The sequence below is a fragment of the Canis lupus genome, chromosome 12 (genome assembly GCF_011100685.1).
Source record: "Canis lupus familiaris isolate Mischka breed German Shepherd chromosome 12, alternate assembly UU_Cfam_GSD_1.0, whole genome shotgun sequence".
NCBI lineage: Eukaryota > Metazoa > Chordata > Mammalia > Carnivora > Canidae > Canis > Canis lupus.
Genome location: NC_049233.1, coordinates 23,316,071 through 23,460,249, shown reverse-complemented (window position 1 = coordinate 23,460,249; position 144,179 = coordinate 23,316,071). Strand labels below are relative to the sequence as shown.

Genomic DNA, 144,179 nt, shown 5'->3' with positions numbered 1-144,179 from the left:
ATAAATGCTTTTAACAGTAATAATTTTCTTATGGGTAAAATGTTTTCATTGTTTGTATTTATCACGATACCATTTGAGTTAGGCATTAATGTAACTTTTCTTAAAGTCTGAGGTGTTGGAATCATCCCATCTTCATTAATTATGGTTTCTTTTGTGCCTCTCATTTCTGCAGATAGACACTTGAAGAGTAGTTCCCAGATAGAGATTGTGATGTTAGTGTTCCTTTTCTAAACAAAACAAAACAAACAAAAAACCCCAAAGAAACCTTATATCACCTCATGAGACTATAAGGATTTTTATCTTAAATACTGTTTATTTCAGTTTGGCTACTTTTAAAACCTCTGTCTTGATATCTTTTGACAGAACACTGTATGCTAAAGTTTGGCTGTTATCTGGTTAGGAAATGAGACTGGATCATTCTCTGCTGTCATGCGCTTCCTGACCAGTTCTGAATTATTCCTTGGTTTATAAGCTCTCTCTGCCATCAGAATCTCTTTTTGGCTTTTCTAATCTAATAGGCACTAGTTGTCATGGTTCCTGAAAAACCTGACCCAGCCTGAGCCCCATCTCTTACTGTCCTCCTCCTCAGGGGTGCTCCTTTCCCCCTTTCCCGTTATCTCTTTGGAATTCAACCTCTTTCTGTGAACAAATGAGTCACGTTTATCTAAACCTTACCTTTCAGCTCTTTTTCCTCCCTTCTTCTTTTTCTGCTTATGTTTGGGGCCTCTGGAAATCTGAGCCTGGGGAAAAGAAAAACAAATACGCTGAACTTTTCCTAAGAATGCCTTGGCTCTTACCCTTTCTGCGCCTCTGCAGCAGACACAAAGCCTCCATATCCATTTCACACAGATCCTTCTCCCCAGAGCTCTTTTATTCCAAAGTAAAGTGAAGAATTTATAGTCATCTGGTGAATTCCAACATAATAATTCAATTTTTAAATAGAAATTTTACTGCTTAATATTTTGACTGGGCTTATCTTATCGATCAAAATTGTTAATTACATTAGTAACAATGATCACTATCAATGATTGTTTATGTGCCTAGAGCTGAGTTAAGTCATTTACAGAGTAGTTGTATAAGAAATCTGGATTTGTCAAATAATAATCACCTCTTCATTTAGACAATATTGTGTTTTATGAATCGTGCAGCAGACAGTCAATAAAATATGCTTAGGATGGAGGCCCTTGGATCTGAGACCTGGGTTCAATTCTGTGTTTGCCAAGTAATACGTGTGTGACCTTGCATAAGCTATTTAACATTGCTCTACCCAACAAGTATTTTTGAAGATATATACATGCCATTATTTATTTTTAAATTAACTTAAAATTCAAGTTGTTTGTTGAATGTATAAGTTTCAGAACTTAAGCTACATCATTAATCCAAATAAATGATAATATCTAATTCATAGAGATACTGTGGAAAGTAAACAAGATTGTGTATGCAAAACACGTAGGTTAGTGCTTGGAACATAGCAGTAGTATGTAAACTGTAGCTACCTCCCCCTGCCCCATCAGTTGTCAATCTGCTAAATTCCTGAGGTCAGAAATCTGCCAGAATCTCACTCTTTGTGTTTCACAGTATTTTATAAAATATTCTAGCATTAAATTGCCTAGGGGGAAAAAAAGGTAAAGTTAAAATGAAAAAAATAATTCATATATATATATCAGTCCATCTTAAAGCAATGTCTAGGGGTGCCTGGGTGGCTCAGTTGGTTAATTGTCTGCCTTTGGCTCAAGTCATGATCCTAGGGTCCTGGAATCAGGCCCCGCATCAGGCTCTCTGCTCAGTGGAAAGCCTGCTTCTCCATCTCCCTCTGCTGCTCCCCCTGCTTGTGCTTGTGTGCACATGTGCTCTCTCTTTCTCTCTCTCTCTCTCTGCCAAATAAATAACATCTTAAAAAAAAAAGCAATGTCTAAATTTTTATACTTTTCCATTTTATTTTTTATTTTTCAGATAAAATCATTATTTCATCTGATAAAATAAGTGGTTAACCATGGTTAACCACTTATTCTCTCCTTTCAGGTAAAATTTAAAAGGTGAAGGGATTCAAGATGTGGTATAGCTATTGGCTCATCCCTCATAGTGCTTACATATCCAGCAATAATGACCTGCTATTAATAACACACACAGGTTGGACCACTTGCTCCTCCAGGAAATATTACACAAGTTGATGCTTTTGAAACTTTGCTAATGTGATGCATTGGGTTAAGATTGCCATGTCTTCTCTTACTCTACCCCAGTAGTCCTCTATCAATATTTCACTCATATTTCAAATCTTAAGGTTGCAACCTCTGCTTTTCCATTTCTCCTTAGCAATCTTGATCTTCATATTTCCACAGTTTTGTCAGTATCTCTAGCATAGCATTTATGTAAGTCTCTCATGATTTTTTAAAAATAAAAAATCTGAGTGGTTTATAACATTGAAAGAAATGAAATCATTAGTTAATCCCTACACAGATACAGTATCAGATCTAGGCAATTTTATGAGTGAGTTCTATAAACTTTTAAAGGAATGGATCATTTCAGTCATATAAAGTTTTCAGACAAAGGAAAACCAGGAAATACTCCCCTACTCATGGTATAAATAGCCTTCGTAGGCAATAGAGAAAAATTAATTGTAGACCAATCTACTCCTGAAAATATATGCAAAAAATCCTAAGCAAAATATTGGCAAACTGAATTTAGATGATATATAAAAAGTATAAATTGAAATTCTTGTGTTCTGGAAATTCAATTTGCCTTGACATTAGAAAATCTATTAGTGAACTTGCCACAGTGTGACTGTTTATATTAAAAAATTGTGTAGGATCTCTAGGTTGTAAATATAATTAAACATGATAATTCCCACTTAGATGACCACATGTTTCTGTCAGGATTTAGTAACTGAGGTGTTCTAGGGAGGCAAACCAGATGAGACCAACTGGGTTGTATTGAGTATCTCTTCTTACTTCAGTTCCCTTATGGATATCAAATGTCTAGTGCTGTGCTGTATACTATGGCAGCTAACATGTGCATGGGGTGGTTCAACACTTGAAATGTTGCTAGTCTACACTGTAATGCACTGTAAGTGTAAATAAAATGCTATATTTCAAAAACAATGAAAAAATGCAAAATACCTTACTAGTAATTTTTTGATAACATGAAATGCTGACATGTTGGATATATTATTAAAATTAATTTTACTAGTTTCATTGTATCTTTTAATATTGTAGCTATTAGAATTGAAATTATGTATGCAAGTCACTAAGTTGTATTATATTCCTCGTGGACAGCTCTGGTTTGGGTAAATCCAAATTGAAAGATGGGAGGGGTGGAGATTACAGAAATGCTGGCAGGATGGAGGAAGAGCCCAGCTCTCCCTCTGTACTAGGCAGCAGCCATCATACCTGGGGGGGCCCCAGCTCTACAATGAGAAGACAGAGTTAGAGACACAGGGGTTGTCCAATGGGGGATTTCTGCTTCCCATCCACGGAGGCTGAGGTGGTATCAGATTGCAGATGCCTCAGATTGCAGCCAGTTGGGGACCACAGACAGTCATCTCTGCTGACTGCCATGCACATGCACATCTTAAGTTGGTGCTGGGCCTTTGAGGCTGCAGCAATAATGACCTGCTATTAATAACTTTCTGTCTCATTAGGCTATATGATTTTTTAAAGAGGTCTTATATCTTGCCATCTGTCTGTTATGCACTGTGTAGACACAAAATACACTCCAAACTTATTTGCTGAATCAAAGTCAAATTATTTCTTAGTTCAAAAACTTTCCATGAGATCATTATTCTTAATTCACTACTCATTCACTACTGTGCTTCTCAGGAACATAAGCAAGGATGCTTTCTTTAGGTCCCTAGCATTTCCCAGGAGGCATAGAATCCCTTCGCAGTACATGGGTCTGTAGTGTTCTTAATGTATGTTGGAGACTCTACTGTTAGTATTATTATTATTCATGTATATTGAATTCATTTTTTAAACTGATTTTTATGGTTCTAATTAAGGCCTTATACATATGACCTATGAAATTCAGATAATAATAATGATAATAATAATAATAGAGGCATTTGAATGTCTCAGTTACTGAATAGATAGTAAAATAATTTTATTTTTTGGCAACTGCTTTTTTTTCCTTGACTCTTCTTGCACTCATACTGCCAACAAATGGGTTTGTACATTTATTAGTGTTATTGAACATATACTATATAAAGAAAGTTCTGGGGATCCCTGGGTGGCACAGCGGTTTGGCGCCTGCCTTTGGCCCAGGGCGTGATCCTGGAGACTCAGGATCGAATCCCACATTGGGCTCCCGGTGCATGGAGCCTGCTTCTCCCTCTGCCTGTGTCTCTGCCTCTCTCTCTCTCTCTCTCTCTCTCTCTGTGACTATCATAAATAAATAAAAACTAAAAAAAAAAAGAAAGTTCTGTGAGGGCTGAGAGATACACAAGCCATATTCTCTATCTTTAAGCTGTTTACTATGTCACAAGAGTTAAACACACCAATAACTAGCACACACAGTGTGTGAAAACTGTGATAGGAGCTGTCAGAATTCAAGACTGTCAAATTGTCTGGGAAAGAGGGATCTCTTCTGCTCGAGAAGATCAAAAACAAATATCATTGTTGAGATGATATCTGGACTGAGTCTTAGATGGTGAGTGGAATTTGGAAAAGCGAGGAGGATATTATCTCTAGGTAGAGGGAATAGCATGACCAATGGTAGAATCTTGGAAAAATGAAGTTTCACTGTAGGAGCTGAGCAACAATTTTGAGGGTTTTTTTTCTCCATAAGTAAAAGTTGTGTTTGTTTTATATGATAGGCAGTAGGAAAGCACTGGAAAAAAAATGTGAAGATGCGTGATGTGATCAAAGCAGTACTTTAGTAAGATAATGTAAACGTGTTGTATAAAGTGACTTAAGGAAGGTTAAGAAGGTATTACACTTCAGAAGAGTGTTAATAGGACACTGACATAAGTCATGAGAAAGCTGCTTCCCAGAAAGAATTGGCATAATTTACCAAAGGATAGTGATATGAGTGAGGTAGAGAATGAAGGGATTATAACCAGAAATCTGAGACTAGTATGCTGACTAGTGGAAAAAATTATGTTTTGTAATTCTAAATGCAACCAACACCCCAACTCTTTTTTATCCTAACTTTTCCTTCAGTAGCCAACCTATCTCTCCTCTTCTTTTACACTCCAGATTTTTTTTTTTTTTGTAAAATAGTTGTCTTCACTCACTATTTCATTTTCCATACGCTTTGAAATCTGTTTTCCATCAAAGCCACCCCACCAAATTTTTTAGGTAAAGGTCTTTGAAGATCAATCTGTGGCTTAATACAACTGGCAATTTCTATTCCTTATCTTACTTGACCTCACTGAGCTATTTGAGAATGGTAATTAATCCATGCTTTTGAACTCTCTGGTATCTTGGGTTCTGTGACACCATTATCTCTTTGTTTCTTTTCCCACATATGTGGCTCTTTAAAGAGCTTCCTCAACCTGTTTCATAAACCTTGATGCTTCTAACCTTCTATTTTTAGACCTTATATCTTATTGCTCCACACTTGCATTCCCATGGTTTCACTCATCATTTCTAATGTTTTTTAGATGAGAATTTATTGAGCACCTATCTTTGCCAGGCATTCTGTTGATGAATCCCAAATCCACATCACCATCTGTAGCTCAGCCCTTTCTCCTGAGCTCCAGATCCCAGATGCCTGTCTGCCTGCTTGAGTTAATCTTTTGATTGTTTCCCAGGCTCTGCAAAGATAGCGTTCTCTGCTCTGATCCTTCCACAGACGTACTCTTACTCCTCTATCTTTTTTCTTGGTGAATGGTGATATCATCCATCCAGTTAACCCAATTAGGATCCTGGGAACCATGCCTGACTCATTTCAGGAGATGATAGTATGGATAGAAATCAAAGGCCAGAGACCGATGCCTTCCTTTCATGACATAGAATTAAATACCCACTGCGGGAGTAGAAGGAAGGAAAACTTTGAGTAGAAAGCATTTAAATTAGAAATAACCATGTTTCCATAGTATTGACTAAGGTATGATAATAGAGAGTAAAAATTGGGACTGAAGTGAATTATAGAAAATGAACATTAAAGTTTTTCCCACCTGACTATATGGCTTAACATTATAGCTTCACTTTGTTCAATTACAGTATACTTCTTAATATTTTTTTTCAGAGGCTCCTCATAACCTTTAAGATAAAGTTTCAAAACTATAGCATGAAATCCAAGACCATTTACAAATCTGGGTCATACTTACTTCTCTGGCCTTATCCCTGGCTACAACTATCTTTGATCAGCTAGCATTATCTAGCATCGAAATCCCCAAAATGAAAAAGCAAAGATCCCTACTTTCAAGGAGCTCCTTATCTATTGAAGAAGGCAGGTCCAAGAGATAAGTGTATTGATAGTGAGGACATTGATAGAAATATATCACAGGTGGTATCTCTGGAATTGAGCGAAAGGTATTAGAAGGCTTTTTCTAATAAGTGAGCATATGCATATGAAAGAAATTCTTCTGACTTTTAATGATCAAGAATTGATAAAAAATTTTCCTCTCTATAGTTAATCCTGGTTTTTTCCAATGAAGGAAATTCTAAATGAGTATGAAGCTTTAAAGTGGAGAAATTTGGAAAGATAAAATGGTTTTAGTTCCACTGACCCTGCTGAATCAGGATCTTCAGTTGGGGTCCAGACATTTTGACTTTGAAAAACAGTTCTAGAGGTCTTAGTAATGTACATACAAGATCAAGAAATAATGCTAAATAATCTCAAAGAAAAAATAAACAGGAGCTCTTTTAGTAATTTACATTTTGTTTAGAACACAGCAGCTTAGAGACCATCCTTTCAGAAATTCTTCTAGGATCATCTGAAGTCTGAGATAGGCACCCATAGCAATCTGAGCTAAGCTGTATCAAAATACACCAAATTGTGTATGTCTATCTTCTCTACTAGACCCAAGGGTAGAAACTATTATATTTGCTAGAGGTAGAAATCATATCTTATATCTCAGTATTATGAAGGTCTTCTATAGTATCAGAGTAGAGAACCCTTAGCAGATGACTGTAATATCAAACACTTAACACTTTGTGACTGTTTATGGAATAAAGGGGACTTGGGTTTTGAAGAACAAATAAATTTCATTTTGCACATATTGGGACCAAGATGCCATTATTTTATTCAGTTTTAGGTACTCAACAAGCAACTAGAGGGCACCTGGGTGGCTCAGTGGTTGAGCATCTGTCTTTAGCTCAGGGCTTGATCCCGGGGTCCTGGGATTCAGTCCTGCATTGGGCTTCCCATGGGGAGCCTGCTTCTCCCTCCGCCTATGTCTCTGCCTCTCTCTCTGTGTCTCTCATGAATAAATAAATAAAATCTTAAAACAAACAAGCAATTAGAAGTGTGGGTCTTGAACTGAGAAGTCCGAACTAAAAATGTTAATTTGATAATAATCTTCAGAATGGTATTAGTTGAAGCCATAAAAAAAAATAGGCATTATCTGTTTAGGAAAAGTTTGTTTAAAAGAGGACAAATCACAGGAGTATGAGGAATATAGATACATGTATTATTTATACTTATATTATAAAAATAATAAGTAATTACATGTATATACATATATATTTAGTGGGGGAATAGAAGATGAAAAAATAATGAAAAAGACACATCAGAAGCTTTCCCAAATATACAAAGGGAAGGAGAATCAGCGGCATATAATTAAACAGATGAAAAAGTGTCATGGTGAAATAATGGATTGACATTAAATATTGCAATTACAGTGTCAAATGCTGTTGGGCTATATCAGAAAAGTCAAGAATGGAGGAAATCCATTTTATAGTATAAGTAGAATATTAGATTTGATATGTAAGGAAACAGTTTCAGCTCTAAGTGGTGGGAAAAAAAATTAATACCAGTACTTGGCAAAATGCAAAATGATAACAAAGTGGAAATTTGGATAAGAGAGAGATTGAGTGATGATTTGAGGGATTGGTAGATGAACACAAGAGTTTGTATTATATTGTGACCAATGTATTTTTGAAAGGAATGTTTGTCTTATGGCTGACAAAGGCAGATGGTGGAGGAAGATGATCTTAGGCAAAGTAGGAAACAGTATGGAATCATTGCAAGTGTAGGAGATGGAAGGGGTTCAAGGCAACTTTTTGCATGACACAGGAAAGAAAGAAAATAGATGGGGATACAGAATCATTTTAAGATAGAAAGATAATTTCAGGTTTGTGAGTTCTCAATAAATTATGACATCTGCTGAAAAGGATATTGAATTGTGATGGGAGGTTGAGGTTTCTAGGTTAGCCTGGAGAAGCCACTGTAAAGATATTTCTGTCAACAATCTGGTAATAGTAATAAATGCCTTGTAGTGTAGTAAGGAAGGCCTAACTGATATGGCATGACTCTGTGAATAGAAGCAGTGAGTGCACTCACTTGGAAGGGCCCCCCCAAAATAGATTTGTGATGTGGAAACGTTAAGAATTTAAGAAGATGAGGAGTTAAGAGACTTTACAAAAGATGGTTGTGAAGCAAGTCATCATTTGGACTATGATGAGTAAGAAAACAGTAAGTGAATGGATTGAAAAATACAGTGTAGGGATCCAAGGCGAATATAGGAAAAATAGTTTAGTAGCCATGAGGGTAACAGGGTAAATAAAACACAAAAGATAATAGGCAATAGTAGTGAGAGGAGAGTACTTTTGTTATTTAATGAGTATTTTTCCATGTTTTTGCTGCCCTAGTGGCCTATATGGAAGTCTTATCATTAGATTATGTGTGATTCCTAGACTTTTTGATTTCATAAGCTAATAAAGTTTCTAATTTTACTGAAATGTTGCCAGCTTCAAAGATTTTTATGTATTTTTGACAATTAAGGACAATAAAAAAAATCCCTGCCATCTGCTAACACTATAATGTGCTAACATAAAGTATACTTTAATATTAAAAAAGCAAGAAAGGGAAAATCTCTAAAATAAAAAAATAAAAGTAGTCTTTATCAATGAAGCACATCCTGAAATTATATTAATACCTGTGCTTAAATTTATATACACATGCATATGCATCTATCTAATCATCTATCAATTTATTGATCTGTCTTTATTGTTGTATCATCATTATGAGAGCTAATGTTTTATTTATTTTGTCATAAAAAGCTTGCCATGGACTGGTACAAGACTGAACTAGCACTTCGTCCTGAAAAAAATGACATTTCATATGAAGTCTGAAGGAATGGGTGTAATTTCGGTGCAGAGGTATTCATAAGAGTATTCCAAGTAGAAGGATCAACAGTGTAAATGACCTATGGCAAGAGAGAGTATGGCAAGTTTGAGGAACTAAGAGCATGAGAACATGACCTAAAGGCAGAGGCTGGCATAATATGAAAATGTAGAACCAAGCCAGAAAAGAGAGTGAGGAGTGGGAAGAGGATTCAGATGAAATGGTCAGAATGTTTTCTTCTCATTGACTGCTCATCTCCTGCACCACTATCTACCTTTTCCAACCCTGGAAATTTAAATGGTGGGAGATAGAGGATTGTATGGGGTTCAGTAGTGTCCTCAAAAATTCATGTCCACTCAGAACCTCAGAATGCCTCTTTAGTTGGAAATAGGGTCCTTGCAATTAGTTGTAATGAACTCATACTGGATTAGAATGGTCTTTAAATCTAGTCTGACTAGTATCCTTATTTAGAAGAAGAGAGATGGAAACATGAGGGAGATATTGGAGGGATATATCTATAAACTGAGGAACACTGAGGATTACTGACAACCAGGAGAAGTTGGAAGAGGCAAAGAAGGATCTTCCCCTACAAATTTTGGAGAGAGGAATGGCCCAGACAAACCTTGATTTTAGACCTCTAGCCTTCAGGACTATGTTGTATGCATTGTTATAAGCCACCCAATTTGAGAGAATCTGTTGCAGTAGCCTTAGATAACTAATGTGGGGAAGGAAGAGCAACAGGTTGCAAGTTGCTGTGTGCTTGCTTCCTACTCTCTGGGCCTGCAGATGTTCAACATGGACCCTTTTCTTTGGTAAAGTACATCTGTGGATTATGTAGACCTGCTGCTACTCCCCATCCCTAGGGACGTCTCACTATCTTGCTGTGGGTGATGCATTCACTAGTGGTTTCTTTCTTTTGTAGGCTCAAAGAAGCCAGGGGTGGCCTTTAATATCTACTGACTATAGCCAGGTCACTCCTCAGGTAGCTTTTGTGGGCTGGGCTTTAACACAGCTCAGTACTCGGACCCTTCACTATCCGTGGCCCAGATTTGGTCTATGGGAAAACTGCAAAATATATTTTGTTTTATCAGATTCTGGGAAAATAGGCCCATCTCAACTCAGCCACCTTGCTTTGGTCCATCATTAGCAGTTAGCCAGTGGTTTCTTGCCTTTACATTTTCTAGGTCATAGTAGAGCACCAGCCACTGCAACTCCCAACCCTGAGGCATACATGACCACGTTCTCTGAGGGGACTCACTGAAATCCTTGTAATTAAGTTTGATGTTAGAGGTAGACACCATCCCCAATTCTTTCCCCAGAAAAGGAGGAGGAACTCACAACATGCCAGAAGTTTTTTCCACCTTTGATCCTTGTCTATTCCTGAAGTGAAGGACTTATGGAATGTTTAATTTGTTTTTATAAACCTCCCTTGAAATTTTTTATATTTGTTTAGTACTTCTTGTTGATGTCTGGTATCTGCCATTTTAAGGTGTTGGTTAAAACTTCCACCTTAACATTGTTTTCCTTTTGATGGGTATTTAATGTTCGTCTGTTCCTTAGATAGCTACTTCTGTGAGAGCAGATAGTTTTTCTAACAAATGTGTTCTCAGCACCAACCTAAAGGCCTAACTTAGGGTAAGACAATAAATAAACTGTTTATTATATGAATGAATAAATGCAATTTTAGAATAAACATGTTTCCTTGGTACTAAAATTTAATTATTTTTTTTAAGATTTATTTATTTTAGAGAGAGAGGAAGAGAGAGTGTGTGTGAGTAGGGGAAAGGACAGAAGGAGAGAATCTTCAGACTTCCTGCTGAACACAGAGCCTGTCCTGGGGCTTGTTCCCATGACCCATGAGATCATGCTTAACTGACTGAGCCACCCAGGTGCCCCTCTGGTACTAAATTTTAAAATAGAAATGTTATGTGATGTTTTAAATGGGGACATATTTAGAGATGGAGTGTTTTGAACATTGGTATTATAGAAGTTCTAAGCTAACATTCTAAGCTTACTTTATACTATATCCTTAGATTAAATTTTCTCAAGGACTATATGGATGGTATGCCCCTTAGATTATCTTTTTAAAATAGCTTATTTCTTAGCCATTTTTTAAAAATAGAAAATAGATTTTGGTGCTAATTTCTTTGATGAATAAAAAATGTTGATATCTCTAGCTCTTTCCATCGTCTTACTATGACACCATACTAGTGTGCATAAATATCCTGGCAGATGCTCTCCAGAGTATTAACAATGCCAGAAGGAGAGGCAAACACCAGGTTCTTATTAGGCCATGGTCCAATTTCTAACTGTGATGATGAGACTTGGTTACATTGGCAAATTTGAAGTCATCAATGATCACTAGCTGGGAAAATTGTTGTGAACCTTATGGACAGGGTAAACAAGTATGGAGTGATCAGTCCCAGATTTGATGTATATCTCAAAGATTTAGAAAAATGGCAGAATAATCTGCCTGTCCTGCCAGTTTGGTTTCATTGTACTGACAACCTCACTGACATCTTGGACCATGAAGAAGCAAAACAGATACAGGAGGGAAAATCCTGGGATTCTTTCTATAGGGATGTAATACATATGTGCAAATAAAATGCCTCAATGGAAAAAAAAAATATTTCTAGAGTAGATTGATGGCAGAACTTTAGAAACTGGACTATCAAGTTATATTATATAATATTCCAATATAAATGTTGAAATACTGATACCATAATTTTCCTAAATTAAAGGAAATATTACTCATGTGAGAATCAATTTGAATGCAATCTATATCAAAATACCAAGAACATTTTTCACAGAACCAGAACAAATAAAATGAAAATATGTATGGAACCACAAAAGACCCTGAATGGCTAAAGTAACTTTGAGAAAGAAAAATAAAGCTAGAGGTATCACATTTTCAGATTTCAAGATATACTACAAAGCCATAGTAATCAAAACAGTATGGTAAGTGCCACAAAAATAGGCACATAGATCAGTGGAACAGAATAGAGAGTTCAGAAATAAACCTATGCTTATATGGTCAATTTATGACAAAGGATGCAAGAATACACAATGGGGCAAAACAATCTCTTTAATATATGGCTTTGGGAAAACTGGAGAGCTACATGAAAAAGAGTGAAATTGGATCACTTTCTTATACCATACGCAAAAATAAACTCAAAATTAAAGATCTAAATGTGAAAGAAAAATCCTAGAGGAGAGCACAGGCAGTAATTTCTCTGACATTGGTCATCATAACATTTTCTGGATATGTCTGCTAAAGCAAGGAAAACAAAAGCAAAAAGAAACTATTGGGAATATATAAAAATAAGAAGTGTTTACACAGTAAAGAGAACAATCAACAAAACAAAAAGGAAACCTATTGAATGGGAGAATATATTTGCAAATGATGAAGCCAGTAAGAGGTTAATACTTAGAATATATAAAGAACTTATATAACTCAACACCAAATAAACAATCTGATTTAAAAATGAGCAGGGGACCTAAATAGGCATTTTTCCAAAGAAGACACAGAGATGGCCAATAGGCACATGAAAATATTCTCAACATCATTTATCATCAGGGAAATGAAAATTAAAACCATAGTGAGATACCACTTCACAACTCTCAGAAAGGCTAAAATCAAATCAATAAATAACAAGTGCTAGTGAGGATGTGAAAAAAAAAAAAAAAAGGAACGCTTGTGCTTTGTTAGTGGGAATGTAAGTTGGTACAGCCACTGTGGAAAATAGTATGGAGGTTCCTCAAAAAATTAAAAATAAAGATATGATATAATCCCATAATTCTACTACTGGCTATTGCCTAAAGAAAATGAAAACATTAATTCAAAAAGATATATGGGCCCCTATGATATTGTAGCATTTTTATAATAGCCAATATAAGGAGACAGCCCACGTGTCTATGGATAGATGAATGGATAAAGAAGATATGATGTTTTTGTGTGTGTGTGTTTATATGGACCTAGAGAGTATAATACTAGGTGAAATAAGTCAAACTAAGAAAGACAAATATCATATAATTTCATGCATATGTAGAATCTAAAAAAATCCAAATGAAAAAACAAACAAGCAGAATTAGAGAACAGAGAACAAACTAAGAGTTGCCAGAGAGATGGGGGATGGGAAAAATGGATGAAAGAAAGTGAGACGTATAGGATTTGAGTTGTGGAATGAATAAGTCACAGAAATAAGTGGTACAGCATAGGGAATATAGTCAATGGCATTGTAATAGCATTGTATGGTGACAGATGGGAGCTACACTTGTGGTGAACATAACATACAAAGAAGTTGAATCACTATGTTGTACACCTGAAACTAATATAACATTGTATGTATGTAATGCATTAATTAATGTATTTAAACTAATGTATTATCTACTATATAAAATTAATGCATTAACTGTAGTCAAATAAGAAATTAAAAAAAAAAAGAAACTCTCTATTGCTACATAATAACCCCAAATGTAGAAGCTTGAGACAGCAAACATTTATTATTTTACACTTTCTATGTGTCATGGAATGTGACCCCAGCATAAGTAGATTCCTGTAGCTCAAGGTCTATCATGAGGCTACAGTTAAACTATTGGTGGTACCTGTGGTATCATCCAACGGTTCAATGGGGATGGATGGGAGAGGGGCAAGATTTGCTTCCAAGATCATTCATGTGGCTGTATAGGCCTTAGAATATCTACTTCCAAGTTCACTCATGTGGTGGCTAGTAGGCCTCAATTTCTCACTTCAAAGCTGTCTGAATGTTCTTACAACAGGATGTCTGGTGTTTCAAAAGAGCCAGAGATTCAGAAAGAGAGAGCACCCCACATGGAAGTTCCAATCTTTTTTAACCTAATATTGGAAGGAAGATCCTATTACTTCTGTATTATACTCATTAGAAGCAAATCCATAAGTTCAACCCACAGTGAAGGTGATGATTATTCAAGGGCATGAATACCAGGAAGGTATTTCTGAGATTGCCTATCATATTCATGAGGACCTAAAGTAGAAGCTAGAATTTTCATGAGTGATTCAAATTCTGCATTGTAGAATGTGTGAAAATTCTTAACTTGAGTAGTTTGAAAGCCACACTTACTATTTGGCAACTGGCACATATTATTTTTTCTGTGGCTATTTCAAGCAATATTTGAGCATACAGTAGTGGTTGGATATGAGGGTAGTTGGTCTTAAAATCAGTTTATAAATATTACACTGAGACAAATACCCTAAGTTGTTGAAGAGAAACCTGCAGTAATGTTTTACAGAGATATCCAATACTTCATTGCATATATCTTCCTCTTTATTTTCTTGTAGTATATGTGGGTAAGCTTCCTAGATCTTCTAGCTCATTAATTTTTCTTTCAGCTGTGTCCAGTGGTTGTTTAAATCATTCATCGATTTTTTATAATTTTGGTGATTATGTTTTTTATTTCTAATAATTTATTTTTAAAATCTTCCATTTTTTCGATGTTTCTTTTAAATTATGGTGTCTATTTCTTTTTTTGTCTCTTTAACTATTTTAAGCATAGATTTTAAAATAATCTACTTCAGATGATTTCATTGCCTCCAATTTTGGGATGTGTTATACCACCTGCTGTTTTATGTGATGACTCCTGCTTATGTTAGATTATTTCTTTATATGATTTGTAGTTTTTGTTTCGAACTTCTTTTCTTTTCTTTTTTTTAAAGATTTTATTTATTTATTCATGAGAGACAGAGAGAAAAAGAGAAAGAGAAAGAAGAGAGAGAGAGAGAGAGAGAGAGGCAGAGACCCAGGCAGAGGGAGAAGCAGGCTCCATGCAGGGAGTCTGACATGCGAATTGATCCTGGGTCTCCAGGATCAGACCCTGGGCTGGAGGTGGCACTAAACCGCTGAGCCACCCAGGCTGCCCTGAACTTCTCAAATCCTAAAATCCTCCTGTTGGAATACTGTGAACTGTAGGTTGTTGAAGGGATGCTATGTACTCATAGCATGTACTTATGTTTGTTCCATTGGTTTAGGATTAGTTTTTAATTTCCAGACTTGAGGATTCTACTACCATCCTGAAAGACTACCATGAAGTCTTTGGTTTTCATCTTTAAAGGAGAATTTTATTTTTTCCACTTAGATCCTCAGGCTAAATTAAATGTCTTTACTACTTCTCCAGACTTTCTTTTACTGTCACTCCCCTCTACCATTCAGGAGGGACTCTTTCATTCTTTTAGCTTTTTATAGGGATCTCAGTTTCCATATCTAACCTCATGTAAGTTCCAAGGTCATATTCATATCCCAAATGGCCATTTAATCAGCAGCCCCTAGAAACAAGAATTTGCTAGAACCTGGTAACCCCTTGAAAATCTATTGTGTCACTTTACAAATCTCCAATTTTACTTTTCTTCTTTGTTGTTGGCACCTAAGATTTTCTATTTTTTTTCTTTAAATTCATATATCTATATATTTTTTTCTTATTATTTTGACTATATGTTATTTACTATTATTCTACTTTTATAGCCTGAGGGGCTGTTCATCAGTAACATCAACCAGGTTGTTGGAATTGGACTGAAAAAAAATTGTATAATTTGCTGGTCAGCTAGTTCCTTTATTTACTTTATTTATTAAGGATGTCTATTCTTCCACTCTTAATTTTCCTCATTTTGTTTTGTCCCCACACTTAGATATCATAAGTTCAGATCTTGCTCTAAATGAAATCTATGTCTATATATGGGCCTTCGTTTCTTCTCACCCACCAATTACTCCCTCTATGTATCTGGGCACCTACTGTATCATTTTTTTACCCTATAATTTAAACTGTATACATAAAACACTTCTGGGGTGAGAAGGCATAAATCCTTCTAGCTGAAAGAAATGCAATTAGTGCTTTGGAGAATTTGAATGTATCATTGCAAAATCCTGTTCTGTAGGGCAGTGGTGTGGTTTAGTATAAAGAGAAGTAATAGAAATGTTCATGGAGAGAGCCCTCGGATATAAAAGTCCCTTTGTGTTTTTCATTATGAGTTCATTACTTGCACTTCTTTACAAAATAAACAGGAAGAATTGTTTCCAGGTACTAAAGTTCAAAAGTTTGGGGACAAACTTGCAAAATGAAAACTGAAATACTTAAAGGACTACAGATGATAGACAAAAATTTAAAGTTGGATACTTTCATAGCAACAGACATAGGATTAGTACTTCTAAAAGCTGCAAGTATCTCTAAATATTTTCATTGAAAAACCCTGCAAAAAACATCTGCAACTTTACAATTTATGTAACCAAAAGGTGGCAGTGTTCTATTTGGTTTCCTTTGGAACCTCATTTGCTAGAGGTACAACTTAGACGTGTATCCTGCCTTTAATTTGCTTTTAAAACAATATTAAGTAATATTGCTATCATCACATGTGCCAAAAAATAATTATGATTGAGAATACAACTTTTTTTGACAATAGGAGCTTTAAAGGATTTATTGTATAGAGCACTTTAATTTGAACGACTGTAGAGACATTTTCAAAATTAGTATAAGGGTGTTTCACATCTAAGATATTTTATCTGTTGCTAGATTATCTCCTAAATATTCTACTCTGTCTTGACTACTGATTGATATGTTTTACAACACTATGCAAGCATTGAATTATTTTCAGGTCTAACTAGTTAATGATGGAAACAATGTGGGTTTTGTGTCCATAGCAGACAATATATTTTCATCAGAATGACTAAAAATTTTCTTCAGGGAGCAAATAAATATTTATGGCCATTGATGAGTACGTTGGAAATCTACACAAGTATATTCTTAAACTGTTAGTATTACAATGAAAGCTAAAATAAATGACTGAAAAAGATTTCAATCCCCAATTTTAAATCTGTTCCAAAATCTTAAATGCTTACTTGAGGCAAAAATTCTTTTACAAGTATATCCTGGCAAGAACTGACCTAACAGTCAATTATTATAAACAAAGTCCAGGTTTCTTAATTAAAATACAAAATATTGGCTCGCCTTCTTAGCCTGAAAGAAGTTATGTCTTGAGGAGACTGCAATTATGGTGGCGCCTTCTAGTGCCACTGATGGTCAGGGCCTGTCAGTGTTTGTATAAAACTCCATTTTTTTTGCTTTGCAACAGTACTGTGGATTGTTACTTCATTAGCTAAAGATTGGCATCAAAATCCTAAAACAGAAGTTGAGGGATTTTGTTTTGAGTTTGGTCTGAACACCAAAAGACTTTCATTTCTACTCTCATAAATGTGGGAAAAAGTAAACTCTCATTTATTATGGTTACATTTTTGGACTTGGGGATTTTATCTCCGTCTACCTACTATATATAAAAGTTAGAATTGGCTGTATTTGGCAAATAACACTAAATACAAATTAGTGAACCATTCATGGCACTTTTAATTTTAAAACAACTTTTACAGAAAGCCTTTATGTGTTCAAATGATAGCTATTTTTAGATGGTGAACCAAAATTTGTTTTTACGACTAATTCTATCAAAATGAATAAAAATTTATTTTTCAGTTATCTGTGTTAGCAGCAAGGGTCTTTTTAAAGAGGCTTATTCATTCCTTTAAATCTCCTTTACTACCTAGCCTAAGAAAAATGTCCAGAACAGAACAGGTTTGGCTTGTTTTAATTTAATCTTTTCTACTGCCTTGCCATCCAATGGAAAGAATGCAAATGACAGTAAAACTGTCTCCAGTTGGTCAGTGAGAGGAAGAGAAAGAGTCATGAACTGATTGTTGTATCCTAGACTCATGTTACGGTTGTTTACTTCTGCATAGTAGTCTCAAGGCATCTGTATAAATTGAAAAAGTAAAACTGTATCTTTCGATTTAAGAAAACTAAAAACAGTAGTTTTCTAGCACGTATTTCTAGATTCATATTTATTATAGTTCATGTCGTGCATTTGGCTAGTGTTGTTATAGGTCACATCAGCATAAGAAAATGTCCTTTGGGAAAAAAGCATGTTGACCTTTTTGTGTATTACACTGCAGGATGCATTTTGTTAAGTTGTGTTATCAATGTAATAACAGGTTGTATGGATCAATAGCAATCATGACTACATTTCTTAGACTTTAATACTATATTGGTAAAATAATAAGATATGTGAATACTTACTAATGTTTGTTTAAAAGTGAGTGTTGTTTAGCTACAGGTAAATGCTTAGTAGCTATGTTTTAAACAAATGAATGACCGTTCACCTTATTCAGCCTCTATCTGCCAAACACTGTACTAGGCAGGGGGATATAAGGATACATAAAAAGAGAGTTCCATCCTCTAGGTATTAGTCACTATGTAGTGAAATCTAATGGTACCCGACATTTATTATGTACCAGGCTCTACAATAAGTCTTCCTACATTGATTAACTCATTTAACTTTATAAAACTGTGTGTGGTTAGGAACTGTTGTAGTCCCCATTTTAAAGATCAGAAAACTGTGGTAGAATGTGGTTACACACCTACAAAATAGTGAACCGAGCATTTACATTCAGTTTGGTTCTGAATGTAAATGTTCCTCAGCTTCTGTTTTATCTTGCCTCTATTTTATCCAACTACAACACCAGATTAATTCTGTCCCCAAATGTGCTAGTTGAAGATCAGTTCTAGGATGTGTTTTACAAAACAGCAATCATCTCCTTAAGTAAATGACTCCATGGTAAGATTGTTTGGAAAATAGTGCATGCTACCACCACTGCCATTAAAATATCTTTATTTATTCTAAATGTATACTAGTGTGCTAAATCCTTTGAACAGTCTCTCTGTAAAGGTATAAAAATTGTTCAATATACCTCTCAATGGCAGTGTTCTGAATAATAAATCTTATCATAACAATTGCTTTGCACTTATGAAAGAATATTCATATACTGTGTCATTTAGGAATCATAACAATACTCTAGAACACATATTATTATCATCCCAGGGTTTTTTAAGAGGGGGAGAGGGGCAGAGGAAGAGGGAGAGAGAATCTTAAGCAGGCTCCATGTCCAGCACATGACCCTGAGATCATGACCTGAGCCTAAATCAAGAGTTGGACACTTAACCGACTTAGCCATCCAGGCACCCCAATATCCTACTTTATAAAAAAAGATTTTATTTATTTATTTGAGAGAGAGAGAGAGAGCATAAGCAGAGGGAGTGGCAGAGGCAGAGGGGGAATTGGGTTCTCCCCTGAGTAGGGAGCCTGACAGGGGGCTCAATCCCAGGATCCCAATATCATGACCTGAGCAGAAGGCAGATGCTCAATTGACTGAGCCACCCAGGCACCCTATCCCACTTTTTTTAAGATGAAGAAACCGAGGTGGGGGTGTTGAGTATCCTTTCTCACATGTAACAACATAGGCAGAACCAGAATTGCTACTTGAAACCACTCTGATGCAAAACCTAATTATATTGTGAGGATAAATGTCTCCATTGTGGAACACATTTTTTATAGGTGTGACCATATACTTTGGACCATTCTTTTCCCCAGCCTTTGGTCATATGTTAGTTACTTGAGTCAAAATTAAGCAAGCTAGGTCTTTCTTTTCACTCACCAAGTTCACATATGGATTACTTGCTTAATGGAAAACCTCAGGTTAAATGTGCATTTAAAATGTTTTTCCTTAAAAATAAATAAATAAATAAATAAATAAATAAATAAATAAATAAATAAATAAAATGTTCTTCCTTGTACGGTGGAGGGACAGTTAGTTAATCAAACTTATTTTTCTGCCACTACAGTGGGATAACATAGGAACAGATTTGAGATGAACTGATAAGGAGGAAATATGGCTAGAGAGAGACATGCTTTATGTTTTTTAAGATGTTAGTAGATTGTGCAGAAAGATAACAGCATGAAACTCCTGGCTTTGTCTAACTTTGCCTATCTGTAGACATAACAACCATCTTTTGAGGAATAATCATTCCATGATAATTTTAAGTGTTTTTTTCCCCACCAAGGGACTAAACAGGAACATAAACACTGAGGCTGAGTTTATCAGTGTGGACCAACCAATGGAGAAGCTTATAGGAATCTAAATTCTACTGTGTCATATGCTTATGATAATAAGTTATGAAACAAGCTCATTTTTATGAAGCAGTTTCTCATATAGTCTCTCATTTTAATGGGTTCAACAACCCTATGGTGAGGTATTTTTTTCCTCCCATTTCACAGATGATGAAACTTAGATTCAGAAAAGTAAAGTATCTCCTTCCTGTTACTCTCTAGTTGTAGTATACTAAAGTGACTTTTCCAAAGTCATTCAGACAGTAAGTGGCAAAACCAAGATATAAATCTAGTTTCCTGGTTGACATTCTCTGAGTACACGTTAAGTGATAAGATGTAGTGAGTACCTACTAGAAGATTCAAGCATCCAAATGACAAAGGGATACTTGCAAAGAAAATAGTATACATATAATATAGGGCAATGAATTTTAAGCTGATGCCTCATGATTTTACTGATTTTATCCCTCTACGTGATTCTGATTCAGTATATATAGATGATTCAATTTTACATTTGGTAAAGGAATCACACCAGTGTATTTTTGGGCTTATAGTTGTAGAATCAAGCACCCATTAATATCTGTAGATTTAGAACAGAAAAAGCTCAGAATAACTGAATTGCTCCAGAGTTCCAGGTAAGTAAGTTTTACCACCTAGTGAGTATTTGACAACTTGACCAGTTGTGAATGTTGACATTTGTACCATTCTCTTTAAAGGGTGTTATCAGATTGGTCTTTGTCCAATGAGGTTTTCTCCCTGATTTAAGAAACATGTTTAAAAATATATGTAAATGAGTAGCATATCTGTATATGAGGAATTCCTGGATTACATTAGAAATTATAGATGATGTGGCTTACTTTATTTACTTAAAAATGGTGGGAAGATAACACACAATTGATAAGCATTATTTCTAGAGAATTTTCTAGAAGCCTTAGGACATTTTAGAAGACAGTACTGAGTGGTAGTGCCTATTGAATTAGAGCCTCTTACTTTGAGAACTGTGTCTCATGTTCAGAATATAAAAATATTGAGAGCAAAATGTTCATACTTTGGATTCAAAGTAGTTATCCATTATGCTAGGTGTAGACGAGCATCTGGATATAATTCCAGTTATAGGTTAGGTTATTTTCTTGTACTTTCAATATAAGGCTGCACATCTCATTAAAACTCAGAGTTATTATTATTGTTATCTTTTTGGCCACTAATATTAAAAAGTTGTAAGTTTTTCCAAAGGACTTATATCTGCACCTGAAAACACCAATCTGGTGTTCAGTTGGTAAGCTGCAATATTTGCATCCATTTCTACAGAAGCAGTGTAAGCATAAAATGCATTTATCAGATGGGAAAAGTATTATTTCACTGCAATTTGATGCCATCATTGCCTTGATAATAAACATGCAGTAATAGAAAATACAACTGTTCCAGAAGGAGAGAGAGAAAGAAGTGGAGACTGGGGTGGGGGCGGGGTGGTGGTGGAATTATCCTGAAGGAAGAGAGAGAGGTGATGAAAGGTGAGAGATAAAGAAAACAGTTACATACTTGAAGAGAATTCTAGATAAGAGAACTAGGAAGAGTGGCTTTTAAAAATGGAGACACAGATAAAGAGTTTATTGTAAAACAAAGATATCAAGAGAATGCAAGATTTAAGAAGTGAAAATCAATAGCTTTTAAATGCAGAAAGTAACTGGGGAAGGAAGATGCACAAGAGATCTAATCCAAGACAGAATGACAGAGACACACATGCACACCTGAGGCACATGTGCGCATATGTGCATGCACACGTGTACATGCGCTTGCACACAAAGACATTTGCCTCTAAAAAGCACATAGGTAGGAAGATTTCAGAATTGAACACATCCAATGTAAGCATGAAGGGCATGTGCTATGTAAGTTCAAATGATTATTTTAATTGAATTTAAAGAGTTATGTTGTTGTTCACATTATGGCATAATCTGAGAAAGAGCTGCATAGAAGAGCAAAGATGACTGTGCTCACAGATGTCACCTTGAAGAATATATTCTTATTCATTCTGTAAACCAATAGCATCTAGTGTATCGAATTTTAAGCTCAGTGTCCAAAAAATACAAATTCCTGAGGAAATTTTTCTAGGAACAACTGACTCTAAATTTGAGAAGAGCAGGGATGATGTTTTATTATTGGTGTAGTAGGTATTGAACACATTGTATTTGGTTTATAACCGATGTAAATGTTTTTGTGGATGTAAGTGTTGTGGTATTTGTTTAAGGAACTTATTATATACCGTTGAATCTTAGCAGCAATCAAGGAAAAATCGAAAGTCTTGCTGTAATTTGGAAACATTATTATGACACTGAAACATACTCTTATTATGTATGTAATGGTTTAGATGTCTCTAAGACTATTTGTTAGTGGTTCTTTGGCTACATATTAATCAGCACTGAAAAAAACCGGGCATCTGTGTCCTCAGGAATTATGATTTAATTAGTTTTTGGTGTGGCTCAGGCATTAGTATTTCTTAAAAATACTCCCTGCTCCCCGTTTGTGATTGTAATGTGCAACTTGATTTGAGAACCTTTGTGTTAGAGGAATTTTATATGCTTATAACTTGAATATCGCTAATGGTTGTCTATCATCCACATTATTAGGTTTATTTCCTCAGCATGTTATGTCTTAGGAAAAAGAATTCATATCCTCTCATGTTGCAAAATACTAATGGGTTTGGGTGACATGTGCAGACAGGTTTCTTCTGTTGCTAATGGACAATTTTTGTGATATAGTTGGGGTAAACTTATTAGGCTCTAAATTTATCCTAAGTCTTTTTTTTTTTTTTTTTAAGATTTTATTTATTTATTCATGAGAGACACACAGAGAGAGGCGGAAACATAGGCAGAAGGAGATGCGGGTTCCCTGCGGGGAGCCTGATGTGAGACTTGATCCCACCGCCCCAGGAATCCTACCTTGAGCTGAAGGCAGATGCTCAACCACTGAGCCACCAGGTATTCCTATCCTAAGCCTTTTGATGAGGATTCTGTGAAATATTGTGTTTCCTGGAGAAAAAGATGTTATAGAAAAGTAGAGACATTTATTTAAAAGCATTACAGATAATAGTAAATACACTACCAAGGCAATTTTGCAGTAGGTAATTTTTAAATATCCTTCAGATTATCTTATTTGAACAAATCATGACTAGTGTCCTTTATATGTTTTATTTTCCACTGAGGGTTAATTTGGGGCTGAGGGTTAATTTGGGGGTAAATTGGCAGTTGTGCTTTTCCTTGAATTGTAATATTCCTACAGATTTTGCATTGGTTACTATGTTGGTAAAGTTTTTTATCTTCAAAAGTATTAGCTATAGAAAGTACAAATTTAAAGTTTTTACTTTAGTGCTCTCCAGCTTGTCTTATCCAGTACCTTTTCCCGTGGTCCAGGCATTTTCAGATCTCACCTCATCCCAATGTCTTCTGGGTATCTCAATTTTGTATATCCCTACTTGTTGGACCTTAGAGGGAGAGTATTGTTATTGTTAAGCAAGAGTGGTCACTTACAGGGGCCCTTATATTGTAATATGGACCATAAAAGCAGCACCAAAACAAAACAAAACAACAAAACAAAACGAAGCAAAACAAAACAACTAAGCCATTACAATTTGAAAGAATGAGATCTTAATTGACAGGGATGGAAGTTGCTCTTTTAGGTCAAGGACCACATTAATTCAATAGGCATAACCTAACTAGGTCTCCCTGTAATGATAGACCAAGGTATTTCACAATTACTAATGTAATTCATTGCATGATGCTTTTCCCTCTAAGTTATTATGATTGTCTAGTATTGACAGAAGTTTGTACTTCAATTTATAACTGGGATGAGGCATGTACTAAGCAAATTTCTTCATACAAGTAATAACCTTTAGTATGTTGGATGAGCCTATGTACTAAGAGATGCAGTGATTGGTCAACTAATATGCCTAATGAATCTGTATCCCCATGTTTCCAGAGAGCCTTTAAAAAAAAAAATCTCTGGAACACTATTCATCTTTGTTCAAAAATATGTTGTATGACCAGTATTAATTGAGCTGCTAATGTGTGTTGTTTGACACTGGTGAACAAAATAAACTAAGCCCCCACTTTTATGCAGCTTTCATTCCAACTAATCTCTCAAAACAAAGTAGGAATAACTTTGCTTAATAACTATATTTAAATAGTCTTATGCTATTAAATCAATGGAAGTGATAATATATTATTATAAACTCTGTGGGGACAAGAACCTTGTTTGAAACTTTTGTTGCTTCTACAGTTTATAGCACATAGTAGTCACATGTTAGGCATTTAATAAATATTTTTAAATGAATAAATAATTCCAAATGGTGGATTATTGCGAATGAGCTTTCAAAATTATAAACTGCTCTACCAATGAAGACATTCTTTTGTGGTTAACTACATAGCTGCTTAATGGTCAACCTACCTAACTATTTAAAATATTCTGTCATTTGGATGATGGATAAAACATCTTACCTAATAATTTGACCAGTTGTTCTCAAGTCGGTCAGTTGGGGTCTGTGTGTCAGATACAATCCTTAGACAGGCATTTCATCAGTAGTGTTTGATTTATAATGACTAAATGTTGGTTTGTTTTCCCTTAAGTAACTATTAGAAAACCTACTCCCATGAAACAACACAAAACAACCTTAGGAATGTATAAAAATACAAAGCATATTGAAAAGTCCTCTTTTCTCTTAAAAATATTCACTATATGTCACCATTCATTAAAAATAATACCAAACGTTAAAAGATTTTGGTGACTGTATTTTATTATTAATTTCCAAGTTTTCCTTAGCAAATATTCATTAGATAGATAAAAAAAGTATAGGCTGTCTGTGATTACAATCCCTTTCAGTTTACTCCAGACAAATCTAAGGCCGATGGTGATGACGGAGCACCACTCAGTCTTCCTTTGGACCCCTGCTATGCAGTCCATATTCTCTCTCTCACATGTGCAATGTTTTGGGCTCAAAGAGAGTGAGCCGAAGGTAGTTTAATATCTAGAAGCTGCTCTGTTCTGTACTCACATGTGTATTCACCAAGAAGATTCTAAAAGGGGATGTTTTCCCTCAATTCTTCCATTGCTGCCAGCCTTTCCAATCTCCTAAGTGATCACCTTTCCACTCTTTTCCCTCAATCCCTCCAACACGGTGTAAGATGGCTTCTGCTTAAGAATTTTATGATCGCGTTAACATTATTTTGGACTATTTTCCAAACTTGAGAGATAATTTAGGAATGTAGATTACCATGTATATTAAGTATCTGTCTTTCACTGTGGTCATGTCTTTCACTGAGGAATTTTTGTTTCAAGGAGAAACCAACAACAAAACCAGAAGTGAAATATAGCAAGACCCTTCCAGACAAAACAGATTTGCAAATGCTTCAACTTTCTTTTGAGCAAGTTTCATTTGAAAGACTGTCTATTGGACATAATTGGTTTACATATTCATGGGCTAAATGTGTCAAATTTTAGTAAAGGAAGAGAAAATGAACAGAAAGAATGACAGTGAAGAAATACTTCTTATGTGTATTCAATTGTCTCTGTACCCCACTAGAGGGTTGCTTCCATTAGTATATACCCCAGGCAAATATTCCATTATGAGAGGTAGGTTTTTATGCAGGCTCCTCTTCTTGAAATGTAATTATCTTTAGGAACAATTCTTGAGATGCTCTGGGTGTTTCTCCAGTCCCAGCTTCTTTCTCAGCGTATATTTATTCACTATGTTCAATGACTTATACAACTTTTAAATACATGCTCTGAGCTTTGGAATGTTTATTCTTTGCAGTTGCAGATACTTTATCTTTCAAATTGCTCTCATGTATATAAAATAAAAATCTACCTGGGAATCCAAATTACGTAGTAAAATACATTTAATTGAAAATGAATCTGACTTTTCATTTGGTGGTTAGCATTTCCCCTTATTCCTGGCAAGTTTTTTTCTTCTTTATTTTTTTCTCTCATTGCACATGTTGATTCTTTTGAAAAATGAATGTTTGCCAAAACTAGTCTGAGTTGGAAGGGAAGGTAGGGGGAGGGTGGATACTAAAAATTCTGACCAGAAATATTGGCAACTGATTTCCAACATAGTGGTAGGCTATATGTCTGGTTAAGCAGTTAAATTGCAATTACACTGATTGATATTATAAATCATGCTTTGGGAAAATGAGTTTTTGAGACTTGTGACACCTAGACTCATTTTCATTTTTCACTTATTTCTTAGGGAAACAAATCAGCACATGTAGAAGATAATAAATGTTGTTTCTTCCTCTAGTGTGGCCAATTTTTACTTGTAACTTTATGCTGTACTCTAGAAACATATGAAACATATTCATAACCTTGATAATTTACTTAAAAATGTAGAGAAAACTATAGTAGGTTTTAGCAAGGATTGGTTTTATAAATGAAGAGAGAAAGGTGTGGTTTTTTTTTGTTTTGTTTTGGTTTTGGTTTTTGTTTTGTTCTGTTTTATTTCGTTTTGTTTTTTGTTTTTTGTTTTTGTTTTTCTTTTGTCTCAAATGGCTTGATTTGAATCCACAGCAATGAGGAATAAATTCTTAGTTTAGTTTGGACATGAAATAAACAATTTTAAGAATTATTTAGTGGCTTAAATAATTTCTTACTGAAATGATATTCCTTCATGTACTTACAACGTGCATTATTGCTATTCACGTGATATCTATTTTATAGAGGTGTTCCATGTATGTCAGTACTTGGGTCTGCTTCCATGTATGCTACATGGCTGTTAATCATGAATCTTTGATAGGGCAAATATTAAACAGCATTATCAAGTTTTAGTGCAGTGCGTTTGTATAAGAAAAATGAGGTACACAATAAGATTCTGCAAGCCCTTTCAATATCTTGCCTTCACCAATAAATTGAAGATTTGTAAAAAATATGGCTTTGCTTTAGACACTCAGAGGAAATATTTAAAAAGAAATTAAACAAGAAACCAGGCACCTCTAGGTAGAATAAAAGAAAAACATTGAAATTTCATAATAGTTTTAGAATTTGCTCGATTAATCTACACTGGTATCAGAATAATATCCCAGACAATGAAAGTACTGTGAGCCCTAAGGTTAAGTGAGAGCTTGTAAGGAAAATTATAACTGCACAAAAACATTGTAGACTTCCAAATTTTAAAGGCATTAAACATTAAGGATAAACACATACTTTGCTCATTTCCTTGGATTAAGTACGGTATTTTAGAAAGGTGTGCACTTTCCCCATTATACCCATCAAATTTTGAAAATGCAAATTTCAATCTGCATGTAGTCATAAAGAATATTTGACTTGTGTTTATTTGCATGGGTTAAAAAGAACCAAAGGACAGAGTATAACTTATGGGAAAAATCTAATTAGTAAGTCTGTTTACATTTCAACTGAAATGACTTAAAAGTTCAGAATCATGACAGTGTTAGGGTATTTGTCTTTTAACTGTAACTGACTTAATAGAACTATAAATGCTTTTTCCTGTTTAGAATTTTAAAGATCATTAAAGCTGGGCTATCTCATCACCATTATTAAATTACTATAACTACTGGTTTGGGAGCTAGTATATATTTACTGGTGATTACTTCTCTACTGTACTTTATTCTAAAAAGATCTGGCTGTCATTAAGAAACAACAAATTAACCTCAATTTACAACTTGTCCTTTTATTTTTTATGAAGTAAATTTTAATAACTCATAAAAGCTAGAAATAACCTCAAATACAGAACTGAGATGTATGTTAATTTACTCACAACCTGAGACTTAATATAGAAGTATATTAAATGTGTACTATGAAAAGAAAGATCTGAAAGAGTACTAGATAAAAGTGGTGGCAAAATTTTCAGTCTGCTGCTTGAAAACTGGCTTTTCTCCCCTTCAGGACTTCTGTGCTCCATGTAGCACTGTGCTCTGTTAGATGCGTGGCTATGAAATTGTGAAAATGAAGGCTTTCCTGGTAGCAAAAGGGTTAAGTTCTTTTTGCTTTACCAGTTTCAAATTACAATGAGAAGCCTCTTCTTTCCCAGCAGGGTCGTGCTTACATTACTCTTTAGATCTCCCTTGAAGAGGGCTGGTATATTTGTGCCTGCTGGAGGTGGAATTAACAGTTAGAAGGAGAAAGGGATTGAATGGACTTACAGGAAGGTTTTCAAGTAAATTCAGGGAAACACATTTACTTGAATAGTACAACCTTGAGTCTTATTTTACACTAAGACGACACAAAAGATGGTAAAGTTATCACCAAGCTGCCGGACAAATATATATTCCAACACCAAGGTGCAGACCAGCATAGATCTGTGATTCAGAAATCAGGATTTGTCTTGGAAAGAGCTCAAGGGTTGAGAAGAACTCAAGAGCAAGTGAAGATAACTCTGGGAACTACAGTTTATCAGAAGATCAACTTTCGTTGATTCAAATACCAAAGGCCTGATTATCATAAATCCATATAGGAATGCATAGGTCATCTGATCAAATAATATTAGCCGTCTTCTGCTACATCAATGCAGCAAAAACTCTTAACAACTGTGGATAATTGGAAATCCAAGTTTCAGCTTTCTTTGAAATAACTACTCTTGACATATTCCAAAATATTTAAAATAGGACAGGAAAATCAGTGAGAATGTTATGTTCAGAAATGTCACTGTCATGAAGAATAGGTAAATTTGTTTTTTCAGCTCCTGGGAAAGCGTACCTCCTAGGAACTTAGATTTTTTTTTTTTTTTTTTTTTTTTTTTAAGAGGACAAGAAGGACTAAAAATATCAACTTTTGCTTTTGGACAAAAATGCATCTGACTGTATTTCTACTTAGGAGTATTGTGGGTTTCCTCTGGAGCTGCTGGGTTCTAGTGGGTTATGCAAAAGGAGGTTTGGGAGACAATCATGTTCACTCCAGTTTTATTTATAGAAGACTACGGAACCATGAAAGACGGGAAATACAGAGAGAAATTCTCTCTATCTTGGGTTTGCCTCATAGACCCAGACCATTTTCACCTGGAAAACAAGCTTCCTCTGCACCTCTCTTTATGCTGGACCTATACAATGCTATGGCCAATGAAGAAAATCCCGAAGAGTCGGAATACTCAGTGAGGGCATCCCTGGCAGGAGAGACCAGAGGAACAAGAAAAGGATATCCAGCCTCTCCCAATGGGTACCCTCGTCGCATACAGTTATCTCGAACGACTCCTCTGACCACCCAGAGCCCACCTCTAGCCAGCCTACATGATACCAACTTTCTGAATGATGCTGACATGGTCATGAGCTTTGTCAATTTAGGTATGTTGTTCTTTTATTTGTTAAACTATATTATTACTAAGTGGAAGTTTTTTTAATAGTAAAGTAGCTGCTTGGTAGGTGGTCGTGTTTATACAAAGTCATTTTCTATAACTCTCTTCTCCAGCTTCTGTTTCCTTCCTTTCACTGATACCATGTAAGATTTTGCTTTAGGCAACAAAGTCATACACACATACATACTATATATATTTAATTTTTTAAATATGAAAAGCTAAAATTAAACATGATTGGATAGATTTGGGTCCTTTTAGGTCTTGTTAAAATTTCAATCTTGCTTTAATGTATGAGTAAATAGGCAATAGTCTACAAAAGAGGAGAATTTATGAGGATAGCTGTACTATGGGTAAAAAAATAATAATACAAATAAAAAAGAAACAAGCTTTTGCAGATTGAAAAGTAAAGTGACATTCTGAAACATTTTTTTTTGTTAGCAATTTAACAAACATGTAAGATTACTTTTATATGCCACCTAAAAACTCTTATTTGGGGCGGTCAGCTACTGTGAAAATATGAATATCCAATGAACTAAGATCAAATAATACTATAAAAGATTACTATCCAAGATTTTCAGGGAGAGATTCTGAAACTCTGTGAAAAATATTTTGGAAAGGAATCTTCAAACTAACATTTCTTAACTTCTTAATGATGAAATGGTATCATACCCATTTGATTGTTTCCAGAAGCAAGAAATATAAAACATGCTGTGATGGTGTTTACCTATGCAAAATTTTCTTTTTCCTTTAAGATAAAAAAAATGAAAAGTTCTTTAATTAGCAGCATTATTAGAGAATAATTTTCTTAAATTATGTGTTACTCAATGCTGGTACTTTCATGGTAATTTTTAAATATTGACAATATCAAATGGTAAATTAGTGCCCAATATTTCATCTCTCAAAAAATATTAAGGAATCGCCATTTACAATGATTTTACAAGGATGGTATTTTAAAAAAAAGTTTTAGTAGAGGCTAAAGATGAAAATTCACTATCTTCAGACATTCAAAAAATAACATAATACATATTTAATTTTGAATGCAAAATTTTTATAAACAAATTTAATCAACTTGAAAGAATTAGAAACATTTTAATGTAAGAACTTTCAAAACTTTGTTTGAAAACTGCAATCTGCTTTGACTTAAAATTGACATGTTTTATAATACTTAATTAAAAACTTCCTTGAATAATATCTCAAAGAAAATAGTCTTTGAAAAGTCAGATAGCAACAAATTCAAATACATGAATGCTTTTATAAAACATGTTGCTTAATATGCTCTGCTCATTTGCTCTTAGCAATCCTAGCATAAAGGATAAGGTGCTTAATAAATCATGTTTCATGTTTCTAGAGACAAAGCTCTCATTATTAAGTTTTAGTAAGTCATCATTGGTTGCCCTAATCAGGTGTCCTGGAGGCCTTTACTTCTGCATATAATTAACAGGTTTCATTTGGAACTTTCAAGCCATTAAAATATGGCTTAATTCTAAATTAGTTTGATTGCCTTTTCCTACTATAAGTGGTATGCAGTGTGGCTTATGGCATATTTTAGTTTGTTGCAATTTCGAAGGCATTATTCGATAATTTAATGAAGCTGTAATATTCTAATAGAAAAATTTCAATCTAGCATGATTTACATATGCATAAAATAAGTCACTGAAAAGATTAGTTCAGGTCATCTAAAATCTGACAGACAAGAATGTGTTATGTATTTTAAAAAACAAAAGCTCAGTCATGAATCTGTTCTAAAAATATATTTTATTGAAATCAAATACTTTGCTCATTCACAAAAGAAATGTATTTGTTTTAGAAAGGAATTAAGTATGATTTTTCAATCTGTATGCCATTACTTTTTATACATTTATACAGAATAAGAAAGCCAAAAACAATAATAAATAAATAGTTTTATTCAGTGACTTCTAGAACTGTTTTTATCTCTAAAGAATACCTATATTTTTAAATCAATGAAATTTTGGTTGTATTGTTTGGATTATAACAACAAAGCAGTTTACTAACTATATCATGAAACACAATTATTCATTTTGCGCCATAGAAACAATATCAGATATAAGCTTCAGAAAATATTTATTTTTATCATGCTGGAACTGCTAAACAGCAATTTATCTTCAGTAATAAATCATATTGTTTTTTCTTTATTTAATAAGTCCAACCTAAATGTTTCATGTGAAATTACTGACAGATTTTGATACCAAGTTTTTCCTAGGAGTCTCTGAGGAAAATTGAACCACAATTTTCTTTTATCCTTAGACCATGCCTTTTAATATTTCCAAAACTTACAACCAATCACTACTTAGTACAGGCATTAACTTCTGTATTTCTTTCATAATAAAAACAGGTCAAAGTAGACTTAGAAAAGGTAAAAGTGGAATATCATAATTAACTGTACTAAGAATTTCAGTGGTTCTTAATGTAATATTAATTAACAAATAGTACTGTAATTATTTTTTATGTTCTTATAGGACTCAAGAGGATTTTATTTATTTATTTATTTTAGTATCTTAAAAGATATGTATACAGTGGGGACTAAGGGCAAATGAGCAAATTAGCACTAGGCCAGGGATTTGTATTAAGGAAATCACCTGGATTTTTAAATATGTGAAAAGAATCTATTGACAGTTCCCATAATAAGTTGAATTACATTAAAAGGATGTAATAGCATCCTTTATATTAATGCTTCTATGTGTCATTTTCATGTCAGATAATGGATTTTTTACAATTACTGTCATTCAGAAAGACATTTTTTTCTGACATTAGTTTTGCTCATCAAAATCCATTAAGTTAATTTAAACTGAAGCATTTAACAAAATATCTATTTTTTAAAATTTCAGATGAGATTAATTTTTTGTTCATAAAAGAAAATAGATTAGAATTTCCTAAAAGAAAAAAAAAAGTGAATAAATTGCCTTAAGGCCAATGTAAACAACTAGATATGAAAACAAGCACCTTATTTTGACCTTTACGTTGTTTTAGTGATTTCCTCATTTTGAAGAGACAAATATTAATTATTGTGTGAAGAGAAATTTTCCACTCTCTTGGATTCATTGTTTTTAGGCCAACTTTCGTCAGTGTCATAATGTCTAGTGTCCAGCTTTTACAGGTTGACTCTTCTGCTTTGTCCCTAAAACTGTTGATTGTCCCAGGCATCTTTGCTTAGTCAGTACCATGTTATTTTGTTAAACACAAAAATATCTTTCTGGTAAATCTCTTCTTTTTTAACCATCTTTTTCAAAAATGTTAAGGGTTCGTTTATATATCAGATATCTATGCAAATAAAAGGGAAGATTAGGCAACTTGCTTGCAATTTTTAAGTATATCTTCTGTTTACATTAAGATAAACATGTAGCGTATTTCCGAAGATCTTTTAGCTAGAAGGCAATTTTATTTGATTGCTTGGTGATAGTACAATTAAAATGACACAACATTGTAGATGTTTTAAAGGAAATTACAAAAAACAGTGAATGTAGGAAATTGATTTTCATAGTATTCCATGGCTACATGTATTTCTCTGATGAATTATTTTGTTTTTTTTAATGGTTTCTGATCAGTTCGCTTGAAGTCAAAAACTTCTAAGATATATTTCAAGAACATGTATTAATTCTAAAGCATGAAAGTACATGAATGTGATGCTTATTTTTTTTCATATTTTATAACAACATATTTAGCATGTTAAAATATGAAATAGAGAAAAAATCTTTGAAAACTTTAAATTAAACTCTCTCCCCTCACTTCCCCAAATCATTAAACTCTCCTGGTACTGGAAGAAAAAATTGCTTATGTTCTTGGTTGACAGGTTTGAAAGACATCATTGATATTTATTGTTGCTTTTGGCTGACTCAAGTGCCCAGTGGAGAGGAATTTATACACAGATCTACCTAAAGATGCCTATCTATGTAGTCTTTCCAACAGGGTTATTAACACTTGCGTAACATAAACATACCTATAAACACTTGTAAGATTTTTGGGGGAGGTGGTGATGGGAAGGGAGACAAGATGGCCTAAAACCCTTATAGTATCTATTCATGGATAGGCATGAAATAACAAATGCTACTATTGGGCAAAACAATAATTCTTTAACAACTTTAACTTTTGACGAGAAAAGAAGTTGCTGAGAGTGGAAATCTTTTTACTTTCTTCTTCAACAGCCCTTGGCATTCATGAATGTGACCCAAGGGATTCTTGTTCTTTAAAGCCACATTATTGTCAAATGATGGGCATGGCTGCGGAGATAGGTATAATTACATAGTTTAATTAAAACCTTTTTGCTCATCTCAGTGGTCACTCACAAATAGCCAGTTGTAAAAGTTTAATCAGAAGTTAACAGCTGGAACTATGAAGGTATGATAACATAAACTCAGAGGGCTTGGGACTGCCTGACCCACCAACTCGTTCCCTCCTTTCATTCTTCCATTTATTCAATATCATCTCCGTCTCCCACCCCCACTTCCCTCACGTTATTTGGCCTTTCCTCTTTAGTTGATGGTCTTTCTACCTCCAGGCTTTCTTGGCACCCCTTCTCTTACTGTTCCCACCCCTTCCTGGGGTCCGCCTTTGGTCCTTGTTTCTTCATAGCTGGAGGCTGAGATTAGCTGAAAATCAATTAGTTACAGCTTGATCATTTAGGTACAGTCTCCTGTTTCTCTGGAATTGAGAAGGAAAAGGTTATGATGTGCCAATTGCAGCCTCCACCCATCAGGAGAAAAGCTCCCCAGGGCATCAGAACTTCTCTGGCTCTTGCCATCCCCTGAAATTGTTTCTCCAATATCCCATTCTTCTTTGCCTCCTCACCTCTCCCTGAGGATCCCATTGACAGGATTTAATTGTTTTTGCCTTCCTTATTTTATAACATAATTAAAATTTAAAAAGGGAAACTTAAGGGAAAGTAAGAAAAAAAAAGAATGAAAATGCAACATTGAACAAAAGTAACAGTAAGAAAAAAATGCAATTCTCAGTTTATAAAATGCATTAGCTTATATTATTTCTATTTAACCCTCATGTCACATCTGTGAAGAGATTATTTCCTTTTTTTAAGTTGAGAAGAGGGGATGAAGGAGGATAAAAAGATCAAGGGCAGAGGACAATGAGGATGAGACAGAGAAAGAAATAAAACATATATTTTTTAAAAAGCTTTTGGAAGAAAGAAAATGAATGAAATGAGTCATCAGAGGCTGGTCTTTGGGTTGTGCAGGTGGAGGATGTGTTGGGAAATCCTCAGTCTACCTCATACTGACACAGCAGCTAATTCAACATCCCAACCACATCAGCTCCAGGGGAAAACCCTTTCATCCTTCCATGCTAAAATACCAAAGTGGGGAAAAGGAAGGGGGGCTCTCTGTGTGTGTGTACAAGGAGCGTACAGACAGGCTACTCACATTTACAGTCATAAATAATGTAGTGGCTCAGCTTGAAAAAACCACAGGTTAAAGGAAGAGGCTTCCCTGACGCACAGAGAGGGGCTGAGATCAGAGGAGCCACTGGAAGGGTTGGAGCCAAACAATGAATCCCTTGTTCTAGTCATATTTATGAGTGCTTCTTTGCACCTTAAGTTCATATTTTATTGGCCGGGCTGTGGGGTTTCCCCATTTGCTCATCTCTTAAAATAATACCGTTGGCTGAGATAGCCTCTAATATTCACCAGTCAGCCCCGACAAATGGTTCATTTATTTGGGGAAGAGGAGAACTGTTGTGATTTTTGATGTCAGATTGGTATGTGTGAGATCCAATCTTAAAGTTAGGACAGTGAGATTATAATAACTGTGGAGTATTTACCTGCCTTTCTCGCAGAGGTCTATATGAGTCCATGTAATCAGGTAGTAAGCACTGATTTATACAAGTATTGTCTAGATGATTGTGGTAAAACTGTAATTTAAGAAAGTGGAAACAGAAATCTATTAAAATGTGCAATGTCTAAAATGAAGGAAAAAAACATCTCTGATTAGTCAGAAGGATGTCTAGTGGTTTTAGGAGAAAGGAAAATAACAACAACCTTACATAACCAAAGACAGGAAGGCAGTGAGTTATGTAAACATTATATAAAACTTAAAAACCAAAATCCTGTATAATTTGAAATAAATTGATTGGCATAGAGACTAAACTAGAGTATGTGCTATTTTATAATTTCTAAGACAGTAAAGATCCCTGTCTTCATGATGATGTGGTCTTTCATTTTTCTTTTCATAAGTAGCCAAGTATTGGTGTTTGCATTAGAAGAACAAGTCTCTGTTTTAGAAATAAATGAATCTAATGAAATTATATCTTAGATATTGTGTTTATTCAACTTGTCTCTGAAAGTAAATAATATTTCTTATTCTTGCTGTTTACCAGCTTTCCTGGAATTGTTAGGAATAAAGAAGATAGTTTGAGAAAGTCAGGATAAATGGATGTAAATTCATTACATCATAAACAGATGTAAAACTAAAAGACAGGTCAAAATCAAAAGGTTTATTAACCTTTACAAATCCCTTCAACCATTCTTATGCTATGATATGAGAAATTCAATTTTATTTGCTCTGCACAGGTTTTCTGTCCTATTGTAACTTTATGATTAGCCTTCCCATGTAGGAGACACTGTTATTGCCAGTCTTAAGTCCATGCATATTACTGCTTACATGGATTTAAGTTTTAGTTTTTGATTAAATCTTATTGTGCTCCTTTCTGTGTTTCTATCACAGAAGTAGAGTAGCGTAGGAGAAGCCAGAAGACTGGATTGGAATCCCATACTCTACACTTTCTACAGTGTGATCTTGGGCAAGTTACTTAATTTCTCTCTGTGACCCTGGTTCCTTATTTAAAAAAAAAATGCCAAAAAAAAAAAAAAAATGCCAATCCTCATTGGGTATGGAGAGGAAGAGACGAGTGAATATAGGTATAATTTTAAGAAGAGTAGTTGGAACATAGTGAGCCCTCAGTAAATAGCTGTTATTGTTACTAGAGTTGTGTGTATCCAACAGCTCTGCTAGAATGGCTAAATAGTTTGTGGAGCCCAATGTAAAATACAAATGTGGGGCCTCTTGTTCAGCAATTAGCAAGAATTCCAACATAGCAGAAGCAGAATATAAGCTGAAGTATACGGTCCTTATGAGCGTGGGGCCTGTGCAACTGCACAGGTCACATGCCAGAGAAGCCAGCCCTGCATATTTGATCACATGTTGAGATGGTAGGAACCATATCCTATTTAACCTTTTTTATCCTCAGGGGTATATCAGCATCCCAGAAGGAAAGAGACAGCATGGACAAACTGAATCATCTGAGGAGGGTTTACCCAATGTTGTAATGTTTATCATGTTGTGGGCAGAGCTTTCTGGCAAAACAGGAGATAATGCAGCACCTGGAACAGCAGAGGAGCCTTTTTTCAGGAGTTCTTGGGTGAGGGGGAGCAGAAATAGTTACCAGAAAACTGAGAAGACAGTTGCATGGGGAAGGTATCCTGACAGGAACCGTGGCCTTTGTGAAAGAGAGCAGCCAACCCCTAAATACTCAGCAGGACTAAATACTCAGCCCATACTTTTTCTGCCATGTTCCCTTCGGCACCAAGAGCCACAGGGCCATGGAGCCTGCTGGTGGAGCTCATGTAAGTCAGCTTCCTGGTGCAGAGAGCAGAGGAGAGAAATGTGGAGTGTGAATCTTGCTTGAAGCACAAACTGAAGATATTTGGCACAAATGGGTAAATGAATATTAATTAGGTGCTTAGTCAATGAAAGTTCTAGAGCCACTTCAATTTCAGTGCAAGTTAATTATGTATATGTGTGTGTGTCTATATATGCACACACACACATGTTAACCTTTGTCCTACTAAGTTATTATAAAATTCAAGAGATAATCATGATTTAGTGTGGGAATTATTAACTTCACGAGTTGGCAAAGTGGCAAAATAGGTATGACATGCTGAAAAATTCTTAAGTTGTATATGGATCAGTAATTTTGTGTGATGTATTAACACTATTTTAGGGCACCTTGGTGGCCCCGTTGGTTAAGCATCCACCTTTGGCTGGGAGTCATGATTCTGGTTTCCTGGGATTGAACCTCACCTCTGGCTGTCATCAGGCTCTAGGCTCAGACAGGGGAGCCTGCTTTTCCCTCTCCCTCTGCCTGCTGCTCTGCCTACTTGTGCTCTCTCTCTGTCAAATAAATAAATGAACTCTTAAAAAAACTATTTTTGAGCAAACTAAAATTAAAAACAAAACCCCCAGAAATCCAGGGAGAAATGGCGCTTGCAGATCGCACTACAAGCTGGACTACAATTGCCAACCAGAAAACTCTGCTGGTAGAGTATAGAAAGGACTACTACATGCAAATAGGCAGAGCAAATAGGAAGAGAAGTATATTTTTTCAATCTTTAGGTCTGTTTGTTTTCAATCCTATGTCTTTCTTCCTGAAGTGACCCATGACTGTGTGTTAAAACGTTTTGAATTCTGAGTGGAATCATATGATATCTTCCACAGTTAATGTTGCAGGCAGAAATAATGTTAGGATGAGGGAAATTGGGATTATTGTTGTTCTTTGCTACCCTTACTCTCCTCTGGCAGTGTTCTTCTGACTCACAGAGGCAGAACTTACTGGAGGAGCAGGTATGGCTGCTGTTTACTTCTCATAAATAACCAACTGCTAGACACTGAGGCCCAGAACCATTTCCCTACCCTCTAATCACACAGAAGCACATAGTAGAAGGGCTCCTTTCCAGTAGTATCATCTACATTCCCCTTCAAAGAGCTAAGGGTGGTAATTTTAACCCGATTTTACAACTATAATTATCACGAGCAGAGGAAGAGAGGGTTCAACTTGGAAATTGTATAGGCTCCTCTACAAAGAATCTTGAGGCAGGCATTGAAGACCTATTTGGTGGGGAAGATGGAAGGTCCTCAATTAAATAGGCTTTATGGTTACTGTTTTGTAGATGTTTTCTTTGCTTTGAGTGAAGAGGGGTTATTTAGTCCTTTGACTCTCTCAGTAGGGTGTAAATGTAGGGGGTTTGAATATCAGCCTTGCATACAGCTGCATATCCTTGAACAAACTATTTCACTTCACTGGAGTTGTTACCTCCTCTGTCAAGAGGAGACACTAATACAGAATTGTACTTCATGAGGTAATGTTACAGGACTGTGAGACTCTGTGAGAAAGGACTCAATTAATAGTCCCTGCTTCTACTACAAGTACTTCTATTAGAGTAGATTCTGTGGAGTTCTGATGTGCAAGGAGATTTATACCCAGTCCTCCAGATTTTGACAAATAAATGACTTGCTAAAATTGTGGAACATTATGCACATGACTTTTCCTCTATCCAAAAGAAAATGAACCCTTGAATTTCCCTGACTCTGTCTTCCAGTTAGACTGTTGATGGACTGCATTCCCTCTTCAGGGTGCCCTGGAAAAACAAGGCCAGTCCATTCAGGGCCTATAGGTAATTGTGGGGCTTCGCTTTGAGCACTCAAAGGCAGCAGTTTCTGTGATGTTGTACTGAAAGTTGCTTTTCATGTTACCTTTGGTCAAAATCTTAGAGTGAACCCATGGCTTTACTTTAGTTCTGGATATTACCTCTTTTATTTACTTGTTTGTTAAGGGGAAGGGGAAACTGATTGCAGGCCCAAGTCATAATATACAATTAGAAGAAATTTGGTTGTGAAGGCATGAGCACTTTCTAAAAAACCCTTTGAAAGAAGGGAAAAAAATCTTGAAGACATTTAATGATGATTTTCATGGGTCAACTTGTTTTTTTTTTTAGTTTTAATTTTTAAAAAAGTTGATTTATGATGAAAATCTTGGTGTATAAATTCCTGAACTCTAAATAGAAAAGCTGCTCAGTTCAAATGACCACTCAATCCAGAAAATTTTTGTATTGTATGTAACTCAAATTGTGTTTGAATTTATGTTTTTCTAATTTGTGGCAGTTATTATTTCTTGTATTATTATTATTATAATTTCATTCCTATTTAATACTATTTAGTCTTAAGTATTTTGACTTTACTAAACTGTTTGGACTGTTTTTTTGTTTTTGTTTTTTCAGATGACAGTCACATGCTTTTATTACATTTCTTGAATTGTTTTCCATTATAATATTTTGGAGCAGGATGGGACCTTATGAGTTTGATCTGAAAAGTTGAACCAAAGGTGTATATGTTTACAATATCCATATTGTAAAGTCATCACATTGGCTTCTGATATTTTATAATACATTGAGTGGGTAGATATAAATTTATTGTTTTTTTCATTACTTGATAACATGCTGAAAGATGATCTTTGCTAAATATTTAATTGTGATGCTAAAATTCTTAAAATAAAATATGGATTCCAACTATATATATATATATATAGTTATATATATATAGTTATATATATATATATATATACCTATTCAAATCAACATGTAAGATTTTTCTCTTCCATATTGCCATGTGAAAACTAACATCTACAGTTATCAATTACTTTGAGGAAGAATTTATCCAAATTAAGCAAACCTTTGTCATTCTAGTGTGTGTGTGTGTGATAAGTTTAAAGTATATAATATTGTCACATGTGATACAGTTTTAAATTATAGTGTAGTTGTAGCAGTAGTAATTAAAGGGACAAAAATAACAATAAATATAATTCCTATGCCAGAAACTGGACTGAACAACTTGCACACATTATGTCAATTAATTTGCATCTCAGTTGTATGTGTAAATATTTCTTTTTTCCTAGTTTGTCGATGTGAAAATGGAGACATGATCAGAGATTCAGTAACTCACAAAGGTCACCCAACTGGTAAATGACAGAATCAGTACTGGAGCCATGATCTGTCTGGCTACTACTCTTTAGTTTGGTAACCCACTTTTGAAAAATGTGTCATTTTTAATCACAATGACAATAATGGTTTATACTTCTGGAAAGTATCTTCATGTACGTTACGTGGTTTTATCTGCATCGCTGCAGTGTGTAGCGCTCACGGAAGTAGATATGATTCCACAGTATACAGCTCTGGAACTAGAGTTCTGAAAGGTCATTCATTCAGTCATTTGACAAATATAAGTTGATTACCTACTATGGGGTAAGGCACTGTGCGAAAGACTGTGCCTGTTTTACTGCCAACATCACAAGGCAAGAGGAACGAGGTCTAGGCCCAGAATCCCTGGTTCTTGTGCCAGGATTTTTTTGCTCAATGTCACATACTCTGAAAAAATCCACACAGAAGATTCCAGCACCAAGTAAAATTAAAAGCATTATCTGAAAGAATGTGTTTTGTTATTTAAATAACCGGGTAGAATTAACCTTCTGTGTATAGTGAAAATATTTTTCAAATCTCAATCCCTTTAAATGCATTTAAAATACATAAATAAAAGCCTGTTACCAGCAAACAGAACCTTAGGAAGACTTTTAGTCCAAAAAGGCATAGAACAAAGGTAGAACCAAGCTTCAGCGAAGCTTGGGGGCTCTTCCAGAACCCTGTGTTTGTAGCTGTGGGGCTTTATTAATAGGGAGGTTCCAATGATTTTAAAGGTAGTAACCAAAGGCAGTCTTTGCTTACTGCACATTCCAGAGCATAAGTTTGGCTTAAACACTCATTGTTCATTTGTGTCGTACTGAGCAAAGAAGGGTAAGATGTCATATAATTTTTCAAAATGAAGTTGTTTGATCTTGCCTAATTCTTGACCCCTGACCTTACCTTCCTTCTTCATTTGTGTGCTTACAAGGTTGCGTGCAGTGTTTACTTTGTTACTGTACACACTGAACACGATGTGGATTCAGTGATACTCATAGTCACTAGAGACATATTTTGTAAAGTAGAAACTGGTAGAGAGTTCCAAGAATTGGTATAAAGACCTCTTTGATTACATTGCTTTGAATTTACGCAGGATATTAGGTATTAGGCAATTATTACTTGATGTTTGAAATGATTATGGGGAAAAATGGACTAATATTTGGCACGGGGTTACTCTTTACCATCAATTTGCTCTGCCTGTGGACTAAATACTGCAGCCAAACCCAGATCCAAGTCTGCTGGCACACCATCATGGTTATTGGTGTTTACCTATCAATCCATATCAACAGAACACTGGATTCTCAAAGTGAGATTCTGAGAAGAGAAGAACTCCAGATGTGTAATGATTTCTGCTCTCCTTGAAATTCATTGTCATAGATAGCAGGTATCTAGTGCTTGTGACATACGGGACAGGGCACTAACAGCATCTTAAATGTTTGCTTATTTAATTCTCACAAAATGACCCTATTCAGAGATGAGGGAAGTGAGACCCGCTGATGTTAAGTCATTTGTCCCAAGTCCTACATCTTGTAAGAGGAGGAACTGGATTCAGAGTCCAATCTCTTTACTGCTATGCTGTGTTGCCTTTGTGGCTGCGATTGGGAAGGCTGTCCTTGGGACATGTTTAAACTCTTTGTAAAGGTCTCTATATTTCTCCATCATTTCATGTATTGGGAGATTTTAACTTCATTAGTAATGCTTTATATTTTAGGGAAAAATTGCTCAACAGTGAATTTACCAAGAATCTTGGAGTTGGAGCCCTGAAAACGGGCTCGAACAGGCCTTCTTCTGAACTGGCATGCTGTGGCCTTTTGAAGGAGGCAAGTATTCATGATACCGGAGGCAGGAAGGCAGGGAGGCAGGAAGGCAGGGGGGCAGGAAGCACTTTGCAGGCACCAAAGGTACTGACCCTGGTGCCCTGCAACCAACAGAGGAAGGGAAAGGTGATCGGTGTTGATTCCCAACTTCAAAAGATAGACTTGGCATGAACAGGAGTAACGTTTAGCCAAATGGAAGAGAGTCAGGATATCAAAGTTACAAACAGAAAAAGACCTCAAAAGCTGAGGTTGGAGGCTGGTGCAAACAAAGAATGGGTCCATTTGGATGCCAGACAACTACCAGCCTGCTGGCCAGTATCGAGGCCACACAAACACACTGTCCTGCAGCCTGCAATGAGTGTCCTTGGTCCACTTTTTCTGACCTAAGCCTGCATTGGCCAGAGAATCTCATGAGAAGCCTGCTGACATAAAATGTTGGACTGCAGGACCCCCTACAACCTACAAATTAGGAAATTCCTCTTGCTATAGGTAGAAACTTTGGCACATAGCCTCTTGCTTCATCCTGCTGGGTATTGTTGAAATCTCCTCTGTGTTCTATACAACTTTCCACATTTAATGGATATCTCTTGATCTGTAGTAGCTGTGACCCTACCTCTTGCACGTATAAGTGAACTCCTTGCACATAGCTCACTCATTTCCCCCATACCACATGAGAGCTAAATTTATTCTTTCTGCTTCTCATGTATATTATAAATTAAAGACTAAAGCCTTGAAATATTTTTTTTCCAAAATAAAGTATTTTTGGGTTGACAGTATTTCTCAAAACAAAATGATATGGTTCATGAAGACAATTAATTTTCAGCTCTCTTCAGCTCTCAATCCAAGCAAGGAAAGTCAAGAGGAATTATGAAAAGCAGACATCAAAGCTAATATACCAACCTGCCTAAACTCTTGAGCACTAATCTCTGCTTTGCAGAGCAAGCCAAGGGGTAGCTTCAGAGTAAAGATGAACATTTAGGATGTCACATGCTACTCTGTAATAATTCTGTTTTCTTTATCTCTTTTTGTATTTGCCTTTACCTAACCACACCTACACAATCTACCGATTATAAGAAGCATCAGTGGTCTCAGTATTTGATTTTTAATGATTTAGACTGAGATGTACTTAGGAAGACATATGATAAAGTTAGTGCTTATGAATCGGTCGAAAGTCATATTGTGATTCAACTAGCTTCATTGACACATAATAGCTAACACATGCTAACTCATAATTATATAAATCTCTTGGGCACTGCAATCATAATCAGAATTTTTATCACTATTTCCCAAACTATATTTCTTTTTTTTTAAGATTTATTTATTTATTTGAGACCGAGAATGAGAGTGTGTGTGCAGGAGTCAATGGGGGGGGGGGGGTCAGAGGGAGAGGATCCTCACGCAGATTCCCCACTGTGCACAGGACCACTCACGGGGAGGATCTCACAACCCATGGGATCTTGACCTGAGACCAAATCAAGAAATCAAGAGTCCATTGCTTAATTGACTGAGCCACCCAGGTGGCCCTCCTAAAGTATATTTCATTGAAAGTATTTCCATGTTTTCTTAAAAGATGTTATTTGAAATATTATAGTCAGGTAAGTTTGGTTTATGCTGAGAAACAGTAATTAAATTGGTTTGGTATCTCCAAGAGGAGATTTCTCAGAATCTTGATTATGCTGATAAGCATTGTGAATCTCTGCAAGGAGGACATGAGTATATGGTTTCACAAGCATGTTGCACTCTGAGACTCACCTAACAGGGCATCATGGGTGCCTAGTGTTACAGGGAACTCACTCTGAGAAATATCTCTTCCATGTGGAAATACTATTCTATAAAAGCCATTTTGGCAATATGTAAGCAGAGCATTAAGATCATATAATTTGTTGATATTGTGGATACTTTATACCCAAATTGAAAAGAAGCAGGAAAAACATTTTAATTTCACTGTTTAGAACCAACCATTGTTCATACTTTAATGTATTTCTTTCTATCCTTTAAACAAACACCTTTTCATCAGGTGAACAATGTATATATTATGTGAACATCTTAGCTTGCTTAGCATTGCTTAGCAATGTATATATAAAGTGAACATCTTAGCTTGTACACTTTATTCTTTAAAAAGTCTTTTTTTTTTACTATTTAAGTATCACTAATATATAATGTTATATTAGTTTTAGGTATACAATATGGTAGTTGGCAAATCTATATTATGCAATGCTCACTACAGTAAGCACAGTTACTTTATGTCAACATACAAAGTTATTGACTGTGTTCCCTATGCTACATTTTTCATCTCCCTTGACTTACTTATTTTATAACTGATAGTTTGTACCTCTTAATCCCCTTCACCTATTAAACCTATCCCCCCACTTCCTCCCTTTTATCAACCACCAGTTTGTTCTCTTTATTTCTGAATCTGTTTGTTTTGTTTTTTAGATTCCACATATAAGGGAAATCATATGGTATCCATCTTGCTGTCTTATTTTACTTAGCATAATACCCTCTAGGCCTAGCCATGTTATCATAAATAGCAAGATTCATTCTTTTGTACAGATGAGTAATATACCACATCTTTTTTATCCATTCATCTATGGGTGGACACTTAGGCTGCTTCCAGATCTTGGCTATTGTAAATAATGCTTCAATGAACATAGGGGTGCATATGTGTTTTTGAATTAGTGTTTGCCTTTTCTTTGGATAAATACCCAGTATGGAATTACTGGATCATATGGTGTTTCTATTTTTAATTTCTTGAGGGGGCTCCATACTGTTTTCCACAGTAGTTACACCAATTTACATTCCCACCAACAAAGCACCAAGGTTCTCTTTTCTCCACATCCTTACCAACAAATGTTATTCCTTGTCTTTTTAATACTAGTCATTCTGACTGGTGTGAGGTGATACCTCATTGTGGTTTTGATTTTTATCTCCCTGGATGATAAGTGATGTTGAGCATCTTTGCATGTGTCTTTTGGCCATCCATAACTCTTCTTTGGAAAAATGGTTGTGCAGATCATCTGCCCGTTTTAATTGGATTGTTTGAGATAAATTGGTGTTGAGTTGTATAAGCTCTTTTCGTATTTTAGATGTTAACCTCTTATTGGATAAATCGTTTGCAAATCTCTTCTTCCATTTAGTAGGTTGCCTCTTTGTTTTCTGGATAGTTTCCTTAGCTATGTAAAACCTTTTAATTTTGGTGAAGTCTCAACAGTTTATTTTTGGGATTGTTTCCTTTGCCTGAGGAAACATATTCATAAACATGTTGCTAAGGCTGATGTCCAAGAAACTACTGCGTATGTTTTCTTTTAAGAGTTATATGGTTTCAGGTCTCACAATTTTAGGTCTTTAATTCACTTTGCATTTACTTTTTTTGGATGGTATAAGAAAGCAGTCCAGTTTCATTCTTTTGCATGTAGCTGTCCAGTTTTCCCAGAGCCATTTATTGAATGGACTATCTTTTTGACATTGTATATTCTTTCCTCCTTCATCATAGATTAATTGACCAAATAAGCATGGATTTATTTGTGGACCCTTAGTTTATTTTTTATTTTTTAGCATATGATATTTATCATTTGTTAATTTGCTCTTTGTGAGCACATTCTTAATGGCAAATATTATTTCACTTGAATAATTCACCATTTACATAAACATTCTTTTATTATAGTATGCAACTTTTCCAGTTTTTACTATCATATATTCTGTTGCAATGTTTATCTGTATATATAAGTTTTATAAACATTGCTGACACTTTCTGATAATTTCTTTAAAATATGTTTTTAAAAAGTGAGTTATTGGAACGAAAGGTTTTATTGTTTTTTAAATCTCTTGAAATATATCACTAAATTGTGTTTTAGTAAATTTATTTCTTTTATATGTGCTTCAACAAGTAAATGCTAATGATATTTTATCAGGCTGAAACCTAACTTAAATATGATATATTTACACTCTTAATAATCTAAAACTTATCTTTTTAAAAATTTGTATTCCTTCAGAGGTTGATTTTTTTTATATGGCTACTAGCCACTTATATTCTCTTTGCGAAGTTTTATGCTATTTTTGTTCATTTTTTAATTTGCCTTATTTCATTGTTGTTTATGCTTGAAAATCCCTCCTGTGACCAGATATTTAATGATTATTCACTTTTTTCATTTTTTATGCTTGATTTCTTACTTTTCCCCTAACGTGTCATTAGCATATAAAATTGGTCACATAAAAATATTTTCAAATACCTAAGCATTTGTAGAATATATCTCCCACTTTCCATTTTTGAAAGAATTGCCCAAAGACATGCTGTGGCAGATTGCTGAAATAGAAATTAAGAAGAATGGTATTCATGGTCTCTGAGGAGACACAGTTTGAGAATTAAAATCAGCTGACCAAATGGATTTGATCTGAATGAACTTATGCCCAAATGGTCTATAATTTAATGATAAAACATGCAGACTCATATGAACTAAGAACAATTGGAACACCGAAGTGTCATAAGTATCTCATTGATTATACTACTTTAAAGGTACATTTTGGGACTGAAGGGAAGGAATACTAAGAACCTGCACATATTATTTTTTAATGCACCAGCAATTGCCAACTTTTGACTGCAAATTACATCCTGTCTGGTTCAGTATCCAAGTTTGATTTTTGACTCTAAGCCTTCTTTGCTTAGAAGAATGCCGGAATATTTCAGAATCACATTTTTTTTTTTTTTTTTTTTTTTTGTCATCTGCAGTTACTTAAATGATCTCAGTAATGTGAAATATTCACAACCCACTTTTATCACCTTGACCTCTTTCACACCTTTGAGGTTGAGAGAGACATCTGAGGATAAGGAAAAGTGCCAGGGTACATCTGCATATTTGTTATAGCTAAATCTGGTCTCTAAATCATGTTTCTTCATTATATGTGTTCATCATTTTATCAATCTCTCTTAGCTTTGAAAAGTTTCCAATCATACATAATAACTTTTTGAGTTTCTATACTGTATTATGGTATAGTTTTTAAAAGATATGTAAAAAACAGAAACCCAAATTTAGATATGATAGTGGGCTAACTGCAATAGTAACTCAATTGAAGTGACAATTAAATAATTAGATAAATTATGAATCAGAAATAAAGTGTTTGAGGGCTGTGTAAGTGGAAGAAAGCAGGCGTCAGAATTTTATGATAGCATGTCTAGAATTCAAAGGAGAATGAATGACATGGAACAGAACCAGTCACTATGATCACAAACCATATAAAAGTCAACAATGCTTCAGGACTGTTCTTTATATGAAAGTGAGAAATCAAATAGCATAAAACATCAAATTCTGAAAATATGAGTAAAAATTGGTAGAAACAAAATTGTAATATGAAATCTTACCGCACATTTAAAACTGCATAGTAAAGCACACGCACAAATGTAATGATGTACTTAATAATGAAATTAATAAAGTTAAATTAATTGACACATCTCAAGGATTGTATTTTGAAATATAAGTATAAAGATACACTGTTTTTGAGATTCCATGGAATGTTTAGATAAATCACTAATCAGATGATATATAAAATTTAAAATATTATAGAAGTTATAGATAGCCAAGAAGCACATAAACCAGCATCATCAGTCATTAGGAAAATGCTAATTAAAACTACAATAAGATGCCACTCCATGTCATAGAAATGGCTAAGATGGAAAAAGGAAAGAAAAAAAAACAAAAAACAAACCTCAAAATGCCATCCAGAGCTGGAAAGGATATAGAGCTCTCATAAATTGTCGGTAGGAATGCAAAAATGATACAGCCACTTAAAAAATCTTGACAGTTTCTTTTATATTACACATACACCTGCTATTGTGACCCAGGAATCTCACTTCTAGATATTTGTCCTAGAGCAATGAAATCTTAGGTCACACAAAAACCTGTACATAAATGTTTATAGAAGCTCTATTCATAATTACCCAAAGGTAGAAAGAATTAAATGTCCTTCAATAGCTGTATGGCGAAACAAATAGTGGTACATCCATTCAACAAAATTCTCAACAATAGAAAGGAGAAAACTATTGATATGTGCTGAAACAGATAAATCTAAAATACATTTTGCTAAGTGAGATATATCAGACCCAAAAGGCTACATATTGTATGATATCCTTATATGAAATTCTGGATGAAACATAACTCTAGAGATGGGGAACAGATGAGTATTTGCCATGAATTAAAGGTAGGCAAGGAATTAACTACTAATGGAGTTGCAAGGCAGTGATGGAATGATTCTGTATCTTGATTGTGATGGCAGTCACAGAACTCTGCATTTGCAAAAAGCCATGGACCTAATAGCATGTTTTCATTTGTAAAAGTAAATCATAGGGGGCCCCTGACTGGCCTGGTCTGCAGAGCATGAAACTTTTGATCTTGGAGGCCTAAGTTTAAGACCCACATTGGATGTAGAGCTTATTAAAAAAACAATTACAGAGAGAGAGGGATTTCATATGTCATATTTACAATTTAATATTCATAAGATATAGAATAACTTTTTAAAAAATAAATATTTTGGCTAAACTAAAAGAGAAGTTAAATGTTTAAGGAATAGGATTTAGAAAATACCATAACACATGAAAATTTATCAAAACCTAACAGTGACTACCAAAGCTAAACTCTATGATAAATTCATGCATTTAAAGTTTGTGTACTAAAAGAAAGAACGGAAATAAATATAGATTAATAAATTAGGCATTCTAGAGTGCATTCTTAGCCACATGGGTGGCTCTGTCAGCTAAGCATCTGCCTTTGGCTCAGGTCATGATCCCAGGGTCCTGGGATTGGGCCCCACTTTGGCATCTCAGCAGGGAGTCTGCTTCTCCCTCTCTCCCTACCCCTCTCTCACTCATTCACTTATCCTCAAATAAATAAATAAAATCTAAAAAAATTTATTAAGCATTCAATTCAATATACTGCATAAATCCTAAAAGGGTGACATATAGAAATAAAAACAAAGTTTACTGAATGAGAAAACAAACTGTAGAAGTAAATAATCTAAGAGCTGTTGATTCAGAAGACCAAGTAATCATCAAACTTATGGCAAATATTTTAAAAGTAGTAAGGAAACAACAATAGTAAAAAAGAGAAATAATATGTAATTGTAAATATTGAAAAAATATCGATTTACTACTTTATAGATTACTACATTAACTCTATGCCAATAAGGTGAAGATCTTAATGAAATATCTCAGCAAGAAACATGAGTAAGTAAACATCATTGGTGGTTATTAAAAGTTTGATCAAAACATTATTTTTTCTAAGATTAGAAGGTGTGTTACTTGTGCAGGGCTGAAAAAAAAAAAATGAAGAAACAGAGTGAATGCTGCATTGACTGGCCCAGAATGCTGAAAACATGGCTACATAGAAAATTTTAATAAATTAGCAAACTTGGATAAGAAAATAGGAAAAAGAGAGAGATCATTTATTGTATGGCAGAAATCTTAATTAAAATTACTAGCAAATCAAAATAAAAAATCCTGTGGTGAAATCTTAATTACAATACTTGCAACATGAAATTAAGTGTAACTTCAAATAGTGATTTATCTTTACCACATTAGTTTTAGCCTAGAAATGAAAGGATAATTTAGTATCAGGGAATCTGAAATAAATAAATTATATAGTCTTTGCTGATGGCATACCTAGAATATTAGACACTCAGAATAGATCATTTTAACATACTGCTTCTCTATATGACAAATGATTTTCAATAATAATCATGAAATGAGTCTAGTAAATAAGACCATAAAAATACAGTAAGACATTTTTTATTGAATGACATATTTATACACATATTCATATATATGTATGTTTGCCAATAAAATAATTTTAAAATTACAGTATGAGAAAAGAGGTACTAAATTAACATTTGTAAATTATGTTAATGCATTTTTTGAAATGAAAATAAAAATACTGACCAATATCAACATATTGGTCAAAGATATAAGAAACAACATTAAAGATATTTCTGTTTTCAAGCCTCTTGCAAATGAGTTTGTTGAAAACTATACATTTAGAAGCAGTATAGTCACTTTTGTCTATTTGTTTTCACTCCAACTTGATCAAAGAATAATTTTTATAAATTTTAATTTTGAGAAGTTTCTATTTTGTATAGCAACAGATATGCAGAGAGTTAAGGAAAGTTTTTTTTCTTTTTTTAGATAGTTAAGGAAAGTCTTAACCACATGGTTAAATCTATTTGAGAGTAACAAAAATCCCATTTTACTTTTATAGAAATTGCAGTTCTATCTACCTGTGTCTCCCTGGTTTACTTCTAGTGGCTTTCAAATGCTGTCATGTTTGAAATTTTCCTGCTTAAATATTTTCACCAGAAAATTCATAGTAAAATTATGTTGTATTTGGTAAAAACTTCTGAAGTTGATAATGGTTCAGAATTATTTGAGTACACTCTAGGTGCTATTTGTGTCACCAAGTCATGGGGCACTACATATTTATGCATTTAAGCAGATTAGGTATAAATAATAAAAGCCCAGTGATTATAAAGGAAAAATATAACTGAACTTAAATTCTTACCCATGTGCATAGGGGTTGACTATCCACTGACAGTTCTCCATATTAATTCCCACATGATACAGTGTTTATGAAGGGATAAATAATAAAAATGTGCTAATTTGAAGCTTATGTATATATCATCAAAATACAACAGTAACAATAGCAATTTTTTTGAACTTTGATCAACCCAAATTATTTCTGGGAGGAATATTTTATCAGTAATGCTGTTTAGAATTGCTGAGTTCTGGTGATAATAAAAAGCAGAGTGACTTAGAGTTGGTTGTATTATTGTCTTTAATGAATCCCTTTCTTCCCTGGCCCTGGTGTGGATTGCTCCAACCGCCTACTCTTGGTATACCAATGATCTTCATAGAAAGTTAATGGCACGCAATAAGAAGTCAATCTTTGATCTCATTGGAGAGAGAAAACTACGAATGGAAAGATATTTCACTCACATGGCAAAATCTATCACAAATTGATAAACATTTAACACTAAAGGCCTATCTATTAAAAAAATACAAACTAAACAACAAAACAACAGCATCACCATCAATACTTAACAGGCCTGGAAATTCTGAAAAATGCTATAAGTCCAATTATATACAGTAACCTTATGTTATGATATGTTATGATACTTCAGGAATCAACTGAAAATGTACTAAAAGAGATCAGTTTGGCTAAATGAGCATACGTAAAACTAGTACTAAAAACACAGATTTCTTGAATATGAACAACCAGTTAAAAACTCTGATGAGAAAATTACATCCCAATGACATTAGAAAAGTAAAATCAAACACTAACATAAAGACATAAAAAAGTTTAATTGGAACACTTAGCAAGAACATGTACAACCTTTATGACTAAAATTTTTATAAATAATAAAGTTATAAATAAATTCAGAGGCAAATCATTTCCCAAATGAGAAAAGAGGGGAAAATTTTGTCTTTGTAAATGAGTATGGATTTACTATCATTCCAGTTAATAGTAAATTAAAACTCTTAACTGAATCTTTCTTAGATCTTGACAAAATATACTCAAATTCATTTTGAAACGAAAATTAGCTAAGATCTAGTTGAACAGGAAGTTTAGGAATCTCCCTATGAAATCTTAATATACATTGTAAAGCCTTATCAAATATTATAACATATTATAATGAAGTATTAGTAGAAATAATGTTGTATTTATGTATAATGAGGTATAATCCACGAAACAGAATAGCTAAAAAGAAGCACTACCATGAACAATAATTTAGGATATAATAAATGCATACTTACAAATAAAAATTGCATTAACGTTTATTAGTTAATTAATTAAATTGTAATTTGACATATGACATTGTATTCATTTTAGTTTTATAGCATGATTTTCATATATGTAAATATTGTGAAATGATTGTCACAGTATACTTAGCCTCTGTCACCACATATAATTATACATTTTTTGTGTGTGATGAGAGTTTTTAAGATCTACTCTCTAAGCAAGTTTGAAGTATACAATACAGTTTTGTAACTGTAGTCATTGTGTGGTTTAGGTTAATGTTTATTTCAGAGCATTCACTCGGGAAAAAGTTCTACTATGAGTGGAAATGGAAAAATATCTTAGAAAAGAATAGTTTTCACTATATCACAAATGAACATTTTTCCACCCAAGAAAAGGAGAATAAAATTAGAAGATCAATATCAATTGGTAAAAAATTTGTAACAAACTATAAACAAATATAAATGTTACAAATTAAAAGTAAAATGAGCTTATATAAATTAGCAGAAGCACAGGACTCAAATAAAAGGACAGGGGATATATCAGAGATATGGAGTAAACTACTGTTAAGGAATATATAGCTACTTATGCATGTGTTTTAAGAATCTATCACAAAATGCCTGAGAGGAAATGACCAGCTTCCTCTGGAGAGCTTAATCTCTGGGAATTAAATTTGTAGTGATTTTCTAATTTTCTTCTTTATATTTGCTACTATTTTTCAAAATGGTACATAATGATTATGCATTTTATCACCAGAAATAAATGTCTTATTAAAATACCTACACCAAAATTTCTTCACTTTCTTTCATATAAGTTCCAGAATTTTCTGTATGTCTTCCACTCTTTCTTGTTAAGCACGTATTATTTATCTACAAATCAAGATTTTTATATAGCATGCTTCCTGAATTGGATCACTTTCAATATTGTGGGGGTAGATAAATATATAAACAGAAAAATTTTCTGAATTTTCTTATTAAGAAGTACTTGGTACATTAAAAAGGTTATCCTTGAAATTTATTTTTACTAATAGGAGGTATGAAAATCTGAACTAATGCCTTTTTTTGAATTTTCTGGGAAATTAATAGAATCATCAACTCTCTTGTAGACATAGTCTCAAGATATTTTTGCAATAAAGTATACTTCTTAAAAATCTGATATAGCCCAAACTTAAATAGAAAAGTTTTTTTCATCCTTTTTAAGGCATATTTCCTGTGATTTTACTAGAGGAAAAAGGTAGAATTCTTCTTATCAGAGGTTTTCTATGGCATCTGATCAGAGTAAGAATAGCCATGACTAGTGTTTAAAATTAATAATTACTTTTTGTAATACTTGATCCTGTTAGGTTGATTTTTATTTTTATCAAGATTATACATGCATATTTAAAAAATCATGATATAATGATTTGTTAAGAAAAATAAGAAGTACTTTCTATTTTCCAAGCCCACAGATTCATTTAAAGTTTAGCGAGTCTGCTACCCATATTCCTCTCCAGAAATATTCCAGTAATATCGCCTGGAGTTGGAAGCCTGCTTTCCATACCCCTTCCAGAAATATTACCACCCCTATCTCCAAGAAGGAACTGGTTTTGGACCCCCTCCCTAGTCTTGGGGAATCTTTCTGTTCTGTCTTGCTTCTCCTACCAATTTCCCTTCCAAAGGGTTAGCTTCTCCCTTCATTTTTGACATATTTAGCATAATCCCCTCAATGACATTAAGTCATAGGCATAAAAAAAGAAAAAAAAAAAAAAAAGAAAAAGAAAAGCCAGGAAGGGAAGTTGCTTGCAGGCCACCTCTGTTTTCTATCACTGACCATAATCATCCCTTGAAAGAGAAGATAGCACAAAGACCTATTTGACTATATGAAAAGAGGGAAGGAAAATTAAGAGAAGAAAATTATAAACAGCTTTCTTTTTCCCTACTCTATTAAATAAACAGCCAAAGATGCAACAAACCACAACACTAATAGTTCATACCACTATGCACTTTATGGAATATACAGAAGCATGGGACACAAACCTTTTTAAGTTTATAGTTTGTTAGAAAAATTAAAACAATAATTTTGGTAATAACCACCTATTACCACGTACGTGCTTCTCACTCCACAAAATGCCAGGTGCTGTATATACATTTTATTATTTAAACCACTGTACACCCTATAAGGTGAGTCCTGTTTATTATTCTCCATCTACAGATGAGAAAGTTGGGGCTGGGAGAAGGCTAAATATATGCGCAAAGTCACACAACTAGTAAGTTAAGAAGATGAGGTTGGAACTTATTCTACCAACCATCATGTCAGACAACTTTCAGATATACATTTAGTACATGCTAAATAAATATTTAATGAAGGAATTTATGATAAAGTCAGTGCTTATATGGCAGTGCTGCTATCAAGAAATAAACTATTGTGGTGAGGGCTTTTGTTGGAAAAGAGCATGATCATGGTGAGCAGAGAGAGAAGAGGTGGTGGAAAACATGTGCACAGAATAAGGCTTACCTTGGATAAGGTTTACCTTGGGTAGAATTTGGGACTGCAGATCTCTGTGGGATAGTAATGGCTTGAGTAATGTGGGGATATAGGAGTATGCATGTATGACTGGGGTCCAGTGCTTCTGGTTAGGGAATTATGAGGAAGAATGTTGAATATGCATATCTAAAGTCAATAATGTATAATCTATAAATGAATATACATATGCATGAATGTATATATGTGTATGTGTATATATATATATGCTTCATGTAAAGAGAAAATAATTAACTTACATACTGCTTGCCATTCATCAGGCATGTTCTAAGCTATTTATGACTATTATTATCTTATTAAATCAACAAAAAATACTTGTGATATAAGTACTATTGTTAGTCCCATTTTATGAGTAAACAAAATATACAAAAGTTAAGTAATTGATCAAGATTGTACAACTCGTAAAGAGCAGATGGGATTTGGATCCAGGTCATCCAAAACATGGTGATGTATTGGAGATAAACTTGAAGTTTTGCCCTAGGTCAAAAACTAGAAGAAAAATAGAACATCAGCAGATTTTGACAATTACCATGTGTACTGTGAAAGACTCCAAAATGTTCTTTGACCCTAAGTTCTGGAGGAAACAAGTTGATTGGCCCACCAAAAAATGTATTACAAGTTTAGAGTTTATTAAAAGAGTATCACAAGTAGAGCAGGGACAACCTGGGTGGCTTACTTGGTTAAGTGGCAGGCTCTTAATTTCAGCTCAGGTCATGATCTCAGGGTCCTGGAATCCACTCCTGCTTGGGGCTCCTAGCTCAGTGGGGAGTCTGCTTGAGATTCTCTCTACACCTCCCCCTGCTCACTCTTTCTCTAAAATATTTTTTTTAAAGTAGGGTGGAAATAATTCTATTCTTATCATTTATTAGATCTATCTAGGGTTGTTTTCATTAACTTCTAGTTCCCATGATTTAAAAGACATGTAGAAAAAATTCAGTAAGTTCAGGTGAGGTGAATGTAGGTTGTTCAAATAGTTCAGGAGCACTTGAAGGAAATCTATAAGCTTTCCATCTCACAGAATTAAATGTGAACTCCTTACTCTGTCCTACAAGGTTCCAGGTAATCTAGTTTCTAGCTAGATTTCCTACAATTTTTTTTCAAAGCTCTTCCTGCATTTCAGTGACTTTGGTCAGCTCACCTTGCTTGTCTTTAAGCCAGTTCCATCCTGTCTCAGGGCCTTTGCAACTGCCACCCACACTGCCTAAATATGCTTCCCCAATGTATGTACGTGACTTACTCTCACTTTTTAAATTTTCTGCTAAGAAAGCCCTTCCACAACCGTATTATCCAAATAGCATCCATACTTCTCTTTCCTCTTATGCTGATATGAATGTATGCATGCATGTGTATATGTGTGTAACATGTACATATATAACATGGTACTTATACTACCTGACATTATTTATTCATCCATCACTTCTTAGTCACTGTTTTTTTTTTTTTCTTTAAGATTTTATTTATTCATGAGTGATAACAGAGAGAGAGAGAAGCAGAGGGAGAAGCAGGCTCCATGCAGGGAGCCAGATGTGGGACTCAATCCTGGGTCTCCAGGATCACACCCTAGGCTGAAGGTGGCGCTAAACCACTGAGCCACCCTGGCTGCCCCTTAGTCATTGTTATTACAGTTTTCACCACTAGAAGATGAACTCCATAAGGACAGGAACTTTGTCAGTTTTGTTCATTTTTGTTCATTGCCATACATTTAATCCTCAAAACTGTGTCTGGCACATAGTAGGCTCACAATAAATATTTATTGAGGGAATAAATGATGACCATTTAGCCTGGAGAGGGAAAAATGCAGTGAGGCTAATTATTATCATCACATATTTGAATTGAGTTTGCATAGAAGTGTGGTTAGACATAATCTGCAGTAGCCCTGAATTATTGGTTATCACATTTGAGTTTAAGATGAGGAAGCATTTCGTAACCACCCCAACTGTGCAAAAATAAAGTAGGCTCTTATGGGTAGTTTTCATTCCCTGTTACCAAAGGTACTCAAGCAGAGTCTACATAATTTCTTAGTTAAGATCTAGAGGAGATCATGCACAGACTACATGAACTTTAAGAACAGGTTTAACTCTGCATTCTTTTCTGATCAGAAAGAAGAGAAAAATGACTCTCCTGCAGCATCTTTTGTCCCACTTGATGTGTGGCCCATATTTAGAATCATAACATTTTCAGGCTGATAGACACTAGAGATTGTATAGAGAATGAAGTTGAAAACTGGGAAATGATATTATCCCCCAGCAACAAGCCCTCTGTGGTCATCCACAGACCACAGCATAAAGTTGTAGCTCCTCAGTCATCAGCAAAATATTTATTAAGCTCCAACTACATACCAGGCACTGTTTTCAACCCTGGAGTTATAGCAGGAAATGAGATAAACAAGGACTTTCTTCTCATTGTGATGCCATCCATCATCTGGTGGCTACACTTATGTATATGTGAATAAATATGTGTGAGTATGTATTGAGTATATGAATAGTATGAATATATTGGATTATGAGTAGTTTGCCAATCAGCTAAACTTTGTGTATTACTAAATGACAAAGATAGAGGATAAAATGTAGTGACTGGGATGTAGGGCTTTCCCTGTTTACAAATTCACATTCTTTTGGCCTTTGAATGATTATACCAAAGTGACAGCTGTTGGTCAACCAGAAACCAGGAGTCAGCCGAATTTTTGCAGGATATTTATTCATACATTAGGGTGGTCTTCCAGGAAACAGAACAACAAACAGAACGTTTTACAAGCAGTGTTATAGAAATATATACAAGGAAGCATTCTGGTTTAAAGCAGAAACTTTTGGCCTTAGTGATGTCTCAGTCTTGACTAAGAAAGTAAATAGGAGTCTTTAGAAAGTTGTTTTAAAAATAATGGCTTGGGGATCCCTGGGTGGCCAATGGTTTGGTGCCTGCCTTTGGCCCAGGGCGCGATCCTGGAGACCCGGGATCGAGTCCCACGCTGGGCTCCTGGTGAATGGAGCCTGCTTCTCCCTCTGCCTGTTTCTCTGCCTCTCTCCCTCTCCCTCTCTCTCTCTCTCTCTCTGTGAATATCATAAATAAATAAAAATTTAAAAAAATAAAAAATAAAATAATGGCTTAAGAGTCAAACTGGATATATTAGAATCATTTATCCTTATAAAAAAGTTTAACTGGAATATAATTAAAAGCACACTTCACTGGGAATATTAATGATCTCTATGAACGAACCATAGGAGTGATGTGATTTGCCCTGAGAGTCCTTTTCAAATTTTGGAGTGCAAGCTTTACTTTCATGATATTGAGATATATCACTGATATTTTGTAAGTGGAGTGTGAGACACTCAATAATAATAAACATTTCAAAAAAAAAAATAATAAACATTTCATACAATAAAAACTTTTCTGCTTCTTACACAAATTTCTAGTCCCCTATTGGATGTGTCCTGTAGGTGAAAAACTAAAACCTAGATTCTACACCCATGAACATCAAAATACAAAATAATTTTACATTTTTACATAGAACAGTTTTTCCATTAATGTATTTATTTTTTATATCAAAGGATGATTGAACTTGCTGTTTTTTGTTGGGGATTTTAAGAAGCACTATGTTCCATTTTGATAAATGCTAGGCTTGATGGCAGTCCAACTACATTTGAGGCTGTGTCATGCCTGATGATGTAATTTCAGAAGCCACTGCATTCAAAAAACATATTGAAGTGAGAGAGCAGACATTCACGGGACTTCTGAGCATATAAACTTGTGTTAGGGTAAGTACCAAGAGTAATAAGTGAAAGTATAATAATGCTATCATGAGCCTTTCAGGTTTCCATCTTTTCTAATCTACTCTGGGTAGTATTTTTCTCTAATAATATAATGAAGACCATCCCAAACAACTATCACGTGTCTGTAGTAACGTTCAGTAAAATATTAACAAGATGAACATTATCTAATCAGTACTGGTATTCCCCTTCCCATTTTATTTACTATGGACATATCTTATTTAAATTATACATTGGCTACAGTATAGAGTATCAAGTGAAGAATTCAGTAATTTCAGGTAAGCACTTTTATTCCACTTATGCTTCCCTCTCTATCTTGAACTTTTGTTGAATTACTGTTATTTTCATGTAAGTTCTTGAGAAAACTTTTAGTATTATGTACTAAAGAATGACCAGTTTATATTTATGAAGGTTTAGTTTGGTGGCTATTCAAAGGTAATGGGGGTATCTGAGAAAATTCTTCCCTGTGAGAAACTCTTGGGGGTATCTGAGAAAATCCTTCCCTGTGAGAAACTCTTGGGTTGCTCTTTCTGCTAAATATTGAAGCTCTGCAAATTTTTCAAACTCTCTCTAGGGACAGAATTGTTTCCCCTGAGATTTTCTGTACCTTAGTACATTGGGGGTGAGAGATGAGGTCAGGGAGGAGTGGATTTGGTTCCTCCCCAAATTTATTCTATAAAAGTAAGGGCATGAGGAATTAAAATAACTGCTTAATGGTATGATATATGTTTTTCTTTTTAAGAATACTGACACAGGGAAGTTTGATAAACTGAGCCTAAAGGGTTCATAGCTTCTCTTCCAAGTCAGGGAGGGATAGAAGCAGCACGCCTCACTCTCTGAATGACAGAAAACCAGTTCTCGCTTCCCTGTGTTTCCTTCTGAAAATCTCTTTGCTGTGGTCTTTTGATAGTTCAACTTCATATTTTAATTCAGGTAAATGTATTGGCTATTTAAGTAATTTTAAAGTACGCTATTAGTATCACCCATAGATCTGCCTAGTAAATAAAAAACATCTTAAAGCTAGTAGGAGACACTCATCTTTATAGTAGATGAAGTGTTGCATATTCACACATTCCATGGAAATCTCACCACCTTTTGATTATATCTCTATATCAAAGCTTTCAGGCCATAATTTCATTTCAAGAGTTGCTCCACAGACCCATTTTAGGTTTAAGGTGAATTTGCTACAGAGTGATTTAGTTACTTGCAGATGTCAAGTAATTTGTATGGTAAAATCATAACTTGGAATAATTCATAAATTTCCATGTTTATTTTTTATTGTCTCAGCATATCTTATTTGTTGTGAAACTCAAGTTTCTTGGCAAAAATATAAATCTCATTATACATATCCATTGAAGTAAATATGACAGCTCTGTTTCTTATTATGTGCATGTGCAGTGTAAAGATATTAGCCATAAAATTTGGTGAATGTCCTCTAAGGGATTTCAAATTTTAGTATGTTTTAAATAACTTGCAGAATAGCATTTGTTTATGGCTTTTCATGTGTATAGGAAATAATAAATACAACTGACAGTCATGTACATGGTGAATTAAACTGAAGTTATATGATATATACAGGGTGTCATTTTTTTGCTTTTCAAATGAACTTAAAATGAATTTAATGTGTCAAAATCAATATTACAAAGTATACATTTTTAGCTAAACATCTAAGTCTTTTAGAAAATATTTTGGTAGGTGTTAAACACCATTGTTACTTTTTTCTTACGTAAATTTTATGTCTTGAGTATTTCATTTGGTATGAAGTTGTCAATTACTTTTCTGTAAAATTTCAAAATTACATATAGCAAGAGTCAAACTGTACTAAATTTTAAAGGGCAAGAAAACAGATTTTCAGTAGATTATGTAATTTATAAAATTGTTAAGAAAAACATTGGTATTTTATTTATTGAATACACATTGAATTTTAGCAATCTGCTGTGGACTATTTTAGAGTTTGAAGTTTGGGGAAAACAGTGTAATCTGCTAATGTATAGATCGCACAAAATTACTCTGAAGGAAAAAGTTTATTATAAAAAGGAAATTACCTCTAGTTTAAGTACATAACATTAAAAGTGAGTTCACAAATACGTATTATCTGTTATAGCTATAACATTGTATAGCTTCATGATCCTCTATCTTCCCTCTGCTGAAAGTTTTTATTTTTAATTGAAAAAAAATTGCTGTCTTTAGATTGATATTAGAGGAAAGAAAACTTGGCAATGTTTTAATTCAATTCTCCAAATCAAAATTTGATCAATGAGGCATGATGACAGCAGCACAGTTAAAATAATTGATAAAGTATCAGTGGGCCATCTCCAAATTCTGCCTGCTTTTCCTATTCTAACTGCAAAATCTGTCTGGGGGCAATGGCTTAATGGAGAGGATGGAACAGTCAACTGCTAACCTCCTGTCTTGTTCAGATAAATAATATGATGCTTTATCCAAAGTATGGGTCAAAGCTTCATTAAACTAAAGCAATGCATCCCATTGCATCAAAACTGATTGATTGTAGGCTTCTCCTTTAGTGCCTTATCCTCAGCATATGTGTTGGTAGAGATGTGAAAGGAGGAATTTATGGTCCAGCTTGACTTATTATGAGAAACCTGGTGACTGATACTTACTTAAAATTTAAAGACATTTCCTTTATAGTTAAACAAAAGTGCCATAATCTGAATTTTAAAATTATTCAGAGAATTCAAGTTTCTTTTCAGGATATTCAGGATATTATTCAGGACAGGATATTAAGAGTACCAGTTCTGGAGAGAAGCAAACCTGGATTTGAGTCTTGGCTCAGACTGTAGTGGAAAGCCTGGTTAATTCATTCAACATCCATTTATTAAGTGAATACCATGTGCCAGAGATTGCATTTGATACGATAGTATGCCAGATAAATCGTTTCTGCTGTTTCAGATTAGTTATTTTTTTCAGAATATCAGACGACTCTACTGTACAGTGTAATAATTCCTCCATTTTATTACATAAAATAATTATATAAAGCTTCACTTCAAAACTGATACCTAATTTTTCTTATTATTAGAAGAAAAAAATTCCATAAATGTAGAAACTAGTCTACTATTTATTTCAGTTTTTCAGTCATTAAAGTTGAAATAAAACCCACAAAAATATAACAAATTCATCCATGTGCTCAAATTACCTTTAGGTAGTAACTTAACTTATTCAAAGCCTTTTATCTAAACACATTTACAGCTTATTTGGCTTTCACTATTCCTAAATGATCTTGCTTTCAGAAGAGCCATCTAGTCCTTTAAAGAGATAAAAGCAGGGGCCCCTGGGTGACTCAGCTGGTTAATTGTCTGGCTTTCTTGGGGTCAGGAGCTCAGGGTCCTGAGGTCAAACATCCCGAGGAACTGCCCTGCCCTCAGGGAGCCCCTTCATATGCCCTCCCTCCAGGAGCCCCTCAAGAGCTCTGGGTCTAGCTCCATGCTCAGTGGGGAGTCCATGTCTCTCCCTCTGCCCCTCCCCCAGCTCATGCTTTCTCTCTTTCCCTCTCAAATAAATAAAGAAAATATTTTTTTCAACATAGAGGGATAAAGGCAGCCTAATCAGTGTGAAATCCAAGGGTCTGTATGTTAGAGTAATGTACAAAAAAATGTAACTGAATTTGTAGAAAAAAATATTAAATCAAACATTATCAAAGAGATAAGACAGTATGCAAGTTTTTGAAGTTTTTGCTCCCAATATTGTAGTACATATGTACACTTATGCTTTAGTGGACTATGTTTAATTGACTTCAGAAATGTTTTGATTTATATAGTTTATAAAATACTTACATATTTAATGGAATTTTTTTTTTTAATTTTATACTTGTATCAAGCAATCCAATGAACCAACCAGTCTGCTTTAAAAGCTAATCATTTATCAGTAAGGGTAAAAATCATTTATCCTAACTGGGAATAGAAAGAAAATAAAGTGTTTTTACATGTTGAAATGCAGCAATGCACATTATGTGTTTTTTATATGATAAGCCTATGAAAAAAAGAAGATTTGGACAAGTCTTTATTTTTATTTTATTTTTATTTTTATTTTATTTTTGGCTTTAAAGTTTTCATGAGAATCAATATCAATAGTCAGGAAATACATTCATGATGTCAATTCTTAGGAGACTCTGGTGCTGCAAGCAGTTCATTTCTTTTTAGTCTCACAGCAAAAATTAGATGTGTGAGGAAAAAGAATTATTTAAAGTTGATACGTATTATTTTGGATCAAGCAAAAACTACCATAAGTGATATTTTTTCTTCTGACTATGACACACTAATGAGCAGACTGGAAATTCAATGTTAAAAAACAATAAAATCAAGCAAAATAACCTATGAATCTGGGAAAAAAGATAAATGAGGCAGTTTTTCTAGGCATTGAACAGCAGGCAGTAGAGGCTTATAATTTTCAGTGGAATGAGTCTACATGAGGTGAGACCATACTGGCTCAGGTTTTCTGTGTAGAAGCATTTTGGAGGGCCATATACAAGAAGATGGAGCATAAGCTAAGAGCAGCAGCCGCTAAGCTGAGGAGGTAGCTGATTGAGTCTGGGGCTCCTGAGGCAGTTGGAATTTTCAGGAAAAGGTACTAAAGATGAGGGAACTATCTGGAGGCACTGAACTGCTCTCATGAACGTGGTCAAGGATTGGGCTCTGCACATGTAGACAGAGACTCTGTGAGGCCTAGCAGAGAGCGATGGCTACAGGCATCATTGTCCAAAAGGTGGCTAAGTCTGGGTCACACAAGAGACCAACCCACTCAACTCTAGCCCAATCAGAGTGTGGAGAAACTACTCTTTGGACAGGCAGCTGGAACCTCATAGAGGCCATACCTAAGGAGCAAGGATACCTAGGATAGGACTTATACACTAGAAGTAAAGATAAACTAAAACAGATCTACTCTAAAAAAAATAGTAATTTTAAGGGTGCCTGGGTGGCTCAGTTGGTTAAGCATCTGCCTTCAGCTCAGGTCATAATCCCAGGGTTCTAGGATAGAGTCCTGAATGGGGCTTCTGCTAAGTAAGGAGTCTGCTTCTCTCTCTCTCTCTCTCTCTCTCTCTCTTCCCCCCTCCCCCGCCTGCTCTGTCTCACTATTTCTCTCTTTCCTCAAATAAATAAATAAAAATATTTTAAGAAACCATAAGTTTATATTAATGAAGGCTGATTAAATTAATGAAGGATTAAAAGGATTAATCATAAATGTGTCTCAAAACAATACTCAACAGATTTTAAAGAATGAAAATGTATGAACTCTATAATATATCATTCATAATTCATAATAAAATAATGATGTATTTGAGATGAATGAGTGGAGATATTTCAGAGTATGGCAATTTGTATTCTAAGAAATTCTAGAAGAAAATCTTCAAGGTCAGGTAAATGGTATCCATATTAAAAAGGACATCTACATAAAATCTTCAGTCAATATACTAGAAGATAAAATATTGAGTGATTCCATTCTAAGACAGAGAATAAGGTGGAGGCACCTGGCTGCTTCAGTTGGTAGAGCATGCAACTCTTAATCTCCATGTTGTGGGTTTAAGCTCTACATTGGGTGTAGAGATTACTTAAAATTAAAATCTTTAAAAAGAAAATAAAAGAATAAGGTAAGATGTAGTAAGCATAGTAAGACATGTGCTTACTGTGTCTATTCAACATTGTAGTAGAGTTCTTAGCCAGTAAAATATGTCAGGAGAAATAAAAGATACATAGATTTTAAAAGGAGAAGTAAAACACTATTTTCAGTCAACACATACATGTACAAAATTCTTTTAAAAATGCATAATCACAAAAATTAGTGAATTTAGCAAAGTCACAGCATACAAGATCAATATAAAATAACAACTGTATTTTTCTATCCTGGCATCAAACAATCGGAAAATAAAAATTAAAACACTATTTACTATAGCATCAAAAGTAAATTTAACAAAATATATTCAAGACCTTTGTACTGAAAACTATAAGTCATAGCTGGAATAAATTAAAGTGATTTAAACAAATGGAGGGATAGATTGACATCATGGTTTGGAAAGCTCAGTATGGTTAAGATGACAATCTTCCCCAACTTGATTTATACATTTAATGTTATGAAAATTGAAATACCAACCATCTTTTAAAAAAGATTTAAATTGACAAAATGCCTTTAAAATGCATGTGGAAATGAAAAGACTTGGAATAGCCAAAATAATCTTGGAAAAAAGAGGAGCAAAGATGGAAGTCTTGTACTATCTAATTTCAGGATTTAGTACAAGGTTACAGTGATTAAGACAGTGTGGCATTTAAGTAAGAAGAGGCAGAGAGCAATGGAAAAGTATAGAGAATGCTGATATAAACCTGCAGAATTACATTCAAAGAAAGTGCCAAGGAGGAAAGGAAATTCAATGGAGAAGGAAAGTCTTTCCATCATTGGTGCTGAAAAAACTGGATAAACGTACTGAAAAAAATGAACCATACCTCCTACCTCATACTCTACATGTAACCAGTGAATTGTTGAATGGATTCATAGCATATATGAATTCATAGAATCCATAGAATTAAATGAAAAAATTATAATGCTTTTACACAAAAATAAGACAATATCTTCATGACCTTGAAAGGACTAAATAACGTTTAACTCTCTTGCCCTTCCTTTCTCTCTCTGTGTCTAGATGTTGAACTTCATCAACATGAGAAAGTTCTGTTTATAACACACCATTAAGAAAATGGAAAGTAAAGTCATACCCCAGAGAAAACATTATCAATATACACATCCAGCCAAGGACTTGCATCTAAAATGAATATTATATTCCTACAAACAATTAATAAGCTAAACTATCTAATACTATATCAACAAGATGACTGAATATGCACTTCATCAACAATGAGTGGCAAAAAAATGAATGTTTATGAATATTTAAAAATGTTTATGAAAATGTATATACATGGCAAAAACATATGAAAACATATATCACTTGTTATTAAGAAAATGTAAACAAAAACTACACTGACTAAAATAGCAAAATTTTAAAAAGATGACACCTGATGTTGAGCTAGAGCACTTAAGATTTGCTAGTGGGAGTACAAAATGGTACAACCACTTTGGATCACTTTCTGGCAGTTTATCAGAAAACTAATCATACATGTAAGATCCAGCAACCATGCTTCTAGATATTTACTCAAGAGTCATTAAAAAAAAATCTATGTTCACAAAGACTTTTACTAGAACATATATAGGAGCTTCATTCATAATATCCTTGAATTTGAAATGACCCAAATATCTGTCAATCAGTAGATTGATATATTTACAAAATTGAATAATACTTAATATACTTAGAGAATGAACAGATACAAACATGAATATATACAAAAACATGAACGAATCTCCAAAACATTTTGTTGAGTGAGAGAAGCCAGAAATTCAAGAATAAGCAAAATTAGAGATAATTTTAAGATGAGAATAAAAAGTTATCTATGGTGATTGGGATTGACTGAAAAGGGACATGAGGGAACTGTCTGAAGTAATATAAATTATATCTTGATTGGAATGTTAGCTATACGAATGTATTCATTTGTCCAAATTCATCAAATTGCGCAACTGGGCACCCAAGTTCTGTGCATCTCACTGTATAGCAATTGTATATCATTTAAGAAACAGTTCCACTGGGGCGCCTGGGTGACTCAGGTCAGAATCTGGCTCTTGATTTCAGTGTAGGTTATGACCTCAGGGTTATGAGATTGAGCCCTGTGTGGAGCTCTGTGCTCAGTACAGAGTCTGCTTGAGATTCTTTTCCTCTGCCCCCTCATGTGTGCACATGCACTCTTTCTCTTTCAAAAAAAAAAAAAAAAAAAAAAACTCCAGGGGATCTCTGGGTGGCTCAGTGGCTTAGCACCTGCCTTCGGTCCAGGGCGTGATCCTGGAGTCCCTGGATTGAGTCTCGCATCCAGCTCTTTGCATGGAGTCGGCTTCTCCCTCTGTCTGTCTCTGCCTCTCTCTCTCTCTCTCTCTCTCTCTGTGTGTCTCTCATGAATAAATAAATGAATAAATCTTTAAAAAAAGCTCCATCAAAAAAACTTAAATATATGAATTTAGGCAATTAACTATAATTTTTACATCAATGTGAAAATAACCTTCTAATTGTAAAATGCTTTGGTATAGGCAATGTATGACAGCATACTTTATGCTTGTGTATTATATGAACGCTTGTGTGTGTATGTGTGTACAGTATATATGTGTGCATGTATATACACACACAAATACACACAGATGATCCTTGTTTTTGCACAGTGCTGTGTTAACTGAAACTTGTGTATGTCAACTGTATTCTTAGGTGACATCTGAGACCATGGCAAATTAGGACAAAGTAAGGACATATTCCAATATATACAAATTTCATGTAACATGGTATCATAGAAAGTGAGCCTGTTCTGTGTGTGGGGGAAGGGAGGGTGAGGAAGGGTGGCAGTATTTTGGGGTGTGGATGGCCTATGGTAGCCTTTAGGAGGTTGTCATTTTACTATGTTCTGAGTTTGCTGGAATATTAGGAAACTTTCCCCAATATCACTCCTAGTTCTCTCTCCTTTTCTTGGCCCCTGCCAACATTTCAGTTGATTATGAAGTGTTAGGAAGATGCTTAGAAAACTGCCACAAGAAATTTAAAAACTGAAGAAACCCCTACACAATGTGTGAAATTGAATGAGTCCTAAAAGTTATCCAGGAGTTAGACAGAAAATTGAACATGTATCAGTGATTAAGTATGAAAACAAATATACTCCTCTCCATGGTTTAACATTTTCCATATTATTTGCTTTAGAAAATATTTAAAACAGTCTAATTTAGAGAATGAGTTTAAAAATCAGATGAAATAATAATTATTAAAGTATCTCTGGTGAATGATTATATTGGGAAAATTCAAATTTTATCGCCATAAATAGCATGATATTAGTAATATCTACTACTTAGATCTACTACTAGAAAGATTCCTAACACTTCATCTATTAGAGTATTTTTTTCAAAATAGTTCAGTGTAATAGCATTCTAATATTCGCCCATTCTGTGGTTTCTATATACTTGTTTGTTAAAGCTTATTTTGAGTTATGTGAAATTCCAAAATACAATTTGAAGGAAAAAAGATTAAGATGAATATGTATATATTCATAACTTATAAAGTTTGACAGAGGTTTAACAACAAAAATACCATGAAAATATATGATTTTATACAGAGTCTGTGGGGTAATAATAGGACAGAAAATATTTTTAAAAAGGTATAAATAACTTAGAGATGGCCCAGATCTAGAGAACACTCACAGAAGTTTATAAAGTAGCATTTAATGACATAACTTAAAAAGACTAGAATGATTTAGCCCAAATTGAATATCTATCATCTACCTCGAGTCATTAAAAAAAATATTATTATTATGTTATCCATCCATCCATCCATCATCTATCTAAATTAGTTATATTTTATATATTAGTTATATTTTGTAAGATAACAAAGAATTATTTTAACACTTGTAGTTACATAAATTTCAGGGGTTCTTCCCATATTTTCAATACCAAAAAAAACAAAACAAAAAACAAAAAACCCCCACATCGGATAGAATTACACATTAGAAATGTGAAAAACTTTGTTTATAATTAGTTAATTTCAGTCTTCCATAATATTTCTTCTGATTTGAAGTTCAATATAAGAAATGTATTTAAACTGTAGTGTGAGTAGGTATTTAAGAGAGATCTATGAACTTCCTAACATTGATGTTCCACACTGGATCAAGAAATGACAAAACTGGGATCCCTGGGTGGCGCAGCGGTTTGGCGCCTGCCTTTGGCCCAGGGCGCGATCCTGGAGACCCAGGATCGAATCCCACATCGGGCTCCCGGTGCATGGAGCCTGCTTCTTCCTCTGCCTGTGTCTCTGCCTCTCTCTCTCTCTCTGTGACTATCATAAATAAATAAAAATTAAAAAAAAAAAAAAAAAAAAGAAATGACAAAACTACAGCTGGGTGAGTCCAGAATTGTCAGCACTCTCTGGAATGTGTTAGTTGGCACCAGTCTGGGGTGGGAGGGGAAACTTGATAATCTGGGAGGTCTCCCGGTGATACCTACTTAGGTGTGTGTGTGTGTGAAGTGGGGTTAAGGTCTCTATAGCCTAGAGCTTATCAGCTGGGAGTTTACAAACTCAATAAACAAAACTCTCGCGTTCCTACTACTGATTCATTACAAGACTGGTTCACCAAGATTTATCAAGTCCAGATTTTTAGACCAGACAATGAAACTGTTATTTCTAGACCTATATCTAGAGTGATGGAGGAAAGTTTTTGTTTTTGAAATAGGCTCTCTATTCTTTGCAAAATAATTCTCTGTGTGTACTTATTCCAGGATTTGGTTAATATTTACTCATTCTTAATGTTAATAATTTTGTTGCAAAAATTCAGTAACAAACACTTTTAAGGTTATTTTGAATTTTCAGTTACAGACTTTATATACTATTGGGTAATTCATTGCATGGCAAACTTTAAAAGCTCCATAAACACCACCTATAATTATTTATTTAATAATTGTTTATTCTCTGCTCTTTTTAGAAGTGTTTTCAGAATCTTGATCAAGTTCACCCAGGTATTAATTTTATTTTGTTTTGTTTTGAAATTGAGCCATGTATCCTATGCTTCAATAGGTAATGAAATGGTCTTATGATTCTATTTAATGTTTAAGAAAGAAAGAATAAGTATTTAATTGTATTAAATCAAAATGTATTAAAAACATACCCACAGTGGTGTAGATTATATGCCTATTCTTTAGTTCTAAACATGTGCTGTTTAACTTTAAATTTATCTCTCACTTTGGTTTTAAATTTAAATTGAAACTGTTTGTAACACTTTCCCCCAAATAGTTTCTGACAGAAAATTCCTTTCTTAGTCCCTTGCCACTGAAGTGTTTTTCAAGTGTTGCAAATCTGCTCTATCTGTTGCCTTTCCTCTTAAACACAATGAAGGCTATAGTTGGCATTCTAGAAAGGAAAAAATGGGTTACTGGAAGTTGGACAGAATCCAAGCCTCAGACAGAGAGAAAGAAAAATAGAACTATGTAACTGTGAGCCCAGAACAATGTAGTTTAGTCTTAAGCACAAAAATAGGGTCCATAATATGTATTCTGTTCCCCCTTCACAATTTCAAGCTGGCCATCTTGTACAAAATAGGTGCCACTAAATATGAAGGGACTTGGATTTGCAATTTGAATTTATTTTGAAGATAGTATGCTGTGCAAAGGTTAAAACAGCATTGCTTAACCAAGTTAATGTTTTCCTGTAAATGTGCATTTTAAATAAAAGAAGATGATCCCTGAGTTAGGAAGTTTTGTCCCATCCATGTTACTTGCTTTTGTAAGGTTTTGATGAAATCCTGAATTTTCTTATCCTTTCCCTGTTGGATATTTGGTGGTGGTGGTTGTGTGTGTGTGGGGGGGGGATTTGAGGACAGAGGCTTGTTTCTCATGCAATAGTTTTTTAGATGGTATATTAAGTATAAAGTAAATGATTTCCTGCAAATGGAATCGTGTCAAAAAAACTAAACAGAGACTTCTATTCACAAAAAAGTTACCTCGAACTAACTGCATCTCAAATTTTGTACCATTCATTTGGCAATTTCGAGTACATAAAGAATCTGTTTCTGAAATCTCATCTGTGCTGTTAATTTCAACGTGTTCATTTATTTTTTAAAAAAATAAATACATCAATGAGGGTATATGAATTATGAATTTCACTTTTTAGGAGAGTTGTATTCCCCATAACACATAGTATGGTATCTGCCACATGCAAAGGTTTAACAAAGTGATAGTTGATTGAATTTTTATAGCTATAATCTCAGCAAATGAAATATAGACCTGAGAAAAAGAAATACATGGACTAGCTGAGTACATATTTTCCTTTGAGACAATTCAGAATCTAAATAATAATAATAATAATAATGACAGTCTTTTATGTTAGAGACAAAAGGCAAGTAATGTTAAACACCTGAGTATATTATTTTACTTATCAAGCTAATGTAGATAACATTTAATTTTATTTAATTCTTTTCCAGAATATAACTAGCAGTGAATGAAAGGTAGGATTCAAGGACAGAGGAAAGGAAGTGCCTGTTCTTGAAATGTAACCTAAAGTGGCTTTAAGAGAACAGAGAGTTTCATATTTTAACAAGCAAGACATTAACCATAGATGAAAATAATTGTCTAATTAACTCTAATTTCATGTTACTTCCTGTGATCTTTACTTCTTTCTAGAATCAGATCACCTCAGAGAGCACTTAGCCAGTTGCCTGTAGGAAGATAACTTTCTCTACTTCCCCTCTCTCATCTCTGTTCCCCCCCAGTATTCTCTACCTAAAGTGGTGGCTGGATAATAAACATCCAGTAAATGCTAGCTGAATTTCTTTTCTTCTTTCACAAAATATGTATTATATTGAATAAGACTATATACTGTTAGCATAATGTCACATAATGTCTCATAAATGTTAGTTATTATAATTCTTATAAGCATGATTATCATTGATTCTCTGAACATTATAAAGCTATTAAATATCTATCTAAGCTTCATAAATTCACTAGGATTTTATGACTAAATATAGAATACCCTGTATGACTTTGAGTAAGAAGAAAGGAGACACTATAGCTTCAAATTTCTGCACCATCATCAATATAAATAATGCCACAGACTTCGCTTTATTCTTCTGAGATTGTTATTCTGCCTATGTATTCTGTGACATCCCTTACTTGAAATTATTAGGAAATGAATATTAATGAGTTTGCTAATCCCTTATGCTCTCAGATGCATTCAGTATCTATTTCAAATGAGGTCCCTTTACCATTTCCATTATCATTGTCAGCTCTCTCCTATTTAATGAGTATTCATAACACTATTTCACCTTTAGCAGGTTTCCTTCAAAAGCAAAAAAGAAGAAAGCTAGTTATAAGTGGGAATATGTGAAACATTGCAATGAGATGGCTTTTATTGTCACTCTGTGTTAAGAGCAATGTAGAATAGGCTGCTTAGTGATGTTTATATGCTTTCAGGGTTATGCCTGGCTTGCCCTTGTGATCACACATAGAAAGGGATAAGAAAATAAAATAGAACTCTAAGTGTATTTTCTGTTCCTGTACAAGAGCAGTTTGTGGTGTACTTTGATATGATTGTAGAAATAACACCATTTTTGCAGAGTCTAAATATCCTGTACTGTAATCAATGCCATGAGGATCACTGAAAATGCTCCTTAGTGTTAAATATTCCAAATCACTCTGTGACTTATTTGTAAAGGAAACACATCCATGGGAAAAGTGAGAAACAATAGATTTTTGGAATTAGGATAAACACTGAGGCAGAGCATAAATATAAAATTTCCAAAAGAAACTTCATAGCTTCTTGAAATGTTTCCTAAGAGGCACTGATGGGGGCAGATCTCGATTTGAAACTGTGCTCCATGGATTATTGTATACATGCACTTGGATACATTATTATTTTCTTGATAACATATTTGATGTTTTATCAGATGTAGTTCACATATGACTAAATATAAAGCCAATCACTCTTAAACATAATACAAAAACCAAGCTAGATTTTTAAGTCAGCTTTTCATTTACCTAAAGTGTTTAGGTAAATGTTTCCAAAAGATGAGCTAAACATAGCCTCTGAATGAAATTGTGGTTTAGTTTGCTTGACAGGTTTATCTCCCTTTCTGAGGAGATAGTGCCTTGGCAATTTGGGTTGGGAGTGTGGAGTGTGGCAAGGCCAGGTCAACTAAAACACAGTGAGAAGGCGTGAGCTTTTCTGTAGTCTCAGCTTCTAGGCCCACCATGGTCAGCAACCAGCTCTGAGAAATATGTCAAAAAAGAAAACAAAATTTTTTCTATGGGAGGAAGTGACTATTTTCAGAGGACCCAGCCAGTGGGACTTTGAGGAGAGAGCAGAAATTTTATAAGTATATGTCAGGAAAGCTACTTATAGGTACTAGTCTGGTTTGGGCTCACCTAGACTTTGTCCAGTTCAAAGAATGATATAGATGGGAAATGCCATCTTTGTGATGTTAACCTTCATGTATCTTTCTGTTGAGTCACACTCAAGATGGACTGTTTGCCTGGTGCGTCGAGCATAACTCTTATCCTGAGATCTCCCTTCAAAAGCATTCTGGGAATTATCTTTGTTTCTCTTATGTTAAACCCCCCTTTTCCTGTGGCCAATGCTTTCATTTTCTTTCTGGATTACTTCTTGATTTTGGTGGTACAACTTGCGTAGGAAATTCCTAAAAAATGCTTTTGGGAATTAGATTTTTTATATCTTCCATGTCTGGAAGTGTTCTTATTATACCTTCATATTTGATGGTTAATTTAGTTGAGTATGGAATTCTAGGGTGGAAATAATTTTTCATCATTATTTTGAAGGCATTTGTCCCTTTGTCTTCTAGATGGCAGTGTTGTTTTTGAGCAGTTGGCGTCCATTTTGATTCCTGGGTTCCTATGTATGTGATTTGTATTTTGTCTCTAGAAGCTTGGAGAATCTTTGTCCACATAGCAGACATTTTCAGTCCTGCAATTGTTGTACTTTTGATCAGTGAACTGAATTAATTCTTTGATAATTCCCCCCCCCCCCATCATCTCTATAGAATGATGACTATTAGGGCCAATTCTAGACTAATCCTTTTCTTTCTTTTTTTTTTTTCTTTCTTTGTTTAGTCTTTCTCTCCTGTTCTGTTTTTCACTCTTTGATTTTGACTAATTGTTCTCCTTTTTAAAGAATTTTTCAACTGAATATGTCAAACTGAGATTGATTTTAGCTTTACTTTCAAGAGAGGTTTTAACAATGAATGTGGGATTTTTTTTTTTTTTTGGAGTCTTTTTGTTTGTTTGTTTGCAGCATCTTCTCTCTTATTTCATGAATGCAATATCTTCTTTGAGCTCTCAAAGGATATTGTGGTAGTTTTTTAGTAGTTTGCCTTTTTTTTAAGTACCTTCAAATTCCTCTCTTTAGAAGCTACTTTGTCTCTATATTTGAAGGTAGAGAATTTTCTCAGGTATCTAGTGTTCTTTATGTTAGTTAATAGTGAGAGATTATAAAGTTGATTAGAAGCTTGTCATATATGGGTGGAACTTGTCAGTATCATTTTCTTTGTAAGATATTCTTGCTTTGCCATTTTATAGAGACTTAGTCCTTCTTCTGGAATGGTCAGATTTCAATGAGAGGACTCTTTCATTCTCTTGTCTGCAAGGTACAAGCCTGACTGTCAAACATTATGGGAACCAAATGGGGAAAGAGACTGGGAACTCAGCATTCAGTATGCAGAACTTTGTCTAGTTCTTCTGTTTTCAGTATACCACCACACTCTCACTGTATCTGCTGGTGCCACCATTTCCTCTTTTCATAAAACTTCCAAACTGAGACTCAGTGGGGAAGAGCAGTCACTGAACAAGCACAGATGTGGAGAGTGATCTAAGAATCCACCTCTTTCTTAAACGTCTAGTCCTCAGGGATCCTTCTTTTAACCCCACACTCATCATACTCAATTCTGGAGGTACTAGATATTATCAGTTCCTGACCATTTTGAGGAATGTGTAGTTTAAATAAGATTGGTCCTTAGTTTTTCCTATTGCTGAATTTGGTTCTTTGTGTAACAGTACATATGGGTTAGTTGGGTGGATTATTAAATAATATGAAGAACACGTCAAGCTTTTAGCAACAAAAATATTAGGAAACAGGCCATCTGATAATTGATATAAAATTGGATTGGAGACTCAGGATGTTGTTAAATTGGAATCTAAAATGAGACAGTCTGACTTGGATCTCAGAAGACTTATTGTTTCTTCCAGGTGTGCATCTTAAGAAACTTGGAGGATTTGTATAGTTTGAACTCAAAACCAGATACTGCTCAGTGATGAATTTTGCTCTGTGTTTTGTGGTTGACCCAAAATCCCAATACAAAGGAAAAGCCCAGGAGTGTGAAACCAGATCAACCAAAATATTAGACTGTTCATACGAATGCTCTGTGACCTGAGACTGCTAGGGATCCCTTGACTCTAATTACAATGTGGTCTCATTCAATAAATGTGGGAAGATCGTATGATTTCTTTATTGATTTTGGCACCTGTTTCATCTTTATTAAATCTAACACATGTTCTGAAGTAGGTCTCCAATTATAGAAAACATCTTTTAATACAATGTATAGATTCATCGAACTCACCATTTTAATAAAGTGCTATAAAGAAAGGTTAAGCAAGTTATGTACTATCTATAAACATATAGGCTGATGGAATGAACTATTACTAGCTTCAAGGATGATGTTAGAAAAACATACCAAATAAAAGCAGTTATAATATTCTTTTTGAAACAGAAAAGTAACTAACAAAACATACTTTTAAAGGGAGAAACTACTTTCAATAATTTAGGAAAAAGATAAATTATGAACATGTTACCAAAGACTTGGTTATATATTTATATATAGTATATATATTACATGTATATAAAGTGGAAGAATGAAATTCTTAAGTGTTTTTATATAAATAGAGAAAAATCAGTGAGAATATATGAATTATATTCAAAAACTACATAAATGTTACTTTCTACAACTCATGATTAATTCTGGAAATTATTTTAAATTCGATTTTATTAATAACCATAAAATAAGAGCAATACTATTTAATTTTTCTATTAAAATTTTCTCCCTCCCCAAGAGTAATATCCATTTAAGAATCTTAGGGATTCTATTAGTCTAGCCTGTGTTTTTACATTTTAATATAGTTAGTATAAACTGAAAGTATATGACATTAGGATTCTAAGTTATTTTTTTTGGAATTCCTTTCAAAAAGGAAAGGAAAAAGGAATATATCATTAGAATAACACTGTATTATAATATGGGTAGGGCTCATTTGAGAATAAATGGTTGAGGGATTCCACTTTGGCCTAAGTTGGATTAACGGGTCTATATACTCTCCCTCCTAAAACAACCAATCAACCAAAAAAAGAACCAGAACCTGACATATATTCCTATATTCCTTCCTCCCACATGTATATTGAATACGTACTGTATGTCAGAGATTGAGGTGGGAGTTGAGTGTACAGCAATGAGCCAAGCAAAAATGTTTCTGTTGTCGAGCCTAAAATCTAGTGGAGGAGACAGACAGCAAATAAACACTTTTTTTTTGTTGGAAACAAACTGGGCCACTAATGGCTACTTACGGTCCTTGCCTAAGCATATAGTTACCCTTATATTAGTTACAGAGTATATGTGTAATATAGTCCTACATATCATTCTATTCCTCTTCTTAAAAACCCATAAAGCCATGTAATTATGCCTCTAATAACTTTACATTGTCATTAAATACAATCACATTTCTCCGTTACCTCCTTTCATCTACCAAACTTCACTGATGTAACCCATTTCATAGTTTGCTTTCGTTTCCAAATGACAGCCTGAACTGCAGATTGAACTTGAATGAACTCTGTACCAATTTAGAATTTAAAGCACTTAATTTAAGAAAGACATTTATATGTTCAGCTACAAAAATTCTCATATCCTTCATACTATGCACTCTGCTTTAACCTTCTTCATTTTATCCCCATAGAGAAATTCCAAACAAATTTATTCTAATTTCTCTTTCTTCCCATTAAATATAGTTATTTTTTACTGGATACAATATTTCTAAAATTCTCCAAAACAAGCACTGAATACACTAAAAATGTGATATGAGAAAGATTTTGTTATATAAGTGAAAGTATGCATACCCTAACTATTGGTACACTTAGGGTGAGCAGCTTCAGTTTGACATCATGTGTACAATGACATCAAAATTATCTCTTAATTATAACCAAAGGAAGTGAAATAGGTTTCAGGTTTGGGGAAGGGCTCTTGAAGGGATAATAGACTTTTGATGTTTGTCTTGTCACAGTAGCACAATAGCTAATTCCTGTGACTCCTGACCTTTTAGTGTCTCCTAACCAAGTATTGGCATTAATCTACTGCTTATCTGTCACCCACCACATTGTATAGTTCCAGCCTCTGTTTTCAATTATCAGTCATTAGAGAAGGCACTGAACAATTTCAGAAGAAAACTCACAAAACCTTTGACCTGTTTTTGTCAGATAACCACAAGTATTCACTGTAGATAAACTATCATTTCATTGTATTCAAGATGTAAAGGAAGGTTCTTTGCTGTATACCGACTTACTGTAACCTCTATCACCTTCAGGTGGTTAAAAATGGACTGTTTTATTTTACTGATGGAACAGAAGAATTCACGAGGTCATTCAGTGAAACCTGGTGAGATTAGAATGGTTGACCTCTAGCTGCCAGGCAATCTATAAAACCCACAGATTTTTCTACTAAAGAAAACATGAGAACTAAATATTTACCAAGAGGTGATTATCAGACAGCTGTGCTTTTACGTTGACTTCTTATAGGCAAACACAAACTTTTCTCAAATATTTGTACACAGTGTGTTGAAATCCATTATTTATATACTGAATATATTCACTCATCATTAAATATTCATTTTTTATTACACAGAGTGGATTAGTCTGGTATTCTGTATTTACTCTAAACTAATTTTTTTAAGTTTAATATTAATATTGAACCCACAAAAGATGAACATTTGTTTTAAATTCCAACTCATAATTTCTTATATAAAATACTTATAAAAACAATTACAAAATATTTTCTATGCTTTATCATGCCTTGTTGTCCTCAGGAGTAAAAATAACTAAGTGACTCCCAGACTCCCTTTAAGAGGAGATGTGTCAGAACCAGTAAGTTTGATTAGATTGATGCGCAATATGTGGATGTCAAAATATATGCCACTGTGTTGTTCTCTATCTTGCAGATGTGAAATATCCAAGCAAGCTATCAAGTAAATACAACGATTTTCTAACCCACTCTTGTAAAAATCTAGCTGTTTTTAAACTCCACTATAACAAATGAAAAAAAAACCAACAATATTAATCCCCCTTATTAATACACCTATATGACAAATAAACAGACTGACATTTTGATGATCAAAATGACTGTTTTAAGACAGGTAGCAATTTTTTGTAATTAAATTTTTACCGACTATTTGCTATATAAAAAGTCTTGTTTGGGGTTTATGCAGGAATATAAAGATAAACTAAATAATAAGAAGACATGGGTTATTTCTCTAAAGTGTCTTACTTATGGGATGACATAATAATTACAATGCAAGTGGAAAGTGATTAATAGGATAGCTACTGCTTTTTGAGAACTTGTTATGTTCCCGGCACTTACACAAAGAGTCTCTCCAATATAATTTAACCTTTACAACACACTTTGCAGTGGGCCTTTTATTATCTACCTCCAGTTTAAAGATGGGTAAATAAAGGCATAGGGATGTTGAATAGCTTTTCTAATATCACACTCTTTAATAAGTTTAAATAAGATTAAATTCAAGTTTTTCTTCAGATACGGTACTCTTAAGTAAGGCATTATGTCATGTCCATGATCAAAAGGGAGGTACAGAAAAAGTGGTATGGGGTCCCCAGCAAGAGAAATTAATGTGGACAGGAATTTCCAGAGTGGTATTTATGGCATTGGAACTGGAGACGTTAGGTAGAAGTAGGATTTGGAGCTCTGAAAATGGGGAAAGCATCTTAGAGGAAAGGGTGAGGAAAACCTCCAAGTCAGTAAAGGGAGAGGATTAGTGAGGAATCATTAATTCATCCAACTTTCTTTCAAAATTGAGCATTGACTATATACTTGCCTGTGATATGGATTACAAAAAAATAAGTTCTTGTCTTTAATTATTAGAATACAGAATGCACCAGTGGGATGGGAAAAATGGAAAACATTGATCCATTCCCAGTGAACTCTTACTATTCCTCAGATTTCACTGCTGACCTCCTAGACTCCATATTGCACAATGACAATGAACTATTTATTATTTACTTCTTTGGTCATAGCCTTCAAATCTCTTTCCATTGATATGAACTCTTTACCTGGTAAAACTTTTTTTTTTTTTTTTTAAGATTTATTTGTTTTTTTTTTTTTGACAGTGAGAGAAAACAAGCAAGGAGAGAGGCAGGCAGAAGGAGGGAGAAACAGGCTCCCCAAGGAGCAGGGAGCCAGATTATGGGGCTTGATCCCAAGAACCTGGGATCATGACCTGAGCTGAAGGTAGATGCTTAACCCATTGCCACTCAGACTCCTCCCCCTCACCCCGGTGAAACTTCTTTAAGATCAAGTTCAAAATACCTCTTCCTGAAGCCTCCTATATATAATGTGTTGTTCCTTTTTAAAAAAAATTCTGCCTTGGGCAGCCCTGGTGGCTCAGTGGTTTAGCACCACCTTCAGCCCAGGGCGTGATCCTGGAGACCCGGGATCAAGTCCCACGTCAGGCTCCCTGTGTGGAGCCTGCTTCTCCCTCTGCCTGTGTCTCTGCCTCTCTCTCTCTTTCTCATGAATAAATAAATAAAATCTATAAAAAAAATTCTGTCTTATATGATACATATCCCTGGTAACCTCAACACAATTGTATCACAACTGTACTTTTTCATGTCTTTCTTTCTCTTTCTGAGCTCCTATCCTATCTCTTTTCTTCTTTTTCTCCTTAGCTTTTAGGATTTGGCCCAGAGCAGTTATCCAATAGACATTTTGGGATTGAATAAATGGAGGAGTAGCACAGTAGCTATTTTTAGGATAATCAAGATGAGTGTATGTAGAAGATGAGAAAAAGAAAAGCAACCCTCTGACAGCCGGGAAATGGACTATATTCAATAAAGGAGAAGGAAGAAAAATTTGAAATATATTAATTTTATCAAATAAAAAATGACTTTATTTTTACTGTTGTTTATTTATTGTTATGAAATATGTACATTTTCATGCCATGCTTGATCTGTAAAGTTGTCATCATTATAATATTCTAGACAACTCCCAACGGCTGACTGCTAGGTTCATCCAGTCTGAGGGCAAGCAGACCATGGCATCATCTTCATCCCAGTTCCAAGCTCTCTTTGTACAAGATTGAATTCTTTGTGTACCCAAGTTGCTTATATTTTTTAAAGCAAAATAACATTTAGATATTGGACGATTAATTAAATTTTTTAAATTTCCAAATTACATATATTCAAAATTGATTCAGGAAATCAATTTGTTTAGACATTTCATTAAAATATTTAAAGTATTAGGGCAGCCTTGGTGGCAGCAGTTTAGCGCCACCTACAGCCCGGGGTGTGATCCTGGAGGCCTGGGATGGAGTCCCACGACCGGCTCCCTGCATGGAGTCTGCTTCTCCCTCTGCCTGTGTCTCTGCCTCTCTCTCTCTCTCTGTGAATGAATGAATGAATGAATGAATAAATAAATAAATAAATCTTAAAAAAAAATCTGAACTCCTTTCAGAGGCACATTTGGCTCTTCCTATTCTGGTGCCTTCTTTTCTCAGCTATCTTCTAATAAATAAATAAATAAATAAATAAATAAATAAATAAATAAATGATAAATAAATAAAATATTTAAAATATTAAACCATCTCAGCTTTCTTTTGAGATTTCCTTCTCTATAAAGCTGTATTCATGGAGTATTTATGAGTATGAGTAAGAGCATTTTAACTACAGAACATTTGAAAAGTCAATTGACATTGTTCTCTGAAACAATACATTCAGGGGGACAGTTTTCCCTCCTTTAGGTCAAACATTACTGTGGTGTTAAGAGGCTCTTAGGGTTTCTGGAATCTGGAGTTTACCACACTCTCTGGAATGGTTATCCATTCAAAGGAGCATGTATATGTGCACTCACTGATCAATGAATAGGCCTTTATAGGACCAGTTTATGTTTCTCAATGGACTAGTCCGTGAAGGATGTCTTGTGAAGTGATACATCTTGGTAGTCACATTATCTTTGCCTTTTTTTTTCTTTTCCTTTAAAACACAATACAGATAAGTAATAATTCTATGAGTAATCTCTTAATGATTTTTTGCACTCAGCAGCAAACAATGATCTGTACTCTTTCAACAGCTGGCTAGGCTCCTGGGAGAATGCTATCTTTGCCTTGCAGCTACTGATTCTATTTGTGTCTTCCGAGTTATAGCCCTTGTGTGGGAGATTAAGACTGATTGCTCATGAATGCATCTCCTGAAGACGGCAGATAAATCACTATACAGATAAAACTGCAATCCTCCATTAATTAATTCTACTCTTCAGATATGGTAGACATGAAAATCTTTAATCAGGAAATTTCTATCCAATTTCTATTAATGATAAAGACATTCAGAGAGGTGTCTGGGAAAAAGATGGATGGCAATCAGTTATTAACTTCTGTTAAGTCATACGTCAGCAATAAAAGGTTCCAGGATCTGTCTTTAAACACAAGAAGCTTAATCTTTGTAAATGTTGGTAATTTAGAGCATTCAGAATGTAGTTTGGTGCTTCTGTTTCTTTTTACTGTCAGCCCATTCATCATGGAACGTGAATCTTTTGATTCATATTTTACCTCTTGTATACTTTCATATTGTCACTTTTTAAAACCAAATAATAATAATTAATTAATTCTCTCGTTCTTTCAGTGTGGGTGAGCTTCCAGTTGCTCTAGGTAGTTCACATCGATGGATGTGTTTGGAAAATACAAAACCCTGCTTTCTAGAAACAATATTCACCACCAACATTACAATTGTGTTTTGAGTGGTAAACTGTATAAATTTTGCTGGATTTTTGGTGGTTTATATTCTCTGGGTTTGAATGTATATACATGTGCTAAAGCAACTCTTTTTAATTTTTGTAGAATAAACTGTCGGCAAACATCATCTTAAATAAATAAGCACTCCTATGTTGACGGACTTATTTAACCCCTATGATGCTATTCATTGGCTTTCACTTAGCAATTTTCCAAACAAGCATGTATCATAAATGGCAATGGGAGAAGGGTATGTGGCATTAGTGTACTGTATGAATGGCAACTGGCAAAATATAGCCTATGGATCTTGTTAGATATGTAAGCGGATATGAAAATAGTCTGGCCGGTCATTGTGTTCTCTTTTTAAATGCAATTTTCATAGGTGAATTGTTTGGTACAGATGTGTATTTTAAATTTACTTATGTTTGTTCCCAAACTCTCTTTTCCACTTCACAGGAGAGAAATAGTGTCTGTGGTTTAGGATAAAGGAATAGTCTTCACTAGAGAAAAGTGTCAACTTTCTGACCTCAGCATGTTTTAACATGTATCATTCTATCCCGTTTGACAAATCTGGATCTGCTTTCAATGAGCTAACCTTCCTTCCTTCACTTTTGTTTTTTTGTTTGTTTTTTGTTTATCCAGTGATTAAGAGAGTCTTTTCTACCACCAAATAAGAATGTAATTATTTTTATGGAGTCATATATTTTAACCTGGCAATACAGATTTTGTTAGAAATGATAATAAAGATGATTGATGAATCTCATGGTATTTAGTTGGTATAACATTCAAAATAAAGAGTAAATTGAAAGGACCAAATATTAATATGAGTTTTAAAAAACTAAAATTGTATATATTTTTCTGATTATTTGCCCCTTTATTTGTTTTTCTTCTAAGCCATTTATAACTGCAGTGGGTTATAGTACACTGTAATATATGGTGAAACAATGCTTAATAAGTCCCAAATCATCAAATATAAACAAGGCAGCGATATCTCCTATAAAAAGCTTATACTTAAGGAATATGAAACATGTCTGTATATTCCTTTTCATCTGTTTTGGGAGGGCAGTTTTGGTAGTAGAAAAGGTTGGAATATGGAATGATCCAGCTGATCAGTTACAATTATTTTAAAATATGATTGTAATAAAAGGATGACCTTGCATGCTAATACAAATGTTATATAATATTAATTCAAATTATGAATACAATCACCTGTTTGTTCATAAAAATTTCCTTAGATAAGAAATGGCATCAATATTAAATAAGTGAATATAACATAAGATTTACTAAGATAAACATTGGAGGACTGAGTTCTAGAAGAATGAGCAGAGTCCAGAAAGTGTAGTATCCTCTATACTAGGAGCATCATAGAGGAGAATGAGAGTATTGAAAGGTCAACTTTGCTGAGTAATAATAAAATAAAACAGAAAAAAACCACATCCAGGAAAAACAAACAAACATGGTGTTGTGTTGTTGAGGGCTTGGGAATTGAATTCTTGACTATGGATTGAAATTTGTTCTCTCCCAATTATTTATAGTGGGCTTTTGGACAAGTTATAGAAACTTAGAGACATAAGTAAGGTATGAGGTTAAATGAAGTATGTGTCAAACCAATGAGAGTTAAAGAAATTATCATGCCTTTCATCAACAGGTAATTCAGCAAGATGATACTTAGTGAAGAGATAGAGTTAGATTTTGATCCATTCATACAGTCTTTCATTCAGTATTTCTTAGAAGACTTCTTTGGGTCAAGCATTGTTTGTGTTAGATGCTAATTAACCATTGCTGATCAAACCCTTAATTCTCCAGCCTATTCTCCACCCTTTTGGATACTGCTGAGAAACACTGTATTAATATACTAGCTATGAACTATTCTCTAAGTACAGAACCGTAGGATGTCATTACATAGGTGGTATGGACATTGAGCAAAGATTTATAATGAGTTTTAGGAGACAGAGATCTGTTACCACCTAGCTGTCATCACCCAATTTCTTATTCTTAAATTAGGGGTATTAATATTTGACACCTCCCTAGGATTGCTCTTTGAGGTAACTGAGATTACCTTGTGAATATTTGTGAGCATCATTAGGAGTGCAAGGCTATATAAATATAAGTTTTATTCCATTATTCACTCCAACATGTCCCATGGAATTTACTAGTGCAATTATAATTCAAAGCAATAGGATATAGGAATTTGAGTCAATGGACAGATCTGCACTGCAGCTTTATTTTGTGTGGTATATTTAATATAAAATTTTATTAAACTCTTTGAAAATTTGCCCCCTTAAGGGGTTAGGTTAAATAGCCTGGATTAGAAAACTGAAATTTTATAATAACAGCTGAAATTCTAGCTTTCCACTTTATTATACTAATATCTCACAGGGGATTCCAGACCAGTAGATGACTTGACATAATATGAATTCAATACTTATCTCCATTATGCAGGTGCATGCTTTAGATTGGATCCTAACAAACTCATGTCTCAGGTCTTTTTTTGAGGACTATCGGGTTTTTTTTTTTTCATCTAAATTTCAAATATAAAATTAATTGTTAATGAAAAAATTGCATGATGATTGTTACTTAGAATTTTAAATATTGACTTTCAGAATAGAAAAATATATTTTTGAATGATTGGTTGGAGCATTTATCATAAAATATGGAACTCCTCAAGCAGAGTCTGGAACAGTGCAACCTAGTCAAACACATGAACATTTCTGCAGCAAAGCAATAAATATTTATATAAAGTGGAATAAATAGAGACTTTAAATTGCCTCAAATCAGCTAATTTCCAGTTCTTCTGCCAAATTAACTTGAAGCCAAACATTCAGTTTTCAGAGCTTTTTGAATTTTGGACTTGTGTATCTGAGATTTCAGATTTCATAGCTTGGTGGCCTCAGATGCTTGGTTCATATTCTTGGGTGTTTATTCCCTCTGCTTCCTCAGTTACTTCATCTTCAATGTGAAGATAATTGTAGAACTTACCTCACTGGTTTTTATAAAGTACAATATGTTCATATTAATACAATGCTTAAAACAGCACCTGAATATAATGACTGCTATGTAAATCCTGTTTTATAATATCTACTTCATTTAAATTAGGATCAGAAAAGAACAAGTTTTCAGTGAATTAAATTCTGTTCTCTGTATAAATAAAAGTTGTGGCAAGTTTTAACATCCCAACTTTTAAGAGACTTATCCAGTCTGCAGGCATTTTCTACCCTGTTTTCCCTCTCACATGGCTGAGTCGGGAGAATGGACAAACAGAGCTAAGGGAGATATGTTCATATCAGTCTATGCTATTGCCCGTAGAAGTTTAGATAGAAAAGAGGTTTAAGTTATGACCAAAATAGCATCCTAAAAATGAGATTACCTTCCTTATTTAGGGAAAAGTTGATGAATGATCTCCCTGGGAGTGGATCTCTCTTAGGATCAAGATAGTGATATTTAAAAAAACAAAACATGAGTCATATGAAGTGGTGTCAGCATGAGCCAGACAGCCCAAGAGCACCATCCTTGCCAAGCTCCACAGGACAAAATGCCCCCAGGCATAGCTTATATTTTTCTTCACTGGCTTAGGTATGGGAGGTGAGGTAGAGATGAGCTCCTCACTCTCCTAAACTACCTCCTACTCCTGGGGAAAATAAACCAAAGATTGTTTTGAAGGATAAAGGCAAGGAATCATGCATTCTTTTGTCATGAGCTTCCTCAGACATGGAACCCATCTGGCCCTGGAACACAGAGTTCTAGCAGCCTTGGCTTCCATAGTCATTCCTGGATGGTCACGACCCTCTTTTCACTTCCTTAATCCTTTCTCTAGTTTAAGACCCCATGTTTCATATATTTATATCAGTGTTGACATGATTTCAATGAACTACTTGAAGATATTTTATATCTTCCGGCAACTTTTGAAACTTGTGAGTTCATTTATACAATTTATGCATTTTTTATCTTCTTATAACAAAATTTAAGCAATGAAGCATATCACAGGGAACATATATAAGTGTTATGATAGGCTATAATTGTGAGACACCTGTGCACAGTGCTTTGCAGTGAGATTTTTGTGATCCTGTCCTCTAGTATCCTAGATAACTGAGATTTTTGAGAAAGCTACCAATACTGAGAAACTAACTCCATCAAATGATAGTGCATTACTAAAAACGAGTTCTTTGAATAGATAATTCCTTAAGAAGGTTTTTGATGCTCAGTGGATATGGGCTATATGAAATAATACTCTATTTTACAAAGCCAGGTTATATAATAATATGCCTGACACTTACTGTCCTGAATTTTCAACATTCCATAATGTTCCCAAGAGGAATAGTTCTCTGACTTCATTTAGTGGGAAGGTTGCTGAAGGGAGAAAATATGTTCCCCTCCCTATTTTGAGTAAGAACAGACAGAGGTCTGTGGAAGGCTTTCTGCTGCATCATGGGTAGGGAGATTGTACTAAACAATCTATAAGAAGTAATAAAAGTGCTATTTTTTTTTTAATAAAAGAAAAACATTTCATTTGCTAACAGGAGAAAACAAATTCTTCTGGGGAAGACATGTTAGAAGTAATCTTTCTCATGAACATGAATTTGTTTTATTTACTTGACCTTTATAATGTCATAAACATAGTTCTTATGTGCCTGCAATTTCTCAGTCCTTCCTATTTTCCTCCCTTAGCTGTGCTAAATCTCATCACTGACTTCACCTGGAACTCTGGGGATTTCTATAACATATTCCTAATTCCTGTATGAACCCTTCTGTGTTCTAGTACCTGATACATGCTAGTAATCATTTTACAACCTTTGCTTTTTAAAACATTTTTGGATAGCCTTTCTATTTCAGATCCAGGAATTTGTATGAAACCACAGAGGTTATATTGCTTTTGAACTAAAGGTTTTTGGTTTGTGGAATTTCCTTCAACTGGAGACATGTATGAGTCTGTGGTTCTAGTGTTTTCCCAGTTTTATAATATCCTACTTGTTTGTTTTCTATTTCAAAGCTGGAGAATTTACCATTAATTTCCATATTTTATAAAGGACTAATTTTTTTCTTTCTTTTTTTTTTTTCTTCTCCAGTTGAAAGAGACAAGGATTTTTCTCACCAGCGAAGGCATTACAAAGAATTCCGATTTGATCTGACTCAAATTCCTCATGGGGAAGCAGTGACAGCTGCTGAATTCCGGATATACAAGGACCAGAGCAATAGTCGATTTGAAAATGAAACGATTAAGATTAGCATATATCAGATCATCAAGGAATACACAAATAGGTAATGACTTTATATCTAACTTACTATGCAAACAAAGGTTAATTGTAGTAAAAATCCATTGATAATCTATGAGATCTATCAAATTATGTCTTCTTTGGATGTAGTGATATTGAAAACCAGGTATAGACCCATTGAAAGTAAGCATAATTGATATGAAAAGTGCTTTCTACATTCCCTAGCTTTTCCTTCCTCCTGACACAAATCTGAGTACTAGATGGTCTTATGTTTCCCCATATTTGCTTTGCAGGCTCTTGTCTCTTTTTGTAAATGAGAAAATTTTCATTTTAGTCTGCACACATAAAATTGATAATTAAAATGATTTAAATAACTTGGTATTTTGTAAGTTAGAGAAAAGCAGCTTTATTTCTTTCTGGCATTAAGTATAAATTACATCTGTGTTGTTATGTGTATTTTGATGTAAGGCATTACATTTGCAATAGTTTCTGAGCATTAACCTGTATGTCTTCTGTTTATAAAATGGTTAATTCAAAATGGTGCAAAAATGGACAGTGACAGAAATACTACATATATGAAAACTTCAGTTGATAATTACCACAAATGAATCATCAAATAGAAGAGTTGAAAAGAAAGCTTAGTGGAGTTCTCTGACCTTTCACTTGGTGAAGAAATCTCTTGGGCAACACCTTTATAGGTAATTAGCCACCTTTTTTGGACAGCTTTTCCATTGTTTTTTTTTTTTTTAGCTCTTATTGGTATATCATATTGAGGTGATAATCTGTCTCTCTAGTAACTTCCAATAATTAGATCTAGATCTTCGCTTTGGTGAAATAGTATATCTTTCTTTGATGAGACAGATATTTAAAGACAACTATCTTGTCTCCTCCAAGGCTGCTCCCTCTCCTTGTTGAATATTTCTACTCCCTGATATTTAGATTTTTCCTGGTCTTTGAGAGTGCCAGAGTTCCCAATGGGTGCTCAATGGGACAATAGCCCTTTGCAATGCTCAATGAAGAAAAAAGAATAAAAAGCTTCTGAGGTCAAATGCATTTGAAAACCCTACCTGTTAGACCATTCTCTAGGAGATTCACAATGCACATCAGAATATTAAAGTCTTGGAGATGCTTTATCGTAAAGTAACCTAATCTTCCTCAAAATTATTTGACTACAGAATCTTTTCCTTGGGGTGCATAATATTTAATACCCATGAAACACTGTTTCAGCTGGACATACCTTAATAAGTGCTGATCTTATTTTAAGAGCAGTAATTCGAAGGCAGAAAAATCTGTGTTCCTTTCTCAGCTTGAACACTTACTAGCTATTTGTCTATTGGTGGATTTTTGTTTGTTTAAATCTCAATCCAGTGGTTTCATTTATAAAATGAATATACCAAATTTTTTTTAAGATTATTTATTTATTCATGAGACACACACACACACACACACACACACACACAGAAAGAGAGAGAGAGAGAGAGGCAGAGACATAGGCAGAGTACTCTCCCATGCAGGGAGCCAGAAGTGGAACTCCATCCCAGTACTCCAGGTTCACGCCCTGACCCGAAGGCAGATGCTTAACCACTGAGCCACTCAGGCATCCCAATACCAAGTTTTTTGGTTTGTTTGTTTTTGTCAGAGACAGAGCCTGGCATAGTACCTTATTTTTAAAATACTAAATAATGATGATGTCTTTTAAAATTAAGTGATCAGAGGGGCGCCTGGGTGTCTCAGTCTGTTGAGCATCTGCCTTCAGCTAGAGTCATGATCCTAGGGTCCTGGGATAGAGTCCTGTATAGAAGTAGGGAGTCTGCTCTATTAAATATAAAATCCAAGAAAATGAGATTAAGTGAGGAGAATTAAAAGTTATACTTCAAATATTATTTAATTATATTGCCATAATAACAAATATTTTATTTATAATTTTCTTTTTCTATTTGTTTCCACCCTTGGACTGTGAGCTCTTTAAAGAAAGGATAATGTCTTAAGTAAGTTTTTTTTATTTAATCCTCTAATTTGCTTGTTAGGAATTAAAATTTTGAAATTATTATTACCCAGGATTGGGATAATACTCAACATATCTTAAAATACTTGAATTATCTCCATTTTTGGTCATTCACAATATTTATGCATAAAGAATTTGTACTTGGTTATTTCATATCCCAAGTGTGTTTTTTTTTTTTTTTTTTTTTTTTTTTACCAGTGCACCAGTCTCTATCCTCTGGAGTATACTTACTGATTGTTTCAATATAGATACAGACCTTACAATGATCACAATTTAAAGTCCTGACTTTTACTTAGGTCTATCATTGTATATGTGTAGGATATTTTTGAATGTTATCCACTGAACTAGCCATCCATTTTGCTTTCTTTCACCTCTTTTCTCTAAGTATGTGAACTACATGACTTAAGACATAATAAGCATAATAGAAATAAAGGACTACCAGAAGAGATTATAGATAATAATTTAGAGACTCCTTCCTGATGAACCCTTGCTGGTTTTTATGAACAATACATTTAGGAATATTTTTGGATGCTGATAGTTAGCTTATCGGACTTCACAGTTTTGAGAATTTCAACTTTAAAAAAATGGGACATTTGTTTATTTTGAAACCTTGCTATTTTTCTATACCTGATTTGAAAAATACTACTCTTAGTGTTTCTACACCTACATCTGCATGCTTTTTCAGTACTCTTGAGTATAATTTGGCTAAGTCTTTACTTATTTTAACATGTGTTTAAATCTATTCTAGATCCAAGATTTCCTAATATCCTTAATATTTTCCCTAAGTCTTTGAGAAACAATTTCTAACATCTAAAGTGCATGTATGTCTTCAATTGATACTCTCTTCGCTTGCCATTCTAAACTCTAGGATGGTATAAATTGTATAGGTTGCTATCCACCTTACTAAATAGCATTTGTAAAAGTTCAATTCAGTAAATTCAATTCCATATTAATTCAATCCTCTTAATTTGACTTTCTGGAAATCTACTATCATGTATTGTTGCTGAACCATCCTGTAGGTTTATGCTATACTTACTAGTTTCTGTGAGTTTTGTTTTTGCTAATGTGTCTAGAATTTCTACCAGTTATCTTTTTCAATCTCTGAAACATACAAACTCATGCATGTATTTCAATTTTATGTACTATTGATCCGCTGAGAGAATCATGCATGTATCTCAATTTTATATAGTGTTGATCTGCTGAGAGAATCTTTGGCAAAATGCTTTCCTTGTCTTTGAAATAGGCATTTATCCATTACTGGAGTTTCTTTAATCAGCAGTGTACAAAAATTCAGTCCTGTGCCCTGTCTTGTCTATACATCCAGGATTCACTTTTTGCACTCCACTTTTTGTTCCAAAGAAATATATAAATATATTTAAGGGGTGCATGACATAGAAACAGTAAATGTGCCTCTTAGAATTTCAGGTGATTTGGGGAAGAACTAGTGATTATCACAGTACAAAGACCATAGTTGATACTTTATAAATATATTGGTCAATATATACTCGCATAGCTCAATAGGAGCATCTGTTTTATTTGAGTTTAGAGGATTGTATACATAAGGTAAGCAAAAATAGGTGGTTATTATAGTACTAATAGTTCCCATTTACTGACACCAGTTTTTATGTGATGATAAAGTAAGTAATATGATGCCAGGTGCCTTTACTTAATAAAAAAATCACCTGATCTTTGATTCAATAAAGGAATTGGTCCATTTTTAAGTTTAATGAATATCACCCAGTTTAAGTTAATGAATCAGTTTAAGTTAATGAATATCACCCAACTTAACAGTAACACCATGGAAGCTATCTGTGAACTTGTCCCTGACAGCAAATGTTAAATAAATAATTAAATTCTTCTTTGAAATTTCTTAGAGATAGGAGACTACTTATTTATAAATTTTACAGAGATATCAGAGATGTAGACAAATTGGACAAAGAGTCACATATAAAAGTTTATTACAGTATTTTTGTTTCAAGCATATAAACTGAGGACATTTTAGTGTTAAATAGAAGGTAAAAAGTCACACTTCATTTTTTGGAAAATAGAGATGTATACTTTATATAGCAAGTAGAAATTGTGTTTTAAGCATATTTGATAACAGTAGAAGGTTCTCAGACTATAACATTAATTGACTAAAGTATGAGACTAATTATGCTTATTTTAAATAAATTCACGTGGAAAACAGATTGAAAGGAAGCACTCAGTGTTTATTGGAAGCTTGTGGATTTGAAATTTTAATTCCTACCCCTTTGTGTACACTCTAAATTTTTATAACCAACATTATTTCTATAATCAGAAACAAGCATAATTATAGTTGAGAGAGAGAGACAATAATGAAACAACTTCATGCTACACATTTCTTCATAAAATAGCCTTCCCAACTCCTTGAGGTAGAGGCAGGCAAAAACCAAACCAAAATGAAAATAAACAAAACATTAGTATTTAACAATAAGTGGCTCTTATTTTTAATTAAGCCATAGAAGTCTTTTTTTCCCATAGAAAATGAAGTAGATAAATAAATATATATCTTTTCTTTCTTTTATACTATGGGAAGTTTTTCGGCCAACTAGAAGCCTTGATTTTAATTCTCTGAAAGTGGGGAGGAACAGATTAAAAATACTTCATATATATATCATATGATCACAATTAAAATAGAATTTCGATTTTAAAACGTGCCTTTGAACTAGGTATTATCTGTAAATGATGAATCACTAGATTCTACTCCTGAAACCAATATTATACTATATGTTAACTAGCTAGAATTTAAATAAAGACTAAAAAAAAGTACTTTTGAAATCCAATTATTATTATATTTTGCTTAGTATTGTTTATCTATGGCTTCATATATTTCTTAAATCAAGATCTAAAATGGAAGTTGGAAAAGAAACTAATACTTCTGGCCATTTTCAAAGCTAGGACCACCTCTTAAAATTTCTATGTAAAACTTCTGTCTTCAGACTTGTGGGTTTTATTTACTTAGTGTTTTGAATTAAATTCAGAAACAATCAAAATGTCAGTGCAGACTATATTCTTTAATACAGTGCATTCAACAATGCATATGTGTGTGTGTGTGTGTGTGTGTGTGTATGTATATATATTAAACAAACATAAAGCTCACTTTCCCTAATGTATTATTGAGGAGTGTTATGGTGGGGATTCTTAAGGTAACTAGACTGATGTTTTATAGATATGTTTTATATTCAAGACATTGTCTGATCTAAAAACCATCTAGTATATGAATTTCTTTTTTAAAAAAGATTTTAATTTATTCATGAGATACACAGAGAGAGAGGCAGAGACACAGGCAGAGGGAGAAGCAGGCTCTCTGTGGGGAGCCGTACATGGGATTCGATCCCAGAACCCCAGGATCACAACCTGAGCTGAACGTAGATGCTCAACCACTGAGCCACCCAGATGTCCCTAGTATATGAATTTCTTGACAGTGTTAGGCAATAAACAATTTTTAAAAGACCCATTATGTCATCTCTTTCACATGTATTTATCTTAGTGAGACTTAAAAGTCTTAAAATAATATATTCCAGTTCTACCATTGCCCCCCTCCCCCATTTATTCCTACTCATATTTAAATGTGTGCAATTTAGAGGAGTGTTCTGATATTTATCCAGATATCTATTTTTCTTGGTACAAAGTTAACACACTTTGCATCATTCCACTTATTTAATCTTCTCATATAAGGCTGACAGCCCCCAATCCTATATAGAAGGCATTGCTCTTCAGTCACACCTCATATATCTGGCATGATTGGGAAATGAGGTTTCCACATGATTGAATTTTCCAGATAATTCGGCTAAGGTCGGCATGCTTTCGCTGAGCGCCTACCATGTAGCAAACACAAGGGACGTGAGGCCGAGTAAATAAAATCTCAAAAGCTCATAGCCTGAGGGCCAGGGGCTGTGGTGGGCCCACCGCACACAGACTTTAATAACTGGAATACAACGTGCTAAGCACTATGATGTAAGTATGCATGAAGTGTGGTGGAAACACAAACGAAGGGGAAATTAATTCTTCATGTGGGAAGGTGAGGGACCTTCAGGGAAGCCACTGAGAGGAGTGCACCCTTGAGCTGGGCCTTTCAAGATGAGTGGACATTTTCTATAGCCAAAGGGAGAGGAGGGGGAAGGGGAGTAAGAGGGCCAGAGAGAGACACAGAGAGAGGGGTGTGTCCTAGAAGAACTATTCCTGAGTAGTAAAATGTTTAAATGTATAAAGAATTAGAAAAGACAAAGCTATCAATGCCAGTATTACTGCTACTAAGAACAGCAGCCAACAGTTATCCATTTAACGGGCACTCACCATGTGTCTGGCACTGTGTAAGTGCTGTCCTTGAATTATTTTTTTTCACATATAGAGGCACACATATGTGTATATATGTATAAATGTGCTATGTATAATTCAACCTTTTCCTCATGTTCTACTCTGAATATGAATTTTTGTAGTCCATTGTAAAAACATTTTAAGCTAGCCTGCTTGATGTCATTAGCCACCTTTACTACTTGGATATATTTAGTTAAGCTGTCATCATTCCAGTTCACAGTCAGCTTCAAATTTACATCATCTCCCCCATCCTGCTTCTCTAAGATTTGTGATTCTTCTGTGGACATACTTCAGAATGTACATTGACAATTTCCACTCGGGAAGATTTCATGGGCTCTTGAGAGCAGTATAGCAGAGCAAGATGCTGGATGCTTGATGCCGTTTTCTCTAAGTATACAGGATAGCATACAAGCATAGCTTGCAGGGATTTGTGCTCTCTTTCAGTGGTTCTCAACTAGAGCAATTTGGGCCCCAGGGAACATTTAGCAATGTTGGGAGACATTTTTGACTGTCACAATTGGTGAGGGTGAGAGGATGGAGAGCTAAAGGAATCCAGTGGGTAGAAATGCTGAGGTAGTGGGAGACACGATTAAACCTTCTACAATGGACAGGGTAGCTCTTCCACACAATAAAGAATGATCTTTATGTCCATAATGGTGAGATTGAGAAATCCTGCTCTATTTAAAGTTTAAGTTGTAAGTTTAAAAATGTGAATAAAGTGCCAGTAAGTCCATTTTCCTTTGACAAATTTCATATTTGGAATCCTAAGTGTCATAGCATGGAAGAGCTTTTTGAGTTCTAAGAGCTCTGGGGGCATGGTGCTTTGGACACGTGGCTCATTGATTAGGAAGAATTAAAAGTGGTTGGATTATCTGTGTAATAGTCTTACTTCTTTGTTTCTTGTTAAATGAGGGAGCTTCCTGTGTGTATATATATCCAGTAGCACATGTTTAGATTCTCTGAAAGGGAAAATATGGGATGTGTAATGCTAGGAAACCTGTTAAACATTAATAATATCTTGGCAATTAAAAAAAAAATTCTGCAGAGAGAAAGTTGAATTTTCATAGTGGGAATTCAACTTGTTTTTCTATTTTTGTCATGCCTGTGATTCAATTTCATCTAATATTGCTATTTTACCAATTTGCATCTGTACTCTTGAAATGTTAATACAGCACTGAAGCAGATATTCTGAAAATTGATGCTCTATGAGACTTATAGAACTTTATTATTTCACATTTATTTTGGTAGGAAAAATCAGTTGCAAATAATCAGCTAAGAGTCAAATTCTAATACTTTTAAGCTAAAGCTGCTTATGAGAGAAACTTGACATAAATTCCAGAGAATATAATTTATTAATCTGTTGTCCTTTGTTAATTTGTTCCATACTAGAGTTGTACATTGGGTTCCTTAAATAGTGTTGTGGTATTTATGTCAAATGCCCAGAGAAAGATATATGCTTTCTCCTTGGGTGGCCATTTTTATATTTTTATTGGGCTTGATAAGCTATTCAAAGGCAAAGGGTGATGGAAGGAGGTGAAATACTTTTAACAGTAGAAATTTTGGAAAAACTAGAGATGTCTTATGGAAGTAGAATAATGCAACCTTTCCTCCAAAATTTATCTCTGTATCTTCCAGACAATTTCTGAAAGCTTTTCTTGATCAAGTTTAGTGCTTGGGGTTAGATTGTAGAATGATTATACTCTTGGTTAACTGTTTCTTCTTTCTATTATATTATATACAATGTATGTGTATACACAAATACACATGCATAAATAGAAGTAATTGAAATCATAACAATCTGAAGAATATTTCTCTTTAATTATCTCTTATTATTGATTATATAAATAATTTTACTTCCTTTTGATGTGTTCTCAACTTAATTTTTTTCCTCTAATTGATTTAGGGACAGATTATGGTTTATTATGGATTACATGCATTAATAAATGTTACTAAAGTTAAAGAGAATGAATGTGTACCTATATCCAAAATTTATAAGTACAGGTTATTAAAGAACTTTTGTAGTAATAATTGTATAAATCACTTCTGATCCTAATTATGCCACCAAGCATAATACATACAACTTATTATATACATACTTAAATGTGATTTGTATTGGTTAAAAAAATGCCAACCGTAGTAATTTGCATAGCATTTTTTATTTATGTATCCTTTCATCCTTGCAATATATTTTTGAGATAGATATTATTTTAATCTTTACTTAAAGAAGAAAAAAAACAAGTTCAAACAGGTAATTTATTTTTTATTTTTATTTTTTTAAAGATTTTATTTATTTATTCATAAGAGACAGAGAGAGAGAGAGAGAGAGGCAGAGACACAGGCAGGGGGAGGAGCAGGATCCATGCAGGGAGCCTGACGTGGGACTTGATCCCGGGTCTCCAGGATCAGGCCCTGGGTTGAAGGCAGTGCTAAACCGCTGAGCCACCCGGGCTGTCCCAGACAGGTAATTTAAAGGGAATAATTATTCTAAGCAAAGTCTGCATATAGCAAGTTATTGTTGAAATGAAGCAGATACCAACTCCACCTACAACTCTGATTCTTTGCTTTATAAAGGTACACTTATAATGAGGCTTCTAAGAGGATCCACGAGTTCTATACCTTCTGCTCAAGTAATAAGATACCAATGAGAAATGTTTGTCATATTTAGAAACAAGGAAGAGAATTGATTTGCTAATAAGTCTGTGAAACAGTACCCTTGATAAAACAGATTCCAGCAAAAAATGAATGTGAGTTCCTTCCAAAGACTCATACAATACATGTTAGTTTTTCCAATTTCCTTTGCTAAGAAGTAATTTCTTTTATAAACAATTTTAACATGTGAACCCAAGGATAGTGTTATAGAGAGATAACCAAACATATGCTTATTTTGGGAGATTTTCAGTATATTCACATCTCTTCTTGTGTTGAAAATAGTGTGAGATATTTTATCTTCAAATATGAATTTAAGTGGGTCATATAAATATCCTCATGTTTCTTGCATTAACTAAAAATTCCTTTACTTGATTCTGTCTGCCCCTATTGCCCCAAATCCTATTCTATTTTCCTTTTCCTTATCGTAGCCAAACTCACTGATATAAAATTTTTCTTTAAATCTCTTTGCTGGGATGCCTGGGTGGCTCAGCAGTTGAGCGTCTGCCTTTGGCCCATGGCATGATCCTGGAGTCTCGGGATTGAGTCCCACATTGGGCTTCCTGCAGGGAGTCTGCTTCTTCCTCTGCCTATGTCTCTGCCTCTCTTTCTCTCTCTTTCTGTGTCTCTCATGAATAAATAAATAAAATCTTAAAAAAAATAAAAAATAAGTACATCTCTTTGCTTTCTTATATTTATTCACTTCTCAATTCCTGCAATTTGATTCCCATAATTCCACTCAACTGATCATCCAGCAACAGCCTCCTTGTTACCAAATCTTATGGATTACTTTTTCATTCTTTGATCCTGCCTACCACTTCCTGTTTAATATTTGAAATATCCCAACTAGGGAAGTGTGTTAGTTTGTGAGAGCTGCTATAACAACTTGTCAAAAATGTGGATGGCTTAATATAACAGAAATTTGTTTTCTAATAGTTCTGGAGGCCAGAGGTCCAAAGTCAAGTAGGGTCACATTCCTCCAAAACCTCTATGAGAGGATTCCTGCCGCTTGCAATTTCTGGTAGTCTCAGATGTTCTTTGGCTTATGTCAAAGTAATTCTTATCTCTGCTTTTGTCTTCATATAGTTATCTTCCCTCTGAATGTGTCTATTTATATCTCTTTTTCTTATAAGGAGAGCAGCCATAGTGGATTAGCCCCACCCTAATGATCTCATCTCAACTTGATTATAAAGTAAAGACCCTATTTTCAAATAATCACATTTACAGGTGCCAGGGATTAGGACTTCAGCATATTGTTTTGGAGGACACAATTCAATGCATGCCAGAGTATGTGAGTCAGTATTGGATAAGAGAAGTAGAATCATGTGACTGATAAAGAATAAAGGACTTATTACAGTGATTTGTCTTTTTGTAATTGTGGGACCTAGTTAAATAGTTCATTTGATTCTGTTGCTTCTGCATCTGGTGGTAGGTCTGAAGTTTGTAGGACAGGCAACTGGGAAGGGAAATGGAGGTGGAGTAGAGAGCATGAGGAGAATTAAAACTTGGGAGAATAATCTGGAACTCCAAGGACATATTGGAAAGCATTCTACTTCTCAGAAAGTCCCAGCTTCAACGATGAGAGTGACCTGAAGGGTAAGCTGGTAAACTTCACCATGAGCTCCACATACCCCTTGCTTAGGATGTGGGGAAGGTGAAGGGGATGAATTGTGGCAGGAGGAATTGTGGGCCAGGATTTGGAGAAACTGATGTTACTGACATCCAGTGGAAGCTGAAAGAGCAGCAGATCCAGTTGTTCCTCACAGTAGGATGAGCCAGCAGATCAGTGACAATGCATGTGTGCAGGAAAAAAACCTGGCACTTTACCAATCTTCCAAGCATAAACTTGGCTGATGCTTCACTTCAACTCCTGCACAAATTTCTTGTATGGCTAACCTTAACACTGAACCAAACAGGGAAGAGAATTCTCGGAGTTTCAGTTTCCGTTTAGCTGATTTGACAAAGTATAAAGCCACCACAGTCCATCTTTGTCAAACTGACACCAATAGATACATTTTAAAACCATTCATACTTTCCAAAAAATATAGTAGTAAAATCATTCTCTGCTTATTTATCTGTCTTTGGATGTTGTTCATTCCTCTCCTACCTGGGTCATATTGCCCCTTTGATATCCTGTCACTTCAATATAAATATGAGGTTAGCTACTATCATAACTACTTATACTAGGTGGTAGGCAGATGGAGAAGGGAAAAATTGGTTCATATGAGTACTGATACATTAATATCAAAATAAGAAAATAATATAACTATTACCTCACTTCTGTAACTGGTCACATAGTTGTTGCTAGTATTTATAACTTCCTTCTTCTGAAATGCATTCCATATCCTTTTTATTTTCACTAAGCACTACTGCCAGTCACTGTTCCTTACCTAGTGAGGTAAATTAGTTATTCATTCTTGAAGTGTCTGGACCATTAGCAGTAATGCCTACATTGAGCTGTAGTTTTCTATTGACTTTTATCATAGGACATGGAAATCCTAAGGAGTATTCCTGGTGATGTCTTATTATTTCAGATATGCTCTTTTCCCATATTGTGGTAGAACCAACCTAGTTTCCTTTTGATAAGTAGGATTGATCAACCCACACATTCTAGCAGCCCTTTACCAGCTTCTTGATTCACTGGCATGAGGACCCCAAAGTGACCATGTGGATGTCTCAATTTCTAACTTAATGGAACCACTGCTAAGGCTACTAATGATACTATTACACCATTGGGAACTAAGAGCTCTGGATCAACAGAGCCCAACGTTTTGAGGCCATACAGCAAAAATATTGCTAGTTGGATCAGGAAGAGTAAGAGGAGCTACTTCTGTTTCCACCCCTTGATTTCTAGACTCATGAAGGAGGACTATGAGAGAAATAATCCTATACTGTTTGCTGATATAGAGCATATAAGACTTCCTCAGGATATTTGTCCATTTTCATAAGATACTGACAACCAACTGGTGGCATAACTGAGTCTTTTTTTTTTAAGTTTTTATTTATTTATTCATGAGAGACACACAGAGAGAAAGAGAGAGAGAGAGAGAGAGAGAGAAAGAGAGAGGCAGAGACACAGGCAGAGGGAGAAGCAGGCTCCCTGCAGGGAGCCTGATGTGGGACTGGATCCCGGGACGTCAGAATCAGGCCCTGGGCTAAGGCGGCGCTAACAGCTAAGCCACCCGGGCTGCCCATAACTGAATCTTTAAAGAGGCCATTTCTCTGTCCTATTAGGCCATCTGCTATAAGGTGATGGGTAATATGGTGAGGCAAGAGAATTCCATGAACATGAGTCTATCTGCACTTCATTTGCTGTTAAATGAACTTTTTGGTCATCATCAGCAGCATTAAAATTCCATGGCAGTAAATAAGGCATTCTATAAGTTCATGAATAGTGATTTTGGCAGAAATCTTATGGGCAGAGAAGGAAAATTCATATCCAGAGTGCCTATTCTAATGAGAACAAGTACTGCCCTTCCATAATGTAAGTGGTTCAATACAATTGATCAAATACAAGGTAGCTGTCTAATCCCTCTGGGGAATGATACTGTGAGAATTTATTGTAAGGATCTGACCTTATGCAATTGTGGAAGGTAGTTAAATAGTCTATGTAAGGCTGTTTCTCTGCATTTAATACTGGGCTTAAGGTCTTTAGAGAAGACTGGAAGAAAAGGTGGGTGAGTTGGGGAAAGAAGGACAAAATAGAACCTGTGAGAATGATCTGGAAGCTATGAGGACAAATTGGAACCTATCTTCAAACCTCCACTTTCAGTGATACGGAAGATTTCCTACCTACCACATATTTCCTCATAGATGTATCCACACGCCTGACCCTGCATTCAGAGAAACTGAACCAGGAGATTTAGTGGTATCTGAAGGAGCTACAGGCTTAGCTATTGCCTCACACCCAAAAGGTGAACCAGTAGATTTTGACAGTATGCCTAAGCTGTAATAATACTTGATCATATGGAAGTATTCCAAGCACAAATATGGCTACTGCTTCACTTTCACTTACCCAAATTTCTTTTGTAGCCAACCCTACTCTAGAATCTTATGAGGTAGTTAGAGTTTAGTTAAATTGAGTCAATAAATGTTAAAGTGAATGAGTGAATAAATGAATGGATGGATGGATGGATTTCCAAAATGTCTCAGGTCACTCCTTGGCTCCAGTTCTACCATCTGTTTGAAGCTGATGACTCAGCCTAAATTTTTGATATTCCAATCTAAAAACCAGTGATCTTTTGGTATAAGGAGAGCAATCAAAATATAGTTTGGGACTAAAGGGAGCTTCCATGATATAAGAGAAAGTGTTCTGAAAATGAAATATGGAGAACAAGGATTTGGTCTCCCAAATGATGCAGTAACCGTAAGAAATCATTTGATTTTTCTTTAAAAATTTTCAACAATAAAATAACAGTTTGGCTCAGTAATTTATATCCCATTTAGTTTTAGTATTCTTTGATCAATTTTAGTCACCTTCAGAGGTAGAATCCCAGACTAGCTGATTTTACATCAGACATTCTTGGTCATTCTTTTTATTTTAGTTTTACAATGAGAATACTCCCTTTATTCAGGTATTCAGACAATAGAGAAAGTTAATATTTCCAATATTCAAAATTGAATGTATAGTGTGCTACTGGGTATGTTTGCATACTGTATATACTTGACTTTATGGAGAACACATAAACATGATATGATTATATAAAAATGGTATCTGCTTTACCCAAGTAAAAGATACAAAAAATTAGAGGAAGAAATTGAGTATTTATATAATGGACTCGTTTATAAACATAGATATATAATGAATACAATTAATAATACAAAAATTACTCATAATTATGTGCATATATTTTAATCAGGTCATAAAATATTAATACAGTCATATTCCTTTTTTACTCTCAAAATATACATGTGAAAACTTTCAAACTTTTTACATGCATGTTTGACATCATGTCCATCACTGTAACCATATTTTGAGTCATATATCACAAAATACTTTTCGATCTGTTATGATGCTCTCATTAGAACTATATTATCAAAAGCACCAGTATATACACATTTTTTTGTTATTGCTGTTTATTTTTAGGCTTTTCTAGATGGATAAATGTTGTATCCACAGTGCAATTTCTGACTCTTTGCTTATATAAGTGATTTTTAAGACAATGACTTACAAAGACAGCCAGTTATTGGATTTTCAACATAACACACCCGGGAAGAGTTACTGAATTTCCTTGTGTCTTCTTTTTCTCTGCCTCCTCCCTATCCTCTCTCCCTTGCTCTCACCCTCATTCTGCTCCTTCCCTTATAGTTGTTCTTCCTCCTTTCTCCTTGGTTACTTGTAACCAATTCTATTGCTAACATCTATAAGCATCCCCGAATAGCATCGACTCATGTCATTTGATGGTAATGTGTCTCCCCAAATAATACTTTCCCAAATTTCATAGGTCAAAATTTTCTCATTCCATTCATCTTTATTTTCAGATGAGTCATAAGAATGATGACAATTCAAAGTTCACTGAATTTTGGCTCCTGCTGTTCCATCCTTAGTGAAGTACTACCCTTCCTACCCTTCTGGTATTTTGAGACTCCTAAGGCACATATGCAAAACTCTTTCCTCAGTAAATTGAAAAGTGGTAAAATTATAAATCAGTATTTACAGCCACCAATTCCCCATGACTAGACACGTTTAAGCCTCTGGTCATGATTAAAGTAAGATCTGCTCAAAATATATTTGTACCAAACTATAAATATATCTACATACATACATATTATTCACTTTAAGTAACTATTTTCAATATGTTTATATGTTTCACAAGCTAGAAGTCTATATACATGCTATAAATACTTTATCTGTTAGATATAACTCTGTGTTTAATAACCGAATGATGACTTCATTTATCTGTATAAGAAATTATAATGCTAATTTATATTGTAGTCTAGATAAATATTCAAATTCCTTCTGAAAAAGAAAATACAAATTTTAGTGATTATGAATTATTTTAATCAGTATAAATTTACTTTCACATATTTGTTTTTGAAAACATTTCAATATGATAATTGCTATAACATAAAAAAAAAACACAGAACATTCACATCCAGAAAAATTTCTACCTATAAAAAATATATTTTGAAATAGTGTTATGGGTTGACTTGTGCTCCCCTCTCTCCCCAATTTATATATTGAAGTCTGAGTCCACAGTACCTCAGAATGTGACCTTATTTGGAAATAACTAAAGAGATAATTAAAATGAGGCGTTAGGGTGTCCTTATAAGAAGGGGAAACTGGAGGCATCTGAGTGGCTCAGTGGTTGAGCATCTGCCTTAAGCTCAGGTCATAATCTTGGGATGGAATCCCACATCAGGCCCCCTCAGGAGCCTACTTATCCCTCAGCCTGTGTCTCTGCCTCTCTTTGTCTCTTATGAATAAATAAATAAAACCTTAAAAAAGGGCGGGGGGAATTTGGACACAGAGACACACACACAGAGAAGATGATATGAAGACACAAGGAAAAGATGACCTACTGCAAAATAAGGAGGTGGGCCTGGAACAGATCCTTGCCTCATAGCTTTTAAAGAAACCAGCTTTACCAACACCGTAATTTGAACTTCCAGCCCCCAGAACTGTGAAACAATAATTTTCTGTTGTTTAAACCACCCAGTCTATGTACTTTTTTATGGCAGCCTTCGAAAACTAACACAACACTATTCTGAAATATTTGCTTGTACACATCTATGTACATGGACTTTATTGTTTTTGCAGGAATGGAGATTTTAATTTTAATTTCATTATTTTGATTGTAAAAAATATACAGAAATTATATCATGGATTTATTTCTGCTACAAATAAATATATTTTGCTGCATATATTTTTTCTCTCTACTGCATTCCCTTTAAGTGAATTAATATTTTAAAATATCTTTTATTAGCTATTTCAAGAATTTCTATAAAAACATCAAGTAAAAATAGTAAGATGAAGCAACTTTAACAGGTTTATTTTATACTATTCATAGGATATAGTATTTCTACTATTTCCAGTGATGTAAGTTCCATTTTCTACTGAAGTAATTTTGTACTTCAAAAGAAATCGCATTTAAGTTTCCACAGAATGGGTAGGGATTTATTTTTAAGAGACTGTTATGAAAAGTACTACATGAGTGAAAATTGCAGACTTGCTACCATTGTGTTGATTAGTAATAGACTTGATTCTTCCAAAGCATATTATATTGTCTGTAGGTAATGCAGAAGAGCTTTTATAAAAGGATAGAGGAAAAATGAAAGAATAGAATTTATCAGTCAAAAATAAAATAACTTTGCTCAAGAATAGGAAACTGTGGAGCTTAAGAAAGCAATAGAAACTTCAAAACTTTTCAGAGGGGAACTAGAAATGTATGGATTTTTCACACCCTATCACCGGCCTAGATTTTCCTTCTGATAAACTGCAAGTTCCATCTCTGAAATTCAGATATTTAGGGCTTGCTTGAATTCTTTGGCTGATACTTTTTCTAAATATATCGATTACAACTGAAACCATCTTCTTCACACACATGCTTGAAATTTGGGGACTTGGATGTGGATGGTTTGAAGATCTTTTTCTGGAAAAATAGCATAATTTAAAAATAATAGAAAATATTACCTGAATAACTACCTAAAGATATTTGTTAACTAGTGGAAATTGTTCTCAAATGTTACCTCTTTGTTCTTTTTGTTTTTCAAGTATTTGTTTATACCGTGCCAAAGGGTGGCATTATAAACTCTGCAGAGCTTAGTAGAACATTTATGCAATATTTCAAATTGAAAGCAGGTTTGACAGTAGGGTGGCACTTGAGTATTTCCCAGGCTACAAGGTGACTCATTCTGTTTAAGAAACTGATAATGTGATTAAATTATTCCAACAATATAGTTTCAAAGATATCAAATATTTCAAGAATTTAAGGATAATTTGTGTTTTCTTGGATTCCACTTACTTGGTGAGTTTTCCAAGTTAGGAAAAAGAGGGAGAATTCGATTGCTATCCCATCACACTATGAATATAATGGGTCCTTAAAATTCAAGTAATAACTAATGGACTATTTTCATTGCATGATAGTATATGCTTAACATATGTCTTTGGTATCTCAAACTGAGTCCTATATTAGATATGAAAAGGTATCTGCAACTCTCCTCTGTTAAACATTATTATTAAAATTGTGAAGGGGAAAAAAGTTGCATCATTGGGACTAGGATAGCTAGATGATTTAAATAATCATAATGCCTTTATTTTAACTTCTCTAGGTTAGTGAAAAAATGAATAAATCAAGTTGAAACAAAGAAATGAAGATGCAGTTTCTAAAACATTGGGAATCTTCACTCCTGTTAAAAATAGTTAAATTTTCAATTATAATAGAGTATTTGTCTTAAGAAATAATACACATATGTAATTTGGTTTTACTCAAAAATTGCTCTTTACATTTTGAAAGCCACATTTGAAGTGACTTGTGTGATGCAGATAGATGGCAAATGCAGTAGAATAGTATTTAACATAGCTGATTATGACATGGCTTTAGCTTTCCTCATATAAATATTATGTCCTTAAACAGATTCAGCACAGTATAAAAGGTCATAAAATGCATAATGGTATATTTCAATTCTACTTTGAGGAAGAGCCATTGTAAAGATTAAATGTTGGACATGTGTAACTTTTAGATCAGAGGCAGCTGTAGTAAGGAAATAATAAATAAAGCAGTTTGCTATCATTCAACAAATGCTCATACATTTGGAAATTTAATGCCAAAGTAAAGATTAATAAGAGTTAATCACAGTGACACTGTGGAGACTATCCTAAAACATACATGTTCATAATCATAGCTGTTACTATCCCCAGGGGTTTTATGCATGCAGAAGATGTTAAAGCTATTCAGGGTGCATCTGCTGCTCAATTCATGGGATTCATCCCATAATCTAGTGGTGCAGTCTGAGAGCCCCTCTTGGCCTTTGATATACATAATTGTATAATCAAAATGGAAAATGAAGTAAAAAATAAAAATACATATATATATATATATATATATATAAATGAAAAAAAAAGTGTAATAAAAATGAAAAAGAAGGGAAAAATGTCTCTGAAGCAGATGCTTGCATCACTTCCTGCTTGTGCTCCATTCCTTTGGCAATCCACATTAACCCACCCAAATTAGAGTACCTACTTTCCCTTCCATTTCTGCCTAGTTTAACCCTTGCTAGTGAACTTGCCAGCGAAGGCTCCTTACAGACAGGGGTTTCAGAGAACACTGATTCTCAGAGCCCAAATCCAGACCACTAAGTCAGTTTGTAAAGGCCAGTGAAGAGCAGGAAAATGGAAATTACTTTCAGTTATTGCTAATGTGCACCAGATTTGGGTTGGGGGCCCAACAATAAAAGGTTCTGTATTTTATTACTCATCACTTGAGTCACTTGTTCCCTTCATTCTTTAATTAACTTTTGTTATTTTAAAGATTTGCTTTTGGAATGTTTTCACTTAAGTATAGGAAATGATGATTTTCGTTCACACTTTTAAATTTTTGTTGTTGTTCTTTTTCTCCTTAGGGATGCAGATCTGTTCCTGTTAGACACAAGGAAGGCCCAAGCTTTAGATGTGGGTTGGCTTGTCTTTGATATCACTGTGACCAGCAATCATTGGGTAATTAATCCACAGAATAATTTGGGTTTACAACTCTGTGCAGAAACGGGAGATGGTAAGCAATGAATTTCAAATATTTTTTGTGGTGCTGGTTTTGACACATCGAGAGTTACAGCTTTCTATACAATTTAACCAAGATAGAATAGAATGTTTTATACTTACAATGTGCAAGGTAGCACCTGCCATAGGATAGTGCAACATATTAACTAGTTACTCAATTTACAAACATATTTTCTCAACACACATTTATTTTAGGCTCTGTATTGAGGATGGAGTAAAGAAGAATTAGATATTGTTTCTGGCTCTCAAGGAGTTTTTAATCAAGTATTGAAGAACCATGAGCAAACAAGTATCACTATTATAATAATACTAAAGAAAGCTATATACAAAGTACTATGGGTCTATGTCCTGATTATTATGGTAGTGATACAACTATATATTTTGTAAGAATTAATAGAACTGTACATTGAAATAATATTATATTTAAAAGATATCTCAAAACTTGACTAAAAATAAAGATACATATAACTTTATATATATGATAAATGTATACAGTAGTGCTAGGGAAACAGGCAAAGGAGTTACCAATAATACAGGGGGGAAGGGAAGAGGGAGATAAAAGAAAGAAGCACAAAGTACTGCAGAAAATAACACCGTTAGGTCTTAACATATCCCAATATTTGGTCAAAGGCAATAGCTCCAGAATCACCTGTTGGGTGAGAGGGTCTATAGGAAATCTTCATTTTGAAGACACTCCAGAAATTACTCTTATGCTTACAAGTATTCATTGAGCAGTTGTGTGTGGTGTGCTTAGCTAGATGCTGGAGATAAAATGGTATGCAAGTGCAGAACTGGCCTTGTGAGGCTTGCGGTTGAGTGAAGCTTAGGTAGTGATCACATAGTAATATTAGTGAATGGGTGATATTTCATACAAGAAGAGCCCAGTGGATTTTTAAATATAGAAAAGTGAGTGAATCTGAACCACAGTCCCAAAAATCAGGAAGATGTGATTAGGAAAAAAGGCAGGGGCAGGCATTAGACAAATGAAACAGAATTGACAAAGACTGTGGTGAAAGGGGTCTTTGCACATTCCATCAGGAGGCCAGGGAAGCCAAGGACAATTTATTCAGAGCCTTGTGTCTTTTGGTCACTCAAAGCATCCAAAAATTGTAAATTCAAATCTGGACTTTCAAGTCATTTAAAATTATATTTGTCATGATAAGAGAATAGAACATAATTTATTTAATGATTTATTAGTACTTTTTACATATTTAGAAATCAACCAAAAGGGCTTACATTGTCTTCTTGCCCCACATCCTGCGAATGTTAGGGCTAGACCTGGGGAGGGTAATTTATAAAGGGATGATTAATTACAGAATGTGCATTATTTCAGTTTCAACTACCTTTAGTTTTCTGTAGGCTCAGGCAATAGACACTGTAGATCTAGGGTGGCTTATTCAATCCTCTTTGCTGTATTACTAAAGCCTTGCTTAAAAAATACAGTTAAGTAGAAGTTGGGTCTGACTTGAGTCTCTGGCAAGGAGGTTCATTGTTATAAGCAATAGGACTTCACAGTGACATTGTTTTACCCATATAACCAGATTCACAGCCGAAGAAGAAGGTTTCATGCCTCAGATCTTGATCAAGAAAAAGAGAGTTCGTACTGTTATCGATGAGTTTCAGATATTTTACCACTAAATCTAGACTTTTCTATAGATTTTAATTATAATGGTGAATTTTAATTTTTTATAAACAACTTAAATATTTTGAATTCTAGGCTATTTTCCAATTATGGCTTTGAGGTTACCATTAAGAATTGTCAGACTTCAAACTTTATAAATGTAGATGGAGAAAAGCACATATTTAAATAATCTTGCAAGAATTCTTACAATGTTAAACTACTGTACATTTATGGTCAGAAATGTGACTGGGAAATCAGCACTGCGGGGGTGAGCAGTCGTTTCTTCCCTGGTATGTGGCCCAAACAAGAAAAATTAAATTAGTGGTATGTGCTTCTCCCAGTCTTCTCCTTGGGGAGATGCTTGAAATGTCTAACTAAACAACTCAAGAGATCTATGAAATATGATCAGCTCTTTCATTCCCTACCCACTCACAACCCACTTAAAAATTCTGAAATTTCTCTTTTTTGGTTTTTCTACTCCTTTTTCCAAATTGGTTCTCATTACTATCTATATAATTTGGCTTCCATCTTGCTTTCAATTTATAGTTGAAATATTCAGATCTTTTTCCAAGGACTATTTTATATTTTGGAGTTTCCCCCTCTCCTTGATTTATTTCTCTTATATATTAATTTTACTTTAAATTACTGTTGTATTAGTTATGGGGGGCTTTGTTTGCTTTCGAGCCTAAAATAAATTAATATTTCACTTTTTTCCACAGGCTTCCCAATCCTTTACTTGAGTCAGATTATCTAAAGCCTTTGTTGCTTTTCTCTTTAATATTGTCTGATATGAAATATTAAAATGTTTAAATGTGCTAGGCAAGCTGGCTTTGTGCATTTAAGCAGTACTTAAAACAGATTTTCACCAGAGCTAGAGCCTATTTGAACTTGAGAAAGCAGGTGACCCTCTTGGCACCTTAGTTTTATTAACTGCTACTTCATGGAGAATCTACTTGGGACATTTCTTTATAAATATGAATAACCAGATGCTTCAGCTTTTTATTGCTTCATTCATTACTACCGCTGATGTTCTCAACATGATATTGCAATATTGCTTCAAACACAGCAAACCATCTTTAATTTGCAATAATGGATTCTACATATGTTTACTTCTCAGCAAAAGTAATTGGCAGCTACACTTCTCAGCAAAAGTAAGTGGTAGCCACGACTGGATGATACTCAGGAAAGTCTGCTTCCAAATTCATGTGTTAATTATCCACTTATCCATTTGTTTGGTGTAAAATTACTGAGTACCTATACAAGGAAGACAACATGTTAAAGGGAAGTTGAATCTGGGAGACAGACATAGGTAGCTAATTTTGGAAAAAGTAAAATGTCTTACATGCTAAAAAATAGTGGTACAATCAAGACACTCCAGGAAAATGAAGGAGAGAGGGTCAATTCCAAATAGTACAGAGCCAAAAGGACCATGGTTCAGGTAACTTTTCAGCCAGGTCATTTGAATAAGATTTAAAGAAATGAAGAAGAGAAGAGAGGGAGCTGTGGAAATATGTGGAGTGGTGGTGAGAGAACAGGAAGAGAGAATGCATTCTGAGATGAGGAAACAATGTGAGTAAATTCATAGAATGGCAAAATGGCTTGGTATAGTCTGGAAGAGTCAATAGTTCAGAGTTGGCTAGAACAACATTCATATAAAATATGACTGCAGATGCTATTAGGAAAGTGATTTGGAGGCAAATCATGGAGGGAAAATGAAATCTCACTTATGTATAATAATATTCTTGTTGCTTGATCACACATCATAAAAGAACCAGACCTGCTGCTTTAATCAATCACAGCAACACCATCATGATTACATGTTTGAATGAATGTCAGTTTCATGAGGTCATAGGATGTGTATTTCTCCTTCACAGTTGCACCCTCTGTGCTTGGCACAATGAAGATTGTGGATAGGTATTAAAAACGTGGCCTGAATGATCATTGAATGAATTTGCAATTTAAAAGACTTGTATATGCCACCTGCCACTAAACACATTACTCCTAAGAAGACTTTCCAAACTGTAACTTTTGGGTGATTATTAACCAAATCAGTCTGATGTAACACAGGGGCAGAATTTTGTACCCAACTCACAGTATAGTAGTTAAAACAGTTTCAGTCATAAGATAAGGGGAAAATTAGTGATGTATATTATTAAATTTTGATTATCCTGCTCCTGCAAAAAAAAAAAAAAGAAAGAGACTGAAATATATATTTTGGAAATCAAAAGATTGTGAAATCAAAAGTAACATTATGATTTCGCAGAGGAACTGTGAAAAATATGTCAGTTTATGAAATATTCTTTTTAGAAATTTGACAAATGAACTGCTATGGATTTGGCAGGAGAGTTAAAGGATATTCTATTGATTTTTTTTCATACAGAATAATTCTCCGAACTCCACATTTGTTTCCACAAAATAAAGCAAACATATGAGCAGACTAACAAAAACAAAACATTGCTGCTGCTTTTTTTTTTTTTTAAGATTTTATTTATTTATTCATGAGAGACACAGAGAGAGAGAAGGCAGAGACACAGGCAGAGGGAGAAGCAGGCTCCTTGCAGGGAGCCTGATGTGGGACTCAATCTTGGGTCTCCAGGATCACACCCTGGGCTGAAGGCAGTACTAAAGCACTGAGCCACCAGGGCCGCCCCACATTGCTTCTTCTTAATGGTTAAATCTAGAAATTCCAGGTAGGTGGTTGGATCCACTTGTGCAAAATCAGTTTCAAAGTTCTCAAGCATTCTCTCATGGTGTTTAATAAGCTTAGGTGTGTTTTATAATTTATGGTAAGATTTTCAGCTCACCAAATTATAAAAAATACACGAATTATCTGACTTAATAGGTCTATATTAAGATTGTTAATAAATCTATGGCATCATTGTCCTTTATACACATGGTTTATTACACAGATAGCAGTTTAACAAGCTCTGAGCTTTTAAGACTTAGAGTTTCCCTCCAAACACTATAATTTCCCACTGTTTGATGCTTTATATAGTTTAAATCTTCCAAGTAAATTAATTCTTTCTTCAAACTTGGGTTTATAGAATAATTTAGAGATGGAAAAACAAAGAGAGTATTTTTGGGTTCATTAGAATGTCTTTTAAAAAATCCTATGTTTTCAGACGTTTTAGGTTTGGCAATACTCAGAATGAATTTTGCCAATGACTTTTTTCCCTTTCTATTCAAACCCGCTTATACGTCAAAGAAAATTCAATCCGTATGTTTCTGATTCATTTGTATTCAAGTCATCAAAATGTTGTTTTGTCAGAGTATTGTTTAATGTCCAAGAAACATTATAAAGTTCTTTTTTAAATAAGACTCTAATATCCATTTTTCTTCGAATGAGGTTGTGGCATAATCTCCAAGTGTATCGAGGTAAAAATTCAGATTTATAGGTAGAGATTTCAAAGTTTCATTTAATTTTGTAGCCAAATCAAGAAACAGATTTCAGTGGTATTAAGCTCTCATAAATTCCATTTGATACTTAAATATAAGATAAAGAAATGTATAGTTATTGCTACAGATAACTTAGAATTTAAAGTTTTGATTCTTATTTTTTGATACTTAATTTAAATAAGGAGGGTAAATAAACCAAATAAATAACTCCAATATGGAAATATTAATTCTAAGAAGAAATTATTAGGAAAACCAGATTCAATACTTGGCTCTGACAAGGCAGTTCATATTTCAGCCATAACATTAATAAAATGAGTGTAATAGTAATTACTTCCAAGGACAGCGTGAGGCTATATTAGATGATAGTACCTAGCACATGGTAAGACAGGAAAAAAAAAAACAGACGTTTTAGTCTTTATGCTGAATATTAGGATGAGAGAATGTACAGAGACCTTTCACTTACTCCAGGTGGCACTCATTTAACTTAGGATTTCTTTTATTTTTTTTTAATAAGGAGGTTGTACAATTATAGACAAATTTGAAAATGATAGCCCACTAGAAGAAGGTAAGATTGTTGATATATATTCTTAAACTTTGAGTTGGCAGCACAGTGTATAGACAGCTATGTTATTATGCTCATGTCTAATAACTTTGGTTGATAAAGTGATATTGGTAGGGAACTTTTAAAATATATTCTAATCTGGGATATGAAGTCAATAGAAATGAACACTCAAAGATATGCATCATGACTAATTGATTGCTTATATTGCTTATTCATAAGTACCAGAGATTATCAAATTATTAATACTTAATATAGTAGCTTTTTTGAGTCCCAATCATCTTATTCTAGAAAATATAGGTATTTGGGGGATAACTAATTCCATAAATGAAAATAAGGGAAACAAGCTTTTTGTCACTTGATAGGCTTATACATATAGGGATGATTGATTAAAGGCTGGCCTATATTATTACCATCAGAAAACATTTCTAGGGGTGCCAGGGTGGCTCAGTCAGTTGAAGGTCTGACTCTTGATTTCAGCTCAGGTCATGATCTCAGGGTCCTGGGATTGAGCCCTGCCTTTGGCTCTAAGCTTGACGCTGAGTATGCTTGAGATTCTCTCTCCTTCTCCCTCTGCCCTGCCATTGTGCACTCGTGCATGCTCTCTCTCTCTCCCCATCTCTAAGATAAATAAATCTTAAAAAAAAAAAGAAAAAGAAAAAAAATTTCCAACCCAAAATGCTTCAGTATAAATTACTAGTATTTGGCTTCATAAACCTATTAACATCAAGATGTGTTCTTACAAAGAGTGCAGAATTACAAGCAGTATTTTAATGTTTGTAGAACACATAATTAAAGAAATATTGATAGCCTTTGCTAAAGAGCCTTTTCTAAATATGTTATGATGATATTTATAGCACATTGCATAAAGTCTCCACAAATAAATGCCATTTTCTATAAAATAATTGGAAGATGGAAGGTACCTTACAAATTCATTAGAAGAACATCAGAGAAGACCTTCCTGAAAGTCAAGGAAACAAACCCTTGTAACTGTTGCCTCTTCTCAGATTACAACCTATGCTGGTCAACAGCTCTATTTCCCAGACATTGCAAAGGGGTAAAATTAGAGCTTTTTTTTTTTTTTTTTTTTTTTTGCTTGTTAGTACACAAGGGTTTTCTCTATTCTATTTTTAGAAATTACACATATCAGAGCTTTTCTAAAAGCAATTTGATCTTCTATTATTTTCACCAATGCTACTATGCAAATTTAAAAAACACGTTGACTTTAGTTATCAGCACTATTAGATTGTAAGTGGGTATCTTTGAATTTTTATTACCCAGGGTTCTAACTCATGAAGTTTTTTGTTGTTGTTGTTGTTGTTATTGTTGTTCACTGCTGGAGATTGATAGCTGCTCCATCTACATTAATAATAAGAAATGGAATTAGCCACTTTTTCTGAAGCCTCGAAGTGTGTGTTAATTGCTAATTTTCCGTACTAGTGCAGAGTAATTTAACATACTGATAAAAAATTATCTTCAAAATTGCAGTATTCTGCAATTTTTAAAAATATGCTGTGTTAAAAAATCAGATTTTTCAAAAATTCTATGACATCTTTTGAATTACAGAGTATATATTCCTAATTGGAAAAATATAATCCCAGTATCTATAGTCCTTGTGTCATTATATATTAAACAAATGTACAAGGTACTAACTTGAGATTTGTTTACCTTTATTGAATGTGAGCATGTTTATGTGAGACAGATAAAAGTTCTTAATGTAATATCTCCTTAAATTTGATGTCCTGGAATCTGTTATTTATAAATGGAAGCATTTGGTTAAATAAGTTTGTTATGTTACCCTTAGGGTTTCTAAGACAGCCATTTTTACCTCAAGGGAAAAATCTCCACATTAAGCCCCTGTGTTGTCAGAAGACTATTTATCTGTGTCAAGGGTCAGATGATCTATGTGGCCAGTTAATCTGAATATCAGCTGACATAGTGCTAATAAGTAGCAGGAGAAATTCAGAGATCAAGGGTGATATTTTTCTTTTTGTCCTGCTGTTTTGACTAGTTTCCCGTTATTTATCTAAGTTCAAAAAGTTGAATTATGTCCACTTATCAGAGGATCTTTTAAACATCTGAGATTTGATAATATTCTCTTCCCTTATCTGAACTTTATCTTATAAAGCAATTAAGTCATTTTTGTTCATAAAACCATATGACTCCCTTTTGCTGAATTTATGATGATGACAATTGGTTTCAAATAAATAAATGAGAGTCTCCACATCCAAGAAACTGTAAGAATCACATATCTTGCTAAATGTTCTGAAAATAAGAAGGAACATATACCCCTATGATTTGTTCTAGGTAAATATTAGTATAAATGAAGTAGTTCTTTATGTCCTGTTTAATGTTAAGGATAATTAGAGCATACTTGCTTGATTTTTAGATGAATATTTAAGAATAAGTTAGGAAGATAGTGAAGAATAGTTAACTTCAAATACTTAAGTAAGTAAAATTAAACTTTTGCCTCACAGTCCAGAAATTAAATCAAAGTTGGAATTAAAAAAAGAACAGCTTTAGGTACAAGGGAAAAAAAAAGTGCCTAATAAATGAAAGTTAGTGGCTATGGAATTATTTGTACTGTGAGACAATGAGCTAAATGTGACTGGAAGAATTCATCATTTATTTGATTTTTTTTTCTGGGCATCATTATATTGCATGAGATAATTTATCAGGTAATTGTAACTTGTGAGCATAAAGTTGTACTTTAAGCCTTATACATATATATATTTAGAGAGGGTGCAGTGAATAGAAATGTACCATCTTAACGGAATTTGGTATTAAGTACTTACATTCAAACTGAAACTCAAGATATTGTATAAAACCAGAGATGGATAAACTGGTAAGAGAAGCAAGAAATGTTAGACATCTCATGAATTTTCTCTTTGGGTAAGTATACGCGTGTGCATGTGTGTGTGTAGGGAAAATATTCAGTCATAAACACATTCTCAAGTAGTCACGGGAGATTTAGATATAGGTTCATAGTTGATAATCAATAATTATTAATATCTAGAGTGTTCTTGTGACAGCGTTTGGAAGGATCACACTTTCCTTTACTTTAAGGGCCACAGTAACATTTTCAGTATTGTAACAAAACATAAAACTTAATCTAAATTTTTCTAGAACACTTTCTTTAAAGTGGCTCTGTTTCTATCATATTTCTATAGAATTTCAAAAATATTACAACATAAATTAATCTGTGGGAATGTATTAGTTTCTAAAAATCATTCATTGTATGAATTTAGCCATGGAGAGATATTCAAAAAATGGCTGAAAGAAACAACTGCATTGGTCATTTTATGCGAATGATTCAGAAAAGTTTCTATTGAGAAGAATTTCTGTATCTTTATGGTAAAATGACTAGATGTCTGTTGAAAATAAATATGACATAAATTTCCCTTGGGGTTTAAAATCAGTATTGTTAATTTTCTAAAGCCATGTAAGCTGTGACCCATGGATGTTCTAACTTGTTTAATGTCTTAAAAGCACGTCAGAGAACATAAATCTTTTCTGTATGCTTTAGATTTTTGCTATTTTCCCACTGCATAAAAATGAGCAAAATCATCAATATGCCATTCATGGCCAGAATAACTAAACATAAATATTGGCGCACTGGTAAATTTATACTTTGCTCAACCCAAGACTTTATTAATTCTCTTATTAGTCATATACAGTTTTCATAAACTATACTTCATATATTTTCCAATTCACTCTACCTATCAAAATTTACTTTCTGTCTATATAAAGATCTGTTTTTTCAATACTCTGATTTTTGCAGTATTTTTTACCATCAATTATTCTTCCATGCTAATATCTCATATTCTTTAGTTCTTTATGATCAATCTGAGTATTACTTTCTAGACACATCTTTAGTCCATTCATTCTTTTTTCTTTTTTTCTTTAGTCCATTCTAAATAAATATTAAAATCATGCATTTGCTGTGATGGTCAATTGCAATAATATTAATAACTAATGGCAACTAACATTTATTGAGAGCTTACTGAATGCCAGGCATTTTGCTAGCTCTTTAAATGGAATGTCTATTTTATCTTCACTATTATCCTGTTTTGTACATGAGGAAACTCAGCCTTAGAAAGTTTAAGAATTTTGCCCATGAATCTAACATTTATTTTCAGAGCCAGTTCTAATATACGATGACTGTCATAAATTATATGAATTTTGTACAAATTCCAAACTGAGAAAATAAATGTATTTTTATAATTTCCAAATAAAAAATGCTATTAATAATGATTGTTATGGAACAAAATTGAACTTTATGTTGGATCTGTTGGGAATTACCCTTGGGTTTTTCTATTTTATATCTGGAATCGAATTGTGATCTGGCCTACAAAAGGTAACAGCATTTTAACCATATTTTTTGTTTTCTAAATCTAACTACTTCAGCATTTCTTTCAGCCCCTTACATGATTATAGTTAATTTGATAAATTCATAAATTGAAAAGAAGGTAACTTTTCCTCTGCCAGTGATTCACTTCAATATGTAATTAAATTTAGTCAAATTTAATTTCTTTATTTTGAATTTAATAATGAACATCCCTTTCCCCTGTGTGCTGTGTCTCTCACTTATACATTTTGATAGGTTCTCCTCCCATTTTCTTTCCCTTAATCCATATTCCCCATCATGGAATCCTCAGCTCTACCTCCCTCCCTGCCCTTTTAAAGTGTCAACTGGTGCTCAGGTTTGTAGTTGAAGCCAGGATGCAGCAGACTCACCCTGAGGCCAGTCAAGCATGCAGTTTCCAAATTTTATTAATTTATTATTTTACAAAAAGTCAGTGTGAGTCAATACTTTCTCCCATCTCACCTTCCTACCTTCCAGCATCGAAGCTGATGGTGAGGGTACTGTTTCAACCCTAAAGAGATCTTAGGCTGTCTGAATCGTGTTTTGGGAGCAACATATTGCAGTCATTTTTTTCCTAAAAAGAGTGGAAAAAAATCCTCTTGCAAATGAAACAGGTTTTTGTTTGTTGTTGTTGTGTGTGTGTGTGTGTTTTTCCCCCTGTAAGCAGAGCTTAATTGGGTGAATGATGCATGGCTGCTTTTCTAAAAACCTAGTATTTTGAACAAAATGATTAGAATGTAACTTATAGAAGAATGGAAGACCATTCTGCTGGAGATGAAGAACCATGATTCTGATTTCTTTTAAAATATCTACATCTTTTTTTCATATCTATATTATATTTTTTCTCTGATCAGTACCCTGAATTGGCCTCCCGTAGCCTAATTTACTCTTGCATGATGATTCATAGAGAGAAAATAATTTTCTTTATAAATAGATGTTGATTATGGAATATGGAAAATATGGAAAAACTTGAAAGTGCTATTTTACTATGTTTATTATATATATATACATATATATACACATATATACACACATATATATGTAGTGTCTGAAAACTAGGTTTTAATGGCAGTTTTCTTTGTTTTAATTTACAGTATGTATATATTTCAATGAGACACATGGTGAACATAATTTGCTTATCCAAATTTTAGCATCATAACTCAAATATATACGTGACGAACTTTTGAAATCACTGATTTTAAGTAAGCAGAGACAAACAAGAGTGAGTTAGTCTTGCTTCATTATCTGGTGAAAGACGTATTTTACCATTTTATAGATTTCCCTTAATGAAAAGGGATTTGGAAGTGTTTGGCTACATCTGTATTTCTGTTTTTGATTTTCCCTAATTCAGAACAGTAACCATGGATCACCAATCTTGCCAAACAAATGCCAGTGTCAGGAACATATGCCTGTTTTTGTTGTTTGTTATATTCCCTATTCTAGACTCTAATTCTGGTTTAACTAATTATCTGAGGGGTAAATATTTTCATGGTAATATTGATTGAGGGCCATAAAGAATATGAGATTCTCCTTATTCTTGCAATGCACTAGAGTTAACTCTGTCCTTCCCATTTTTCTTTCCATTGTGAGTTTAATGTATTGCCGATCCATATTTCTTAAAGATGTATGCAAAAATAACAGCAGGGTTGGTTTTGCGTTGTGAGCAGAGAACACAATGGGAAGAAAAGGGAAGTTTTAGTCACTCTAAGGCATGAGCAGTGTGTTCGGTGCTGCTGAGATTCTGCCTTGGCACACCTGGTGTGAGCTCACGTGGGAGAGAGGTAAACCAAAAGAGAAACAAAAACATATGACAACCAGAGCCCATAGTTGTGTTGCAAGAGGTGATCAAAATTTGAAAGAGAGAGATAAAATAATTTGATAAGGAAATTACATATCCCAGCTCCTTGAAAATGCATGCTAACTTCTCTGAAGTGTGACAAGTTTCAATTTAAGTGGAACAGAAACTGAGGAAACCACCTGCCCCTTCATGGCTGGCAAGGAGTATTGAATCCTTATTTTCCTGCTTACTAAAGATAGTCTGACCTTGAACTTTACAAAAGCAGCAGCTATAACACTGTTCTTCCAGACACCATGTGTGTATCATTGACAGATCTGAGATGGATGGTTTTCCTCCAGTCTTTTCAAGGTGGAAAGCAGAGACCCAAGAGAAAGCATCAGCCCTAACCAATCCTTAACAAAGGGGAACACGATGTACTTAAAGGACTAACATACTACTCTAGGGTTCACAGGGCTGAATTAAAAATCTGATCCTTCTCTGCGTCTTATTTTATTCATCTTTAAAATTTAACCCTTGTCTTATTGTAAGGAGTAAATATGAGGGATATAAATCTACTTCAAGAGATGGTAGCTGTTTTGTCATTAGAAGTATTTACTGAACTAAGCTTCTCAATTCCCAATTTTCTTGATCCTCTGGGAGTACATGCTTATTACTACTTTTGGGTACCAGTTATATGTGGAGGTATTCACATGATTTCTCTCCGAAGTAATATAGCTGATAGAAATATGAAAGATCTACTTAGGCTATGAAATTAGATGCTGCTGCTAAGCCAGGATGACCAAAAAGGTACCACTCTTGGAACACAGCCATTAGTTTGTATGCAGGCAGCTCAGAGGATGCTTTTACTCTGGGAAACATCATGGTATCACGGTAGTATGAGATCTCATCTTGTGACTGGTTCTTTATGTGAGGCAGGCCAATTTACATACTCGCCAGAGCCAGAGACATGAGAAACTGGTAAAGAAAAGTTCTGCTTTTTTTTTTCACTCAAAAGAATGTTTTGTGATCCAACCTTTACATGTGAAGGAAAGAATTAAATTCACAATGTCTTAACTCTTTTTTTTGTTTGCAAAAGTGGACACTGATCGTGTGTTTGTATTATTAGATGAAAAAAAAATTCTCTTTCATTTTCGTGGCATGGAGTAGTCTAAAGATTCTGGAAGTGGGTTGTGATCATTTCACAGGTTTATTTATCAAACTGAGAGGAAAAATCAGACATTTAGTGAGCCATGCTTTCTGTATGATAACAATTCTTTTGAATCATTTATCACATAACCTGGTAAAAAAGAATGTTTCTTTTAGACACACATCAGTTTCCCAAGTAACTGCATTCAGTTCTTTCAAAGACCACTTTTACCTCCTAAAGATAAAACGAAGTGTGAAATTAAATTAATTTCACTGCTATCAAACAAACTAAAATGAGTTTGAATACTATGAGCTTTTTCATGGGTTCTTAACACATCAAAAAAGTTTTAAAGACTTTTTGGTTGATTTCTGCTGAAACTCTGCTTTGTTATAGTTTTCTTTAAATCTATGATTTTAAAGGAAAGAAGTGTGTGTGTGTGTGTGTACTTTTTTATTTTAAAAAGTCACATAATAGCTGGAAAAAAGGCTAAAAATAATTCACTCTTTTCATGGTTTTCTGAAAAGAATGTTTCTGCTTTCTTAAAATAAATGAGGACTGTAAGACCAACTGCTAACCAATCTTTTGGGAGCATGTGACAGATGATGTCTGTAAAGCTTGTAGGGTCTCAGGGGAAAGGCACTATATATAAAGCAAAGAGCTATTAAAAAGTAAGTGCTTATGTGAAGGTAAACTGCAGTTCCTAGTTGGGGATTCATCTTTCTACCAGCTGAAAATCATGCCCGAGTAAAAGACATTTGTTGGGCTTGTCAGGCCTGAGACAGTAAGCCTCCTCATCTCAGAATGATGTCCCATGGAAGGAGACTGATCATTTCCATCACTTCAGTCCCACCCTTGGTGCAATAAAACACTTGAGTGTTCTGGACAGCTTCCACAACTAGGCACAAACCTTTGGCCCTGCTCCTTTATAGTTCTCAGCCTTTCTTTCCCCAGGCCCTCCTTCATGGAGTCTCATGAGCTGCAGTCCTCAACCATTTGCTCCCCCCAACCCCATCCATCATGCCTTGACTCATCCTGCCAATGTTTCCAACCCACCACTCTATTTTTTTTTCTTCCACTTTCTCAAACTATGGGGTATTGCAGAGATTTCAGGACATTTTTTAGAAAAAAATTCAAGTCTTTAAAAGATTTTTATTTTAAGAGAGGAAGAGAGGAGGGAGGAGTAGAAGGGAAAGGCAGAAAGAGGGGGCAGAGAGAGAATCTTAAACAGGCTCTATACCCAGCATGGAGCCCGATGTGGGACTTGATCTCATAACTCTGAGATCATGAATAGAGCCAAAATCAAGTTGGAGGCATAACCGGCTAGGCCACCCAGGCACCCCCCAAATTTCAACTTTTTTATTAATTAATTTATTTTTTTTAATTCCAGTTTTATTTTACTTTATTTTTTTTAAGATTTTATTTATGTATTCATGAGAGACAGAGAGAGAGGGAGAAAGAGAGAGAGAGAGAGAGAGAGAGGCAGAGACACAGGCAGAGGGAGAAGAAGGCTCCATGCAGGGAGCTGGATGTGGGACTCATTCCTGGGTCCCCAGGATCAAGCCCTGGGCTGAAGGCGGCGCTAAACCACTGAGCCACCCGGGCTGCCCAATTTCAATTCTTTAAAACATATCTTCCTTCTTTAAACTTCTTTACCCTTCACAAACCTCAGTCACAGAAGAAAATGGAATACCGCTGCTGTTACCAAGAATTGTAACTGCGTTTCTTGTCAACTCCTAGCTTATCTCAGCATGTCAGGAGTTGGTTCCCAAATGCCCTCTGTGGATTTCAGATCTCTGATGTGTCTTTTCTTTTTTACTATCAACCATAGAATCCTATCCTATTCACATATATTATGACATTTGTCCCTTCTTTTGTTTTTAACATGTTTTCATAACAAATATATAATTGCAAATACATAATATTTAATAGAAAACAAAGGGATTATTTTTAATTAACTCTTTTAAATGTCAGTGTAAAGAAGAGAATGGAGGGATCTAGCAAAGGCATTGCATTAAGAGCCCAGCTTGCTAAATAGAGTCCCGGAATTACTTTGAAGAATCAAAGATCTTACTACCTTGCATTCTAAAGTTCAGAAACTTTTCAAGACTCTTAACTGTGAGTTTCCAGTATCACTGAAATAGTTTAAAATCCCAACTTTTCCTTGTTTTTGTTTGATATTATAAGACAATGTAAACCATCTTGAAAACAAGAAAGTTTTGAGCATAAATGTAAAATTCTTGTTTGTGATGCTTCAAATCCATGTGCTTATATCTGGCAATAGGCCAGTGTTTTTACCATAAAACCAGAAGCTATGCAAATGTCATCAAATTATTATAACAGTTGAAATTTATAGCTAGATTACAATATGCTTAATTTAAGTTAATTTGAGCTAAAATGTATATGGGATTTAAGTAGACAAAATTTTGTCTTCCCCACATTCTTTAAAATTTGATATAAAAATGATTTAGTCTGTATGTTGGGCAGAGAATTCTGCACATTTTAAATCGTCTGTTTCTAAAAAGAGTAAAATTCCAGTATAATTTAGAGTCCCAGAAACTATAATTTAAGAGCACCAGAATCAAATTTAACCACAAATTGAAAATAAATGCAGATCAAGAGGATATGTGGATGAGAAACAATGCACTGATTTGTCTTCTATGAAATAGTTCATAAAGGATGCTGCAAGAGTCTTTTTCAAAATGAAGGAAAGGTAATTTAGGCACATCCCAGGTGTTTTGGGTTAAGCAGTCAATTACTATGGGTTTATAAAAGAAAAAAACAAACTGGAATTTATGCAAACATCTTAGAGCGATATCAACGTTTAGACTGATAAATCCTCCAATGAATGTCTTTCAAACTGTGTATTCTGCAGGGAAGCTAAATGGTCATATTTGGAACCACTTATCCTTATAATATCAACATGCCTCTAAAGAGCTGTTTTATGTCAGAGTCTCCTTTAATAACCCTCTTTTTAAAGAAATAAACATGTGAAAGTCACATTTTCCAAAAAGAATTGTCTGAAATACAGAACTAGGAAGCTTGGGATAGATCTTTTGTTTGCCACTCTATCTTCTCAATGACTGTAAATTTGAAATAGTTAGTTGTGCCCTGAGGCGCATGTGAATACAATATCCTGACCCCCGTGCTTATACAAAGGCATGAGGGTCAGAGTAGCAGGTCTGGAGGTCTCAAATCTCCAATTTCAGTTATAGCGAAATTAAGCAGGTTAGAGCCTCAGCCCCACATAGTTCCCTCCTGATTTTTGTATGAAAAGAATAATCATTTCTTCAGAAGATATCATCCTAAGCCCATCTTTATTCACTCTGTAGTTCATAAAACTGAGGAATAATTTGCCCATATATTTGCTGCTCAAATTGTTTCTTTTCCCTGTACACCCTGGGGCATTGCTCTGAATTGATACCTTCTGGGTTCACCTTTTTCTTAGGATGAGTTCTTTCCCATGATGTAGTTCTTTACTCCATGCTGTGTGAATTAAACCTAGCAAAGTCCTAGGCATGTCTAAGGGGGATGAAGCCCGGTCTTAAGCTCATCACCACCCTTTTAATATTCTTTTCATTACTTGACCCCATTTCCTTTCCATTTTCACTGTATATTCAATCCTTAGTCCTTAGATATCTATGGGTTTTAGCTGGAAATCAAAAATAAGGATCGCCTTTGAAAAATAAAACCACGGTGATACACACCTACCCATAATTTTCCTAAATCAAAATGTTTTAGGTAAGTCTTCTTTATTGATAGATACATTTGCAATAGCTAAAACCTACTGTACATCTCATAATAAAATTCAACATATTCAAAAACAATTTATAAAAGACTATTTTCAACACATGCAATATAGTCTGGGAGCCTATTAACACTTTTAGCAACCACTGCTCAGCCATTCAAAAGGCTTAACCTACATGGTCAGTCCAGGTATATTGTATCTGAAAGAGTAAGTCACATAGCTCATGTTCTATTGGTGTAGCTCAAGACCAAGAGTAACTGAGCAAGCATTAACTTATGGGATGTGAAAAGTCACCTCATTGCTGAAGGAAAGGAAGGAAACCAAGAGGAAACTTAATAATATCAAAAGTTATTTTAAAGGGAGTTCACATTGGTTTGAATACTACTTTGCTTTCACACAATATCCACCTTTGTAAAGCCCAAGAAACCCGTATTTGGAACATGCACACATCTTTACAGTTTTCAGAACATAAATCTTTAGAGCAGTATTATTTCTCCACAGATAAAAATTAAAATATTGAAAGTCTTTAGAATGACAATAAAAGAAACTCTTGCAAATCGAAGGAAACTTGGCACTTTGTGTTAAGTGCTTAGTTGACACTAAAAGGGGCAGTGTGTACCGTAATGAATGAATGGAAAACCAATTTTATGTCTATTCCATTTGTGAACATCTTGTGGCAACCTCTGTTAGTATTAGAGAGATCATATATTAAAAATGATTTCTGCAGTCATCAATGTATACAAGTAAAAATTTAGTTCCTGTTAAATTAACACTTCATTAAAAAATCAAAATAAAAGCTCAACAAATACATTTTATGTTGTACTCTTAAGATAGGAAAAAAAAAACGTTTTTGAAGAACAGATCACCAGTTATTCTATTCCATAACAGTTAAGTTTCTCAGTTCTTTTTTTTTTTTTTTTCCTTTTCTTTTGCTGAGCTCTCTGTCACTGGAAACATCTTAAACCAATTTCAAGTGCTACACCTGAATAAACATGTTGTAAAAGTGTTTATGTATTGAAGTGGGTCAGTTCAAGGTATGGTATTTGGCTGGAACTTCTAATTTCTCTTTTTACAGCAAAAGGGCTGCCAGAAGGAGGAAGTCTGAGCTGAATTAATACATTTGTTACAGTGGAAGTAGAATGGAAACTGCTCTGACCACAAATCAAACTGCCTCTTTCATTTATGCCAGTGATAGAGTTTTTCTAAGAAATATAGACTCTGGCATAGAGCCACTGTAAGTTTGCATTTAAAAGAGAAACCTATATGCTTATTTGTTTAAGGTTTACTGCCTTGATTATTTGTAAGTTCTTTCTTTCATTTGACTGTAGCAGTGTTTGTGAGGCAGATAGCCGTTTTAATAATTGTGGGGACTGAACAAGTTTTCCCAATACGTTGTAGAACAATTGATGAAGGCACGGATGCTGCTTGGATTAGCACACACTCTTCTTTTTCTCTTTTTTTAAATCAATACCTCCACATTTAAAGGACCTCTGTGTCCCTCCCAACAGCTGCACAGCCTCACATGACACAGTCTCATTTTCTGACGGTAGAAGGTCTCTGCACAATACAGTATACACAAAAGTGTTTATGCTGCCAAAATAAATTTTGTTAAGAGCAAGAGTTTATTTGCTAAAATGCCATTGATGCCGTTTCAAGGACTTGTTTGCCTTTTCTTTCTTCTAAGGTGGGTCAGGTCTTATAATGGACTGAGGTTACTCCACAGTCTTTACTGAATAAATATTTTAAGAAAACATGCACATCTCTCAGGGGGCAAGGCAGAGTCAATCATGCACATATTTCAAACCACATTATATATTACTCTTAAAAGATCAGTAACTTCTGTATCAAGAGTAGAAACTTCACATGAGTTTTTAGTAATTCTTAACTAAGTTTACAACCTAAGGTTAAATAGCTCATCTTCCTTGGGTGATTTTCATGGAACTAGATATCACCTAATGAGATATATTTTTATAGATAGATATATAATTTTCAGTGATTTTTTTTAAATTAGAAGAGCATAACAAGAATGAATTGTAGAAAGGGGAAAATAGTAATACCTAACTCCTAAAGTATTTGTAGAATCAAATTAAATATTGTATGGAAAACACTTAGAAAAATACCTAGCACATACATAGTAAGTTCTCCAAATGCCTTTGGCATTATTTTAAGTATTATTATTACCTTATGGGAAAGGTTCTTTTTTTATTTTTATTTTTTAAAGATTTTGTTTATTTATTCATGAGAGACATAGAGAGAGAGAGGCAGAGACATAGGCAGAGAGAGAAGCAGGCTCCACGCAGGGAGTCTGATGTGGGACTAGATGCCAGGACTCCAAGACCATGCCATGGGCCGAAGGCAGGCACTAAACCGCTGAGCCATCCAGGGATCCCCAAGAGGTTCTTTATCAACATCTACTTCTAGTCTCTAGGACACTTTGACTTCTAACACATTCCTGTATAGGCTGTGGTTGCAATCACCCTCTGATACACAACCATTGCTTTAGGGACAAAGGTGAGTCTCCAAACTCACCTGGAACTTTTCTCTCTGAGGGTCTCCAGGTTTGATTAACAACTTTTGAAATCCTTTCAGTGAACATTCAGGTGTGTCCAAACTCAGAGAGGGAGGAGCTCTGAAATTTCCATGATTACTTCAAAATACCTTGCCTTGAAGAACAACTAGAACTTTGCATTGAAGAACAACTAGAATTGAAAGCAGAACTTCATCCCCAGCAGGGCCTTCTAGAATGATCTGTGAAGAGCTTTAAGGAGAGCATAGCTTTGTCAGGTTTGCTGGGCATAAGCCAGGGGTGAAGGGGGAAGGCTCTCAGGACTAATTAACACTTGAAAGGCTTGAAAAAGTTGGAGAAAGTAGAAACACCCAGACAGCCATTCCGCTTTTATCACTTAGAGGAAAATTATAGAGCATTTCAAGCAGAAGAGCCCATAGGTAATTTTTTTGAAGTTCTTATTTAATGTGGACATTTCCAGACTGATGGTAGTCAAGCCTCTCCATTTAAAATATTGCTAACTTCCAGGTCTGAGAAGGATCATGTAATGAAGGCAGCCCGAGGGGGTTCTGTGGTGAAGAAGGATGCAAAATGTAAAACCAAGCATGGATAATTGTCTGTAATGGCAAACTTTCAATGTTTATAAAAATCTTTGGCCTGCAAAGAAAACATTCTGATAATGTTACTTTTTCAAAGCACCCTCAGAATTCATTCACGTCAGGTAAACTTTCTTTCTCATAAAACAAGCACTTATGCATTTTGTTCTAGGACGCAGTATCAATGTAAAATCCGCTGGTCTTGTGGGAAGACATGGGCCTCAGTCAAAACAACCATTCATGGTGGCCTTCTTCAAGGCAAGTGAGGTACTTCTTCGATCTGTGAGAGCAGCTAACAAAAGGAAAAATCAAAACCGCAATAAATCCAGCTCTCATCAGGACTCCTCCAGAATGTCCAGTGTTGGAGGTAAGATAAAACCTGAGCAAGAGTTGTACACAGAGAGTTATGGGGTCATATGTTGCAAATCAAGTAGCCACAGTAAATTTACCCTCTGGATATACCTTTGTTTGGTCTATTAAATCATCCGACAATGTTTCGAACATCCTCAGAATGTTTCATCAGTGAATCACTCAGTAATTCATTTCAAAATAAGTATGGCTTGCCTTTGTATGTTGAAAGATTCAGTTCAAATTAAAATCAAGCTGGCAGTAATAAAATTATGAACCAGCTACGTCAATGAAGTCTAGCCAAAACTGAACTACACAACTTGCTGAGTTGAATTCCCCAGGGCCTCTCAAATGTGGATGGGCAACCAGGTAAATTCAACATAAAAATATTTCTTTGGTACTTAAGATGATGCATGTAAATCACGCAGTTTCCATTTTCTCTGACAATAAAAGCAGCATAGATTATATGGAAATTGAGGTAATATTTACATTTCCGGTAATTATTTGGAAGGGTGTTATCTAGATAATCTGCTTTAAGTGTATGTACGTACGAACACACATATGTATAAAATCTAGTAACAAAATATCACAGATTCACAATGATCCCAATATGCTTGCAATTTAATCTATCAATTAATAGACAAGGAGATAAAAGTATGGTTGATCTGAATGAATCTAACTGCCAAAATCTGAAGTTATTTAATCATATTACTTATACCAATAAGTACCGTATTTAGTCCAGGCTGCAAACAGATTTTCATAAGCTGTTCTTAGATGAAAATGATGGCTATTTTATTCCAAGAAATTTTCTTTATCTATAAAAAAATAAATCTGTTTGAAGGGGAAAATTTATCCTAGGACATCCCAACTTAGTACAATATGTTTGTTCATTTGAAAAATATGTGTTCTATGTTAATGGCCACCATATGCAGTGTACTTGCCAGGCCCAATGGATGAACTGGTGAACAAAACAGACACGATCTCTGCATATGGTATTCAAGCAAATTAGAATGCTTTACTCTTCCAAAAAGAAACATTCAGACAGTTTGTCATTATTCCTGAAATCTTCATTTTTACCCTGTCACTTAAAACTGAAAAATAATACTGCAATTTTTTTATTAAGTTAACATAGTAATTCTCTTTTTTTGCACCTAGGATTCTCAACAAAAATACTAAACTAGGATTCATTACCATCTTCCTAAAATATGAGCACCAGACATCATGTTAGATAGACGTCTATTTGATGTGGTTAGTAACAGAAATGGGGAAGATTTCTATATGAAACTATATTATACTGAATTATGTGCTACATAGAGAGCAATGTTTTAAAATAATTTTCCCCAACAAATAAGTTTAACCATATTTTTCACTTGAAAGTAAAACAAGATATTAGTACCTTGTTACAAAGCTATTTTATAAAGATCTTCACAAGATATTTAGTTTGGCAAAAATTGTAATTGCTTAATATGAAAGATGAAGAAAAATAACTTTCTAAGACCTTTTCTTCCTTGTAAATACTAGGCTGTCAAAGTTGTATATTTTTCTTTTCATGTTGAATGGTTCTGAAATTGGTTGAAATGTTTTTAATTTGATGTAGCAGACTGCATTAAGAAAAAAGGTTTGTTAAACCATGAATAGAATAGTGAATAATTTTTGAGGAAATTACAATGGGAAAAGTATAAGTTGCATACTTATTATTGGAGCTCATAAGGACTGTGGCGGAGGTGTTCAGTCTAAGGACTGAAGACATCAAAGTCCTTTTCCCTATTGGTGAGCTCTATTTATCTTCTCTTTCTGACCACAAGTAACAAATGTACTTCTATAACTAGAGATGAATAAAACACATGGAACAGAGAAATCATGTAACTTTTCACCAGTTTCCTAGCACCATTTAAAGTACAAAATTATTCTAATATAGACCAATATTTTCTTTTTAAAAAGTTTGTCATTGGCACCATTTCTGTGAAATATGTGGTAGATAGTTTTGGAGCATGTTCATATTTTGATAATAAGAAAGAAAGTAGCTGGTTTGTGTCTTTGAGACGTAACCTTTCAATAGGTAGTAATCAAGCAGACGGGAAAAATTCTCATAGGATTTGGTCTAACAGACAGGGATTTAAGGAAAGGGAATGCTAATATAAACACAAAATTTGATACTTAGGAAATTGAAATGCCAGTGAAATTTAAAAATTATTCAAATATAAATAATAAATTCTGTAACAGTACTAAGCTTTTACAATAAAATACTGTTTGAAGACTACACAGCTAAAAAAGAAGCCAATGGCAGGGAAAAGAATTGTATTTGATGTTTGCCTGATTGCATATTTTTCTGCAAAGCATACTGTCAAATGTTGAAAGTCTCAGTTAATCTAGGAGAATGAAAACCCAAGTCATTCTTGCTTTCTTTACCCAATTTCTTTCCTATTTCAAAGATTCTCGTCTTCCAACTTCTCAATGATCCTTTGTTTTTCTATATCCCTATGGAAAAACTTAGAACAATGTCTAGCACAAAATAGGAACTTGTTAAATAAATTAATGTATCTACTGAATGGAAAAAAAACTAAATTCCTCTTTCAGGTGAATATACACAGGAACATTGTGTCCAGATTTTCTGCAGAAACTGTCCCTCTTTGCTCCTCTTCAGATTTTTGGCAAGGAGGTTGAGCAAACACATTGTGTGAGATGCCTCTTTCACCATGAGGCAGCACAATGGATGTTTATTTGAATGTCGGTGTGGAGGAAAGGAAATGGAGGTAATAGTTAATTTTTTAGTTAGCTGAAAAAGGCTTTCGGTGTTATGTTTATAAGGTCTTAAAGTATATGCCAAGAGCAAGATGCTGTTGTAAGGACTATATGAGTGCTGAAAAGAATAGAGTATTAAGATTCTGAGAGAATCAATAAGACAAATGGCAAGTCCTGGTACACTGCAGACTGCTTGAAAAGACTGCTTAGTGTGTGCTGGATACTAGGGACTGTTGAAAGTGAATCCAATCCTTAGTGGCCTTGCCTGAAACCATGGTGATTTCTTAGGCCAGATCTTTCAAAGAGTCATTGAAATGGAAACATTCTATAGTTATTCTCAAATTTGATAGGCAGTGTCTTTTGCCTAATATATACAATGTAAGCTCATGTCTCTTGGACAAACAGATGTTAATCAAAACCAGAAAGAACAATTAATTACAATTATCTCTTTAGAATGTTTTATGTCATATAATTAATACATATTTTCATTATTTAAAGATAATCAAAACATTAATAAAGCTAAAATTCACTCTTGATCACATAAATCCTTTTGAGATAGGTTACTCTGATATATCACCATGGTTCCTATACATGCAAATCTTTTCCTCCATATATATACATCTCTTTTAGAGAACATATTTTTATTATGTGTGTTTAATTAAATAAATGATATACCTTGTGTATTCTTAAGGATTATTATTTTTTTTTTCTTAAGGATTAGTTTTAGAGCAATTTTAGGTTCACAACAAAACTGAGAGGAAGGTACAAAGATTTCCCATATTCCTCTGCCCCATGTTGCTTAGTTTCCCCCATTATCAACATGACTCATCAGAATGGCGCCTTTCTTACCAAGGATAAATCACAAGGATGAATATATAATTGTCCAAAGTTTATAGTTTACATTAGGGTACACTCTTGGTGTTTTACATTCTGTGGGTTTGGACAAATGTATAATGACATGCATCCATCATTATGGTATCATACAGAGTACTTTCACTGCCCTCAAAATCCTCTTTCCTCTGGCTATTTATCCTCTATTCATCCTTTCCTCCCCTTAGCAACCACTGATTTTTATTGTCCTCATAGTTTTGGCTATTCCAGAATGTTATAGAGTTGGTTTTATGGATTTTTTAAAAACAATATGCCTCAGCCATCTTTCAAATTGAGTGACCTCATTCTTTTTAACTGTTGCAATATAATCAACAGTGCTTGCATCAGAATTTATTCGGTCATGTCACTCTTAAAAGACATTTTGGTTGTTTTCAAATTGGGGCTCTCAAGATCAAGGCTGCAGTGAAAAATCTTAGAAGGCTACACATTGAGAATGTTTCTAATCCACTTGATTTTTATAATAATTAATACTGAAAACTTTATTTGTGCCCTGAATAATACAGAATCTTGGAAATCCCTCCTAAAACAACAATTTCAGTGTCTATATTATCCATCTGTACGTTTATTTATCTATCATCTATTTATCATTTCATCATTTAATCCTGGGTCCACCACTTACTATTTTTATAATCTTGGACCAAATGTCACCTTTCCCTGTCTCTGTGTCCTCATCTGTAAAGTGAGAATGTTAATGTATATGCCCCCTAGGGTTAGATTACAATAATTGCGAAGATTAAATGAATTAATATGTGTAAAGGTCTAAGAACAGTGGTGCATGCTTATTTGTTGTTAGCCATTATCACTGTGACTTCTTAAATGAGTTCATATGGTTTCATTTTTCAAAACTGATACATAAAGAGTTCAGACTCTTACATCAGAGAAAACTAGAAGTTCTCTTCCTAAAAAGTACCAATAGCCCTGGTCATTTACTGGAATTTCTTGGCCTTTGAAACTTAGAAAAAAGAAGAATTTTAGTGATTTAAACTAATTTGACCAACCTACCTGAAAATTGATTATATAATATAAAATAAACTTTTCAATAGGCATTAATGCATCATCTATTGCCAAGTCTGTCTAGAGAGAATCCTTAGAGAGAATATATCTGGGCATGATTTATTGTAAAATAAATTTATTCAATATTAAATAAGTGTCCACTTGTGATAAGTACAGTATTAACTATATACTGATAAAAGATAGATAGCTAACGATCTTTTTAAAAAGAACTCCCACAGACAATAGGAAAGACATGAGCTTAGTAATTATTAGCAGGTCAATTCTATTAGAGTAGGTATAGGGTACTAAATAGTAGGAAGGATAGAGCACCTAAGCAACACCTAGGTATTGCTCAAAAGACTTCATGAGAGACTTACACAAGAAAGACTATACATTTTTTGGAAATGGAAGGGTGGGTGAAGCCATTTCAGACTGATGTGCAGTTACAGAATCATATACCCATGTTAAATAGTTGGGCACACAAGTTTTCTTGTTTGAAAGGTGTGAGAAAAGCTTGAAAAGTATGCAGGAACCAAATTATAAAGAGTAGGGTATGCAATAATAAGGAACTATAGTGTCTTCAGGCAGACAATTGGAAAAAGGAGTGTCATAATCAGATATGCATTTTAAAAAGTTAAATTTGGCAGCAGAGTAAAGGATAGGATGCCAAGGGAGGAAATTGAAAGCACAGATAATGATTAGGAGTCAAATCCAGCACTACAAGCTGTGAAGATTATAAATTGGAAACGGAGAAGTGAAAACCAAAACATGTGGAATGGCACCAGCAGAGGGTGATGAGACAGGACTCTGGATAGGAAGTTTCAAGAATAAGTGGCAGGTGTAGAAAAAAGATGGGGATATGAGCTTAGATGAAGCATAGGATTGGACAGTGCCACAGAAAATAAAGTAAAAGAAAAGCAGGAATGGAGCCTTCCATGGGAGGATTAGTCCTTTAAGTATAGGCAAGGAGAAAAAGCAATTCCATAAAAGAGACAAAGACTTATAGTCAGAGGTGGAGGAGGGTCAGGGATGAACTGTTATTCTAGGACCAAGTTACTGGAAGAGGATGTTGAGGAAGTATGAGGTAACCAAGAGAACAAAGAGTTTCCAATAGGTTTTCTAGACTAGAAATGGATCAGTCAGTGGGCTTTGTGGATCCATTTAATGTAGGACATGAGGGAGAAATAAAGAAAATCAAGAAACTTACTAAATGTTCATTCTTGGGCCACTAAATGACAGGTGATCCTGTTAACCAAAGTAGTGAGCATCTTAAGAGTGCAAGATCAGAAGTAAACATAGTGAGTCGGAGGCGTCCAGGAAGCTTTTATTTGGAGATGTCTAGTGGGCAGTTGGAAACTCAGGTTTGTGGACAGTTTTTATGCCAGTAAGCTCAAAGGTGAAGATATTAATTGGGTCATCCACGTAGACACTTTGCTAAACATAGTTAAGCAAACACACAGGATAGTTATTTTGTGGTATCTGTTCTGTGTCAGACATTTCTACTCATAAACAAATACAGTTATCCCTATACAAATCAATAGTAGTAATTCTGGTGGGTTGTACATAAATTCAAGCAAGGAATTTACTGGATATGGAAGGTGGTGATTAATATAGAAAAGTAGCATTTTTAAAATCCCTCATCTTTGAAGGGATTATTATGTGTTTGGGGTTTATTATGAATTTCTCTACACCCAGGGTCATTTTAAAATTAACTATTAAATAGTTTGTTGTAGCATTATTCCTGCTTCTTTACCTTTTATATCTTCATTCGTCATTTCCATTTTCTATAAATTAGCAAAAATCCTGATGCTTACATCAGGAGTTCACACAACTTCCAAGTGCTTTACTAGATTATCAGCTCTAGGCCACCTCCTCCACCTCTTCCTCCTCCACCTCCTCCTCGAACTCGCCATGCTCCTCGGCCGTGGCATCTTGGTACTGCTGGTACTCGGACACCAGGTCGTTCATGTTGCTCTTGGCCTCTGTGAACTCCATCTCGTCCACGTCCTCGCCTCTGTACCAGTACAGGAAGGCCTTGTGCCATAACATGGCCCTGAACTGCTCCCAGATGTGCTTGAACAGCTCCTGAATGGCTGTGCTGTTGGCCGATGGAGGTGGACATCTTTACCCCTGGGGTGGGGTGTCACACCATTCATATATGAATATATATATATTTTATCCTTTAAAAAAGCCAATACTAGATGAAAGAAAAATGAAACCCATATTAGTATATGGAGTTACCTGGATTTAAATTTTTTTATCCCCACTTCATTGCTAAGCTAACCCATGTCTATTTGTTTGGTTGGTTGTTTTTCAGAGACTAGTGGACAGACCTTTGAAGTCCCATATAGAGTTCAGGGTTGTTTTTCTTTCTTTCTTTTTTTTTTTTTTTAATAACTTTCCATCTCTAAGTATGTATTTTTTTCACAATTTTTTTTCTAAGACAAAATAACTTCTCAAAAGTTTAACTAGGAAAAAGATTAAATTTGTACTGCTTATAGAAATTGGTCATAAGAAAGTTTACATAAAGTATTTAGCAGTACTTTCAATATTTTGGCCCTGGTTTCCCAATATTGTTACCATTAAAAGACAAAACAAACAAATGCTGCATTTGGAACATCTGCATTATGGTCAAGGAATGTCAGCATGCTTTTCTAGTATGCTTGTGGCACCAGAACATCTTAGTAATTTCTGGCAGAGTTCTTCATCTGCAGGCAGGTTAATCTAGAGTAGCATTATGTCCATTTCATTTTAATTTTTGAAGGGCTATCAACCAATATTTTTTAGAGATATAAATTTAATTTCCTTGTCCTTCCTCCTTTAGTTTATCCTGCCAACCATTTATAGTAAACCTAACTGCAGACTTTGCTGGTTTGGGTACAACATTTACTTCAGTCATCCATTAATTTTTATTTCTGACAGAATAAGCATATGGTCCTAGCGCTCTATGAAATCAGACTCTTGGAATCAGATTCTGTTATAAATTTCATTGCTCGTTACCTTTATGCGATGTTACATTATATACATCACTTAGCCTGTATGAAAAGCTTCATAGATGGAACAGATCTATTTTGACTTTTAAGTTTTACTTTCTTTTTCTATAAACATGGAATTCATATAACCATATACATAGTTTATGACTTTTCATATATACTTGTGTTATTGGCTACAATGTCTTTATTCATATTCAATGTTTTTAATTAAGACAAGGATGAATGAATAAATATTCTCATTATTGTCTAATGTAAGGGTTGGTGAAGCAAGGCCCTGTGGCCTATTTTTGTAAGACCCAATTGCTAAGAATGGTTTTTACATTTTTAAATGTTTGAAAATGATTCAAAAGAAGGATAACATTTTCTTTCACATAGAAATCATATGAAATTCAAATTTTAGCATCCAGAAGTAAAGTTTTATTGGAATAGAGCCATATGCATCCATTTAACATAGTCTATGACTGCTGTCATGCTATAGTGGCAAAGTTGAGTCATTGCAAGGGAAGACTCCATAGACTAAAATATTTATTATCTTTTTAAAAAAGAAAGTTTTCTGAACCCTCGTCTAATGCAAGCTGACTTTCTTAGTCTAAATTTCAAAAAGTTTGTGTAATAAAACTAGCACCAGAATCAATTATTTCTTTTCCATAAAAATGGTATAGAGAACTTATCCATTTCATGTTATTGTACTTAGTGTTACAGTATGCTCGTCCATTGCCTGGACAAAATTAACTCCTTGTGCTATTCTGATCAAGGGAAACATTTACCCAAAGGATAAGAGTGCTGCATTCCATAAATTCTCTTTTCTCATTTTCCATCATTATCTACATAGTTAATTTGGTTTCTTTTCTTAAGATTTTACTTATTTATTCATGAAAGACACACAGAGAGAGAGAGAGAGGGAGAGACACAGGCAGAGGGAGAAGCAGGCTCCTTCAGGTAGTCCAATGCAGGACTTGATCCTGGGACTCAATCCGGGGACTCAATCCCAGGACTCCAGGATCATGCCCTGGGCTGAAGGCAGGCGCCAAACCGCTGAGCCACCTAGGCATCTCCTATTTAATTTGTTTTAATGCAGCTAATTACATAGCAGGAATAACTCTGACCAAGAAGTAAAAAAGTCTGAGTTCAATATTTAATCATTATTTTTTTTCCTAGGCAGACAGAAATTAAAAAAGAATTACCTGAAGTAACTGTGAAAGGTGGATGACAAGACCCACTAAGACAGGCTCCATGGATTTTTGATGTGCCTACAGTTTCACTAGATATTGAGGATAATTAAACTGGAAGGTGACATCTTAAGACTCACTACTCTGCCTAGTAAACTACTACATTGATTTGACAAAGATGACTGTCAGAGTGAATGTAGCAGTTATTCCTAGGAGAAAAAATTAGCTGTCTTCTTTGAAAATAAGTCATTTTGCTGGCTCCCTTACCCTATATTTTTTCCACTTTCACATTTCATATTAGAAATAATAAAAATGGGTTAGCTTTTAGAATGCTATTTGTACAACGTATGAACAAATGCCAAAGAAGACAACATAGATGTTTCTATAAAGCTCTGTATTTCTTTGGTATTCCTTTAGTCCAGATGCAATATTAAGGTTCTCCATTTATATCCTTATTTTTTAATTAATTAATTTTTTTTAGAGTGAGAGAGCACGAGAGGGGGGCCAGAGGGGCTACAAGGAGAGAGAGAGAGAGAGAGAGAGAGAGAGAATCTTAAGCAGGCTGCACACTTCACTCAGCAGGCACAGAGCCTGACTTAGGCCTCAATCTCATGATCCTGAGATCACCACTTCAGCTGGTAAAGATAAATAAAGATAAATAAAATCTTAAAAAAAAAAACAAATTAAATATGTGGATAATGATGGAAAATGAGAAAAGAGAATTTATGGAATGCAGCACTCTTATCCTTATATTTAATTTATTTATTCATGAGAGACAGAGAGAGAGAGAGGGAGAGGGAGACAGAAGGAGACGCAGGCTCCATGCAGGGAGCCCGACGTGGGACTTGATTCCAGGTCTCCAGGATCAGGCCCTGGGCTGAGGGTGGCACTAAACCACTGAGCCACCTGGGGTGCCCTCAGAGACTGTTTCTAAAACTTGGGATATATTAGAACACCAAACAGAACCAAAGATCTTTGAACTTGTAGAGCTGACACTCTAGGGGGAAGAAATAGACAAGAAACAATGCATATAATAAATGAATAAAAGGCATAGCATATTAAAAATTAAGTGAAATGGGGAAAAAAACAAGAGCAAGATGAGGGAGATCAGGAATACCATAGTGGGAGTTTCAGTCTTAAATAGGGTAGTTAGCGAAGGCTTCATTAACAAGATGATACCTAAGTGAGAAGTTCAAGAAACTCTAGGTGTTACCTATGTTTTTAAAGGAAAGGCATTTTAGGAAGAGGGAAGAGTGGGAGTGAAGTCCCTAAGATAGGAGGAACCTGACCTAGGTGGAAAACAGCAAGGAGGTGTCATGGCCAAAATGGAATGAAGGAGAGGAAGAGTGGTAGGAAATGAGTCAGAGGGGTAATGGGGTCAAATCAGATAGGGCCTTGTAAACCACAAAGGATACTCTTAGTGATATGGGGCCACCCAGTGGGACTTCTCGCTGGGGAGTGATATAATTCGAGTTACTTGTCAGAAGTCTACTTGACTGCTTTGCTGTAGAAGAGCAAGGTCAGGAGCAAGGAGAATTAGCAATGAGAATATTGCAGTAATTCAGGTGAAAGATGATGGTGGCTTGAACCAGGACTAGTCATGGAGGTGGTAAGAGTAGGTGGATTTTGGACCAATTTGAAGGTAGAATGTGTTGGATTTCTTGACAGATTGAATGACAGAATGAATTTCTTGACAGAGTAAAGGAAAAAACAGTGTATTTTGACTCTCTCTCTCCCTTTGCTGGGGGAGCTGTCATCAGTCAAAAATGGAAGGGTCTATATGTTGGACATGTCTTTTGGGTGAAAATGAAAAGTTCAACTTTCAGTATTCTGAGTTTAATATATTAATTAAAATAAAATCAACTCAGTAAGAACCCAGTTGGTACTTTCTCAGTGTCTGCCGCATAGAAGATGTTAAAAAATATTGTATGAGTATTTAATATATATAAATAATAATTTTAAGTACCACTGCAGTGTGAATTAATTAGTAAACAAGCATTCTTTGTTAGTACTCAGTGAACAGCAGGCATCAGATTGTGCACCATAAAACAGAGAGTCTAACCAAATTTTGTTAGAACTTCACAAGGTAAATGGCATTGACTCCATTTTACAGAAGAAGAAACTCAGGACAAGTGATTTGCCTAGCATTCACATGGCTAGTTAAATGGTTCTGGCTTTAAGATTCAAACTCATAATTTACAACATTTTACAACAATTTACAGCTTCTTTTTAATTTTATCAGTGATCCCACAAAAGAAATATAGGATAACTGATAAGCTTCCATTTTTTAAAAATCCGATTTTTATCTTCAGATTATAATACGAGTGAACAAAAACAAGCCTGTAAGAAGCATGAGCTCTATGTGAGTTTCCGGGATCTGGGATGGCAGGTAAGAATGGTTGGTCAACTTAGATGCTTCTTTTCTGTTTTATTATAAATCTGGAGTTACTTGTAATCTCTGTTAGTAATTTTTCCAATAGACTAACCAATTATTTTTTATGACTATTCAGTATATGAGTTATTCACATCATTTTTATTTCTCCATTATCTTTCCACCATTGAAACCTCATCATTAGGGTTTATAGTAAAAAATAGCTATGGTGAAGAAGAAACATAGCCCTATGATATCAGAAAGTGGGAAAAGGTGCTGTTGTTTTAATATCCCAAAATTTTAATTTTAATATCACTTTTTCAGATTAATTTGAGTGGCACCATTTGCCCCTCAAAGTCTCAAACTCTATGGCTAGGAAATAGGATCCTTGAATGACAATGTCTGTCATAAAGTAGATCTATAGAAAAATAATTTTTTTCCTTGAAAATAAGAGTTTTATTGTTCTCTTTTCCATATGCTTCACAAAAAGGGTAAGGCGGAAGATTTAACCAAAAACAGTTTTTAATGTCTCTATGTATTGATAGTTTACATTGATATCTTTGGATTACATTATCCCATTACAATGGATTTGTAGAATTGAATTTGGGCTATCTCATTGAAAAGTAATATTAAAGCTTAAGCATTTAAAAATTTTATAATAAAACTTCAACATGATTCATTCAGTAAGTTTACATTTGGACCAGGTTTTACTTCTTGGGGAAAAAAAATCAGGGCAGTCATTCCATATGCCAATTTTTTGGCTTCCCCAAATTTTCATGTGCAGTTCTCAAGAATTTGCTTCAATTCGTTTCTTCTAAAGAGACTATAAAGCTAACACGTGAACAGAAAGAAAAACAGCAAAGGAGCAAATATTAAATCTTTAGGAAATTGTCAGATTTCTAAAGCCAGGAATGAGTTATTAAGAAGTAATAGGAATTATCTCAATTAAGTTTATTCTTCTTTTCCTTTCTGGTTCACTTGAACTTTCCAGAGTTCATCATTTCCTGTTTAAACAATATTTACAATGCTATTTAATGATATGGTTTTATTCATGAATCCATGAATTAATGCATACTATGACTATCCTACATAGCAACCTCTTGGGAGAAATTACAGAGGACAATTTCTTATGAAAATATTTATAGTTGTGTTGTAAACTTCAACTTAAAAATAAATTAAGGGCTTGAGGGTGGCTGTCTTGTTAGAATAATTGTTAAATGAAGAAGAGAAACCTAGGCAGACCTAAATATGAATATTCTTTAAGAATTAATTTATTTTTATTTTTGCGATTTCCTTTATTTTTCTTCTTTTTTTTCTTTGTGTGTGTGTGTATGCATTCTAGGACTGGATTATAGCACCAGAAGGATATGCTGCATTTTATTGTGATGGAGAATGTTCTTTTCCACTCAATGCTCACATGAATGCCACCAACCATGCCATAGTTCAGACTCTGGTATGCTTTGTTTTTGTAGAATTTAAAATGGTTTATGATGCAAGCATCATATAAACATTATTTTAAAGGAAAGCATCCGTTTGTGCTATAAGTGCACTATTAAAAAAAAAATCCTTTGGTACTTTTTAGAGCCAAAGTAATGATTATGGGTATAGTCAGGAAATTCAGGCTAGTTTAAAGACTCGTCCTGATTCCAGAATGGGAAGGATTTAGCTAGGAAAATTGAAGTAACCGCATGAAGTGATCACTCTGCACTGATTTCTTCACTATGCAGTATGACTAACCACACAGGTTCCCAGGGGCTGTTTCAAACCTAGCAATTCATTAGTAATCATTGCAAAAACATTGAATAATAGCCTTACTGAATTTCATCTAAGGGCTTTTACTCTGATTATTTAAGAATGTTTCACAGCATACTTTGGTATTATTAAAGTTCTTCAAGTAGAATATAAGTAAAAGACTCATTTCAATTTCTTGATCCTTATTTTTTTTTATGATTTTTAAGGTGGAATTTCATCTTCATTTTTTCCCTTCCTCACTCAGGAATTTAGTAGTGATTTAATCTCCAGTAACCTGAGCTTATTTTTGTGAAGACGATAATGAAATGTTGATTTTGTGGTCTCTAAATGGTAGTACTATATCTAATTAGCTCATGAAACCTCTTGAGAGTCTGACATACCTGTCTTATGGTGTGTGACTTACTGTTTTGGCAGAGGGACAATCTCTGGAAGACTAAGAGTCTCCTAGAAGGTGCAGTAGACTATGTGATGGAGTTCTGAATTAATGTTTGGGTTAATGTGAACATTTTAACTATATGTCATCAGGATAGAAGGAAGAGGACTAATTGTTTTAGATTCAAGACTTAGTGACAGAAGTGGCTATTTGGTGGATGGCAGTAGGAAAGCAGTAGCCATAAGAATAAAATAGTCTATCTTTGTGGATGAGTCTTGTTTATGATCAACAAAAAAACATAACTATTAGAATTTGTGGGTTGACTCTTTAGAAGGTCATTTTTTCAGAATTAATTTAACATTTAAAGCTGATGGAAAGACTCTCCTAGTTTTCTTCTGAATAAGGAATGATATATGTAAATTGACAGATTAAATCCTTGAATGACTTGATGTTTTCTGGTCTGGACATCATAGGTACTAGAGAGTAGATACCAAAGATGAACATCTATGGCAACTAGAGCATGGGTATTGCCCAAAACTTTGGGAATAACTTTGGAGTAAAGAGAAACAGGGAGATAAATCCATATTTTGAAAGGCAGTTATTTATAAATATTCTTCTTTTTATTCTTGACCAATGAGATTGTCTATTTCTGTGCCATAGGCAAAGTATAGAGTAAATACCTGGGAAAATTTTAGGATTTGTTATGCTTTCATCTTTGCTATCTATCAATAAAAGTACTTGATACAGGATATCATTTCTGGGGAATGGGGAGCTCTGCAAGGAAGGGTGTATTGTATTCCAAGAATCTCTGTGAACTCTCTAACCTTCTATCCTTACCTATGAGGATTCATGATGACCCAAAAGCCAATCACACAGAGAGAAATGCTTTGTTTCAAGCCTTGGAAGAATAGACATAATCACTGTCTTTTTGTGTGGTCAAAGGAATAGCCACTATTAAGCTTATAGAGGAATGACAATTTCTCAGAAAATGCCTCCTTATACTGTCATCTCAATGCCTCAAAAAGCAGACTTCTGCTTCATTAATATGTATCTATTGAATCAAAGGCGGCCTCAGGCTAAGCAATGTTTAATTATTGAAAAAAACTGTCAAAATACTCTACCTCTCATTTTTCTTTTTTTCCTTATAAATATATAACCACATATTGCCAGCTTTTAGGGCTGAGGTCTAGAAGGCAGTGTCAAAAAACAAACATTAAAAAAATCTGACATGGACTTGGAACAAGATCCTGCTCTGCATCACTGTCCTGGGATATGGGACATAAGTCATTGCAAAACTTAAAGCATACATGGGAAGTTTGATTTTTTTTTTCCTGGCATTGTATACTCTGTACGTTTGTTCTCTGAAGGACATGAAACAAGAAGACAGGCATGTTTGTTCCTAAAAGAAAGCATATTTTTGACTAATATGGTTGAGAAACCATTCAAGAACAATCCTTTTTTTTTTTCAGAACAATTGCTTCGCGAAGCTGCCAAGGCCATTGAAACAAGGGGTTATCAATCATGTATGTGTGGGTTATGGAAGATAAAGCTTATGAGGGACACAAGCTGCATCTAAAATTTGTAGAGACTATCCAACTTTTAGTTTTGTGAGGTCTTAGGAAATTTCAAGTTCATGTCAGATCACCTCATTTTTCCTGTTTCTGTCCACATACAGTGCTTCTATATCATTTCAGCCAGGACGTTGTGCAGCCAAAACTCTAAGAGGCTGTATTTGCTTTTTGTGGATCCCTTAGGACTCATCAGTGGGACTTCCCATAAACTCCTTTGGGGGAAGGGCCAGGGTAGGTGGGTGGGAAAGGGGGAACCATGTTCTGGCTCCTTGCTCAATTACTGAAATCATAGGCAGACTGCCAGTCTGATCAAAATGAGAGCAAACCCTTTGCTTGAGCATTTCACTGTCGGTGTACAGCTACCTTTTCAGGCTTTTGGAGGAGACGGAATATTCAATTTGTAAAATATCTAGGCTCCTTGCTTCTGATTTAGTTGAGCCTGCTTTTTGGCACTTGTCTAGGAGAGAAAGAAAGTAAAAGGATATTAAACTCCAGCCAGTCTGGTAAAAGATTCTGTAGAGAAGAGTTGAAATTATTGCTTTAAAATAAGTTTTGGATTATACCTGGAGTTTACTTTGCTGTGATCTTTATGCTTCCTTTACTGTGGAAAATTAAGAGTTGGCATAAGTTTTATGATTTATTGCTTAATTGTCTTTTAAAAAATAATTTAGATTCGAATCTTTCTACAGCTAGTTGTGTCCCTTCACTGATTTGCATTTATAATTTCTGTATTTCTCATGAAGTAAATAGAAGTAATTGTTCTAACCAAAAGCAACTCAGTGCTAGTTGCCATGCTCTTTCCCCCAGGAAAATTTCCACTGAATACTCCATAGAAGGAGTTTTCCTTACTTGGTAGAATATTTTTCAAGGCCCCAACACATAATTAGAACTGGTGAGTTGACTCTAGGTGTTAATGCTTAAAAATACATCCTTCACTACCAGTCCCCAACCCCCACCCCAGCCATTGAACATAAATAGAAGAGTGATAGTTTAAGGGTGTGCCTGATTGTGAGTGACAAAACGAGAATATTATTTGAAAGCTGTAGACAAAATGTTTATCTTATTTCTCAAAAAAACAAAACGTGTTTTTCTTTCCCAGGTACATCTGATGTTTCCTGACCACGTACCAAAGCCTTGTTGTGCTCCAACCAAATTAAATGCCATCTCTGTGCTGTACTTTGATGACAGCTCCAATGTCATTCTGAAAAAATACAGAAATATGGTAGTGCGCTCATGTGGCTGCCACTAATATTAAATAATAATGGTAATAAGAAAAATATCTGTATTAAGGTTTACAATTATAATAAAAAGTATGCTTTCAGACAAGAAGGGAATTTCACAAAATTAGTTTGGTTTATTTCATCTCTGTACCTATGTACAATATTGTGTATATAGTCACTTTTATTTATTTAAAGGTATATATTCTCCTTTGTGGATGCCTTATCAATAAAATCTATTTTATAGGTCTATTACACAATAGATAGCCCAGTAACTTTCAGTGGGATATACTAAGTCCAAATCAATTCCATTTCAACATTTTTTCTAATATGATTTTTATATAATTTTCTGAAACTAAAACTCCTTTAGATGTTAATCATTGATGAAGGAAATTGAATGCATTTGGTTATGTTGTGCCAGTGAAAACTATGATAGCATAAATAAAACTAAAAAAAAAAAAAAAAAGTAACAACCCAAACAAAAATGCTTGAATAAACACAATTTTTCTTTCAGAGTTTCTGCTTCATTAGATAAAGTGAAATGTTGAACTGGATTTGAATAAATAAGCGGTAGGCAGAACATAGAAGCTGAAAGATTACACATAATTGTTGTAACTGTTTGCTTTAACAGAATTGGTGTAACTGGAGGAGCATGTTCCTTCTTGGCTTGTGGATTGTAGATTTTGCAAAGCGCTCAAAACTTCAGGAACTCTGTGGAGACAGGCTTGAGCCTATGTCCATAACTTTCCAAGTTAACACTAAAAAATTGTAGTACAACCTTCTTACCTCAAATAAATCATGTCTGCCTATTATCTAGAACACTACTGCTGCAGATTTTTTTTTCAGATTCAAAAACAGTCCAAAATCAAGAAACATTTACATGCACTCCACCTCCCTCCCCACAGACAAGAGTCACTGCATACATAAAATATACTGGAGCAGAGATGCCGACAGAGCCATTTTCTTTAGCTCTCCTTTATAACTGAGTTTGCTGATTGATGTGATGCAAGGGATTTTATTTAAGGTAAAAGCACTGAAACTAAACTGAAGGAAATTACCAAAAATCCCAGAATGGCTTTGACAGAATTGCCATTTCGAAAGAACAGCTGAAATCCATTTTTCATATCTTTGAGAATGAGCTCAATGAAAACCTTATTTTGTAAGGGGATTTTGTAAACCTTCCTCCAAGCACAAATAATTCCAAATGGGAAGGTTCTGTTGTGTGTATGTGCATGTGTATTCTTCCCTCTGAAATTAATTTATTTTCTTTCTTTGCCTTCTAAGGCTTTTCTTTAATACACACTCACTTTCAGAATAATGACATTTAGATGGATTACTTGCTATTTATGGTGACTCCATGGTTAAGCTTATTTACAGTTCATCTAAAATATTCAGAAAGCATCATTTATTAATCACCTTTTTGAACCTTTCAAGTAAAACTATATCAGAAATAGCTTAAAAATATTATGGTTCATCTGTAATTCAGGTATATTGCAATATTGTTTTAAAATACAGTTTATCTTAAAGAGAATTTGATAATAACTATATTGGGGAGTACATTAAGTAATATATTTTTAAGTAAATAGTGTACCATTGTAAGAATAAGAAACGGAAGTCTATTATATTATTCCTTAAATGTGCTGTTTAAAGATATTTCTATACTTTAAAAATATATTAAACTTGTGATGCTAGTTTTTACTGTGCTTCTTGATTTGGCTCTTTATTTAAGAGGGATACAAAAATGTAAGTATGTCATACACTGAGACTATATGACTATCAGATGTAAAATGTTTGCAGAATACATGATCCTTATGTTGTTTTTAATTCCTGAAACTAGTTTTTGTGTTTTTAATAAATATTCACTATTAAATGGACAAAGTAGCAATGAATTAAAAAGCTTCTTAATCTGCTCAAACAACAAAGAATTTTTAAAATAGCAATAATGACAGGGAAGGAAAACTACCTCACTTGTTCTTTTTACGTAAGACAATAATTGGCATCAGTATTTTCATAATTTTTCAGATTAGATATATAATATATATATATATATATATATACATGCATAGTTAAATTATTCTCAATAGCTATTATAGTAAATTTGTAGTATTACTTTGGTAATACTTAAGTTACTATCAGAGACCAGAATAAGTTAGTCTATTTAGCAGGATCCAAACAACTCAGGTCTTTTTAGCTAGTTAGGTATTGGCTTTTTGTTTGTGTGTTTGTTTTTATATTTCCTGCTTTATATCTATTTTGCTTTGTAAAGTGACTAATTCTTTTTGAAAGTTGAAGAGCATAAATCACAAATACTCAAGTTCTTTAAGGTAAAAATAAATCGTCTACAGTGAACTAAAGAAATAATAAAAACACAAGAAAGAAAATCCAAATTTATTTTTTTCTCAAGAACTGTCATTTTATAATCACCATCATCAAATCTGAGCCAGAGTCTACTGGCTACTCTACAGTCTGGCAAATATCATCTCCCAAGAAATTTACAATGAATAATTTTTTTTTATGCACTTCTGTTCAAGACAGAAGAAATCCTCTTTCCCAAACACAAGTCACCATCTCATAACTACTCAGTCAAGTACTTAATCTATCATTCAATTTCCATATCAGATTACCTGCTTTTCTATGTTTCCTCTTTTGCATTTTAGTTCATTTTATTTTATTTTATTTTATTTTTTCAGCCTGGAACTTTTTAGAGTTAGAAGTGAAGATTCCTTTGCTGATAAAACATATACATTGCTAAGTATACATCACATCTGTATTTTATAAAATTTGGTTAAGATCATAATTGAGGAGAAAGTAGAAAAAGTAACAATCAATGCCAGTATATATTCCTATTTAGGCAGAAAAGTGACACTATATCCAAGCTAGCAATTTAAAAAGAGCAAAGGTTCTGCAAAATTACAACATCTGTTGTAATATTTGTTAAAGCCTATTTGAAATATGGGCCTCTCAAAGACAGAAGAACCTGGATCAGATATACCCTTTAAAAATAATAAAGAAGTTTCAGAAGTTTTAAAACATGCATTTTAACCTTTGCATCTCAGTTTCAACTTTGTAGAGGCAGCTAGTCTCCCATCATTTCTCAAAGGCCAACGTATATACACAATGGAGAGAGAGTGGTTAGATGCACTACAGCTTCAAAATCAGGAGGTTATATATGGAGGGATGAGAGACAAAATACTGCATAAGCAGTCCTTGGACCCAGCCAGTTTGAACCTAAGCTGAGGGGTTAGTGAGGTGAGCAGTATTTTTTCCTCAGTTTATTGTGGCTACTACTATGTGGTGAAATATAATAGAACCCATCTAAAAAGCTGGACTGTGTTTATTTTCCTGCAGATACCTATAGAAAAAGCCCAAACTAGAGAAATAATCCTTTACGTTGAGCCACAAGGCCAATAAGATGTCTTAGAT

The 144,179-nt window shown here is 34.3% G+C and overlaps 1 protein-coding gene across 1 annotated transcript; it reads left to right on the top strand.

The window, feature by feature from the left end:
• Positions 1–28,233: 28,233 nt before the first annotated feature.
• BMP5 (bone morphogenetic protein 5) lies at positions 28,234–140,868 on the top strand. The gene is made up of 7 exons (XM_038554362.1): positions 28,234–29,454; positions 85,773–85,965; positions 104,470–104,618; positions 124,509–124,703; positions 135,785–135,861; positions 137,186–137,296; positions 140,639–140,868. The coding sequence occupies exons 1-7, from the start codon at positions 28,965–28,967 to the stop codon at positions 140,786–140,788; spliced, it is 1,365 nt and encodes a 454-aa protein (XP_038410290.1). The 5' UTR covers positions 28,234–28,964; the 3' UTR covers positions 140,789–140,868.
• Positions 140,869–144,179: the final 3,311 nt, after the last annotated feature.

What these genes read in the sequence shown, in the direction of transcription:
- BMP5 (XM_038554362.1), top strand. Translation starts at nt 28,965, where the DNA reads ATGCATCTGACTGTATTTCTACTTAGGAGTATTGTGGGTTTCCTCTGG. An exon ending in CATGAGCTTTGTCAATTTAG is followed by an intron (nt 29,455 to 85,772) that starts GTATGTTGTTCT and finishes TTTCTTCTCCAG; the next exon opens with TTGAAAGAGACAAGGATTTT. An exon ending in ATCAAGGAATACACAAATAG is followed by an intron (nt 85,966 to 104,469) that starts GTAATGACTTTA and finishes TTTTCTCCTTAG; the next exon opens with GGATGCAGATCTGTTCCTGT.